This window comes from Bufo gargarizans, chromosome 2 (assembly GCF_014858855.1).
Source record: "Bufo gargarizans isolate SCDJY-AF-19 chromosome 2, ASM1485885v1, whole genome shotgun sequence".
NCBI lineage: Eukaryota > Metazoa > Chordata > Amphibia > Anura > Bufonidae > Bufo > Bufo gargarizans.
In genome coordinates this window covers 693,522,945-693,667,123 of record NC_058081.1, presented here as the reverse complement: position 1 = coordinate 693,667,123, position 144,179 = coordinate 693,522,945, and the positions used below count along the sequence as shown (strand labels likewise).

The window sequence follows — 144,179 nt, the reverse complement described above, 5'->3', positions numbered from 1 at the left end:
TCGAGTACTCCACCAACATGGCCAGTGGCGATGACACCGTTATCAGCGTTACAATACCACTTCTATGTCTCCTTGAGAAAACACTTAGGGCGATGATGGAACAGGAGGTGGCCCAGGAGGAGGAGGAGGAGGATGAGGAAGAGGGGTCATTTTTAGCACTTTCAGGCCAGTCTCTTCGAAGTGACTCAGAGGGAGGTTTTTTGCAACAGCAGAGGCCAGGTACAAATGTGGCCAGCCAGGGCCCACTACTGGAGGACGAGGAGGACGAGGATGAGGAGGAGGTGGAGGAGGATGAGGATGAAGCATGGTCACAGCGGGGTGGCACCCAACGCAGCTCGGGTCCATCACTGGTGCGTGGCTGGGGGGAAAGGCAGGACGATGACGATACGCCTCCCACAGAGGACAGCTTGTCCTTATCCCTGGGCAGCCTGGCACACATGAGCGACTACATGCTGCAGTGCCTGCGCAACGACAGCAGAGTTGCCCACATTTTAACGTGTGCGGACTACTGGGTTGCCACCCTGCTGGATCCACGCTACAAAGACAATGTGCCCACCTTACTTCCTGCACTGGAGCGTGATAGGAAGATGCGCGAGTACAAGCGCACGTTGGTAGACGCGCTACTGAGAGCATTCCCAAATGTCACAGGGGAACAAGTGGAAGCCCAAGGCCAAGGCAGAGGAGGAGCAAGAGGTCGCCAAGGCAGCTGTGTCACGGCCAGCTCCTCTGAGGGCAGGGTTAGCATGGCAGAGATGTGGAAAACTTTTGTCAACACGCCACAGCTAACTGCACCACCACCTGATACGCAACGTGTTAGCAGGAGGCAACATTTCACTAACATGGTGGAACAGTACGTGTGCACACCCCTCCACGTACTGACTGATGGTTCGGCCCCATTCAACTTCTGGGTCTCTAAATTGTCCACGTGGCCAGAGCTAGCCTTTTATGCCTTGGAGGTGCTGGCCTGCCCGGCAGCCAGCGTTTTGTCTGAACGTGTATTCAGCACGGCAGGGGGCGTCATTACAGACAAACGCAGCCGCCTGTCTACAGCCAATGTGGACAAGCTGACGTTCATAAAAATGAACCAGGCATGGATCCCACAGGACCTGTCCGTCCCTTGTCCAGATTAGACATTAACTACCTCCCCATAACCATATATTATTGGACTCCAGGGCACTTCCTCATTCAATCCTATTTTTATTTTCATTTTACCATTATATTGCGATGCTACCCAAAGTTGAATGAACCTCTCCTCTGCCTGTGTGCTAGGCCTAAATATATGCCAATGGACTGTTGCAGTGGTGGCTGACATGAAGCCTGATTCTCTGCTATGACATGCAGACTAATTCTCTGCTGACATGAAGCCAGATTGTCTGTTACGGGACCTTTCTCCTCTGCCTGGGTTCTGGGCCTAAATTTATGAAAATTGACTCTTACAGTGGTGGGTGACGTGAAGCCTGATTCTCTGCTATGATATGAAGACTGATTCTCTGCTGTCATGAAGCCAGATTGTCTGTTACGGGACCTCTCTGCTCTGCCTGTGTGCTAGGCCTAAATATATGCCAATGGACTGTTGCAGTGGTGGGTGACGTGAAGCCTGATTCTCTGCTATGATATGAAGACTGATTCTCTGCTGACATGAAGCCAGATTGTCTGTTACGGGACCTCCCTCCTCTGCCTGGGTGCTGGGCCTAAATATATGCCAATGGACTGTTGCAGTGGTGGCTGACGTGAAGCCTCATTCTCTGCTATGACATGCAGACTAATTCTCTGCTGACATGAAGACAGATTCTCTGTTACGGGACCTCCCTCCTCTGCCTGGGTGCTGGGCCTAAATATATGCCAATGGACTGTTGCAGTGGTGGCTGACGTGAAGCCTCATTCTCTGCTATGACATGCAGACTAATTCTCTGCTGACATGAAGACAGATTCTCTGTTACGGGACCTCCCTCCTCTGCCTGGGTGCTGGGCCTAAATATATGCCAATGGACTGTTGCAGTGGTGGCTGACGTGAAGCCTCATTCTCTGCTATGACATGCAGACTGATTCTCTGCTGTCATGAAGCCAGATTGTCTGTTACGGGACCTCTCTGCTCTGCCTGTGTGCTAGGCCTAAATATATGCCAATGGACTGTTGCAGTGGTGGGTGACGTGAAGCCTGATTCTCTGCTATGATATGAAGACTGATTCTCTGCTGACATGAAGCCAGATTGTCTGTTACGGGACCTTTCTCCTCTGCCTGGGTTCTGGGCCTAAATTTATGAAAATTGACTCTTACAGTGGTGGGTGACGTGAAGCCTGATTCTCTGCTATGATATGAAGACTGATTCTCTGCTGTCATGAAGCCAGATTGTCTGTTACGGGACCTCTCTGCTCTGCCTGTGTGCTAGGCCTAAATATATGCCAATGGACTGTTGCAGTGGTGGGTGACGTGAAGCCTGATTCTCTGCTATGATATGAAGACTGATTCTCTGCTGACATGAAGCCAGATTGTCTGTTACGGGACCTCCCTCCTCTGCCTGGGTGCTGGGCCTAAATATATGCCAATGGACTGTTGCAGTGGTGGCTGACGTGAAGCCTCATTCTCTGCTATGACATGCAGACTAATTCTCTGCTGACATGAAGACAGATTCTCTGTTACGGGACCTCCCTCCTCTGCCTGGGTGCTGGGCCTAAATATATGCCAATGGACTGTTGCAGTGGTGGCTGACGTGAAGCCTCATTCTCTGCTATGACATGCAGACTGATTCTCTGCTGTCATGAAGCCAGATTGTCTGTTACGGGACCTCTCTGCTCTGCCTGTGTGCTAGGCCTAAATATATGCCAATGGACTGTTGCAGTGGTGGGTGACGTGAAGCCTGATTCTCTGCTATGATATGAAGACTGATTCTCTGCTGACATGAAGCCAGATTGTCTGTTACGGGACCTTTCTCCTCTGCCTGGGTTCTGGGCCTAAATTTATGAAAATTGACTCTTACAGTGGTGGGTGACGTGAAGCCTGATTCTCTGCTATGATATGAAGACTGATTCTCTGCTGACATGAAGCCAGATTGTCTGTTACGGGACCTTTCTCCTCTGCCTGGGTTCTGGGCCTAAATTTTTGAAAATTGACTCTTACAGTGGTGGGTGACGTGAAGCCTGATTCTCTGCTATGACATGCAGACTAATTCTCTGCTGACATGAAGACAGATTCTCTGTTACGGGACCTCCCTCCTCTGCCTGGGTGCTGGGCCTAAATATATGCCAATGGACTGTTGCAGTGGTGGCTGACGTGAAGCCTCATTCTCTGCTATGACATGCAGACTAATTCTCTGCTGACATGAAGACAGATTCTCTGTTACGGGACCTCCCTCCTCTGCCTGGGTGCTGGGCCTAAATTTATGACAATGGACTGTTGCAGTGGTGGCTGACGTGAAGCCTCATTCTCTGCTATGACATGCAGACTAATTCTCTGCTGACATGAAGACAGATTCTCTGTTACGGGACCTCCCTCCTCTGCCTGGGTGCTGGGCCTAAATATATGCCAATGGACTGTTGCAGTGGTGGCTGACGTGAAGCCTCATTCTCTGCTATGACATGCAGACTAATTCTCTGCTGACATGAAGACAGATTCTCTGTTACGGGACCTCTCTCCTCTGCCTGGGTGCCGGGGCCTAAATATCTGAGAATGGACTGTTCCAGTGGTGGGTGACGGGAAGCCAGATTCTCTGCTATGGAACCTCTCTCCAATTGATTTTGGTTAATTTTTATTTATTTAATTTTTATTTTAATTCATTTCCCTATCCACATTTGTTTGCAGGGGATTTACCTACATGTTGCTGCCTTTTGCAGCCCTCTAGCTCTTTCCTGGGCTGTTTTACAGCCTTTTTAGTGCCGAAAAGTTCGGGTCCCCATTGACTTCAATGGGGTTCGGGTTCGGGACGAAGTTCGGATCGGGTTCGGATCCCGAACCCGAACATTTCCGGGATGTTCGGCCGAACTTCTCGAACCCGAACATCCAGGTGTTCGCTCAACTCTAACAAAAAGTACAAAAAAACAATGGCGCACAGAAGGGATAACCTGAACAATGCAAATGTAACTGTGAGGCTCCATAATAAAATTTAGAATAAGGTCATATTAAATTTTCCATGGCACCTTCTATATTGCCGCTAACCAGACATTATGTCTGAGTGGATATTGTCCCCTTTCCTTAGTTGTTGGGCCCCACAGCAGCTGCTATGCCTGCTATCCTAGTAGTTACGCCTCTGGTTACAACACTGTAACTGCAATCTGATATCAAATGCTAATGTAATGTAATATAATAATATCAAAGGAAAAATTTAGTGATGTCACAGCACATAAAAAAAATGCAAAAAGTAATGGCGTACAGAAGGGAAAACCATATGTCCCCTAGTAAAATGTAGAATAAGGTCATATTAAATTTCCCATGCCATCTTAGGGACATTTTAACAATAACTACACCTTATGTCCAAGAAGATATGGGCCCCCATAAACTGATGCAATAACAGCAATCTTTTGGTCACCTCTCCTCCCAAGAAGCTGTGTCAAAAAGTTGTATCAAAAAGTCATATGTACCCCAAAATGATACTACCGTATTTTACGCTTTATAAGACGCACCTGGGTTTTTGAGGAGGAAAATAAGAAAAAAATATTTTGAACCAAAAGGTGTGCTTTTGGTAGGTTTTGAACTAATGGTGGTCTGTGGATGACGCACTGTTATGGGGAATCTGTGGATGACACACTGTTAGAGGGGGATCTGTGGATGACACACTGTTAGAGGGGGATCTGTGGATAACGAACACTGTTATGGGGATCTGTGGATGATGCACTGTTATGGGGGATCTGTGGATGATGCACTGTTATGGGGGATCTGTGGATGATGCACTGTTATAGGGGATCTGTGGATGATGCACTGTTATGGGGGATCTGTGGATGATGCACTGTTATGGGGGATCTGTGGATGATGCACTGTTATGGGGGATCTGTGGATGATGCACTGTTATGGGGATCTGTGGATGACGCACTGTTATGGGGAATCTGTGGATGACACACTGTTATGGGGGATCTGTGGATGACACACTGTTATGGGGATCTGTGGATGACGCACTGTTATGGGGATCTGTGGATGATGCACTATTATAGGGATCTGTGGATGACGCACTATTATGAGGATCTGTGGATGACGCACTGTTATGGGGGGATCTGTGGATGGCGCACTGTTATGGGGGGATCTGTGGATAACACTGAGGGTGGATCTGTGAATGACACTGAGGGTGGATCTGTGAATGACACTGAGGGTGGATCTGTGAATGACACTGAGGGGGATCTGTGAATGACACTGAGGGGGGATCTGTGAATGACACTGAGGGGGATCTGTGAATGACACTGAGGGGGGATCTGTGAATGACACTGAGGGGTGATCTGTGAATGACACTGAGGGGGAGATCTGTGGATGACACTTATGGGGCTCTGTGGATGACACTTATGTCATCCACAAATCCCCATAAGTGTCATCTACAGATCCCCCATCAGATGCATCAGTGTGGAGGGAGGAGGCGGGGACACTCATGGCAGGGCCCGGTGCAGTGATTCTACTCTAATACACCGGGCCCCGCAACTGTTAAATACATTCAATCGGATCTTTATTTAATTGTATATGCCGCCTGCCGCAGCTGATACCCCTATGAACTGTGCCTTCTGCTGTGTATTATATAGTGTACCTAACCCCCCATGAACTGTGTCTGCTGCTGCTTATCATATAGTGTTCCATACCGCCCATGAACTGTGTCTGCTGCTGTGTATTATATAGTGTACCTAACCCCCCATGAACTGTGTCTGCTGCTGCTTATTATATAGTGTGCTATACCCCTATGAACTGTGCCTTCTGCTGTGTATTATATAGTGTGCCATACCCAGCAGAGACTGTGCCTACTGCATATTATATAGTGTGCCATACCATCCCTGGCCCCATGAACTGTTCCTTCAGCTGTTAATGCTTTTTATATGGTGCGCCTCTGCCCCCTCCTCCTTCTCTATGAAGTGTGCATGCTGGATTCTCGATTTAGCAAGTGTTCAACCATCTCCTGCCATTCACGATCTCCCTTGCACATACTAATCTCCGTGAACTTTTTTTTTCAGTCTTCATAAATGATTAACTGCAGAACACAGAGATCTCTCTCCTGTGCTTCTTTTTCACAAAGGGCAGAGTGTAGAAATCAGGGTCTGGGGCACACTGCAGATCGAGTAGCTGCATGTCAGGAAAGGTCACAGATGTTGTGTGCAGTCAAACAAGTGACACTGTCTGCAGATCATCCTGCAGATAAAGTTTCTCACAGAGCGCTCATCTGGAGCCACTGTCACTGATGGGCTGAAGAAGGGGGGACCTGAGCACAAGGAGCAAGGAGCTGTAAAAAGGGGTGGTGCTTTTCATCCACAGTCACTTATTCGGGGATTCCACTGTATGGATACCTCAGGGTCTCTGCAAATGTAATGTGGCACCTAAAAACGATTCCAGCAAAATCTGCCCTCTAAAAGCCAAACGGCACTCCTTCCCTTCTGAGCCCTGCAGTGTGCCCAATCAGCAGCTCTCATCCACCTTTATGGCATTTCTGTACCCAGTAGAACCTGTCTATGAATTCAATGAGTGTGGTCTGGCTCTCAGACAGCACCAGCTGGGCACAACATATTAGGCACTGAAATTTTCAACTTGTACCATCTGCTGTGCAAACATTTTTGTAAAACACCCCTGTGGTCAAAATGCTAATTACACCCCTTGGTAAATTTTGGAAGGGGTGTGTTATCTAAAATGAGGTCACTGCTCTGGAAGTTTATTTTATTATTTCACCTCAGAACCTCTGTAGTTGTCAACTAGTGCTGTATAGATCGCCAAACCAGCCTTAAAATACACATGGTGCTTCTTCTTTTCTGAACCCTGCACCCAATGGGGGTGTTGTCGTACTCTGGAGAAATGACGTAACAAAATTCGGGGAGCTTACCACATTTGAAAAAATGAAACCTTTGAAGCTAAAACTACATATAATTGAAATAAAATTTAATTATTTATTTCATGTCCAGATAAAAAAAAACTCTATGAAACACCTGTGGGGTCAGGCCAATCACTATACCCCTAGTCGAATTCCTTGAAGAGTTTAGTTTCCAAAATAGGGCAACTTTTTCAGGGTTTTACATTGTACTGGTACCACAGGAGATCTGCAAATGATAAAGCATCCAAGAGCCATTAAAGCGGTCTGCCCTCAAACAGCCAAATGGCGCTCCTTCCCTTCTGAGCCCTGCTGTGTGTCCATACAGCAGTTGCTGTATTCAGGAGAAAATGTGTTTCTGTAAACTTCAGAATCAGGGTAATAAATTTGCTGTTTGCTTTTTTTTTGCACAGGTGTAGTTTCAAAAATTTCTAGAATGTGAAGACTTAGGCCTCTTGCACACGAACGTGTGCGCTTGTTGCCATATTGCGGACCGCATTTGCAGATCCGCAATACATGGGTGCCGTTCCGTGGGCATTCGGCATCACAGATGAGGACCCATTAACTTCAGATGCGGAATGGTGCACAACGGAAGCGGAACAGAACCCTACAGAAGCATTACGGAGTGCTTCTGTGGGGTTTCGTCCCGTACTTCCGTTCCGCAAAAAGATAGAACATGTCCTATCTTTTTGCGGAACGGCCGGATCGCGGACCCATTAAGGTGAATGGGTCCGCGATCCGCTGCGGTTGTCTCACGGACGGTTTTCGTGCATTGCGGCCCGCAGCACAACCACGGGGCGCACACGTTCGTGTGCAAGAGGCCTTAGGCTACTTTCACATATGCGTTTTGGTTTCAGGTTTTGAGATCCGACAGAAGTTCTTAAAACCTGACCAAAACGTTTTGATTACACATCAGTATACATCCATTTCATTAGGATGTGGTTGGGGGAAATCAAAACGGAACAAACTGGATCTGCCACTAAATACATTGAAAGTCAAGGGGTGACGGATAAGGTTTTTTAGGATCCTAAAGGATCCTAAAAGGATTGTAGTGCTGGATCGATTTTTTTCCGTTTCGATGACCAGACACAAAACTGCAGCTTGCAGTGGTTTTGTGTCCGGTCACAAAACGAAATGCTACCTGAACGGAAGACATCCTGATGCATCCTGAATGGATCTCTTTCCATTCAGAATGAATGGGGACAAAGCAGAACCGTTTTGGCCCGGTTTTAAGATCCTCTGCCGGATCTCAAAACCAGAATGCCAATACACATATGTGAAAATAGCCTTTAAAAAAATTACATTTACAAAATGACACCAAGATAAAGTAGACATATGGTGAATGGTAATTAGTAACTATTGTTATTGTTATTTTTTTTCGAATTTTCTATAAATTCTGATTCTTTTTTAAATAAATTAAAGTAAAACATATCGACCTATATTTACCACTAACATAAAGAAGTACGATGTCTCACCAAAAAAATCTCAGAATTAGCATGGCCGTTCGCTGTCCTCCACGGACAGCGAACAGCCACACCGCTTACCTGTCCCTAGGCGCGTCATCCTGATGAAGGCGCCCGGTGGCTGTTCACGTAGCTTTCTGAACCCCGAGACGGTATCAAATACAGCAGTGATGGCCAGTTCGCTGTGTTCGCCCGCGAAAACATGCAGGCTGCCATCTTAAATCACAAGACCGGCGAGGCAGAGGTAAGCCCTTACCTGTGCCTGCGCCGCGAGCCGGTCTGAAACAAATGCGGTCACCGGGAGCAGGCAGTTCCGTGAACAGCCACCGGGGGCTTTCATCGGGCTGTTCTCGGAACTGCCTGCTCCAGGTGACCGCATTTGTTTTAGACCAGCTCACGGCGCAGGCACAGGTAAGGGCTTACCTGTGCCTCGCCGGACTTGTGATTTAAGATGGCCGCCCGCATGTGTTCACGGGCGAACACGGCGAACTGGCCATCACTGAAATACAGTCACGGGGAGCAGGCAGTTCCGAGAACAGCTGCCGGGGGTTTTTATCAGGATGCCTATCGGTGCCGGAGTTCCGGAGGTCTTCAAACCGGCTCCCGAAACAGGCACAGGTAAGGGCTCACCTGTACATCGCCAGACGGCTTCACACAGGTGAGTCTACCTTACTAAAGATGGCAGCCCGCATGTTTAACGGGCAGCGATCACAGATGTTCGCTGCGAACACTGCGGACCAACCATCACTTCTCAGAATGGCTTGGATAAGTAAAAGCATTCCAAAGTTTTACCGTATAAAGTGACACATGTCAGATTTGTAAAATTAGGATGTGTCAGGAAAGTAAAATCTGCACCTGGAAGGGGTTAATACTCCTTAACCCCTTCCCGCCTCATGCCGTAAATACACAGCATGGCAAGCATTACATTAACACAACTGACAGCCTGCTGCAACTGGCAAGATCAGTGCTGTCACCGATCCTGACTGTTTAAACCCTTAGATGCTGTGATCAATGGCGACTGTGGCATCTAAGTTTACATAGGCAGCGATCTCCCTCTCTCCCCCATTTTTACATATTTTTGTGAATACATGATTACTGTATTCAATGCTATCAATTATCAGATTTGTGTTTGCAGACGGAGGAGCTTTCTTAGTAAAAGCAAAAGGCTTATAAGCCTCACTTGAGCCGGTTCAACACTTTTTATGTTATTTTAATAATAAAGATGGATATTTAACCAGGCGGGTGATATTGGGTGTTATTCGTCACTATATGTATGGGTTGAGTCAGTGGTGGGTAGGGGTATGATGAGTCTACTTTTTAGGTGTGGTGATGGATGTATACATAACTAGGGTGGTGATAATAATGGGTGGCATTTTTTCACAAAATGTTTGGGTTGAGTGGTGGGTTAGGGTTATCTCAGGTGTATGGCTGGGTCACTTTCCATTCTTCATTGTTATTTTTGTGTGTGGTGTTGTAATCACTTAGTTTTCACTTCGCCGCTGTGTGACTGTAGCGCAGGTGGTATGGTATGCTGCGATGTACAAGGTATGGGTGGCGTGTGATTATGCATATATATTTTTTATTTTGCTTGTGCCATTTTGTATTGTTCTATTGTTATGGTATTTAGACACTGTGGGTTATCATTTTACATTCTGGCTTTGCGTGTACTTTGATTGGCACCACATTGTGTGTGGCATGATGTGATCAGTGAGTGGATTTCTAGAAGGTGGGGTTGTGAATTTGATGTACCGTAATTGTGCTTATTTCCGTACCTGTGTGGTTAGGGAATTGATGCTGCAATATACTGTAGAGAACGGCTTCCAGACTATGTGCAGTTTTTGTCTCACGCACTCGTACTACTCATTTCCTGGCGCCATCTTGCTTTGCCATGGCAATCTTTACCACGTTGCACCTCTGAATCACATAAGCCATTATTATTATTATTATTGTTGCATACAGCAGTGTATTATATTTAAAGGGGTTTTCCAATACCATAAACTGCCCCCCCATGTGCCCCATTACTCACAGGGAATATAATTACCCCGCTACCCACTCTCTGCGCCGCTTCTGGTCCCCGCACTGCCGCTGCTGCTTCTCCCCGTGCACGGATGAAAACAACCAGTGTCGGGGGGGGGGGAGCAGCCAATGGCAGGCAGGGACGAGCCTCCCTAGCATCACCCGCAATGCTAGGGAGACTCGTCTCTGCCTGCCATTGGCTGCTCTGCGCCAACACCAGATGTTTTCATCGGCGCATGGGGAGAAGCAGCAGTGGCGGTGCGAAGACCAGGAGCGGTGCAGGGAGCGGGGTAAGTATATTCCCTGTGAGGGGCCCACCACATGGGTGGGCAGTTTATGGTAATGGATAACCCCTTGATCTGTATTAAAATATTCAGCCATTCTGTCACAAAGGGTTAACTGTTTGTCGAGTTGTGTGAATCCTACTTTCACTTTGTGCTGGTCATCTAATAAACCTTATCAGAAAGCTAAGAACTGAGCTATAATGAGTGTATAAGTCAGAGATCAGAGATAAGGAGCTTTCGGCTGGGCTGCCTGACTGGCAAACATAAGTCAGAGATCAGAGATAAGGAGCTTTTGGCTGGGCTGCCTGACTGGCAAACAGTAAAAATACAGAACTTGTTACTAGAGAATCTCAAGTCTGTACAGAGAAAAGGGCTCTGTTTTTTTAAACAAAGACCAATTGAAAAAATGATTTTTAGCTCTAAATCAGCGCAATGCAATAATAATAAAAAAATGCCCTCAAATGTATACATAGCCATACTAGCTGTGGTGATATGGGCGGGGCACAATTGCATGGCATTGTCGTTGACTTCTCTCCATCTTGTTTTTTTCTTGGATGTCACATTATTGGGGCATTACCACTTTTGTTTTTGGATCTACTTTATTATTCTTTTTTATTGCATATTATTTTGGCTTTAGTACATGATTTGGCACCTTATCAGGGGTGCATGCCATGTGTGGTGCTATATATACTATATATATATATATATATATATATGGTATATATATATATACAGTGGATATAAAAAGTCTACACACCCCTGTTAAAATGTCAGGTTTCTGTGCTGTAAAAAAATGAGACAAAGATAAATCATTTCAGAACTTTTTCCACCTTTAATGTGACCTATAAACTGTACCACTCAATTGAAAAACAAACTGAAATCTTTTAGGTAGAGGGAAGAAAAAAATTACTAAAATAATGTGGTTGCATAAGTGTGCACACCCTCTTATAACTGGGGATGTAGCTGTGTTCAGAATTAAGCAATCACATTCAAAATCCTGTTAAATAGGAGTCAGCGTACACCGGCCATCATGTAAAGTGCCTCTGATTAACCCCAAATAAAGTTCAGCTGCTCTAGTTGGTCTTTCCTGAAATTTCTTAGTCGCATCCGACAGCAAAAGCCATGGTCCACAGGGAGCTTCCAAAACATCAGAGGGATCTCATTGTTAAAAGGTATCAGTCAGGAGAAGGGTACAAAAGAATTATATCGGCGGTGAAAATACGTAACTGGTAGTTGTGAGGAAAAAACGCTATCATTGAAGCCAACTACCTAAAACATAACTTTTAATGTATATATACTAAAAAGTCTCAATGAGCCCCTCACATGGGGACTAAAATACATACATACAGACAGACAAACAGTAAGGGGGTTAGTCAGGACCAGATGATGTTTAACGGTGATGGACAGGGGGCAAGGCCATAGGGGTCCGTAGTATATCCCTAGGGTATCCCTGACCTATTCTCTGCCCAGAGATGCACCCAGATGGTAGGAGCCCTCTGTCCCCGTGCCTAACCTATCTGTCCTTAAAGCACCCTTACAACAAATATGGACCCTTATGGATGCCTGGGTCATTCAATATAATCCAAAATATATATATTGATTGTCCAAGTGAGTGGTCCTCGTCTCGACGTGTGAATAAGGTTCGTCAGGAGACAACCAGTGAACAACCAAATCAAATGCTGCCCCTACACAGCGAGTACATATTGACAATCAAAAATAGAACACAAAATAAACCAAAATACTGGAGCACCCCCAAGACGGTACTCAGCTGTCAGACATAAAGTGAGTTTAACAACGATAATGCAGGTGAATGAAAACAGTACTATATAGACTGTGCTTGCAAAGATAATGCATGTACAAATGTATACAAAGATGAACAGTACTATACTCATCCGATAGTGTGTATCCCTTCTGAACAGCGGACTGCGGCTTGGGGTGCTCCAGGGTGCACTAAAATGAGGCTCCAATTTGTAAACTGATGCCATTACTATTTAAACCCCTAGAAAAGGCGGTCCCTAGCTACTTCCATCCAATCAATCGGTCAGGAATGGGTCACCTGACCTCAGTATACCCAGCAGGTATTAGGGGAAGAAACAAAAGAATTACCAAGGCATTAGATATACCATGTAACACAGTGAAGACAGTCATCATCAAGTGGAGAAAATATGTGAGAAAACAGTGACATTACCAAGAACTGGACGTCCCTCCAAAATTAATGAAAAGATGAGAGGAAAACTGGTCTGGGAGGCTACAAAGAGGCCTACAGCAACATTAAAGGAGCTGCAGGAATATCTGGCAAGTACTGGCCGTGTGGTCCATGTGACAACAATCTCCCGTATTCTTCATATGTCTGGGCTATGGGGTAGAGTGGCAAGACGAAAGCCTTTTCTTACGAAGAAAAACATCCAAGCCAGGCTACATTTTGCAAAAACACATCTGAAGTCTCCCAAAAGCATGTGGGAAATGGTGTTATGGTCTGATGAAACCAAGGTGGAACTTTTTGGCCATAATTCCAAAAGATATGTTTGGCGCAAAAACAACACTGCACGTCACCAAAAGAACACCATACCCACAGTGAAGCATGGTGGTGGCAGCATCATGCCAAGGGGTTGTTTTTCTTCAGCTGGAACTGGGGCCTTATTTAAGCAGAGGGACTTATGAACAGTTCCAAATACCAGTCAATATTGGCACAAAACCTTCAGGCTTCTGCTAGAAAGCTGAACATGAGGAGGAACTTCATCTTTCAGCATGACAACGACCCAAAGCATACATCCAAATCAACAAAGGAATGGCTTCACCAGAAGAAGATTAAAGTTTTGGAATGGCCCAGCCAGAGCCCAGACCCGAATCCGATTGAAAATCTGTGGGGTGATCTGAAGAGGGCTGTGCCCAGAAGATGCCCTCGCAATCTGACAGATTTGGAGTGTTTTTGCAAAGAAAAGTGGGCAAATCTTGCCAAGTCAAAATGTGCCATGCTGATAGACTCATACCCAAAAGACTGAGTGCTGTAATAAAATCAAAAGGTGCCTCATCAAAAGTATTAGTTTAAAGGGAGTCTATCACCTAAAATGACCATTATACACCCCAAACATGACGATATCCATTACATTCCCCATTTTATAATCTTACCTTTGATATTGCTGTCCGTCGCCTATTCGCTCTTAAAAACACTTTTATTCCATATGCTAATCGGGTTCTGAAGGTGCCCAGGGGCGGCGTTTATGCGGCCGGTGCCCAGGCTCCACGGCGCTGTTCAAATCAAACCCCTCCCCTTTCACCCCTCTGGCCCGCCCTCGGTTCTTCAGATACCATCCTCCAGTCAATGAGCAATCCGGCGCCTGCGCCTGCGCCCTCCATTACTCACTAGGGCAGAGGCAGCAGAGCGTTTAATGCGCATGCGCCGGCCCGTACATCCCGATCTAGCCGGCGGAAGTAAACTGCCAAAGTATCGGGATGTACGGGCCGGCGCATGCGCATTAAACGCTCTGCTGCCTCTGCCCTAGTGAGTAATGGAGGGCGCAGGCGCAGGCGCCGGATTGCTCATTGACTGGAGGATGGTATCTGAAGAACCGAGGGCGGGCCAGAGGGGTGAAAGGGGAGGGGTTTGATTTGAACAGCGCCGTGGAGCCTGGGCACCGGCCGCATAAACGCCGCCCCTGGGCACCTTCAGAACCCGATTAGCATATGGAATAAAAGTGTTTTTAAGAGCGAATAGGCGACGGACAGCAATATCAAAGGTAAGATTATAAAATGGGGAATGTAATGGATATCGTCATGTTTGGGGTGTATAATGGTCATTTTAGGTGATAGACTCCCTTTAAGGGTGTGCACACTTATGCAACCATATTATTTTATTTTAATATTTTTTCTTCCCTCTACCTAAAAGATTTCAGTTTGTTTTTCAATTGAGTTATAGGTCACATTAAAGGTGGAAAAAGTTCTAAAATGATTGATCTTTGTCTAATTTTTTTACATCACAGAAACCTGACATTTTAACAGGGGTGTGTAGACTTTTTATATCCACTGTATATATAAAGGGTTGTCTCACAAAAAATATTCAACATTTTTCAAACCAGCACCTGGATCTGAATATTTTTGTAATGGCATGTAATTAAAAAATTTAGTATAGCCGCGGCGCTGAGTTATCCATTGAAATCTATTCGTATAGCGCCACCTGCTGTTTGTTATTTTTCTAAATTCTCTGTCCAGCTCACGGAGGTTGATATACATGCTCAGTTGAGTTCCATCCTTTAACTGCCACCAACTGCGGCAGAAAAGACATGCTCAATGAGAAAGGACGCGCCTCCTAAGCTGCCAGCTTGAAAAAAAATCTAGCGGAGCAATTGGAGAAATGAATGTGGAGGTACAAGGAAAAACGGCTGTGTGAATAGAACTATAGACTGCAGTATTTTTAAAAACTGCTGCCTGACAACCTTTAAATTGCCAGTTGTCACACTGCCGTTTTTTACTATTGTGTGAATGTAGCCTAATCCTAGTGCGGATCTGCTCTACACACAGCAGGATATCCGCAGCAGTACTATGAGTGTTAACATTGGATGTCTGCCCCATAAACATGCATCAGATTTAAAGCTAACATGTTTGTATGCCCTTAAGGCTACATTCACACAGCTTTGGCGTGTATTGCGGTTCGCCCTTTATAGAAATGCCTATTCTTGTCCGCAAAACGGACAAGAATAGGACATGTATTTCTGCGGTCCAATCGCAGTGGAAAGCGTCACAGCCAGGGAGAAGGAGACACCCATTGAGAAACAGGGCCGTTTCCTCCTCCATGTACTGATGCTATTCATTAGCATACCAGCCGAGAAAACTACAGGGGGGCACAGCGGGCGAACGGAGCGGCGCCCAGACAAACTAGTGAGCAATATTACATCCGTGCACAGTGCCCTACATAACCTGCTTGTTATTTCATAATGAAAGGTCCTCTTTAAATGTCTCTCTGGTGTTTATTTTTATCCTCTTCTTTATAGCCGAAAAAAAAATTTAAGGACATGTTCACACACTGCGGAAACGCTATAGATTTTATTTTTTTCTTCGCAGAATCAACAGTGTTTTACCATACCAGCAGATTGAATGAGTTTTTAGCAAGTCTCATCTTCATGGTGAGGAAAAAATCTGCAGTGGAACCTGACCCCCGGTCAAAACCGCATAAAAATTGTGAGAAAAATCTTGTTGGTATAAAAGCCACATCCTGAAAAAACATAAGGAATCCTGAAGCGGATTCTGCATACGTTTTTTTTTCGGTGTTAACATACCCTGAGGGTCCATTGTAAACACAGGCTATATGGGTGTCTGGTAATACTGCCGTATATTGGGTCCACGTGCGATCTGCATTTGTTTCTAAGGCCACCTTCACATGAGCGAGTTTTCAGTACGAGTGCAATGAATAAAGTGAACGCATAGCACCTGCACTGAATCCTGACTTATTCATTTCTATGGGTCTGTGTACATGAGCGTTGTTTTTCATCATCTCTGCGTTACGTGAAAATTGCAGCATGTTCTATATTCTTTGTTTTTCATGCGGCCCTGGTCCCATAGAAGGTAAAGGGAGCTTCCGTGAAAAACACATCGCATCAAAATCTAATAGCATCCGCGTGAAAAAAACATAACCACGGAACCCAATCGTAGACAAAACTGACTGCACTTGCGTGCAAAACCATCATTTTTTCCCTGAACAGATCCGGACACAATCCGTATCGTTCATGCTGTGCAACCTGACCCGTGGTGCAGATTTTGTCTGCAGCATGTCAATTTATGCTGCGGACAGGGGTGTAACTACCATAGTAGCAGACCATGCGACTGATATGGGGCACAGGGCAAGAGGGGGCCCAGTCTTAGGGCTCAGCCACAGCCGTGCAACGGTAATGTGCATGTATTGCAGCCCGCATACAGCAGGTCCGCAATACACGGGCACCGGCCGTGTGCACCCCGCAACACGGATGTGGACCCATTCACTTGAATGGGTCCGAAATCTGGGAGATGCGGTGCAGAACGGAGCCACAGATCGGAAGCCTACGGAAGAACTACGGAGTGCTTCCATGGGTTCTCTGTCTGTGCCTCCGCACCGCAAAATAGTAGTAGCATGCACTACTTTTTTGTGGTGCGGACCAGTGGATCGGGGACCTCATTCAAGTGAATGGGTCCGCGATCTGCATGTGTCTGCCCCACAGTCAGTGCCTGTGCATTGCGGACCGCGTGGTCGTGTGCATGAGCCCTTAGTTGGGATTATCTCCTCTTCTACTAGGGGTGAAAACTTGGTCAGGACTCTACCCTCTAAAGCAGGGATGCACAAGTTTTGCGGCCCCTGTCCTTTTAGGCAGAAACACAGCTGATCGTGTCTGGGGTATCCCTTGCCGCCAGTTGCAGTTAAGCAACGAGGACATGGAGTCCCCTTTGTAGATGGTAGTGTGGGTTGGTAGATGGTAGATGTATGATTGCCAGAGTGGTGTAGAGTGGCCTACAATGTCTCTGCAGATGTTGTATGCACGTGTCACGGTGCTCCTACCTGGATTTACTTGGATCCCAGAAGTGGTATAATCCGAAGCAAGTGCAAAAGGGGGTTGTTGAACTTGGGTGATGAATAAGTAGAATAAACGGAGTCCAGGCTTTGTATTGACGTATGAAACACAGAGAAAGAATGCACCAAACAGATATAACACTGACTATGCTGGTAAGACACAAATGAAGATATTAAAAGCTGAGACTTTCGCCAATATATACCAGTGATGGATATATCGGAGCCCATCATGCACCACGTCACGGCTCTCAGCATGGCAAGGGGTCCTAACCGCTGCTCTAACTATGGTGTGAACACGGTCTGGGGGTGATATAATTCAGCTCGCAGCAAAGCTTCCCACAAACGCCCAGCATGAATGCTGCGGTTGTGCAATGTGAATGAAGCCAGGCTGCAAGCCACACCCACACCAGACCATGTGATGGAGGTTACCAGGTGCAAAGGAGTGTTTGAATGCCAGGTAAGGGCAAACACACTCAAATCTAACAAGGCAGAAACCAAAAAACAAAAAAATTATAGTGGCAATTTTGGAGGACCCCTTGCCATGCTGAGAGCCGTGACGTGGTGCATGATGGGCTCCGATATATCCATCACTGGTATATATTGGCGAAAGTCTCAGCTTTTAATATCTTCATTTGTGTCTTACCAGCATAGTCAGTGTTATATCTGTTTGGTGCATTCTTTCTCTGTGTTTCATATGATTGCTACATTCTGTGTAGTTTGCTCTTGTGGTGCATGTGGACCGCGCCGACGTCCTCCATTGTATGCATATTTTGCTGGGGTTAGTCGATTATTGCGGTCCACATGCGGTCGGGTTGCTCCCCCTAATCGAGGACACGCCACTGTGTCAGGGGTTGAGCGGCTCCTCCAAAATTGCCACTATAATTTTTTTGTTTTTTGGTTTCTGCTTTGTATTGACGTAGAACACAACTTTACTTGGTATAAATGGTAATCCAAACTGTTTCCAAACGGTATCTTGGTCATCAGCAGGTATTGGCTTTACTTTGGCAGGCAAACACTTCTGCAACAATCTTAGCTCTGCTATGCTAGCTTTCTCAGCTCTGCTATGTTAGATGGAGTAAATAGGAACTTCTCTTCTGCTGGAACTTAGCTTAGCTGTAGTCTGTCTCTTACTTCAATCCTAGGAACTTCTTCCTGGCTTTAAGCTCTCTTAGCTTGGCTATTAGGCAATGCGAGCCCAGGAGGGGACAAGCAACCATGTAGAACGTGCAGACCCAGAGCAGGCAGTGCTTTGCTGGCCGACACACACCCTTCCCCTAGGAAGGGGGTAGACTAGACTGCCTAACACTTACTAAACTCTTCCCTCTCTAGAGAGGGCTGGAAGGAACAAGGAGGTTCCTCTCCAGGGAAACTATCTCTGCACAGATTGCCGCCACCTGCTGGTGAACCAGGCACATTACACTTTAACATTGTTTTACAAGGAAATACATACACACATTGCAGGAAATGGTTATAAATATCTGAGATGACACAGGATCACACAATGCAGATAGTGGGGTGTAGCTGGCCAGCTAAGACCTGTCCTAGGTTGCTAATACGGCTTTTATGTTTATACAGCTAGACCTACCAATAACCTTAATACAGTTACTATGTTTATATGTAAAAAACAAAAACAGAGCTATTTACTGTAACTGCATGTTCTGGATGTTATATATTGTGTTCACAGAAGCAGAAAAGATAATATGCCTTTCAGATTCATTATATGAATGTAAGGTAAGCTCAATGACACAGCAGACAAAACAGAAAGCATAGAGTTAAACTGTTGTTACTGCCCAGGAGTCTTGACGAATCACAGCCAGCCTGTGTGGGAAATTCCCCTAGCTGGAATCATTATACACCAGAGGAGAGGATCTGAACAGACATTCACTCCACTATGAGCTGTGTTTTATGGAAGCAAGAGGCCAAAATAGGTATTTAGGACAGTTATATAATGTTCCTATTGTTAATATTGTGATTAGAACTGTATACTGAACCATTTTATGTATGTTTACTTACAGTTCCACCAATCCAAATTGCAATCCAAATTGCAAACATACAAATATGAACTGCTCATACCAGATCATACTGAGCCATAAAAGCAATCAATCATCAAATAATTGCATACAAAAAAACCAATAGTAAATCTCAGATATACCTCTCAGAGAGCATATAAAGTGCTTATATAACTTAAAGTGAGAGAACAGATACTGACGAGAGAAATATATCCACCATTTTATGTTGAATGACAAGATTGTACAGGTAAACCACCATCTTATGCATGCAGCCATTTAGTGAATCTTTATGCAACATGTGTTTGTACATAGACTATCTGCTGCGGAGGTGGCAGTGTTATATATAAAGTTAATAAAGAAGTTATTTTAAGCATTTGGTGTGCTCTTTAAACCTACTGTTTCCATAAAACTGCGCTAGAAGAATTACAGAGTAACAGATAGTCTGGTTGGACTAAAAAGTTAGAGATATCAAAATTCTTCTAATGCCACAGCGCAAAAGGCACTTCATAGTGCTGCGCCTGCCACAGTGGAACTATTACCCTCAGAGGGCAAAGCGATAGCGCTCCTCAACTTGCACAGAAAAGAGTGCATTAGAGCAGCGGAGAGCCAGCATATACCACCGCGCAGCAACTGTTCCTTGAGTAAGCAAGCAAAGACACCTCAGCGGAGCTACCATAGAGGCCATAGAACGCATGCATTAGTCAAACTGCAGCCGACTCTTAAAGTGGCACAACGGCAAAGGCAAAAAAATCAGAGAAAGAGCGCCGACCCTCCTGCGATCCCTAGAGAGAGAAAGAGACGCATGGTGGGAGGCCAAAGTCCAGAGCTAGAGTGCCTGCACCACTATCCACGGAGAGACCATGTACTGCAGTCAGCTATTTTCTTGCCATTAGGCCCGAAGCCTGCAGCAGCGTATCCAAGCCAGCGCATCGCAAGTCAGCACAAAGCATCACAAGTCATCACAGAGCATCGCAAATCTGCACAGAGCATTGCATCACATCAAGAAAAGACACGTCTCCTTTAGGACTTAAATTTGTTCCTGCTCTTCAGAATAAGGTCAGAGCTTTCCTTTTACTTCTTATCATTGCACATAGGTTTTGGCATAAAGAGACATTTTCGTGTTCAGGAATAAAATACTTTTTTTTTTACAAAGGACAGTTTGTAGTACACGGACTCTAAAGTATTTAAAGTGAAAGTCATTTATTGCCTGCATCTATTGCTATTGCATTTAAAGTGAAAGTCATTTATTTCTGCATTTGTCAGTATTACATTTAAAGAGGACCTTTCACCATAATTAAACTTCTAAAGTAACCATACAGGCATGTAGAGCGGCGCCCAGGGACCCCTCTGCACTTACTGTTATACCTGGGCGCCGCTCCGTTCTCCGGTAATTGCCTCCGGTATCTTTACAGTTAGGCTCCACCCAGGGGAACCTGCCGTCGGCTCATTCTCCAATGCTGTAGCGCTGGCCAAATAGCCTGAGAGAGAGCTGAGCGCTGTGATTGGGCAGCGCTGCAGCATGGGAGAAGGAGGCGCCGGCAGGTTCCCCTGGGTGGAGCCTAACTGTAAAGATACTGGAGGCAATTACCGGAGAACGGAGCGGCGCCCAGGTATAACAGTAAGTGCAGAGGGGTCCCTGGGCGCCGCTCTACATACCTGTATGGTTACTTTAGAAGTTTAATTCTGATGAAAGGTCCTCTTTAAAGTGAAAGGACTTTTAATATTATTATTGATTGTTATAGCATTTAAAGTAAAAATGTCTGAGCCTAGTATTACCATGCCATTGTTAGAGGATACAAAGATAGATAGGCTAGAAGGTGAAGAGCAAGAGAACCTGTCTGAGTTAGAAGAGTCTGATGCAGCATTAGTCTTGCCTCAAACAAAAATTGGCCAAACAGATGAACTAAGACATTCATCACGTGACAGAAAACCAACCCCAAAAATGCTGGAAAATTCAGAGCAAGAAGCAGCATTAAAAGAGAAAAGGTTCGCCGGAATGTATGATAAGTGGAAATTATACATTAGAATAATTCGTGGAAAGCTAAAACAAGAAAGTATAAAAAGTAACTTGAGTGATATGGTAGAGACGGTAGAAGAATCTGAATCAGAGCTTATGGCAGCATATGTCACACCTTCCCAGGATATTGTAAGGAACATGGACACATGTACTGTGGTCACCAAAGATTTAGTAAAGCTCATGAGAGAACTTTCATCTGCAGCAAACTATGATGAAGTTAAAGCAAGAAGGAGAATAAATTAGCTTTTTATGACAGACTATTCTAGGTCCTCAGGGGGAGGCACAATCTCAAGTGTGACTTCCTTCGCTAGCAGAAGTGCCACCCACATATCAGAGTCCCCAAGTACTTCAGCCAAAAGAAAGGAATTAGCTGAACAACTTGCTGTCAAGAGAGCAGAAATGGAGATGGAAGTTGCCATCGAGGCACAGCGCTGTCAAATGGAAGCACAGCGCCATCAAATGGAAACTAAAATAGAGGCACAGCGCCATCAAATGGAAGCTGAAATTGAAGCACAGGGCCAACAGATGAAAAGTCTGGAAAGGCAGAAAGAAGTTAAGATCATAGAAGCCAGACTCAGAGTACACGAAGAGGATATGAATCAGAGTAGTCATAGGTTCAAATCTGTACTAAGTGAAGAGGCAGACTTCTACTTTTCTACATACTCCCAGGAGAATGGAAGGAAATCTCCAGCACTTAGTGAGGAAATAAGTCATTATCCTTCCATCCCTGCTCAGAAAGACAAAGAGAGGCCTAGTCCAGTGTTAGGAAAAAGTTTGTGTGGATTTACCCTCTATCTCTACCAGAAAAGATAAAGAAAGGGACTCACCTAATTCAGAACTATGTGAGAAAATAGAACCGGATGATTCTATTCCTAGATGTCACGGCAATGCTCAGGAGAATGCAATCTAAGAAAAATAGGGGCACATCAGAAAATCAAGAAAAAGAGTGCCGGCCCTCGGTATATAAAGCACAATGTAAAAAGAGAAGAAAGGATACCGAAACAGGAGCCGCACATCTACAAAATGTACAAGTTTATTTAGGAAACAGACACAGCATAAAAAAGTTTAAAATCGTTGTATACAACAAATCCGGGCCATGTGAGCCGTGTATCGGCGCATGCCCATCTGAATCACCACAATTTCATGTATAAACCCCCACATCCATCAACATATCAAAATATAAAGTGCATGAGATCCATCAACAATGAATAAGAGTTAATAAATACTTATCATGGTATTGGCATGATGGGGGGTATCTGTGGCGATCAGAAAGAAAGCCCCACGCGTATCGCCAGGCTTGCTGGCTTCCTCAGGAGTGCCTGGTTCCCAATGACAATCATCAGATATATATGTGTATCAAATAATCAAGTAATACCCTATACCTGTGCAGGAATACCAGATGTAACAAAGGGGCGGTAACTACCTTATTGACGTGGAGCGACATAGAGGCAGATGGGGGAAATCTCCCATGGTGCAGGTATGGACACGCTGTGGGAAGCGAACGGCGTCCGGATGTGCCGTTCGCGCATGCGCCCATCCAGACCGGCCCGCGCTGCGTTCCAAAGACCGGAAGTAGCAGCACGCGCCGGCCCGCATGGTTCCCACTGCGTGTCAATGGTCGGAAGTGACATAGATCCCGGCATGTGGCGGCGACGAGGGGAACTGCAGATGTAAACGGAGAAAGAAAAAGAGCAAAGGCAGGCCTTTTGCACCAGACTTGGCACATAGTTTCTACAAAGCAATGAATCAGAATCAAAAAAAGAGACCCAAAATTAAAATAAAAAATGAAAGACAAGTATTGCTCTGTAAAAAAGCATAAGAAAATATCAGAAAAAGAATAGATTAATCGCAAGAACACACCAAAAGAAGTGTCAAAATAGTGATAATTAATGTGCTAAAAATCCCAAATATATATATATATTTCTGAAACGATTTTTCTTGCACTATTATTTATAATTATTACGCTTATTTATTACTTGTTTTAGATCTATTTATTATTTATTATTTTTTATTTTATTATTTTCACCTATTTTTTATATATTTTTTGATTTACTATTATTTTATATTAATTTTTCATTAATTTTTTGTTTTATGATTTTTATTATATTTTATAACTTTTTAGAATTTATTATTAATTTTTTATTTTTTATTTTTTATTTTTTATTTATTTTTTATATTTTATATTTTATTTACATATTTTTGAATATGATTTTTTGATCTTTTATTTATTTTTTATTTTTTATTATTATATTTTATATTTTATTTACATATTTTTGAATATGATTTTTTGATCTTTTTTATTTATTATTTATATTTTATGAAAAATTCAATTAGTTGGTGCACTCAATTCAAACACATAGTGTCACACCCAATGGTGTCTAAATAACCATTTTTAATTTAAAAAAAAAAAAAAAAAAAAAAAAAAAAAGGGAAGAGAAACAGAGAGAGACAGAAATGTAGGGCTCCATGCAAAAATCTGCAGCGCCCCGCATCGAGGCCACAGGATCAAGGAGGTCACTCTCAGGGGTAATAGCCATACCCGGGGTTGCAGCGTCCAAGGGTTATCCAGTTCAAGTAATGTGAAAACACACATGAATTGCAGCAAACTGGTCATCACAAGTCCAGACAAATGAGAAAGTCCTTAAGAAAAAAGAGACGTAATGGTCCAGTAGAATTTAGTGTCGTGGATGATGATCAAAAGATTCCCCAACCGAAAAACCAAGGTGCAGAAGGAAGATAATCCAGTCCCGAGGTAGAGGACCACGTAATCACATGTAGTGTGAACAGCATATATATCTAGAATAACAGAAAAAAAAAGGTGAGAAAAAAACACAATAAATCATCTACCATAAAAACCGGTGAACAAAAGCTCCTCATTAAGACCCTGTGGGGATAAACAATCAAGATTGTAAATCCATCGGGATTCGGCCCTCAACAAACATTGTGCCATATGTGTCCCCCTGATATTGGAGGAAATTTTTTCTAAGCCTACAACCTGTAGGTCATTATACTTACCCCCATGGTGATCCAAGAAATGTGAGGCCACAGAAGTAAGAGTCTTCTCCTCATCAGCCCGGTCCCGGGCGGCCAGATTGATGCTAGACATGTGCTGCTGGATTCGTTTTCGCAATTCCTGTGAGGTCTGTCCGACATATATTCGCCTACATGGACAAATAATCCCATATACCACGTTTCTCGTACGACAGTTGATATAATGCTTTAGACGTATGTTAGCCTCACCATTTATGAAATTGTCCTTTCCCAGCATGTACGGACAAACATTACATTGGCCACAGGGATGTGTGCCTTTGAGTTTGATGCCTCTATTCAGTCCCCGTGTGGGACGCTGGAAATGACTACAGACAAGCTTGTCCTTGAGTGAGGGTGCTTTACGGGCAATGATTCTCGGTTTTTCATCCATGTGTGGAATCAATCTACGATCAGAGGTGAGCAGGAACCAATGGTTCTCCAAAATTTTATACAATGCTTGCCATTGATTGTTGTAGCGTGTGATCAAATGCACCCTGCCATCCCTGTTTTTTGGTTTTGGGGTGAATAATTGCATCCGGTCAGCATTTTTGGCTTCTTCATATGATCGTGTGATGAGTTTCCTAGGGTACCCCCTTTTTCGAAACCGTATTGTCAAATCTGCTGATGCTGTCCTGAAGTCCGTTATGCTGGTACAATTACGCCGCAGCCTGAGAAACTGCCCTTTTGGAATCCCTTTCTTCATATGGGCCGGATGAAAACTTTGATAATGTAGTAAATTATTGGTAGCCGTACTTTTTCGGAAAAGAGATGTAGTAATCCGCTCATGCTCTTTACGAAGCTTCAAATCCAGAAAATCCACCGTATCATCCGATATAGTGTACGTCAAGTGTATATTCAAGTCATTGATATTCAATGTATCCATGAACTGAATGCAGGTCTCCCTGGAGCCCTGCCAGAGAAACAGGATATCATCAATATAACGGAACCAACCCACCACGCCCTCACTGAAAGACGGCGACGGGTACACGCAGGTTTCCTCCCACCAGCCTAAAAATAGGTTTGCGTAGGAGGGCGCACAGCGTGCACCCATCGCGGTCCCAGACTCCTGCCTATAAAAAATCCGATCAAAAACAAAATAATTATGATGTAACACAAATTGCAGGAGACTCACCAGGAAGGCGCGATGGGCCGGCTCCTCCGAAATTGATTGTTCCAAAAAATGGGTTGTAGCCCTGATGCCGTCCTTGTGTGCAATATTCGTGTAAAGGGACTCGACGTCACAGGTTACCAAAAATGTATCGGAAGTGATTGATAGATGTTCCAATATTTCTATCAAGTGGAGGGAATCCCGTACATAGGAGGGTAATCCTAAAACAATGGGTTGAAGAAAAAAGTCCACGTAAGTGCAAGCCTGTTCACACAAACCCCCGATGCCGGCCACAATGGGTCGACCCGGAGGGTTGCGGAGGTCCTTATGCACTTTTGGGAGCATATAAAATGTGGGAATGATAGGATGACTCACCTCTAAAAACAAATGCTCCTTCTTGGTGATAATGAACATATCTCGTGCTGTTTTCAATAATTGATCGAACTTCTTCTTAAACACCATTGTGGGATCAGATGGTAAAGGAACATAGAAAGTTTTGTTCTGTAGTTGTCGGTTCGCCTCTTTTGTATACAGGTCAATGTCCCAGAGGACCACATTACCGCCCTTATCTGCCTCCTTAATGACAAAGGTGTTATTCGCCTGTAATTTCCGTATGGTGTCTGATTCCGAATTATTCAGATTTCTACCGCGTAAGGAATCAGGTTTAAGATTCTGTATTCCATGGAGTACCGCTTGAAAAAAGAGCTGAATATTGGGGAATAAATTAAATGAGGGAGTAAGCAGGGAGGGCTTGTTCAAGGTGAAACACCTCCTACCTGATTCTGATTCACTCTCTCGCAAGAGGTCCATAAGATCCATAAATACTCCACGTTCATCGTCGGCCAGGGTTTGTAAGATTGAGGGTTGATTATAGAGGAGTTTGAAACAGAGTTGTCTGCAAAACAAATATGTGTCCTTGACGAATTCAAATTTATCCAAGATACGCATGGGGGAAAAGGAAAGTCCCTTCTCCAGTATAGATTGTTCCTGTATAGTAAGATCGTATGTAGATAAATTTATAACTTGAAGAACATTTGTATCCATACCATTCAATATTGCTGTAGTCGTCTCTTCTGGAAAACTGGATAATTGCTGCCCCTGCGGTGTTGGGGTCCTCTTTTTCTTGGATTTGCGTAATCCCCTCCTTGACCTCCGTCGTCGCTGACCTCTGATAAAAAATCACCCTCACTCAAACTCTGATCACTGGGGTCAGTGTGACCCCCAGCCATTCTTGTTGATGGATTCATGGTGTTATTCCTGCCCTGGCCACGCTGATTTCCTGTGTGCTTCCACTTAAACGCTTGTTTATTGTCAAAATCAACCCTATCCGGCTGAAACTTGGATTTCTTCCCCATCATGATCTCCTTATCATACTTGTCCAAAGTGTCCCTCAACTTGGTATAATAACTCTCAACTTTGGTTTTCTCATGCTCAGGAGAATGTTGCAACCATTATTCCAGCAAGACAACAGAGAACAGTCCTAGCTAGACTTCCTGTTCCGAAACCTACTGTATTTTCAAGAGACGTACTGAAGTTCATAGAGTGGAAGGCAAGCTTTGAAATGACCATTGAGCATCATTGCTTCAGTCCAGTCGACAAGTTATTCTACCTTCAGAGATATGTCGGTGGGGAAGCAAAGAAAGTTCTTGAAGGTAACTTCTATAGAAAAGACGAAGAAGCCTACAAGCAAGCTCGGGAAAAATAAATGCAAGATATGGTTATCCTTTCTTAGTACAAAGAGCTTTTAGAGAGAAATTGAATAACTGGCCTAAAATAGGTTCTAAATAACACTTCAGACTCCAAGAGTTGGTGACTTCCTGCAAGCATGCAGCAATGCCATCTCACATGTTCAAGGACTAGAAGTACTGAACGACTATCTAGAGCAAGCATGTCAAACTCAAAGGCTAACATGGGCCAAAAAAACAAAATTTAAGTTTATGTGGGCCGCATAAAAAAAAAACGCCTGGCCGTGCGGAGGCGTGCGGATCCGTCCAGACTTACAATGTAAGTCAATGGGGACGGATCCGTTTGAAGATGACACAATATGGCTCAATCTTCAAACGGATCCGTCCCCCATTGACTTTCAATGTAAAAGTCTGGACGGATCCGTTCAGGCTACTTTCACAGTTAGAATTTTTTTTACAATATAATGCAGACGGATCCGTTCTGAACGGATCCACCGTCTGCATTATATGAGCGGATCCGTCTCAGACGGATCCGCTCTGAACGCAAGTGTGAAAGTAGCCTTAGGGGCGAGAACCTGGGATCTTTCATCCCTTGTCCTATTCAGCTCTATCAGGGTGAATAGGACTTCACACTGTCCCTACTGCTCTGTGCCTTGTGCACACAGCATCAGGGATGTTACCATGGCAACCAGGGCTTCTGTAGCGTCCTGGCTGCCATGGTAACTGATCGGAGCCCCAGGCTTACACAGCTGGGGCTCCGATCAGAAGCTGCCACTGCACCACCAATGAGGGGGAGGGGAGAGGTCCCTGTGGCCACTGCCACCAATGATTTCAATACTGGGGGGGTTGAGAGGGGCTGGCGCACTGTGCCACCAATGATTTTAATGGGATGGGGGGGTTGAGGGGGGGGGCACACTGCACCACCAATGATAAATTACCCCTTTATACAGGAGGCGGGTACTGGCAGATCAGCAGTTAACCCCTCAGGTGCGGCACCTAAGGGGTTAACTGCCTCTGATCGCAGCTCCCTGTCAGCGGCAGGGTGCCGGCAATGCGATTCTGCTGCCGGCACCCGCCTCCTGTATTGTGTTAAACTACTTTCACTATCAGGCCACACAGAGCGGCGCCCAGCGATGTCTCAGCACTCACCATTAGTCCTGGGCGCCGCTCGTTCGACTGCAGTTCTCCATTACTGTCTCCTCTCCTGCTCCACATGCTGCTGATTACTATCGGAGCGATGGGAGGAGACATCAGCTTCACTAGTGGGCGTTCCTTCTTCCTGGCTGTAGCGCTGTCCAATCGCAGCGCAGGGAGAAGGAACGCCCACTAGTGAAGCTGATGTCTCCTCCCATCGCTCCGATAGTAAGCAGCATGTGGAGCAGGAGAGGAGACAGTAATGGGGCACTGCGGGCGAACGGAGCGGCACCCAGGACTAATGGTGAGTGCTGGGCGCCGCTCTGTGTGGAAATAGTCCAATCATTGGTGGCGCAGTGCGCCCCCCCCCTCTATTCTCATTGGTGGCACAGTGCGCCCGCCCCTCCTCCCCCCTTCTATTCTCATTGGTGGCGCAGTGCGCCCGTCCCTCCTCCCCCCCTCTATTCTCATTGGTGGCGCAGTGCGCCCGCCCCTCCTCCCCCCCCTCTCTTCTCATTGGTGGCAGCGGCAGCAGCACAGGGGGAGGGAGGACAGCTTCCTTCTCCCCGTGCTGCTGAGAGAACATGAGCGCGCCGATAGCAGTGCGCTCATGTTCAGAAATACTTGCCGGGCCGCAAAAATATTCATTGCGGGCCGCATGCGGCCCGCGGGCCGCATGTTTGACACCCATGATCTAGAGAATCACAGGATGCTAGCTAAGCTACCTGAAGAAGTGGCTTCTAGATGGAATCGCTATGTGACTGAACAGTTAGATCTGGGAGAGAACCACTCCATACACAAGTGCCAAAAATTGAAGGAGAAGTCCCCAGATGAAAAGAAAAAAATTGTACTGGATAACCAATTGTGTTTTGGATGTCTATGAAAAGGCCATGTTGCTAAGGAGTGTAAGAAAAAGGCCACATGCAGCGTTTGCCAAGGATGCCATCCTACCCCACTACATGAAGAACGTCCAAAGAAAGATAAATCCTCAATACCTAAAGATACTGAGGAAGAAAAGAAAGTATCAGTATTCTCTTGCAGACTGAGGGAAGGAGAAAGTAATGGCACATCAATGGTTGTATCAATGTGCATTTTTCAAATCCTAAAAGGAGGAACAAGAAGGTATAAGCCTATCCGCTACTGGATGCCCAGAGTGACGTCACCTTCATTCATCAAGAAATCTGCAAGAAATTACAAGTGGCTACAGAACCAGTGATGCTCAAACTCACCACAATGACAGGGAGAGACACATTAGTGAGCAGTCAAAGGGTCAAAGGACTGAGAGTTAGAGGACTTCATTCAAACTTCACATTAGATCTACCTCCAGCTTATACAAAATACAATATACCTCTAGATCGAGATCGCATACCAGGGGCGTAACTAGAAGTGACTGGGCCCCACAGCAAATATTTGTAAGGGCCCCCCCAGCGCGCTTTGCACCTCCCTCCTCCTGTGTAAACCCCACTCCTTTGGCACAGTGTAGCGGTATACTGTATATTGGGTGGCACAGTGTAGGCTACATGTGTATAACATAAACATATTTCATATGAAAACTTACAGTTACTTGGCTTGGCCCTTGGGATCTCGGACACCACTTTAACACTTTGGCCGGGGGCTCGGCGGAGCTGATGCTGTGCTTTATCCTAATGAGAAAGATTTCATAATAAGGATTTGGAGAAGGGGCAGAGGGATAGCGGAGCAGGGAGAGGCTGGTGCTGCGACTAGGGGGTCATACCATGGGGGAGTAATAAAGCCCACCATAATGCCCCCCCCAGTAGTAATAATTCTCCTTATAATGTGACAGTGCAAAAATACCCCCTTGTAATGCCCCCAGTTGAGCTAATGTCCCCATAGTGCTCCTATAATGTCCCAGTATAAAATACCCCTATATAGTGCCCCCAGTAAATTCCCCCATAGTGCTCCTCTCCCTCCTTCCTGCTAGTGCCCCCCATAATGTACCAGTATAAAATGCCCCATATAAAGTGCCCCACTAGATGCCCCTCAGTGTCCGGCCTCTGATAGGCTGCCAGCCTAGTGTCCCCATAATGCCCCCCAATAATGTGCCAGTAAGTGTCCCCATAGATGCCCCCCCATCATGTGCCAGTATCAAGTGCCTTTCTCCCCCCATGTGCCAGTATCATAGTGCCAACCCCACCCATGTGCCAGTATCAAGTGCCAACCCCCCCACATGCTAGTATCAAGTGCCTCTCTCCTCCCCCCTATGTGCCAGTATAATAGTGCCAAACCCACCCATATCCCAGTAACAAGTGCCAACCCCCCCCCCACATGCCAGTATCAAGTGCCTCTCTCTCCACCCCCCAGTCCCAGTATCATAGTGCCATCTCCCCCCAAAAAAGTGGCAGTATCAAGTGCCTCTCTCTCCCCCCCCATGTCCCAGTATCATAGTGCCATCTCCCCCCCAAAAAAAGTGCCAGTATCAAGTGCCCCCCCATGTGCCAGTATCATAGTGCCAAACCCACCCATGTGCCAGTATCAAGTGCCAAACCCACCTCCCACATGCCAGTATCAAGTGCCTCTCTCCTCCCCCCCCATGTCCCAGTATTATAGTGCCATCTTCCCCCCTCCCAAAAAAGTGCCAGTATCAAGTGCCTCTCTCCCCCCCATGTGCCAGTATCAGGTGCCAACCCCTCCTCCCCCCATGTGCCAGTATCAAGTGCCTCCGGCTCCCCCCATGGCAGTAACAGTCGGGTATTAAAATAAACTAAAAAAACACTTCTACTTACCTCCATGTCAGCGATGCAATGCAGCCTCTTCCTGTGTCCCGCCCTGTATGTCCATATATGGAGTCAGTGCTTATATTTCAGAAAAGTTTCTGCTGGGATTCAAACCCACGACCTTCTGTGTCAGAGACAAAGCACCTAACCACAAGACCATAAGAGCTGCCTTGCTGCTGACTGAAAAAATATGAGACTTCTACTGTTATAGCTGGCTAACTGTACATCTATACATATGACAGCTGCCCTAACACAGCCAGCACTGCTATATCTCTATATGACAGCTGTCCGAGCACACTCAGCTCTGCTATATCTCTATATATGACAGCTTCCCCAGCAAACCCAGCTCTGCTACATCTATACACATGACAGCTGCCCAAACACAACCAGCACTGCTATAGCTCTATATGACAGATGTCCCAGCACACTCAGCTCTGCTATATCTCTATATATGACAGCTGCCCCAGCAAACCCAGCTTCTACTATATCTCTATATATGACAGCTGCACCAGCAAACCCAGCTCTACTACATCTATACACATGACAGCTGCCCCAGCACACTCAGCTCTGCTATATCTCTATATATCTATCTACTGTATAGCAATACTTAGAGATATATAGATGTAGCAGAGCTGGGTGTGCTGGGGCAGCTATCATATATAGAGATATAGCAGAGCTGAGTGTGCTGGGACAGCTGTCATATAGAGATATAGCAGTGCTGGGTGTGTTGGGGGCAGCTGTCATGTGTATAGATGTACACTTAGCCAGCTATAGCAGTAGAAGTCTCATATTTTTTTCAATCATTTGCAATTCAGCCTTTATGGCTGTGTGGGTAAATGCTTTGCCACTGATACATTGGAGGTTGTGGGTTTGAATCCCAGACACATCAGGAGACAGTAAGATTAGATCACATTAGCGAGGGGGCCTGGTCAGCTGCTGCTGCTGCAGTGAAGGGGCCCTAAACTGAGACAAGAATCGATCATATTTAACTAACTTGAAAATAAACTGTCACACACGCTGCCGGGGCTGTGTGAAGTGTGTGTGTAAAAAAAATAATACCCCAAATAGTACCCCAACAGAAGGCGGCCCGGACGGGGCCCCATAGCCGTTGCTAAGGCGATCCCTACGCCACTGTCGCATACCTACCTGTGAAACAGCCAATAAATGGGAGCACCAATCTGTCATATCTCATGAAAGTTTGGTGTTGTACTGTTGATAGGCTATGATTGTCGCGAAGCCTTGATACCACAAAAGGTAATCACAGGAGGAAGTTTAAACCTATGTGGTTTAAACTGATCTAGGATGGGGTGTTGTTGGAGGAAAACAGCAGATTGCAAACTCAAGACAGGTGACAGGATTGTGTCATGGAATATCTGTCCAAGAGTTACCAACTGTAAGTCCAGCAAAAGTAATCAAGATCCTTGAATCTGACTTTGCAGACATAAGTTCTAAAGAAAAGAGTGTATCCCAAGAAGAAATAAAGTTCGTACACACTCTAGAAGAAAGTATTCAGCAGAATCAACAAGGTCATCTTGAAATGCCTTTTCAGAGAACGACCTCGTCTGCCAAATAACAAAAATCTTGCCCTAGCAAGATTGAAATGTTTGAAGAAAAGGATGGGAAGAGATCCCAAACTCAAGAATGATTATTTGAAATTCATGGAAGGCATACTTGAAGGACATGCAGAGAAAGTTAATAACCAACCTAAAGAAGGAGAAGTGTGGTACATTCCACATCAAGGTGTTTACCACTCAAAGAAACCAGATAAGATTAGAGTAGTATTTGATTGCTCAGCAAAGTACAATGGTGTTGCATTGAACAATCATCTATTAAAAGGACCAGATCTTACAAACACTCTGCCTGGAATACTCTATTGATTCAGAAAGTATCCCGTAGCGGTCATGTGTTGGCCCCAGTAATCCTCAGAGCAAGAGAAATACTACAAGAATTATGCAGACAGAAGTTGGGATGGGACGAGCCCATACCTGAAAATTTGAGGCCAAGGTGGGAGAGTTGGATAAGAGACTTGCAAAACTTGAGAAAAGTTCGAATACCCAGATGTTTTGTACCTCATGTTTTCGGAAAGTACAAAAGAATAGAACTTCATCACTTTTCAGATGCCAGTAGTTAAGGTTATGGTCAGTGCTCCTACATCAGAGTGATAGGAGAAGAAAGGATACACTGTTCCCTGGTTATGGGAAAGGCCAGAGTTGCACCTACCAGTATTCAGACAATACCAAGACTTGAACTGACTGTTGTTTCAGCATCAGTAAGCAAGTTTCTGAAGAAGAATTGGAATCGAAGATAGATGAAGAATATTTTTGGACAGACTCACAAGTTGTCCTAGGATACATAAACAACGAAGCCCGAAGATTCCATATCTTTGTCGCCATTAGAGTTTAGAAAATTTGGGAAATAACAAATCCGGAATGTTGGCATCACATTGACACAATGCATAACCCAGCAGATCATGCTTCAAGAGGCCTGAATGTAACAGAATTGAAGAATTCAAACTGTTTCACAGGCCCAGAGTTCCTTTGGGAAAAGGAAATCATATCCAGTAAAGGTCATACAGAATTGTCTATGGGTGATCCAGAAGTAAAGGTTGTTCAAACATTGAGCACTGCTGCTTGGTCAAGATGACATACTTTTTTTAAACTCGTTTTATTGAAGTTTAACATCAGGCATGAGTCATGACAGCATGAAGTAGTTACAGCCCACGCAGGGGAGTCCCTGACTTCTCAACCAATTATATAGGTACATATCACAAAAGACAGCATCCGAGACAGTAGTGCTTCAAATGAGGTCAACATGCAAACTGATGCAGTATATCTTATTATTTAAACCTCAGTTACAACCTAGTAAGTCATCAAGCAGTGGATATTATTATCAAGGTTCCTCCGTCACAGAATGTAAGTGTGTGTGATGTAAGGATTGAGTGGAGGAGCACCACTCCCCCCATACCTTTTGAAATTTCTGCGGGCACTTCCTATGGGTATAAACCACTTTTTCCATAGACATAGCATGATTTACTAATACTTTCCATTGACTGACCGTAGGAGACCTGTCCGCCATCCATCTTAGAGCTATCGCCTTTCTGGCCAGAAACAGAATCTCTCCTAAAAATACTCTTTGGTGATGTGTCCATAATTCCTCGTCTAATACTCCTAGAATACACATTTTGGGGCAGATTGTTATCGGGGCGGGTACCATTGTCGACAGGATCTCCACAATTCTTCCCCAAAAGGTCTGCACGTAGCTACAGCTCCATATTAAATGCCAGAAGTCAGCGCCTTCCTCCTGACATCTGTGACATCTGCTGCTAGGTGATCTCCCCATTTTATACAACCTGAGAGGGGATAGGTAGCTTCTATGTAGTATAAACAGCTGAGTTAATCTATTGTTTACCGAAGGGGAAACCTTAGTGGGGACCAGTAGAGCCTCCTCCCATTCTTCAGCATCAAGTGTAGGAATGGTGGTTTTCCATTTTGCTTCCACCTCCAATGGTTGGAGTAACATGCAATCCCCTAGCAGCTGTGTATATAGTATAGAAATGATACCCTTAGGTCCTTGAGATCTTAACACACCTATCAAGGGATACTTGGAGATGCTGCGGCTCACCCCCCTAAATTGCGCGTCTAAGGAGTGTCTTAGCTGAAGGTACCTATAAAAAAGAGTATGAGGAATCTCAAACTTCTCCTGTAATTGCTGCAAAGACCTAAATACGCCCCCCTACATATAATTCTCCCAGTGACAAAATCCCACATCCTTTCCAAACCGTCGATCCCTCAAGGTTTACTAAGTGCGGAAACATATGATTGTCCCAGAGAGGAACAGCATCAGGTGGATCTTTATACGCGTTAAATTTGGCAGCCTTCCACACTTGGTTAGCCAGCTTATGAACAAGGAGTAGTCCCCCAGGAACTAAACCCGGGGACTCCAACACCGGCCACAGGGTAGAGAGATGGAGATGTTCCCTCAGCCAATACTCCGGCCCGGGTAACTCCCCCTGTCTCACCCACGGCGCAATATGCTTCAGCTGATCAGCTAAGTAGTATAAGAAAAAATCAGGTAGGGCCGCCCCACCTTGAAGCTTAGACCTCTGTAGCACTCTCAAGGAGAGCTTCCTCCTGGCCTTGCCCCAAACAAAAGTAGTAGTTAAAGAATGCAGTCTATCGAAAAAAAAAACTTGAAAATCGGAGCGCATGCATGCGACAGGAGGTATAGGCCCTTAGGGAGCAATATCATTTTAACTAAATGTAATCTCCCCATCACAGAAAGCGGTCTTGAACTTATCAATAAACAGCAGTTCTATAGGGTCTATATTTCTTGCCACCGATGCATGAGGGTCCCTTGTAATTACAATACCAAGAAATTGGTCTACTACTGGTAGGTTATGAAAGCTCCCCGGCCAGTTATGTGCCCAGAGAGGCATAATAGCCGATTTCGTCCAGTTTATGTGCAAGCCCGAATATGTGCCAAACCTCTCTATCACAGCAATTGCACTCGGAAGAGTCCGCTCAGGCTCATCCATAAACAGGAGGAGATCGTCGGCATATCTTCTCTTCTCTATTTCCCTTAGAGATCCCCTTAAAGGACTCATCCTGTCTGATACGTAGGGCCAAGTGTTCTATCACCACAGCAAACAACAGTGGGGAAAGGGGACATCCCTGTCTAGTTCCCCTGTGGAGCGTGAATGAGTCCGATTGGGTGCCATTAACTAGTATATTAGCTTTAGGTCTCTGGTATAAGATTTCAACCCATCTTATAAACCAGAAGGAAAGGCCACTCAACAGAGTCAAAGGCCTTGGCCGTGTCAAGAGACGCCAGGGCCCACCTTCTCCCTTCCGCCGCCCCTATCTGTGCTATGACCTGCGCTCTTCTGATATTGTCAGAGGTAGTCCTACCAGGTATAAATCCAGCTTGATCTTGATGTACTATAGAAGTTATCACTTTGTTCAAGCGGGAGGCCAGTAATCTAGTCAGAATCTTGTAGTCTAAATTTAGCAATGAGATTGGCCTATAAGAGCCACATTCATTTGGGTCTTTATCTGGTTTTAATATCACCACAATAGTAGCATCGTATAAAGTTTCAGGCAGTTGATGCCGCTGAAGCGCAGCTGAGTACAATTTAAGGAGTTGGGGGCTTAGAATCTCGCTATATCTAGAATAAACTTCCACAGGGATCCCGTCCGGCCCGGCGCCTTCCCAGCAGGGAGGTCATGGATAGCTAGCTGTATTTCTTCTAAGGATATGTTCGTATCTAGCAAGTTTTTATCCTCTATGCTAAGTCTAGGATGAGTCACCTCGGCAATATAGTCGCTCAGCTCCCCTTCAGTGTAATGCACTGCGGAGCTATACAGTAGTTGACAGAATCACTTGAAACCATCTAATATTTCACCTACGGATTCCACCAGTTGCCCCTCCGGGTTCAGTATACGCAATACTGGGGGGGACAATTGGTTGGCCCTAGCAATATGTGCTAGGAGCTTACCTGCTCTGTCTCCAGATTCAAACGACAGCTCAGTGGTCTGATACTAAAAACATCAAATTTTGTGCAAGTGAGGTAGAAGAGTGCACCATAACATAAATATAAACGTAGTGGCAAGGCACCCAAATTACGCAATTTACACCGGAAAATACTTGCAGTTCCGATCTAATGGCACAATTAGCGAGGCCTTGGGCGCCTGGAGATCCAGTCCTCTGCTTCTTTCGGATCTGTGAAAAATACCGGTCTGTCCCCATCAATCACACGAAGGCGTGCTGGGTAGGCCATTGAATACTGCAAATTCAGTTCTCTGAGGCGTCTCTTAACTGAAACAAAGGTGGCCCTCTTCTTTTGCAAATCCGCGGAGAAATCCGGGAATAGTGACACATTAGCATTATCATGCATCAGCGCTCCCTTGTTCCTCGCTTGACTTAGGATTAAGTCCCGGTCTCTCCAGTTTAGTAGACGGGCCAGCAAAGGCCTCGGAGGGGCACCTGGGGGAGGTGGTCTGGCAGGGACCCTGTGCGCTCTTTCAACAGCGTAGGCCGTAGAGAATGCGGCATCGGGAAATTGGGCCTTAAACCATACCTCCAAGAAGTTGGCAGGATCTCGCCCCTCCGCTCTTTCAGGTAGCCCCAGGATCCTCACATTGTTGCGCCGAGCACGGTTCTCTAAGTCGTCGCACTTCTGCCTCCATAGCCCGACAGCACTCTCAACCTCCTGTAGTCTCGAGTCCAGCGGCCTATTGTAGTCCTCCAGTGCCGACACACAATCCTCTCTCTGCTTCACTCTCTCCCTTAGTTGATGTACGTCCTGTCTCAGCAGACCCAAGTCCACCCGCACCTCCTCTATTTTACATGTAAGGGAGGATTGGCATGAGGAGATTGCCGTTAGGAGCTGCTCCGACATCACCTTCAGTGTAATCTCTGGCTCCCCAGTATCATCAGGCTCTATCTGCTGTGCAGCCTGCCCGCGCGTCACCGCTGCACGTGGAGTCCACAAACTATCTCACTCCTGGTGCCATGGCTTCAGTGAGTGAGGGGGAGCAGGCCTGACTATGTACTAATACTAATTAAAATCAGCCCACAGGGCAGACAGGGTGGTCAGGAGAGCATGACTGAGGAGTATGGTAGCCGTCATGGCACCTAACAGGTAGAATTTAGTGTAGGAACCCGTCTAACAGAGATCGCCTTGACGTGTGGCAGACGGGCTCAAATAATTTTGTACAAAACGATTTGCCAAGTATCTCTCACTTATAGTGTAGCACTTGTTATTATTATGCAATTTTGTACTCTATATTGCAGTGAATTGTCGCATTGCATGTTTTTGTCTTTTAATGTTGTTCCCTGCCATAGCAATGTGCTCCTGCGGTTTGGTATATGCTGGCTGACCCCCCTTTTTTGTCTTTCTAAGATGACATACTTGAAAGACTAGCCAGATGTCCTCTTCCTCTGCCCGCCCATCTGTTTTCTCTCTCCCTCAGCGAGATCCCGTGCCAACGCGATGACTTTCTTGGTCTGGGCATGCGCATAAGCTACTGCGATGCCGTGCCAGCAATGGGCATCGCAGTGCGCATGCCCCGGCCAAGGAAGTTATCGCGTCGGCGCGGGATCTCGCTGAGGGGGAGAGAAAACAGATGGTCGGGCAGAGGAAGAGGCTGGGCGGGGATAAGAGCCGAAGAGGCAGAGCTGCCTGGGCTCCAACGCGGTGGACGCCGCCCTGGGCACTTGCGAGCCCTCATTAACATATGCATCAAAGTTCGTTTTTGGCCGTTTTAAAAGTCCACAAAACATATAAAGGTACCGTTTTAATCATCTGTGTTGCGGCTACAGCGCTATGGGAACTGTTAAAAAGGGGTAAATGTGCTGACAGACTCCCTTTAAGTCTGATTACATACAGCCACCGCCTGCCAAGTTCACCAAAGAGGATTTATTTGCTAAAAGGAGATGATGAAGAGTTCAATATCTATCAGAACAGTTTGGGAATAGTTGGAGGAAAGAGTACTTAGCCAGTCTTATGCTAAGAAGTAAATGGCAAACACCCAGAAGAAATGTCCAAGTTGGTGACATAGTGTTAGTAAAAGAAGAAGATTTACCTAGAAGTCAATGGAAATTGGCCAAAGTTCTACAAGTTCAAAAGGATGAGAGTGTTGTTACAAATAGGAGACTCAAAACTTGACAAAAAAGGAAAAAGTTTCACTACTCCACTCAAGTTGGAATGTCCTATACAGAAGTTAGTTGTTCTACTTGAGAGTGTTAAAAGACACATGGAAGTTCAGAACCTGATGGAAAATTCCTCAAATTCATGTTTAAGTCCTACCACTAAGAACATAGAATTATAGGTAATTTTGGTGGAAGTTTAGCTGGCCAGCTAAGACCTGTCCTAGGTTGCTAATACGGCTTATATGTTTATACACCTAGACCTGCCAATAACCTTACTACAGTTACTATGTTTATATGTTAAAAACAAAGCAGAGTTATTTACTGTGACTGCATCTTTTGGATGTCATGTAACAGTTATATATTGTGTTCACAGAAGCAGAAAAGATAATATGCCTTTAAGATTCATTATATGAATGTAAGGTAAGCTCAATGATACAACAGACACAAAAGAAAGCATATAGTTAAACTGTTGCTACTGCCCAGGAGTCTTGACAAATCACTCAGCCTGTGTGGGAAATTTCCCTAGCTGGAATCATTACACCAGAGGAGAGGAGATGAACAGACATTCACTCCACTAAGAGCTGTGTTTTATGGAAGCAAGAGGCCAAAATAGGTATTTAGGATAGTTATTAGGATAGTTATACAATGTTCCTATTGTTAATATTGTGATCAGAACTGTATACTGAACCAGTTATATGTATGTTTACTTACAGTTCCACCAATCCAAATTGCAATCCAAATTGCAAACATACAAATTCGAACTGATCATACCAGATCATACTGAGCCATAAAAGCAATCAATCATCAAATAATTGCATACAAACAAACCAATAGCAAATCTCAGATATACCTCTCAGAGAGAATCTAAAGTGCTTATATAACTTAAAGTGAGAGTACAGATACTGAAGAGAGAAATATATCCACCATTTTATGTTAAATGACAAGATTGAACAGTTAAACCACCATCTTATGCATACTGCCATTTTGTGAATCTTTATGCAACACATGTTTGTACATGGACTATCTGCTGCGGAGGTGGCAGTGTTATATATGAAGAAAAGTTGAAGTTAATAAATAAGTTATTTCAAGCATTTGGTGTGCTCTTTAAACCTACTGTTTCCAACGGCTCTAGAACAATTACAGAGTAACAGACAGTCTCGTTGGACTAAAAAGTTACAGATATCAAAATTCTTCTAATGCCACATGGGGGACTCAAAAGGAGGTGGTAATGCCACTCTGGGGCATTACATAGTGACAGCACTAGACCCAAGGAGAAGGCAAAAGCAGTGTATCCGTGCTTCTGCCTTCTCCTCAGATAGGTGAGCTGCGCTGTGCAGTTTGTATGCGGCTTGAAGCAGAGGAGAGCAAAGCTGCAGGATCAGGAAACTCTGATCAGCTCTACCTTTTACAAACGCCCTGATGTCCCAATACTTAAGGACACAGGGCATACCTGTACGCACTGTGTATTTCATTGAGCAGGCACCTTGGCTAAATGCGAGGGGGGTCCCGCGACCCCCCCCCGTGTCGGCGATCAATTCAGACCTGCGGTTTTTGGCTTTTACATGCGGCGGCGGTTGCGGGCGGCTGTGCCATCGGGTCCCCGTGGGGCTGTAGGGTGGACCCGATGGCATGGAAGGCAGCGCAATGCCTTCCTGAGGCATCGGCGCTGCCTTCCGGTGAAGAGCCTGTGAGATCCAGCCCCCTGGATCTCACAGGCCGGAAGCTGTATGAGTAATACACACAGTATTACTCATACAGCCAATGCATTCCAATACAGAAGTATTGGAACGCATTGTAAAAGGGATTAGACCCCCAAAAGTGGGCCAAAAAATAAAGTAAAAAATAGTTGAAAAAATTTCCCCCCCAAAAATTGTTTCAAGTAAAAATAAACAAAAACGTCATTTTCCCCAAATAAAGTAAAAAAAAATTGGTAAAAAATAGTTGACATATTAGGTATTGCCGCGTCCGTATCGACCGGCTCTATAAACATATCACATGACCTAACCCCTCAGATGAACACCGTAAAAAATAAAAACTGTGCTAAATAAACAATTTTCTTTGTCACCTTACATCACAAAAAGTACAACAGTAAGCGAGAAAAAAGGCATATGCCCACCAAAATAGTACCAATCTAACCATCACCTCATCCCGCAAAAAATGAGACCATACCTAAGACAATCGCCCAAAAAATTTAAAAACTATGGCTCAGAATATGGAGACACTAAAACATAATTTTTTTTGTTTTAAAAAAGCTGTTATTGTGTAAAACAAGTAAATAGAAAAAAGTATACAAATTAGGTATCGCCGCGTCCGTATCGACCGGCTCTATAAAAATATCACATGACCTAACCCCTCAGATGAACACCGTAAAGAAAAGAAAAAAAAAACGGTGTAAAAAAAGCAATTTTTGTCATCTTACATCACAAAAAAGTGGAATATCAAGTGATCAAAAAGTCTTATGCATCCCAAAATAGTGCAAATTAAACCGTCATCTCATCCCGCAAAAAATGAGACCCTACCTAAGATAATCGCCTAAAAACTGAAAAAACTATGGCTCTCAGACTATGGAGACACGAAAACATGATCTTTTTTTGTTTCAAAAATGATATTATTGTGTAAAACTTACATAAATAAAAAAAAGTATACATATTAGGTATCGCTGCGTCCGTAATAACCTGCTCTATAAAAATATCACATGACCTAACCCCTCAGGTGAACACCATAAAAAAAAAAAAAAACGGTGTAAAAAATGCCATTTTCTGTCATCTTACATCACAAACAGTGTAATAACAAGCGATCAAAAAGTCATATGCACCCCAAAATAGTGCCAATCAAACCGTCATCTCATCCCACAAAAATCATACCCTACCTAACTTAATCGCCCAAAACTGAAAATAACTATGTCTCTCAGACTATGGAGACACTAAAACATGATTTTTTTTGTTTCAAAAATGAAATCATTGTGTAAAACTTACATAAATAAAAAAAAATATACATATTAGGTATCGCCGCGTCCATGACAACCTGCTCTATAAAAATACCACATGATCTAACCTGTCAGATGAATGTTGTAAATAAGAAAAAAAGAACGGTGCCAAAACAGCTATTTCTTGTTACCTTGCCTCACAAAAAGTGTAATATAGAGCGACCAAAATTCATATGTACCCTAAACTAGTACCAACAAAACTTCCACCCTATACCATAGTTTCTAAAATGGGGTCACTTTTTTGGAGTTTCTACTCTAGGGGTGTATCAGGGGGGCTTCAAATGGGATAGGGTGTAAAAAAAACAGTCCAGGAAAATCTGCCTTCCAAAAACCATATGAAATTCCTTTCCTTCTGCGCCCTGCCGTGTGCCTGTACAACAGTTTACAACCACATATGGGGTGTTTCTATAAACTACAGAATCAGGGCCATAAATATTGAGTTTTGTTTGGCTGTTAACCATTGCTTTGTAACTGGAAAAAAAATCTTAAAATGAAAAATCTGCCAAAAAAGTGAAATTTCGAAATTGTATCTCTATTTTCCATTAATTCTTGTGGAACACCTAAAGCATGGATGTCAAACTCATGGCCCTCCAGATGTTGCAAAACTACAACTCCCATCATTCCCTGATAGCTATAGTATGCCCAGGCATGATGGGAGTTGTAGTTTTGCAACAGCTGGAGGGCCACGAGTTTGACATCCCTGACCTAAAGGGTTAAGGATGTTTGTAAAATCAGTTTTGAATACCTTGAGGGGTGTAGTTTCTTAGATGGAGTTTCTACTCTAGGGGTGCATCAGGGGGCAGGGCCGGCTCTATCATAAGGCAGCCCAAGCTGAGGGCGCAGAGAAGGGGGGGGGGCAAACAATTAACTTGCTAACTTACATTTACCCCGCTGAGCCTGTGTGCCGAGCAGCCCGGCCGCCCCTCGCCCTCGTCTCAGTCACAGAGCGGCACGCAGCTGACAGGCTGAGGCAGCAGCCGCAGCAACACACACTTTGAGCTACGAGACCCTGGTGTATTTAAATCTCATTTAGCATGTCTTTCAGAAAAGTTTCCCCTGGGATGCGAACTCGCGACCTTTCACATCAGATGCATGGCTTTTACCCACACAGCTATGAGAGCTGTATGGCCAGTTAGTTAGTTAGTTAGTTAATTAATAAATAAATAATAATAAAAAAATATATATAAGACTTCTACTGTAGATAACTTTGATACCTAGTGTACATACACATGACAGCTGCCCCAGCACACTGTGTATGGATGTAGCAGAGCTGGGTGTGTTGGGGCAACTGTCATGTGTATGGTTGCACACTAGGTATCAAAGTTATCTACAGTAGAAGTCTCATATATATTTTTTAAGGTAACTGGCTATACAGCACTCATAGCTGTGTGGGTAAGTGCTGTATAGCCTTTGATACAGAAGGTCATGGGTTCGAATCCCATCATAAACTTTTCTGAAAGACAGGCTAAACAGGAACATGAGCACCAAATCTTCAACACTAGAGGTTGGTGGGAACACAGGAAGAGGCCTGCATCGCATCGCTGACATGGAGGTAAGTATAAAAGTGTTATATTTTTTTTTAAATACCGGACTGCTACTTTACTGCTATTAGCGCCATGATACTGGCACATGGAGGGGGGAGGAGAGAGGCACTTGATACTGGCCCATTAGAGGGCAGGGGGAGAGGATGGCACTATGATATTGGCACATGGGGGGGGCAAGAAATGGACATGAATCATGAGGGGCAGAAATGTGAAATGATGGGGGGGCAAGAAATGGAAATTAATCATGAGGGGCAGAAATGTGAAATGATGGGGGGGCAAGAAATGGATATGAATCATGAGGGGCAGAAATGTGAAATGATGGGGGGGGGCAAGAAATGGATATGAATCATGAGGGGCAGAAATGTGAAATGATGGGGATGGGGATGGGGGGGGGGGCGCGCCAAAATGTAGATTCGCTTGTGTTGACAAAAATCCTTGCACCGGCCCTGTCAGGGGGGCTTCAAATGGGACATGGTGTAAAAAAAACAGTCCAGGAAAATCTGCCTTCCAAAAACCATATGGCATTCTTTTCCTTCTGCGCCCTGCCGTGTGTCCGTACAGCAGTTTATGATCACATATGGGGTGTTTCTGTAAACTACAGAATCAGGGCCATAAATATTGAGTTTTGTTTGGCTGTTAACCCTTGCTTTGTAAGTGAAAAAAAAATATTAAAATGGAAAATCTACCAAAAAAGTGAAATTTTGAAATTGTATCTCTATATTCCATTAATTCTTGTGGAACACCTAAAGGGTTAACGATGTTTGTAAAATCAGTTTTGAATACCTTGAGGGGTGTAGTTTCTAGAATGGGGTCATTTTTGGGTGGTTTCTATTATGTAAGCCTCACAAAAGTGACTTCAGACCTGAACTGGTCCTTAAAAAGTTGGTTTTTAAAAATGTCTGAGAAATTTCAAGATTTACTTCTAAACTTCTAAGCCTTGTAACGTCCCCAAAAATAAAATGTCATTCTCAAAATGATCCAAACATGAAGTAGACATATTGGGAATGTAAACTAATAACTATTTTTGTAGGTATTACTATGTATTATAGAAGTAGAGAAATTGAAACTTGGAAATTTGCACATTTTTTTTATTTATTTTTTTACTCCATTCTACCAGTGTCATGAAGTACAATATGTGACAAAAAAAAACTATCTCAGAATGGCCAGGATAAGTAAAAGAGTTTTAAAGTTATCACCACTTAAAGTGACACTGGTCAGATTTGCAAAAAATGGCCTGGTCCTTAACCCCTTAAGGACACGGCCCTATTTCACCTTAAGGACCAGGCCATTTTTTGCAAATCTGACCAGTGTCACTTTAAGTGCTGATAACTTTAAAACACTTTGACTTATCCAGGCCATTCTGAGATTGTTTTTTCATCACATATTGTACTTCATGACACTGGTAAAATAAAGTCAAAAAAATTAATTTTTTTGCATAATAAAATACCTAATTTACCAAAAATTTGGAAAAATTAGCAAATTTCAAAGTTTCAGTTTCTCTACTTCTGTAATACATAGTAATACCCCCAAAAAATGTGATGACTTAACATTCCCCATATGTCTACTTCATGTTTGAATTATTTTGGGAATGATATTTCATTTTTTGGGGATGTTACAAGGCTTAGAAGTTTAGAAGCAAATCTTGAAATTTTTCTGAAATTTACAAAAACCCAATTTTTAGGGACCACTACAGCTCTGAAGTCACTTTGCGAGGCTTACATAATAGAAACCGCCCAAAAATGACCCCATTCTATAAACTACACCCCTCAAGGTATTCAAAACTGATTTTACAAACTTCATTAACCCTTTAGGTGTTGCACAAGAGTTATTGGCAAATGGGGATGAAATTTGAGAATTTCTTTTTTTGCCAAATTTTCCATTTTAACCCATTTTTTCCACTAACAAAGCAAGGGTTAACAGCCAAACAAGACTGTATCTTTATTGCCCTGACTCTGATGTTTACAGAAACACCCCATATGTGGCCGTAAACTACTGTACGGCCACACAGCGGGGCGTAGAGTGAAAGGTGCGCCGTATGGTTTTTGGAAGCCAGATTTTGCTGGACAGTTTTTTTGACACCATGTCCCATTTGAAGCCCCCTGATGCACCCCTAGAGTAGAAACTCCATAAAAGTGACCCCATCTAAGAAACTACACCCCTCAAGGTATTCAAAACTGATTTTTACAAACTTTGTTAACCCTTTAGGTGCTTCACAAGATTTAATGGAAAATAGAGATACAATTTCAAAATTTCACTTTTTTGGCAGATTTTCCATTTTAATATTTTTTTTCCAGTTACAAAGCAAGGGTTAACAGCCAAACAAAACTCATTATTTATGGCCCTGATTCTGTAGTTTACAGAAACACCCCATATGTGGTCGTAAACTGCTGTACGGGCACACGGCAGGGCGCAGAAGGAAAGGAATGCCATACGGTTTTTGGAAGGCAGATTTTTTTTTTTTTGTTATTTACAACATTCATCTGACAGGTTAGATCATGTGGTAATTTTATAGAGCAGATTGTCACGGACGCGGCGATACCTAATATGTATACAATTTTTTTTATTTATGTAAGTTTTATACAATAACTTCATTTTTAAAACCAAAACATTGTTTAGTGTCTCCATAGTCTAAGAGCCATAGTTTTTTCAGTTTTTGGGCGATTATCTTGAGTAGGGTCTAATTTTTTGCGGGATGAGATGACGGTTTGATTGGCACTATTTTGGGGTGCATATGACTTTTTGATCGCTTGCTATTACACTTTTTGTGACGTAAGATGGCAAAAAATTGCTTTTGTTTGCACCGTTTTTATTTTTTACGGTGGTCACCTGAGGGGTTAGGTCATGTGATATTTTTTATAGAGCCGGTCGATACGGACACGGCGATACCTAATATGTATACTTTATTTTTATTTATGTAAGTTTTACACAATGATTTTATTTTTGAAACAAAAAAAAATCATGTTTTAGTGTTTCCATAGCCATAGTTTTTTCAGTTTTTGGGCGATTATCTTGAGTAGGGTCTCATTTTTTGCGGGATGAGTTGAAGGTTTGATTGGTACTATTTTGGCATACATTCGACTTTTTTGATCACTTTAATTACCTTTTTTGGGAAGTAAGGTGGGCAAAATTTCAATTTTCTCATAGTTTTTATTTTTTTATGGCGTTCACCGTGCGGGAAAGTAACATGACCGTTTTATAGATCAGGTCGTTACGGACGCGGCGATACCTAATATGTGTAGTGTATTTTATTTTTATTCAGTGATAAATGTTCTTGAAGATCCAGAGGGTCTGATGTCTGCATAATACAGTACAGAACCTATATAGGGTTCTGTACTGTATTTTACTTACACTGAACAGATCTATGCTTTTAGCATAGATCTGTTCAGCACCATGGACAGCAGGACGCCTGAGCAGGTGTCCTGTTGCCATGGGAACCTTCCCCGTCTGCCACAACTTCGCAGACGGGGAAGGGTGAGGACGGGGCTTCGGGGGCTGCCTGGGGGCTCTCTTCCTCTCCATCGGGGGGCTGCAAAGACACAGCAGCCCCCCGATCGGAGAGGGAGGGAGCTCCCTGACCGATGACAGTTAACCTTTTCCATACAGCGGTCCGTACGGACCGCGGTATGGAAAGGGTTAAACGGCTGACATCTGCACAGATGTCAGCCGTTTATACCAGGGTGCCAGCAATGTGCTGGCACCCTGGTATAACCCACTAGACACCAACGATTATTCAAGGGGAGGCGGGCGGGGGATCGCCTGCCGCACCGCCCGCCTCCCGCAACGCCCCCACCGCCTGCGACACCCCCCCTGCACCACCTGCCGCCATCAAATCGTGCAGGGGGGGGGTGAAAATCTAATTTAGGCACTCTAAAGTTTCTGATCCCCGCGATCAGGGACCGCGGGGATCAGAAACTGCAAAAAGCGCAGCAAACCGCAGGTCTGAATTGACCTGCGGTTTGCAGCTATCGCCGACACGGGGGGGGGGGGTTAAATGACCCCCACTGCGTTGTTACGGGATGCCGGCTGAATGATTTCAGCCGGCGTCCCGTTCCGATTAACCCCCGTGTCGCCGGAATCCCGATTTTAAGTCAGGACGTACGTCCTGTGTCCTTAAGGACTCTGGAAACAGGGCGTACCGGTACGTCCTATGTCCTTAAGGGGTTAAGGTGAAATAAGGCTGTTAAAACCGTCACCGTTACCGCCCAATTCACGTGAAACTATACATATTATATAACAAAATGGTATACACAAAATAGGGAACTAATTATAATACTTTTAATTGGGTACAGTTTGCATATTTAAAGAAAAAGGAGCTAAAAAATTTTTTTTAAAATGTTTTGTACAGTTTCCCATAAATAAAACTACTAAAAAATAAATTATAAAGCCCTATGTGTCACATAAAAAATTGCTGCAAAAATTATTTTGGTAGCTCAACAAATAAGATAGTTACAGCTGTTTGAACCACTTGCGCTAAATCACAAAAAAGTGTCTGGTCTTTAAGGCCTTTTCAAGCCTCGTCATTAAAGGGTTAACCAAAGAGCACCTTCCCCACTAGTAAGTTAAAATGCTTACTGGTTATTGCAGGGCCCCTGTAACTGGGGGCAGGAGGCGGTAATAACCAGTGACCACCATCCTCTGCTCTGAAGGAAAGTGCTTACTGGTTATTGCAGGGCTCCTATAACTGGGGGCAGGAGGCGGTAATAACCAGTGACCACCGTCCTCTGCTCTGAAGGAAAGTGCTTACTGGTTATTGCAGGGCTCCTATAACTGGGGGCAGGAGGCGGTAATAACCAGTGACCACCGTCCTCTGCTCTGAAGGAAAGTGCTTACTGGTTATTGCAGGGCTCCTGTAACTGGGGGCAGGAGGCGGTAATAACCAGTGACCACCGTCCTCTGCTCTGAAGGAAAGTGCTTACTGGTTATTGCAGGGCCCCTGTAACTGGGAGCAGGAGGCGGTAATAACCAGTGACCACCGTCCTCTGCTCTGAAGGAAAGTGCTTACTGGTTATTGCAGGGCCCCTGTAACTGGGGGCAGGAGGTGGTAATAACCAGTGACCACTGTCCTCTGCTCTGAAGGAAAGTGCTTACTGGTTATTGCAGGGCCCCTGTAACTGGGAGCAGGAGGCGGTAATAACCAGTGACCACCGTCCTCTGCTCTGAAGGAAAGTGCTTACTGGTTATTGCAGGGCACCTATAGCTGGGGGCAGGAGGCGGTAATAACCAGTGACCACCGTCCTCTGCTCTGAAGGAAAGTGCTTACTGGTTATTGCAGGGCCCCTGTAACTGGGAGCAGGAGGCGGTAATAACCAGTGAGCTCCGGCCTCTGCAGTGAAGGAAAACGCTGATTTATGAATAGGAGGCAGGATAGAAGGAAATGTCGCCACTTTTCCTGAAAAAAAGGTTTTTAACAAGTTCCTGCAGCATGGCCCCTGAAACAAAAGGTTCATACTTACCTGCTCCCCGCTGCTCCGGTCTTCTGCGCTGCCCCCACTGCCTCCTTGCTCTGTTTACACTTGGCTGTGCATGGCCATGGTCACAAACACTGCTCCAGTCAATGACTGGCTTCAGCAGTGACATGCTGCTTATGGCCACGTCACCGCTGAAGACAGTGATTGGCTGGAGAGGTGCATGTTTCGCCGTGTTTGCCCGCAAACACATGCGAGCTGCCATCTTAACTCACAAGTCCGGCGATGCACAGGTAAGCCCTTACCTGTGCCTGTGCGTGAGCCGGTCTGAAACAAATGTGGTCACCGGGAGCAGGCAGTTCCGAGAACAGCTGCCGGGGGCCTTCATCGGGCTGTTCTCGGAACTGCCTGCACCCGGAGACCGCATATCATTTCAGACCGGCTCGCGCACAGGCACAGGTAAGGAAAAAAAAAAACACAAAAAAAAAGCCATGCAGTATGGAACAAAATGTGATTGCCTTTTAATGGTACACCAGAGCAAAATCATATGTATAGGGGCCCTAGAGGGGTTTCCAATATTACAATATTGAGGGGCTACCCCTATTAGATTGGTGGCGGTCTGACTCTTGGCTAGGGCTGAAACCAGTAACAACCCAAAAAAAATCCTTGATGCATATTTTTTGCATCGGGTATTCATTAATACCATGTGACCACGGAGCATGAGTGACGCACTAGCTATTACTCACCGCTCCATGGTCACCCACCGGCACCGTGCTGCTCTGGATCCTGACGTACACACATGGTCACCCACCGGCACCGTGCTGCCCTGGATCCTGACGTACACACATCGTCAGCACGTAAGCGCGCACTATGACCTGATGCTGTGTGACGTCAGGACAGTGCAGCGCGTGACGAAGAGAATGAAAGATCTGTGGGGTGTTAGCAGCGCCCCTACAGGAAAGGTAAGTATTTGATTTTACTGGAGCTGCAGCTGGGCACTGATGGCTAGGCGGGGGAACTGATGGCATGGGGAAGTTCATAGCAGTGGGGGGGGGGGGGGCGGATGGCACTGGGGGAAGCTAATGGCCCTGGGGGGGAGGGGCTGATGACACTGAGCAGAGCTGATGGCACGGGGGAGCTGATGGCACTATGGGGAGCTGGTGGCACTGAAGGAAGAACTGATGGCACAAGGGAGGAGGAACTGATGGCACTGGAGGAGGAACTAATGGCCCAAGGGAGGGGGAACTGATAGTATTGGGGGGGACTGATGGTGCTGGAGACTGATGGCTGGGGGGGGCTGATGAGTTTTTATAGAAAACGTTGTTTTAATTCGTTTTTTCTTATTAGAAACAAAATCACAAATTAGGCTGATGTTAAAAAGTACTGTGGCCGCGGGCCGCGCTACTCTCCGCAGCCGAGAGTCGGCCCCCCACTGATACAATAGCAATGTCCTATGGTAGCAATTGATTCTGCTGGCAAAGTTCACACGGCAAAATCTATGGCAAAAATCAGGAGCAGATTACTAGCTGAAAACAGGTCATTTTTTGGGTGGCAGATTTCTAATGTGATGGTGAATTTAGAGGCGTACAAACGTTTTTAGGCTCCATTCACACGTCCGCAAAATGGGTCTGCATCCGTTCCGCAATTTTGCGGAACAGGTGCGAACCTATTCATTCTCTATAGGGACGGAATGGACCCGATCTTCGGGTCTGCAGCTCTGCAAAAAGATAGAGCATGTCCTATTCTTGTCCGCAGCTGCGGACAAGAATAGGCATTTCTATAGGGGTGCCGGGGGCGGGTGTGTTGCGGATCCGCAATTTGCGGGTCCGCAACACAGCACGGACGTGTGAATGGAGCCTTAAAAGAGGATTTGGTTGAGGAGTTGGAGATGTTTAGAAGATTTAGAAAAGGTTTTCTTACTCAGCCCTTGAGATATAATTCAGAAGCATTTTGGTGGCGGAAACACCACTAAAAACCCGTACGGTGGAAAAAAAAACTTCACCATTTTTCCACTGAAGTCAATGAAAAGCTAATGATGGCGGATTTTCGTGAAATCTGCAGCAGAAACCTGAGGTTATTTTGTCATGCAGCATCACATCTGGCCCCGGAAACTGCACCAAGATCCAAGAAGGGTGATGCCATTTTTTTTATTCCCCTGCGGCGTGGCTTTATAAACGGAAAAATCTGTGTCGTACGGTGCGCATTTTATATTGAAAACAACAAGGGCGGACAGTGACGAATACAACAGGCCTGGTGTGAATAATACAGCCTATAAAATCTGCCTGTGGCCGCTGTGCCCTATGGACGCTTTTCTGAGGCGTAATGGGGGTCATTTATCAAACTGGTATAAAGTAGAACTGGCCTGAGTTGCCCATAGCAACCAATCAGATTGCACCTTTCATTTTGGACAGCTCCTTTTGAAAATGAAAGGAACGATCTGATTGGTTGTCTATGGACAACTAAGCCAGTTCTACCAGTTTGATAAATGACGCCCCATGGTGTCTGGCTTCTCACTGTCTTACATTTTGGCAGTTTCCCTATCTTCTCGCGGCCCTGCCTCCCTGTTTATAATATTTTCGCCCTCCCGCACCGCTTCTGCTCTCTGGCGCGGCCGCCAACCAGCAGATTTCCCAGCCGTCAGGAAGTGGAGGAGAGGCGCGCGCGTGCCGGAGGGCACAGAACCGGGGGCAGCAGAGGACGGGCTGGAGGACGGAGGCGGCGGGTAATTACCGGGTGCATGCCAACACAGGGGCACACACAGGAAGAGACTGACATCTTCTCTGCGTCTGAAGTTTATCTTTGCAAACAAACTTTCCTTCCTGTCACATCTGGAGGCTGCAGCCTCTCCTGTCTCTGGGAAGGTGCCTGCACTGGTCGTAATGCTAGGGATGTAGCAGAGGGGACTTTGTTGTTTGGCACAACCAGTACTTGTGCAATCCCAATGCGCCACGCTGCAAAAAGCCAATTCAGCTCTGCTACATCTCTTAAAGGTCCATGTAAGGGTGCCACCACGGTTGCGTTTATTTTTTACTACGATGGTATTGCCCTTTAAAGGCGAGCCCAAGTACAAAGACGCCCAAAATAATCAGAGGTGTGAGGAATGTTGAGGGTCTGTTCACACGTGGATCTTGACGTGGATTCTGTGTTTGCATTCCTTCCCCACTAAATTAAACGGGGAAACTGTAAATGTGAATTCATATGGCGCTTTCTTTTCCGATTGCGCTTTTTAAAAACTGTGCTGTGAAAAAAAATTAAAATAAAAAAAATGACGTCTCTATTCTTGACACAGAATCCACCAGCAGAGTTCCTATAGAAAATCGCAGCGTGTTCTGTATTCTTTGCTTTTCACGCAGCTCTGGTGCCGTAGAAGGGTCTTCAGTGAAAAACGCATCGCAGTCCGGATGTAATGCAGTTTTCACTAATGGTTGCTAGGAATGAATAGCTCATCAGAACTGATCGCACACTCGCGCGTAAAAAATTGAAACACTGAACGCAATTGCTTGGGAAATCGTGCGAGTTTCACTGAACGCATCCTGAGAGAATCCGTAACGCTTGTGTGAAAGAGGTGTAAGGCTACTTTCACACTTGCGACAGAGTGATCCGGCAAGCAGTTCCGTCGCCGGACGATCCGGCAAAACGTATGCCAACTGATGGCATTAGTAAGACTCATCAGGATCCCGATCAGTCAAAAAAATACATTGAATACATTGAAATGCCGGATCCGTCTTTCCGGTGTCATCCAGCAAAACGGATCCGGCATTTATTTTTTTCAAATTTTTTTCGGTCTGCGCATGCGAATGCCAGATCCGGTATTTTGAATGCCAGATCCGGAACTAATACATTCCTATGGAAAAAAATGCCGGATCCGGCGTTCAGGCAAGTCTTCATTTTTTTTCCGCCGGAGATAAAACCGTAGCATGCTGCGGTTTTATCTTTTGCCTGATCAGTCAAAATGACTGAACTGAAGACATCCTGATGCATCCTGAATGGATTACAATAAAACTGATCCGTTCTTTTCCGGTATAGAGCCCCTAGGACAGAACTAAGTGCCGGAAAAGAAAAACGCTAGTGTGAAAGTACCCTTAGGGCGCGTTCACATCACCGTTTTGTTTTCTGTTCTGATCCATTCGATGAACAGAAAAAATAAATAAATGGATAAAATAATTTTCAGAAGAGGAAACAAACATGCACACGATGCAGTGCAGATTTTTTCCGGACGGATTTTGACCTACAGTGCAGATTTTAAAATCCGCAGCATGTCATTTTATTATATTTTTTCTGACCGGATGCAAATCCGCGCTAATTGATGCGGATTGACTGCACGGATTTCCCTGCGAACACCTGCAGATTTCAGTGCGGCTTGTCCGCACATAAATCCTGAACGTGTGTGTTTACCCTCAGGCCACCTGAACACGTGGTGGAATATGATGTTTTTCCGGGCGGATTCACGTGCGGAAAAACCACAGCGTAGTACATTTCACAAATCTCATGTAGATTCTTTTCCTGTGGAAATTGGTCTGCAGTGCGGATTTCAAAATTAGCTGTGGACTTCACACTTTTACAATGAAGGTTTGGGATCTGCGGCAAAACCGCGTCTAATCCGCACCAAAAACCGCTGTTAGAAATTGTGTGTGTTCTCCGGCACCCGTCTGCAGGTGGCCTAAATGGGACAGATCAGGGATCGCCATGTGAGAAGACGACGCCAGTAAGAATAGGTCTACACGGCGACATTTGTCGTATGACAATTTTTATAATGATAGTCTATGGTGTCGCACTGCGACATGACAGTCGCAAAAAATCCATTTGAAATGGATTTTTCTGCGACTGTGGCGTTGCAGCATGTCTCAGTGCGACACCATAGACTATCATTATAAAAATTGTCGCGCAACACTGGTGCGACATCAATGTCGCAGTGTAGTTGTGCCCTATGTGTCGCGCGACATGTGTTGTCGTGTAGACCGAGCCTAAGGCCTCTTTTACACGAGTGTGACGGATGGGCTCCGAAAGCGTTCAGTGAAACTCGCACCATTTCGCAGTCAGTTCAGTCAGTTTTGTCGGCGATTGCGTTCAGTTGTTCCATTTTTTTCTTTGCGAATGAAATGCGGTTTGATGCGTTTTTCACGCCTGTGATAAAAAACTGAAGGTTTACAAACAACATCTCTTAGCAACCGTCAGTGAAAAACGCATCGCATGCGCATTTGCTTGCGGATGCAATGTGTTTTTCACTAAAGCCCCATTTACTTCTATGGGGCCAGGGCTGCGTGAAAAACACAGAATACAGAACATGCTGCGATTTTCACGCAATGCAGAACTCATGTGCACAGCCCCATTGAAATGAATGGGTCAGGATTCAGTGCGGGTGCTATACATTCACGTCACGCATTGCACCAGCGCGGGAAAACTCGCTCGTGTGAAAGGGGCCTAATCCGGCGGAGCGGCGGGATGTCAGCAGCAGATCTGCTTCCGCTGTGATCAGTAGGAATCACTTAGAAAGTTTGGCAGCCGTCTCATTATCCGAGGCCGCAGCTCCTTTCTTCTTGGGACGTGTCCAGCTCCACCTCATTGTGAAATCTGAGAAGTCGCTTAAATATGTTGTGTCATCAGATACACGAAACCATGAGAGCAGCCACTTGATGATGAGTGCCGGCCGGAGCGCAGGTCGTTATTTTCTGGGTATTGTGTGTATCCTCTGTGTGCTGCAGTATATACATCATCTCCAAGGGCTCTCACAGGTAAGTGGATCGCTGGGAGACCCGGCTGGTGGCTTCATGAAGGCCCCTGCAGATATTGGGGCTTTTTCTTGCGAGCCATACATACAAGTGCAACATGTGGATTTTTTGCACGACATGTTTGCAGCGTGTGAACCTATCCCTAAGGCTGGGTTCACACCTGAGCGTTTTACAGCGCGTTCCTACGCGCTGTAAAACGCACAACAGGCAAGAACCAATGATTCCCTATGGGAATGGTTCTCACCTGGGCGTTTTACAGCGCGTACGATCGCGCTGTAAAACGCCCGACGCTCAAACAAGTGCTTGAGCTTTTTTTTGGCGTTTGTCGCGCGTTCCCGCACATAGATATTCGGGAACGCGCGACAATGTGTGCACGCCTGTCTCTGTATGCGCGATTGTAAACGCCCGTACAATCGCGCATACAGAGCGCTCGTTTCAGAACGCTCAGGTCTGAACCCAGGGTCAAGGCCCCTTGCAGACGAGCGTTCCTCCCGCAGCGAGTCCGCGTCCCAGTACCCGGCCTGACCTCCCAGCACTGACTGGATTAACATAGCATTATACTGATTTATGATGCTATGTAACCCTTACAGTTCTGGAATGTATTGGATAACACTGGCAGCATTATGCCAGTGTTATCCAGTACATTCCAACACTGTAAGGTTATATTGCATCATAAGCATCATAAATCAACATAATGCTGTGTGACCCCCGTCAGTGCTGGGAGGTCAGGCCGGGTGCTGCGGGAGGAACGCTCGTCTGCAAGGGGCCAAAAGGGTTTTCTGGTTTGCAAAAACATCCTTTCAAACAATCATTTATGAAGGTCACTGTGATTTTGTTATTATGTATTTCTTTTACCCTTGTTGCTCCTATCGTCTGGTTTTCGGCTGTGGTCACATGACCCTGTCCATGCTGCTCTTATTTCCTGTGATGTTATGTCCATGCAGCTCTTCCAGGGAGGTGAGTAATGATTCTTTTATTTTTTTTTATTTTTTTAACAATGATGGCATAATCTCCCAAAAGTTCCAAAACTAGCACGGCCACCGCTATGGGACTTCCGGAAATAGCCGAGCCAGCGCTCAATCTGCTATTTTCCGAATTCCGATAGCAGTGAACAGAGGGTGGCCACGCTTGCATAGTGTACTGTCTTTCACTTCAGGGATCCGTCCTAGAGATAGATGCGGGTCCTACCTCTGAGATCTTCACTTATCTGACATTGATCCTAGCGACATGCTAAACAAATCTGCAATGGGAGTACCTCTTGAAAAGCTTTATCCCGCTAACTAACCCCTTTCATTGGCATGTGTTCCCGTATTCTCCTATCCTCCACCACAGTTAAAGGGGTATTCCCATCTCAGACAATGGGGGGATATCGCTAGAATATGCCCCCATTGTCTAATAGGTGCGGGTCCCACCTCTGGGACCCGCACTTATCTTATTTAAAGCAGCAAAGTAAAGGAGGGCAGCCGCGCATTCATTTCTATGGGGCTGCCGAAAATAGTCAAGCGCTGGCTCCATAGTAATGAATGGGAGCGGTGGCTGCGCAAGCGCGGTGTGTTCCCATTCACTAGTATAGGGAGAGCGCTTGGTGGTGGCCGAACCCGGGGAAACCAAGGGTCCTCCGGTCACCACCTTCCCCACTCCGTTCTCGATATAGGTGCGGGTCCCCACACCTATCAGACAGTGGGGGCATGTCCTAGCAATTTGCCCCCATTGTCTCAGATGGGATTACCCCTTTAATACCTTTTTTGCATTACAGTTCAGTTTAACGTGACCTGGTTTCAGTCCATATGATTGCTACACGCAGAATGCGGTTACTCATACGTTTCCAGCCACACCCTGGAGTTGTAAGCCCAGTAAGTGCAGGGTGGAGGTCCAAGAAACCGGTAGAGAGCTCACGTAGAAAAGGTAGAATATAATAAACGTAGAAAATGTGTCATGAAAAGGTTGTGACGGATCCTTCTCATGTTGCAGTTCCCCCAGCATTGAGCCGATGTCGGATCTTCATTGCTGTTGCTTGGACGAGCTGCAATGTAATTTGAGCTGCAATGTAATTTGTGATTTAATGTCATTTAAAGGGGTTATCCAATACTATAAAAGGTCCCCCATACGCCGGGCCCCTCACAAAGAATATACTTACCTGGTTCCCTGCGCCGCTCCTGGTCCCCACACTGCCGCTGCTGCTTCTTCCCGTGCATCTGGTGTCGGGGGGGGGGGGGGGAGCAGCCAATGACAGGCGGTGACGGGGACAAGCCTCCCTAGCGGCCCGGCATAAGGGGGAGCCATTTATAGTATTGGTTAACCCCTTTAATGTGGCATTTCTCATCCTTACGCCACCTAGTGGTTTACTTTAGATCAATATTTTGCTGCTAAATTGTGGTGCAACTTAAAGGCGTTCTCTCATCTGAAACCTTGGTGGCATATCTCTTTTGGGACCCTCACCCATCTCCAGAACAGGACTCCCGAAATGAGCGGAGAACAGCCACCCTCCATTCATTTCTATAGGAGTTCCGAAAATAGCCGAGCAAGTGCGTTCGGCTGTTTCCAGCAGTCCTATAGAAGTGAATAGAGCGGTTGCGCAGTACACTCTCAATTCATTTCTATGGGACTTCCAAAAATTGCCGATCACACTCGCTCAGCTTTTTTCGGAACTTCCATAGAAATGAATGGACAGCACAGCACACTGCACACTTTCAGGGGGCCCGTTTTAGAGATGAGTGTGGGTCCTAGCGATATGCCATCAAAGTCTCAGATGAAACAACCCCTTTAAGAATCCTTTAAGCAAACATTCCTCAACCTGTGGTCTCCAGCGGTTGCAAATCTGCAAGTACCATCGTGCCCTCATAGCCATGCTCCCTTGTGTAGACATTATTCAAAACTGTCTAGCAAGGCAATTTGCGCCGTAAATCTAGCACGTTAAAAAAAAAAAAAAAAAAAATATAATAATCAACCAACCTGATTTCACACCAAACACTGAGGCTCATAATAGGCTGACACCTACTGCTCTGCAGAGATCACTTCTCAGTAGTCATCCCATTATCATCATAGGCAGGATTACTGTGACTTTAAATTAAAGGGGCTTATGCATATAACTGCATGTAAATCCGGCTTAAATACGTTTTTTTTTCCGGGATATAAATATTAATAACCTATCATCATGGTAGGTGATTAATATCTGATCGTGGGGGGCCGTCTCCCGGCACCTCTACTGATCAGCGGGTCAAAGGGACTGCTGTGCTTGGGTGAATGCGGCGGTCTCTTCCTCTGCCTGGGACATTGCATACGTCAGTCACGTAACATTTGTGCAGTTCAGTCCTATTCAGGAGATTTTTATTTTATTTTAATTGACCACACTTCCTTTTTAATCCCGGAGACCCCCTTTTAACATTTTGATCTTTTTGCTTCTTGTATTTCCAGGTGTCATGTGTTGATAATATCTTCTTACCGTGTGGGGACCATGCAGTGCCATGGATCTGTGTCCCGTCTGGGGGTCCTTAGGCGAAGTAATCTTCTTCTCCATGAGAAATGGTTGCTCTCTGTCCAGGCTGTCAGTGGACGCCATAGGTGTCACTCCGTTCTTAGTAAAGACACTTTCAGGTAAGGACGTCCATGCGGTATGTACTGAAATCCCGGAGCTGTGAGACCTGTGCATAAGGAGTAATGGCTCTGTGTCTTGTAGGGCTGGTCGCCCTGTCTTCCTGCTGACCAAGTCCCATGGGATGTTTGGCACCTGTACGTCTCAGAGGAGTCAGAGTGGGATAGTAACAGGTAAGGAGCTGCTCAGTCATGTATAAAGGGGTACTCCCAGGATATGCCATCAATGTCAGATAGGTGCGGGTCCCACCTCTGGGAACCGCTCCTATCTCCAGAACAGGATGAGAGCTAACTGCGCATGCGCAGCGTGCTCGCCATTCACTGCTATAGGAGTTTCGAAACGAGCCAGGCACGTCTACTTTCGGAGGTCCCATAGAAATGAATGGAGAGCGCACTGCGCAAGTGCGGCCACCACTCCATTCACCTCTATGGGACTGCAAGAGATAGCCAGGGCTCAGCCAACTCCTGTGCATGCGTGGATGTTCTCCCTTCACTTGGCGATAGGAGCGGCTCACAGAGGTAGGACCTGCACCTATCGGACGTTGATGGCCTACGCTAGAGATATGCCATCCATATCTGAGATGGGAGTACCCCTTTAAGTATCAGTTTACAGTTTGCTGCAACGTTGTAATTAACGTATCAAGTTTGCTATATCTGTGCAATATATTAGTTACATGTTATAATTTATTGCCTGGGCATCTCCGGGCAACGAGGGGCCTGGGCACCTTCAGAACCTAATTAACATATTGAATAAAAGTGTTTTTTAGTGAAAATAAGCGACGGGCAGCTATACGGTAAGTAGCATTCCAATAGGGGGACTATAATGCAGATCGTGGTATTAGTGTTCTATAATGGTCAGTTTAGGTGAAAGACTCCCTTTAAAGGGGTAGTCTCACTTCAGTAAATGGCATTTATCATGTTGAGAAAGTTAATACGAGGCACTTACTAATGTAATGTGATTGTACATATTGCTTCCTTTGCTGGCTGAATTCATTTTTCCATCACATTATTCGCTGCTCGTTTCCATGGTTACGACCACCCTGCAATCCAGCATCAGTGGCCGTGCTCGCACACTATAGGAAAAAGTGCTGTCCACTCTGGTGGCTGAGACCACGGGAGCACACATGGGCTGGTGCTTTTTCCTAAAGTGTGCATGCACAGCCACCGCTGCTGGATTGCAGGGTGGTCGTAACTATGGAAACGAGCAGTTTATAATGTGATGGAAAAATTAATTCAGCCAGCAAAGGAAGCAATATGGACAATCACAATACATTAGTAAAGTGCCTTGTATTAACTTTCTCTACCTGATAAATCCCACTTGCAGAAGTTAGAGGACCCCTTTAAGGCTGACCTGACCCCTCTCCTGACATGTCTGTTTTAGTAATCACTTGCATCCCCATGTAATAGCAATTCTGGAGCATCTATTATGACTGTCAAGGGCCATTTCTTTATTATTCCTGCTAGAAGTTATGAATTAATTGCTAGCAGTTTGCAATGAAAGCCCAACTGGGTGCTACCAGTCGGGAGTGTGTCCCTGCACAGTGTTACATTGTCCAATCAGTGCTGCCAGTGTCAGACCAGGCATGGACACACCCCTAACCAGTAACACCCAGATGGACCTTCCTTGCAGACTGCTGGCGCATCATAGAGCTATAAGAATAGATGCTCCAGAATTGTTATTACATTGGAAATGCAAGTCGTTACTAAAACAGAGAAGGGAGGGGACGGGTCCTCTTTAAGTACGAAATATTGTACCAAGCAGTCAGGCTCTAATGTGACAGAGTGACAGGACAAACTATGGACAGTTTGCAACCTAATTGAAGGTGATCCTATTACAATAGTAGGTGGAGAATTGGAATGACCAATCTATTGTTCTCTTAAAAAGACTGTATACATTTTCATCGTCGGATCCAATACTGGTATTGGCTCAAAAGCTGCATGTGTGATCCCGGCCTTATAGAGCTGTCGTATTTCATTGAAGGGGTTCTCCAGGCTACAGAATTTTTTTTTTAAATCAGATAATTTTTATTAACAATTTTCTGTAAATTGCAAAAATAAAGATAAAGAAATTTGTCCGTACCATATACATGTAACAACCAATAAAGGTATTACCAAAGCATTACATGATCAGTCACAGTATTAATTTTGTGAATACAATATGTAACATCCAGCATAGTAAAAGACGTACATAAAATCAAGTAATATTGTTACACAATCTCCATTGTACAAACCAAGTGTCCCACCTGTTTTGATTTATAAACAAAAGACCATCCCTCCCTACACAACTAAACCCTCCAGTGCCATCAGGTTCCCCCCAGTGCAACCATCTTCTCCTCCTAGCCATGTTCCCAGTGAAATAAAATACTTACCTCTCCTGTAGGGGCGCTGCTCCATAGCTCCTTCATCTTCGCCCCGAGCTGCACTGTCGTCCTGACGTCACACAGCATCAGGTCATAGTGGACATAAGCGCGAACTATGTCCTGACGATGTGTCAGGAAGCAGTGCTGCGCGGTGGGGGCCGGCGGGTGACCACGGAGTGGTGAGTAATTATAGCAAGTGCTTCACTCGTGCTCCGTGGTCACATGACGCAAAGAATCCTTGATGCAAATAATTTGCATTGAGGATTTTTTGGTGTCGAGTTACTCAATTCAATCGAGTAAGGACGCACTTTACAAGTTCCCCACACTTCATATCTGTAGTTCTTGGGTATACATTTAAAGGGGTGTGCAGAATTGGAAAAACATGGTTGTTTTCTTGTTGAAATAGCACCACACTTGTCCACTGGTTGTGTCCGGTGTTTCAGCCCTAGCAGAATGGCAGCGCAGTCCCATTGACTTCAGTAGAGCTGAGCTGCAATACCGGACACAACCAGTGGACAAGTGTGGTGCTATTTCAACAAGAAAACAACCATGTTTTTCCAATTCTGCACACCCCTTTAAATGTATACCCAAGAACTACAGATATGAAGTGTGGGGAACTTGTAAAGTGCGTCCTTACTGGAAGCAAGTGAAGTTCGCCATCTGGTGGTAATAGTTGTAATGTGCAGTAAACTCTTTGGCTTTACACGTTCAGTTTCCTGATGCAGTTTTTGAAGTCAGAACCAGGGGTGAATTAAAAAAAGAGAAGTCATATCTGTGTCGTATCTGTACTTATTCTCCCTTTGTGATCTACTCCTAGTTTTGGCATAAAAACCCTGAACGCGTGAACTCAGCTTTTCAGGCATAAAACACATAAAGCGTCTGTCAGCAGGGACTTTTGCAATGTTTTAGCGATTCAGATATACTGCCATTTGCTTGGTATAGTTTGTGGTCAGTAGATTTAGAACAATGCATGATGTATTAGGCTGCGCGTTCCTATGCACTGTAAAACGCTCAACAGGCAAAAACCAATGTTTCCCTATGGGCATGGTTCTCACCTGAGCATTTTACAGAGCGTACAAACGCGCTGTAAAACGCCCTACGCCCCAAGAAGTACAGGAGATTCTTTGGGGCGTATTGTTGCGGTTTTTCATTGAATGCCTCTGTGGTTAATCACACAAACGCGAGTACTACGCGCATTTCCAAAATACAAAAACGCCCCAAAATACTCCTCAAAAACGCCCGATAAAAACGGCTGAAAAAAGCGCTTATCGAATACACTCAGGTGTGAACCCAGCCTTAGTTATGAAATGTCTTTTTCCTTTCGGTTCATACAGTAGAATGTAAGTCCCTGGACTGGGGTAAAATGGGTGACAGTGGCTCAGTGATAAAATCAGTGGGTGATTATTAACAGTACATTGCTAGATTGTGTGACTGCTACTAGTGTGGTACCACCAGGATCAGTATTGGAGGGGTCACCGTTACTAGTAGGGAACCACAGGGGTTAGTATTGGAGGGGTTACCATTGTTAGTGGGGTACCATAGCGGGCAATATTAGAGGAATCACCATAACTAGTGGGGTATCTCAAGTGGCAGTATTGGAGGGGTCACCGTTACTAGTGGGGTACCACAGGGGGCAGTATTGGAGAGATCACCATTACTAGTAGGATACCACAGGGGTCAGTATTGGACCCTAGTCTCTTCAATATAATCATTCATGATGAGACAACCCCTTTAACCACCTCAGCTCCCCTAGCTTAAACCCCCTTAATGACCAGGCCACTTTTCACACTTCTGCACTACACTACTTTCACGGTTTATTGCTCGGTCATACAAGTTACCACCCAAATGAATTTTACCTCCTTTTCTTCTCACTAATAGAGCTTTAATTTGGTGGTATTTCATTGCTGCTGACATTTTAACTTTTTTTTATATTAATCGAAAATGACCGAAATTTTTGCTAAAAAATTACTTTCACTTTTTGTTGTAAAATATTTCAAATAAAACTACATTTCTATATAAATTTTTCTCTAAATTTATTGTTCTACAAGTGATAAAAAAAAATGCAATAAGTGTATATTTATTGGTTTGGGTAAAAGTTATAGCGTTTACAAACTATGGTGCAAAAAAATTTATTTACGCACTTTGACTTTCTGAGCACCTGTCATGTTTCCTGAGGTTCTACAATGCCCAGACAGTAGAAACACCCTACAAATGACCCCATTTCGGAAAGTAGACACCCTAAGGTATTTGCTGATGGGCATAGCGAGTTCATGGAAGTTTTTATTTTTTTTGTCACAAGGTAGCGGAAATTGATTATTTTTTTCTTACAAAGTCTCATATTCCACTAACTTGTGACAAAAAGTAAAATTTTGCATGAACTCACCATACCACTCACGGAATACCTTGGGGTGTCTTTCCAAAATGGGGTCACTTGTGGGGTATTTATACTGCCCTGGCATTTTAGGGGCCCTAAAGCGTAAGAAGTAGTTTCGAATCCAAATGCGTAAAAATGCGCTGTGAAATCCTAAAGGTACTCATTGGAATTTGGGCCCCTTTGCGCACCTCGGCTGCAAAAAAGCGTCACACATGTGGTATCACCGTACTCAGAAGAAGTAGGGCAATGTGTTTTGGGGTGTATTTTTACATATACCCATACTGTGTGTGAGAAAAAACTTTATACAAAGTTCTCAATTTACAGAGATATTTCTCTCACCCAGCATGGGTATATGTAAAAATACACCCCAAAACACATTTCCCAACTTCTCCTGAGTACGGCGATACCAGATGTATCGCCATACAAGATGCGCAAAGGAGCCCAAATTCCAATGAGTACCTTTAGGATTTCACAGGGCATTTTTACGCATTTGGATTCCGTGAGGGGTATGGTGAGTTCATGTAAGATTTTATTTTTTGTCACAAGTTAGTGGAATATGAGACTTTGTTTTTTTTTTTGTTTTTTTTTTTCCTTACAATTTCCTCTAACTTGTGACAAAAAAAAAAAAAAATCTTCTATGAACTCGCCATGCCCCTCAAAAGTGATCTTTATAGCGCCGCAGCGATTTTACGGTGTTTTTGCAGTGCTCAGAAAAAAAAATGTTCTGTCACTGCGGTGGGGCAGACTGAACACAAGTGTGCGCACAAGATCAGGCCTGATCGGGCGAACACTGCGTTTTTTGTAGAGCCTAAAGAACATGTCCTATTCTTGTCCGCAATTGTCCGCATTTTCTATATAGTTCTGGCAATGTGCAGATCCGCAAAATGCGGAAAGCACATTGCCAGTGTCCGTGTTTTGCGAATCCATGGATCCGCAAAACACATACGGACGTCTGAATGGAGCCTTACAGGTGGGTGATCAATGTCAGGGGGGTCATCAGGGGTTAATAAGTGACGGTGGGGGGGGGGGTGTAGTGTAGTGTGGTGATTGTTGCTACTTGCAGAGCTGCCTGTGTCCTCTGGTGGTCGATCCAAGCAAAAGGGACCACCAGAGGACCAGGTAGCAGGTATATTAGACGCTGTTAACAAAACAGCGTCTAATATACCTTTTTGGGGTTAAAAAAATCGCATCTACAGCCTGCCAGCAAACGATCGCCGCTGGCAGGATGTAGATCAACTGAAACTGAAATCTCAGCTCTCGCGACATGACGCGTAGATGCGTGACAGAGGAATAACCCGGCCGCCCACAGGACGCATCCCTGCGTTAGGCGGTCGGGAGGTGGTTAAACTAATACTTTGTTGAAGCACCTTTTGATTTTATTACAGCTCTCATTCTTTTTGGGTAGGAGTCTATCAGCATGGCACATTTTGACTTGGCAAGATTTGCCCACTTTTCTTTGCAAAAACACTCCAAATCTGTCAGATTGCGAGGACATCTCCTGGGCACAGCCCTCTTCAGATCACCCCACAGATTTTCAATCGGATTTAGGTCTGGGCTCTGGCTGGGCCATTCCAAAACTTTAATCTTCTTCTGGTGAAGCCATTCCTTTGTTGATTTGGATGTATGCTTTGGGTCGTTGTCATGCTAAAAGTTGAAGTTCCTCTTCATGTTCAGCTTTCTAGCAGAAGCCTGAAGGTTTTGTGCCAATATTGACTGGTATTTGGAACTGTTCATAATTCCCTCTACTTAAAGGGGTTGTCCAGGTTCAGAGCTGAACCTGGACAGCCCTCCATTTTCACCCAGGCAGCCCCCCTCGCATGAGCATCGGAGCAGTTCATGCTCCGATGCTCTGCTTTGCCCTGCGCTAAATTGCACAGGGCAAAGGCATTTTTCTGAGTTCCGGTGACGTACCGAGATGAGATGCTCCGATGCTAGGCTCAGGGGGGCTGCCGGGGTGAAAATAAGGGTATGTCCGGGTTCAGCTCTGAACCTGGACAACCCCTTTAACTAAGGCCCCAGTTCCAGCTGAAGAAGAACAGCCCCTTGGCATGATGCTGCCACCACCATGCTTCACTGTGGGGATGGTGTTCTTTTGGTGATGTGCAGTGTTGTTTTTGCACCAAACATATCTTTTGGAATTATGGCCAAAAAAGTTCAACCTTGGTTTCATCAGACCATAACACCTTTTCCCACATGCTTTTGGGAGACTTCAGATGTGTTTTTGCAAAATGTAGCCTGGCTTGGATGTTTTTCTTCGTAAGAAAAGGCTTTCGTCTGCCACTCTACCCCATAGCCCAGACATATGAAGAATACGGGAGATTGTTGTCACATGTACCACACAGCCAGCACTTGCCAGATATTCCTGCAGCTCCTTTAATGTTGCTGTAGGCCTCTTGGTCGCCTCCCAAACCAGTTTTCTTCTTGTCTTTTCATTAATTTTGGAGGGACGTCCAGTTCTTGGTAATGTCACTGTTGTGCCATATTCTCTCCACTTGATGATGATGTCTTCACTGTGTTCCATGGTATATCTAATGCCTTGGAAATTCTTTTGTCTCCTTCTCCTGACTGATACCTTCTAACAATGAGATCCCTCTGATGTTTGGAGGCTCTCTGTGGACCATGGCTTCTGCTGGGGGATGCGACCAAGAAAACTTCAGGAAAGACCAACTAGAGCAGCTGAACTTTATATTTGGGGTTAATCAGAGGCACTTTACATGATGGCCAGTGTATGCTGACTACTATTTAACAGGATTTTGAATGTGATTGCTTAATTCTGAACACAACTACATCCCCAGTTATAAGAGGGTGTGCACACTTATGCAACCACATTATTTTAGTTTTTTTTTAGTTCTCTTCCCTCCACCTAAAAGATTTCAGTTTGTTTTTCAATTGCGTGGTAGAGTTTATAGGTCACATTAAAGGTGGAAAAAGTTCTGAAATGATTTATTTAGATTTGTCTCATTTTTATTTTATTTTTACATCACAGAAACCTGACATTTTAACAGGGGTGTGTAGACTTTTTATATCCACTGTATATATAGGGGGCAGACAGAAGTGGTCCTATAGTGTGTGTGTGTGTGTGTGTGTGTATATATATATATAGGGGGGAGACAGGGGAGCCGCAGGCTGGATCTGCATGTAGCAGTGAGCCCGGAGCATCCTCTGTGTACAGTACTGAGCTGTGCTCGGCAGGTTTTCCTTACCAACCCATTGCCCAAGGACAACTTCACAGCCAGCTTTATAATTAAAAAAGTACATCACCTAATAAAGTATATTGCAAAATACTCATAATCCCTTCCCCCATACATTTAAATAAATGGCAGCTACTCATTCATTGTAGCAATCAGTGTCAGGCAGCTGCTGCCAAGGCCAGTAAGATTTGCATCTAAAGGTATAGTGTAATGTTCTGGGCTCCTGTGAACAAGACAGACATAGCAGAGCTGGAGAGGGTTCAGGCAAAGTAAAGTAAGAACTGGAATGGGGCAACTACAGTACCCTGAAAGATTATCAAAATTAGGGTTATTCACTTTAGAAAAAAGACGACTGAGGGGAGATCTAATTACTATGTATAAATATATCAGGGGTCAGTACAGAGATTTCTCCCATCATCTATTTATCCCCAGGACTGACTATGACGAGGGGACATCCTCAGCGTCTGGAGGAAAGAAGGTTTGTACACAGACATGTGTACAGTAAGAGCAGTGAGACTATGGAGCTCTCTGCCTGAGGAGGTGGTGATGGCGAGTTCAATAAAGGAATTCAAGAGGGGCCTGGATGTATTTCTGGAGCATAATAATATTACAGGCTATAGTTACTAGAGAGGGGTCGTTGATCCAGGGAGTTATTCTGATTGTCTGATTGGAGTCGGGAAGGAATTTTTTTCCCCTAAAATGAGGGAAATTGGCTTCTATGTCACAGAGGTTTCATCTTCCTCTTGATCAACGCTACAGAATAATAAATCTAGAGATTATCCCCTGAATCAGAATATCGGTTTTAGGCCCCTTTCACACGGGCGAGTATTCCGCGCGGATTGAACGCATTGAACCCGCACTGAATCCCGACCCATTCATTTCTATGGGGCTGTTCACACGAGCGGTGATTTTCACGCATTACTTGTGCGTTGCGTGAAAATCGCAGCATGCTCTATTTTGTGCGTTTTTCACATAATGCAGGCCCCATAGAAATGAATGGGATTGCGTGAAAATGGCAAGCATCCGCAAGCAAGTGCGGATGCAGTGCGATTTTCACGCACGGTTGCTAGGAGACGATCAGGATGGAGACCCAATATAACATGGTTATACGGGAAAATAATAGCGTTCTGAATACAGAATGCATAGTACAATAGCGCTGGAGGGGTTAAAAAATAAATAAAAATAATTTAACTTGCCTTAGTCCACTTGATCGCGCAGCCCGACTTCTCTTCTGTCTCCTTCTTTGCTGATTGCAGGAACAGGACCTGTGGTGACGTCACTCCGGTCATCACCTGATCCATCACATGATCTTTTACCATGGTGATGGATCATGTGATGACCGGAGTGATGTCACCACAGGTCCTGTTCCTGCACACAGAAGAGAAGTCGGGCTGCGCTATCAAGTGGACTAAGGTGAGTTAAATTTTTTTATTTTTTTTTTTACCCCTCCAGCCCTATTGTACTATGCATTCTGTATTCAGAATGCTATTATTTTCCCTTATAACCATGTTATAAGGGAAAATAATACAATCTACAGAACACCGATCCCAAGCCAGAACTTCTGTGAAGAAGTTCGGGTTTGGGTACCAAACATGCGCGATTTTTCTCACGCAAGTGCAAAACGCATTACAATGTTTTGCACTTGCTTTGAAAAATCGCGCATGTTTCCGCAACGCACCCACACATTTTCCCGCAACGCCCGTCTGAAAGAGGCCTTAAACGGTCTGCAACGTCACCTGTCTTGATTCCATATTACCAGAGGGAGGAGGACGAAAACAAGATGCCAATATTAATTTGTCCACTAGATGGCTCAATCTCTGTAACAATAGATGTGTAAACCTAAACCTAACTGAATTAGAGAGCATAACCTAATACAAAATTACTCACATAAGAGAAATAAAAAAAAAACGCAGGAGGCTAAAAATAACAGACAGGTAAAAAAAAAAACACTATAATGTGAATGCATGAAATTACACATACACATAGAATTAATTAATTTCTAAGACTAATTTGTTATAGCCACAGTATAAGCAGAAACTGCATAAAAAAAAAGAAAGAAAATAATACAGAAATTAGTACAAAGGGCAAAAAAATGTGCAAGTGCCAAAGCAGAACTGGGTAGGGGGGATGTCTGTTTTTGCCTTACAAGCTATGGTACTATGTTTTTTGTATATTCCAGTGCAGTTGCACATTGTCCTGACGGCTCTATCTGGCCCTTCTATTATATGTCATCTTGTGTTTTTATCCAAAGGCTCATTCAGGCGACAGTAGTGTTTTGCGGTCCACAAATTGCGGATCCATAAACACAGATACCGGCCTATGTGCGTTCTGCATTTTGTGGACCCCACAGGGCCGCCACTGTGATAGAAAATGCCCATTCTTGTCTTACATGTAGACTTACACATTGACTAAGGCTACTTTCACACTGGCGTTTTGGCTTTCCGTTTGCGAGATCCGTTCAGGGCTCTCACAAGCGGTCCAAAACGGATCAGTTTTGCCCTAATGCATTCTGAATGGAAAAGGATCTGCTCAGAATGCATCAGTTTGCCTCCGATCAGTCTCCATTCCGCTTTGGAGGCAGCATTTTGGTGTCTGTCTGATGACACTGAGCCAAACGGATCCGTCCTGACACACAATGTAAGTCAATGGGGACGGAATCCGTTTTCACTGACACAATCTGGCACAATAGAAAACTGATCCGTCCTCCATTGACTTTCAATGGTGTTCAAGACGGATCCGTCCTGGCTATGTTAAAGGGGTTCTGCACTTTCATTTCACTGATGATCTATCCTCTGGATAGATCATCAGCTTCTGATCGGCGGGGGTCCGACACCCGGGACCCCCGCCGATCAGCTGTTTGAGAAGGCAGCGGCGCTCCAGGAGCGCCGCTGCCTTCTCACTGTTTACCGCCGGGCCGCCCGCCCACTGACGTCACGACTTGTATCAACTAGAGTGGGCGCGGCTAAGCTCCATTCAATGAACAGAGCTTAGCCGCGCCCACTCTAGTTGATACAAGTCGTGACGTCAGAGGGCGGGCGGCCCAGAGGTAAACAGTGAGAAGGCCGCGGCGCTCCTGGAGCGCCGCTGCCTTCTCAAACAGCTGATCGGCGGGGGTCCCGGGTGTCGGACCCCCGCCGATCAGAAGCTGATGATCTATCCAGAGGATAGATCATCAGTGAAATGAAAGTGCAGAACCCCTTTAAAGATAATACAAACGGATCCGTTCTGAACGGATGCAGACGGTTGTATTATCTGAACGTATCCGTCCATGACGTATCCGCACAAAACGCCAGTGTGAAAGTAGCCTTAGATAAAAAGCATGTAATCCTCCCCTGTCAGTAGAATATGTCCATAAAAGTTTGTAATGTCCGCATTGTGCCCGTTCCTCTGTTATTCCAGCTGGAACTGAATGAATGAACTGACAACTAAAATGATGACGTTCACTTTGTCCCGACGCACTCTGCCACTGTCCACCCACTGCTGACCATGCTGGACTACATAGGAGCTCATCCTATTGACAAGTGGAATGAGAACGACCAGTTATTAATTTAGGCTTACTTTTCTAGCAGGAATAACAGAGGAATGTCACAATTCAGAGCTCTGAGAAAGGTGCTCCTTACTGAATCAGACGTGTCAGGAAAGCAGACAGGTCCCCTATAATGTCACATACATTCTAAGAAGAGCAATGTTAGGTCGGCTATAGGAGCAAGGTGGCTCCGTTCACACAGGACTGTTCTAATTGCATTGAAGGTTTTCCAGTAAAGGACATGTCTTACTGCAGGTTAGAAAATCACCATCTCCTCTATAACATGTTACATATGTAAGAGCTGTAAGGGTGCTTTCACACTAGCGTTGTTAGAATCCTGCAGGCAGTACCATTGCCGGAACTGCCTGCTGGATCTGGAAATCCATATGCAAACGGATATATTATTTTTCTTCCAGATCCGTCAGACGTATTCATTGAAATATCGGATCCGTCTTTCCGGTATCATCCGGAATAACTGATCCGGTATAATTTTTTTTCAAAGTTAGAAAGAACTGCACATGCGCAGACTGGAAAACCGGATCCGGCAATGCGACAATTTCCGGAACACTTGGTACCGGTATTCGGCATTAATACATTTCAGTGGAAATTATTGACTGATCCGTCAAGTGCCGTAGTGTTCCGGAATTTTGGCCGGAACAAGCTGCGGTTTTTTGTCCGGTCAAATACCGTACAAGGGACGGAACGCAAGACATCCTGATGCATACTGAACAGATCTTTTTTTTTTTTTCGGTATTGAGACCCTTTACCGGATTTCAATACCGGAAAAGAATAACGCTAGGGTGAAAGTACCCTAACACATACACACGTTTGGAAAACTGCATGCAGTTTTTCGGATGCAATTTTAACCGCACCTCAGCCGCTACGTGTGAATATAGCTGTATTTTCCAGGCAGTTATTACAGGTGAAACGTGTAAAATAAATGTGTTTTGCCTATAAACACTGCACAGCCCCCTGTGCCACAGCTTTGTCATTTCAATGCCTGGTAGGGCTCCGGTCAGAACAAAATACGGTGAAGAAACGTACGCTCGCCTGTTTCAGCCCATGGTGGTGCTCGAACCTCTTGCTGAGGGTAATACTTTTAACAAAAATATGTTGAGTTGCTTTTGTTATGTTGAGTTCTCTTTACTTTAGTTAAAACCAGTCCATTATTTCATCCTCATGAGAAACAAAAGTTGTGCAAAACCCCCCCAAAAAAGCCTAGGCCAGTTTTATAGTGTGCGCAAAACTTTTACTTATAACGAGGTTGAAATAAAGGACTGGTTTTAACAGAAAAAAAAGTTTTATTTTATGTTTTATTCCTACCAGTCCCCGGTCTGGCTCTCTTGGGCTGAGGCGCTGGATTTCCAAGGTGGCCAGTGTCCGAAGCTGATGCCACGGGTGGAAGGATTAATCCCATTTCTTGGTCTGCAGACTTGGCCTGATCCTAGGTTTAGGATGAGGTTACATCACCATCTTGGTCACCACAACCATTGCGCCACCAATATCTCAGTGTAACGGTGTAGCCAATGATTTAATTGGGGTCAACAGTGCAACTCGTCAGTTACAGCAATCCCACAATCACAAAAATTCCAGCACTCTATAGCTTGTGATTTTGGGGTTGCAGCAACTTTGAATTCTGCTGCGATGCCATTTGATTCAATGGCTGCACAGTGATCTTTGGTCGTGCAGCAGGCAGGGGTGGACTGGGAACCTAAAGTGGTGGTCCTGAAAAAAAAAATGTAAGCGTCCCCATATTGTAGTCGGGTCCAAGTTGACAGAAGGCAGGACCAACACAAGTAGGCGGGGCCAGCGATACCATATTGCGGCACATTATACCACCCCAGCAGAGCCAAATACCACAGTGCATCCCAAAATACTGCCCCAGCAGAACAAAATGCCTCCCCAGAAGCTGCCCCTCTGTGGCACATTCTGTCCTCCTTCTCCAGTTGGTTCAGGATGGCAATACAGTTGAATTCTGGAGTCAGGAGGGGAGCGTCAGATCATTACTTACCATGGCTGGCGGGCCCCTGGGCATCAGCCCACCGGGAAGTTTCCCTACGTGGCGGCCACACACTTGGCCATAGAGCTAAATGTCTCTGTTGAGCCCAGTTGTTTCCGGATTGTCTCATTGCCGCTCACTCTTGGACTTTTCTCTGACCTGACAATTTGCTTGTTCAAGGCTTTGTTACTGTCCTTGGATTGCTGACACTTGTGGTTACACAGCCCTGACCTTGGATTGCTTCGGCCTTTGTGATTGTCTTTGCTTTTCGGTACTTAGCAAACACAGGGCATTGTATGTGGTGAGCATACGTCTTAGGAAAAGCGCGATTGTGTCTGGTGGTTATTTTGTCCTTGAATATCTCACTTGGCCTTTAAAGGGTTAAAAAAAAAAAAGAGTTGTTCATGGTAAGACATTGTGTTCTGCAGGTAATAGATAGCTAGGGCAAAGTCTAGGCAATCTTGTAAACTGGAGAAATCTCATTATACAGCAGGCGTCTGAAGAGTTTGTTTCTTAGTGATATATTAAAATCACTTAGTCAACTGGAAAATGTGTCGTGCAAGAAGGTGGAGTACTGACAGATCTCCATACTGCGTGGACTCATCCCCATTATTTGAAAGGCATGCCAAGGTGCTGAAAGTACTTATTTCAATTTTAAAATCTGAATAAATGTATTGGCGAATTAAGAAATGTATTAGGTAGTAAGAGAAAAAAAGACATGTCCGCAGTGCCTGCATATACCGTAACCGTGTGACAATCGTAAAGTGAAAAGGTTTCATCTCTGTGAGAAAGCTGGATCTCGCCTCAAGTTTGATCTGCACGGAACCATATCCTATAAAACCAATGTCAGTCCAGTGATGGACCAACAGAGGTTTAGGCCATGGAAAGGGCTTGGACTCGGAAGAAAAGATTCCAATTGCCCGATGAATGAGCAAACGGCGGTATTACACTGCCCGTTCATACGATCACTTGTTAGTGATTATCTGCCTGTCTAATATAAGCTTTTGGTATGGCGGGTGCCACAAAAACTACCTCTAGGTCTTCTTCAGGAGGCCTAGTTTAAAAAAAAAAAAATAAACATATATATATGTATATATTAATTACATGCAAGATTTTTCGGGAAAGCCAATGTTTCACCCACAACTTTTGCTGCATGGTTTTGCAGTTTTGTACACATCCCTTGTGAGGTTAAGTGAGAGTATAAAAGATTTTATTACTTCTGCTCCTCCGTTCTTGATTTTGTATTGTATTCTTACACTTTTCCTGCCTTTTTGTCTTTAATTAATTTAAATAAGGCCTTGTAAAAAAATAAAGTGTTTTCTTTCATCTTTTTTACAGATCCGATTCAGCAGCATCGCCAACGTCTCTCAGCTTGGTTCAGTTGTCTGCCCACTGAAGAAAGGCACTTTGGACCTTCCTTTGCCCTAGACTCCATCCACATTGATCCTGTTATCCGCGAAAGTTCTCCGGAAGATATTCTGCGTCCGCTGTCCGAGTTAACATTTCATGCCCAACTGCAGAGCCCATTATGTCCTCAGAGTATGTCCGTGTGTCAGCTGTTCCAACCAAACGCAGCTGGAAAACCCGTCAGGAGTGTGGTTCTTTATGGGACAGTTGGTACCGGAAAGAGCACGCTTATCCGAAAACTTGTACTGGATTGGTGCCATGGGCGGAAGAGCGAGTTTCAGCTCATCATTCCTCTTTCTTGTGAAGATCTGTCCCAAGTTACCGCTCCAATTTCACTTACGCGACTCATTGGCAAGAAGTATCTCCATCTGCGAGAACTGTTACCCACGCTGCAGCATTATTCTGGGGTGCTCTTCATACTGAACAGCTTAGAGTGGATGAATCTAGATTTCAGAATGGCCAGCACTGAGTTATGCAGTGACCCGAATGAACCATTGCCACCAGCAGCTATCCTTGTAAATCTCTTGAGGGGATACCTGCTTCCAGAGGTGAACATCATATGGACAATGCACTTATTAAGAGAAAGTAAAAAAAAATACTGTATTTTTCGCTCCATAAGACTCACCAGACCATAAGATACATTTAGGATTCAGGGGAAGAAAATAAGAAAAAATATTTTTCATCAGGCATCAGATCTGATCCCCTCAATCCTCATCATACCTCAGATCAGACCACCATCAGGCCTTAGATCAGACCCCCATTCATTATTAGACCTCAGGTCAGACCACCATTCCTCATTAAACCTCCGATAAGACTCCTATCGGACATACATGTCTTGCCTCTCATGCTCCAGATGGCGCTGCCACTCTGCTCACTAGTATTCGCTCTATAAGTTGCTCTGCCATCTCCCCCGCCCCCCCATTTTTTAAGGACAAATTGCGTCTTATGGAGTGAAAAGTATGGTAATAAGATAGCAAGTGTTTTGTCTCTTTTGGAAATGTCAAAGGGGCTTTGCAGGCTACAGATATTAATGTCCTATTCTCAGGATAGGTCATCAATATCTTATCGGTGTGGGTCCAACACCTGGCACTCCTGCTGATCAGGTATTTGAAGAGGCCATGGTGCTTCAGTGAGTGCAGCGGTCTCTTCCTAGGCCTGACGTCACGGTCATCAGTCACATGACCTCGGCACAGCTTAGTGCTATTCAAGTGAATGGGCTAGGGCTACAGGACCAAGCACAGCCACTATACAATAAACGGCGCTGTTATGCTTCGAAAAGGCCGTGGAGCTACAGCTGATTGGTGGTGGTGCCAGGTGTCGGACCCCCACAGATCAGAAAATCATCAATATTTTCCTCCCAGAAACCCCATTAAATTAGCATATAAGGCTACTTTTCACATTTGCAGCACAGCTCTTCGGTAGGCGGTTCTGGCATAATATGCAGGGAATCAGCCAGACAATCAGTGGTTTTCGTCCAGCCAAATTCCTGCATATATGCTGGGTAGAAGTCGGATCTCTGACAGACCCCATTATAGTCAATGGGATCAGCGGGCATTCCGGTAACATCCGTCAATGCCAGATTTGGAGAACTCCAGGCTGCTGAAGAGCTCTGCTGCAAATGTGAAACTAGGCTAAGTCAGTGCAATAAAAAAAAAATAATGGAAATGCTGTTGATGGACATTTTCCTATCTTCTCTTTCAGGCAAACGTGTTGGTGACCACTCGTCCCTCAGCATTAAGTCGAATCCCACGGAAGTACACCGGCCGGTTTGCTGAGGTCTGTGGCTTTTCAGACATGGAACTGCAAAAGATGTACTTCCACTTACGCTTGGGCCACCGAGATGCAGACCCACGTGAAACGGAAAACTTGGCGGAAATGTTAAGCCGCAACCTAGAACATCACAGCCAGTTGGCGGCTGCTTGTTTCCTGCCATCTTATTGCTGGCTGACTTGCGCTACATTACACCTGCTGTACTATGCCAAGCCTGATGAATCCCCTATGACACTGACGGGCATTTACACAACCTTTTTACGATTAAACTTTGCCGGTGAGGTGTTGGACATAACACAACCCTCTAAAATTTCCCTGATGCTTTATGTAGCACGCACAGTAGGCAAACTGGCGTATGAAGGCTGCAATTCTCGACGTACCAAATTCACGGAATCCGATATCACAAAGTGTTTTCACCTACAGATGAACAGTGAGGAAGAGCTCAACCTTCTTGACGTCTTCCGATCTGACGCGTTTCGTTTTTTTCTCACTCCCTGTGTCCAGCCAGGCCAAGAGAGCGTCTTTGTCTTCACCATACCTGCTATGCAGGAATACTTAGCCGCGCTGTATGTCGTATTGGGAGAAAATAAGACCGCTTTGCAACGGTTGGGCAAAGAGCTTTCCGAGGTGATCAGCAAAGCCGGAGAAGACGTGATGGCCGTAGTCAACGTGTTGTCTAAATTTCTTCCTTTGCGCATCTTCACACTTTTTAATCTTTTACGCGTAGTGCCACGGCTTTATGGAAAAGTCAGTGGACATAGCCGTGAAAACATCGCTCAAATGATGACGGCGGAAATGTTTCGAGAGGAGGATTCTTATAATGACGATGTTCTAGACCAAATAAGCTATAGCATCCTCGGTCTGGAGGGACCTTTGCAGCCAGCCGAGGGGGATAATTATGGCAGACAAGAAGCATTTGAGTTGTATCCCATTTTCATGGCGGGACTTCTGTCCCGTCAGAATCGAGCCATGCTTCACCAGCTAGGCTGCACCATTATGAACATGGATGCCCTAAAAATCACCCGTGCTCTAAAGAAGCATCTGTTGAAGCGCAGCCTTCGCAGGCTCCCACCCTCTGAGCTAATGGACTTTCTCTTCTTTTTGTATGAGTTTCAAAATCCGAGTTTCTCGGCGGTTCTGGTAAATTCACTTCGAGATCTGGATCTCTCCACCGTCCGCATGACGCCACTCAAATGTAATGTGGTTGCCGTTGTAATTGGAGGAACAGGAAAACTGCTGACAGATGCCGACCTCAGCTCCTGTCACCTAGATCCTGATGCCATTCATACATTGGCGCCTGTGCTCCGGAGATGCCAGAATGTGAAGTGAGAACCATTGGAACAGGGTTGTAATATTTCATGTGGATGGGGTGAGATTGTAGACGTTTTATAGGAGAGGCCTGGAGCTGTGCTTCTCGTTACTGGGAAGATGCCCCCAGTTAAGTGGGAGACAGTTGGGGAAGATATTGATGCACATGTTCTGGGGAAGTTTTAAAGGGCCACTATACTGAGCAATGAATGATAAGACTATAAAGAAATATAGCTGCCCTCTCTTAGTCTGCAGCCTTTTCTGCATGATCTTGACTCAGTCTTGTAGAAAACCTGCAGAGAGCAAAGGAGGTAGTCTGATTGACTGGGGGGAGTAAGGCTTAGCTAAAGGGCAGAGCTTTTGTCCTACTGCAGAGGATGGAGGCACCTGCTGCAGCCAGTTGACTTACAGCCAGTCACAGAATAGTGAGAAGGGTGGGGGTTGAACTCCCTGAAGCACAGGAAGGTGTGGGTTTTTTTTGTTGTTGTTTTATTTTTATTTTTATCTATTTCTCATTTTTAATTATAATAACAGACAAAGTAAGATTAAAGGTCCATTCACACGTCCGTGGTGTATTGCGGATCCACAATACACCCGGCCGGCACCCCCCATAGAACTGCCTATTCTTGTCCGCAATTGCGGACAAGAATAGGACATGTTCTATTTTTTAGCGGAGCCCAGCCCGGAAGTTCGGGACCGCGCTCCGCATCCATTCCTTCCCCATAGAGAATGAATGGGTCCGCACCCGTTCCTGATATTGTGGAACGGATGCGGACCCATTTGCGGACGTCTGAATGGACCCTATAGGAAAGGAGATTAAGGGAGAAAGGGGTGTGATTTGTTAAAAAAAATTGTGCATTTCCTCTCTTTAGTGTTCCTGATCAGTTGAGGTAATGGTTAAAGGCGTTTTCTGAAACTTATACTGATGAGCTATCCTCAGGAAAGGTCATCAGTATCTGATCGGTGATGGTCCGACACCCGGTACTCCCTGCGATCAGCTGTTTGAGAAGGCACCTGTGCACGCAGTAGTGCCGCGGCCTTGTCCCTGCTCATCAAGCACAGCGCCGTACATTGTATAGTGGCCATGCTTGGTATTGCAGCTCAGACCCATTTATATGGGGCTGAGCTGCGCCTAAGCCACATGATCGATGAACGTTATCACATGACCTAGGATAAGCTGCTAGAAGGCCGTGGCTGTACTGTGGACGCCAGTGCCTTCTCAAACAGCTGATAGGTGGGGGTCCCGGGTGTTAAACCCCCCCCCTTTAAACTGTTTGCATTGACTTCAACCAATAGTGAGGCCCAGGCATCTCCTCATTAGGTTCTGGCCAGTGTGGCTGCAGTAGAGAGAGACTGAGAAGCCCTGGGCTCGAGCGCAGTGCTCCAAAATATGGCTAAATACAGTTGACAAATGTATTGTTAGAAAGGAAACGGTATAAGTAGTTTTGCTCACTTTGTGACCTTCTTGTTTTCAGTCTGCATATGAACGCACTAGGTCCTGATTCCTGCAGAGAAATAAAGGAGCTCCTGTTACACCCTGACTGTGCAATCAGCAGTCTACGGTAAGAAATGATGAAGAATATTTTTTTTGCACATATATTGCTAACTTGCCAGCATCATTCTAGTAGTGTCATCTTGTACCCTTCGATTAATGGCAGCTGTATATGACCACCGGCCCAAAGCTTGCTCTCCTGTGCAGTGCAGTTTCTAGGTAAAATTTCTCTCAGGGCGAGTGTCAAAAAGAGTGTCACTCTCATTCTACTACTCCCCCCCCCCCCCCTCCCTTGTCACTCTCATTCTACTACTCCCCCCCCTCCCTTGTCACTCTCATTCTACTACTCCCCCCCTCTTGTCACTCTCATTCTACTACTCCCCCCCCTCTTGTCACTCTCATTCTACTACTCCCCCCCCCTCTTGTCACTCTCATTCTACTACTCCCCCCCCCTCCCTTGTCACTCTCATTCTACTACTCCCCCCCCCCCCTCCCTTGTCACTCTGTCTCATTCTACTCCCCCTTGTCAATGTTGTCACCTCTAATGTAGCGTGGCCGAGCTCTGTTCGCTCCGCGGTACAGGAGCTTTTGTTTCCTGTACCCGGCTGACAGGAAGTGCTCACTTAGTGTGCACTTCCTTTCAGTCCGGCCGGGTACAAGAAACAAATGCTCCTGTACCCCGGGCCGGACCGAACAGAGCTCGGCCACGCTACACTAACAACTCAGCAGTCTGCAGCGCAGGCAGGCTGCGCAGCACTGAGCCGGCCGCTCAGGAGGCTCAGCATGAGGGGCGCCGCCGGCCGGCCGCCCGATCCTTTACCAAATTTTTTTTTTTTTTTTTTTACCTCAAGGGCGCCCCCTGCTTCTGACAGCGCCCCGGGCGGCCGCCCGTCCCGCCCGCCCCTAGAAACGGCCCTGCTCCTGTGTATACTGAAGCTCAGTCTCTCCTGTGCAGCTGATTTACTGTGAACAACAGTATTTTATCAACACCTATCAAATCCCTCCTTGCAGTTCTCAATCAAGCTCTGCTCACCTTGTTCCTTTGTATTTCCACCCATGCATAGAGTGCGTCTCAATATATTATTTCTGCCCTCTTTAAGTAACCAGGAGTGCGTTAATATGATTGGTCCATAGAATAATGCAGAGTTTAGACTATGTGTGTATTATCGGTGTGCTGTGTGGAGGATCTCCAGTGTATTTTTATGAGATGCAGCTTCACACTGCTCTCCTCTATCTCCTGCTTGCAAGAGCTGACAGGGAAAAACTTATCACAAGCAGGGCACGGTTCAGGCAGGCTGAAGCTGCATCATATAGGAGTACACAAAAACTCTATAGAGTGAATTTGGAGACCGTTCTCTGTCACTGATCACCTACTCAACTTAAATAGGACTCAGAGTAGAACAAGTACCATTTGATGACATTCCACCACCTCTGTCTCTGGCAAGACGGGGGGCATCATGGGAAATGTAGGCTGCATAAGGGAACCCATATCATAGGGGGAAGGAGGAACAAAGATAGCAGATGACCCATAAATGGCACATCAACTAAAACTCTGACACCTATTGAAAGTGCTTCATCAGCCTGAGGAGTTGGTAGAGGCAATGATGCCACAGGACAGTTGCCCACCAGACTTGCAGATTTTATTTTTACAAAGTAAAAATTCAAGGTACCAAACTGGTACTGTTATGCCAATACGCTAGACATTTATATTCTCTTTTATAATCTTAAAGGGCATCTGTCAGCAGATTTGTACCTATGACACCAGCTGACCTGTTACATGTGCACTTGGCAGCTGAAGACATCTGTGTCGGTCGCATGGTCTTATGTGTCCGCATTGCTGAGAAAAATGAAGTTTTAATATATGCAAATGAGTCTCTAGGAGCAATGGGGGCGTTACCATTACACCTAGAAGCTCTGCTCTCTCTGAAGCTGCTGCGCCCTCTGCCCTTTTCTTGACAGGACCAGGCAGTGTACGAGACACCTGGCCCTGTCAATCAAAGTGCAGAGAGTTTGGTAGATACAGAGGGAGCTGAGCTTATAGGTGTAATGGTAACGCCCCAGTTGCTCCTACAGGCTCATTTGCATACATTAAAACATCATATTTCTCAGTAATGTGAACACATCCGAACCTGGGACCAACACAGATGCCTTCAGCTGCCAAGCGCACATGAAACAGGTCAGCCAATGTCATAGGGACAAAACTGCTGACAGATGCCCTTTAAATATGGATAATATAATGTTGCACCCAACACACCGTTCACATACATGCTGCCTTTTCACATAAAGTGTGTGTACAAAGTTCTCATACCTTCTCCGATCTGTATTCTAGGTTATGTAATAACCCCTTGGAACCAGAGGGAGCGCAGTTAATCATGGAAGGACTTGCCGGTAACAGTTCTTTAAAGTACCTGTCTCTCCTGCGCACAGATCTTGGAGATGAAGGAGCTGAAATCCTGGCAAATAATCTTGGAAAAAATAAGAATCTTCAAGAACTAAATCTAGCATATAATGGGATCCATGACCAGGCAGCTCTCAGGCTCGGGGAAGTGGCTTCACTTCACCCAACACTTGGCAGAGTTCAGTGAGTATCCTCGTCATAAAAAAAAAAAAGTGACATTCTCAACTAATGAAAACTGGAGTAACATTTGTGGACAAGTGTTAGGTTTAAATATGCTTCATTCACAATAGGGGATGATCAGAGCTCACCTCCTCCCCCTCCCTTATCACTGCCCAAGTCACAGAGCATGCCCACAACATTATCCCATAGAAGTCAATGAATATCTCCAGGTTCCGGTGGTCCATATGCCTGCTGTAAAGCACATCACTCAATGCTGTAAACAGAGCAGAGATGGACCCCATAAGCATGCACAGAAAACAGAATAAAAATGTATCAATATCTGGTTTTAATTAGGAAAAAATATATACTGTATTTCCTGCACTATAAGATGCACTACACGATAAGATGCACCCTAGGTTTAGGCTATAGGAAATGTGAAAAAAAATAAAAAAAGTTTTCTACTTATTAAAGCTTCCCTGGTGATTTAATGATGGCAAACACAGCCCTGCTACATGCCAACGACAAACAGCGCCCTGCTACATGCCAACGACAAACAGCGCCCTGCTACATGCCAACGACAAACAGCGCCCTGCTACATGCCAACGACAAACAGAGCCCTGCTACATACACACACAGGTTTGCTACATGTACTCGCACAGGTCTGCAAAATGTCACAGTCCTCTCAATGATTGGGCACAGTGCTTGCTGTATGAACGCTCTGTCGGATCATTAAGTAAGCAGTCGGGGAGGTCTGGCACTGCTGGACCACCTTGACTACAGATTATAAGATTTTTTTTCTTGCTAAAAAAAGTGCGTCTTATAGTGAGGGAAATACAGTAAGTGATACATTTCTCTTGTGCTGTCCATTACACAGATGGTCATTCATCAGTTAATGTAATACAACAGGCTGCTACAATTTCACTGGGCAAAACTATTTAATATATATACAGTACAGACCAAAAGTTTGGACACACCTTCTCATTCAAAGAGTTTTCTTTATTTTCATGACTATGAAAATTGTAGATTCACACTGAAGGCATCAAAACTATGAATTAACACATGTGGAATTATATACATAACCAAAAAGTGTGAAACAACTGAAAATATGTCATATTCTAGGTTCTTGAAAGTAGCCACCTTTTGCTTTGATTACTGCTTTGCACACTCTTGGCATTCTCTTGATGAGCTTCAAGAGGTAGTCACCTGAAATGGTTTTCACTTCACAGGTGTGCCCTGTCAGGTTTAATAAGTGGGATTTCTTGCCTTATAAATGGGGTTGGGACCATCAGTTGCGTTGTGGAGAAGTCAGGTGGATACACAGCTGATAGTCCTACTGAATAGACTGTTAGAATTTGTATTATGGCAAGAAAAAAGCAGCTAAGTAAAGAAAAACAAGTGGCCATCATTACTTTAAGAAATGAAGGTCAGTCAGTCCGAAAAATTGGGAAAACTTTGAAAGTGTCCCCAAGTGCAGTCACAAAAACCATCAAGTGCTACAAAGAAACTGGCTCACATGCGGACCGCCCCAGGAAAGGAAGACCAAGAGTCACCTCTGCTGCGGAGGATAAGTTCATCCGAGTCACCAGCCTCAGAAATCGCAGGTTAACAGCAGCTCAGATTAGAGACCAGGTCAATGCCACACAGAGTTCTAGCAGCAGACACATCTCTAGAACAACTGTTAAGAGGAGACTGTGTGAATCAGGCCTTCATGGTAGAATATATGCTAGGAAACCACTGCTAAGGACAGGCAACAAGCAGAAGAGACTTGTTTGGGTTAAAGAACACAAGGAATGGACATTAGACCAGTGGAAATCTGTGCTTTGGTCTGATGAGTCCAAATTTGAAATCTTTGGTTCCAACCACCGTGTCTTTGTGCGACGCAGAAAAGGTGAACGGATGGACTCTACACGCCTGGTTCCCACCGTGAAGCATGGAGGAGGAGGTGTGATGGTGTGGGGGTGCTTTGCTGCTGACACTGTTGGGGATTTATTCAAAATTAAAGGCATACTGAACCAGCATGGCTACCACAGCATCTTGCAGCGGCATGCTATTCCATCCGGTTTGCGTTTAGTTGGACCATCATTTATTTTTCAACAGGACAATGACCCCAAACACACCTCCAGGCTGTGTAAGGGCTATTTGACCATGAAGAAGAGTGATGGGGGGCTGCGCCAGATGACCTGGCCTCCACAGTCACCGGACCTGAACCCAATCGAGATGGTTTGGGGTGAGCTGGACCGCAGAGTGAAGGCAAAAGGGCCAACAAGTGCTAAGCATCTCTGGGAACTCCTTCAAGACTGTTGGAAGACCATTTCAGGTGACTACCTCTTGAAGCTCATCAAGAGAATGCCAAGAGTGTGCAAAGCAGTAATCAAAGCAAAAGGTGGCTACTTTGAAGAACCTAGAATATGACATATTTTCAGTTGTTTCACACTTTTTTGTTATGTATATAATTCCACATGTGTTAATTCATAGTTTTGATGCCTTCAGTGTGAATCTACAATTTTCATAGTCATGAAAATAAAGAAAACTCTTTGAATGAGAAGGTGTGTCCAAACTTTTGCTCTGTACTGTATGTAAATGAGGCAAGTAAGGAGCCCAAGGGGCTGTTACTAATGTTTCTGGAGCCCAGCCACGCCCACTGTGAAGGAGCTCCCCCCCCCCCCCCCACGCATCCTCCGAATCTCCTCCTTGCTCCCCGATGTCACCAAGTTAGAGTGCCGTAATCCCGCTCATGCACGAGTACGCGGCATGTCTGTGCCGGCATAGTGTTCCTTCCCTGTACTGGCATCAGCCTCAGGGAACGAACTGCGCATGCGCTAGCTGTGAGATTACAGCACTCTAACTTTGTGACGTCCGGGAGCAAGGAGGAGATTCAGAGCCCCTTGGGCTCCTTACTTGCCTCATTTACATATATATAAAATTGTTTTTTTGCCTAAATAAAAGCACTCACAGCTATGGGGAATGTATATTGCGGATGTGCTAGCGGCGATCTAGCAGCGCATGTCCGCAGCTCTATAGGCAAAATCCAGGTGACAGAATCCCAGATTGACAGAAGGGGTTGACAGTGATCAGACAACCCTTTTAATGTTGAACAGATTGAAAGAAATGATGCTGACATTCAAGAAAAGTAACTTCAGCTGAAATATACGGATGATTTGGGTGGTGCTGAGAAATTTGAAGAATAATTCTGCATATTTTTTGCACATATTTGACATTTTTTATTATATTTTCTTTTTGCAGTTTGTATTTCAATGAACTATCAGACAGTGGTCTTCGTGACTTGCAGTCCATGGGTGACGTCAGAGTTATCGTAGCCCTTACAGAAGGATCAGATGCATCGCGTCATTGGTCTCTGATACTGAGAGAGCTGAAGGCTAATGCTGGGGGCTGGGATCATGCCCGAATGGGCGCACACCTCACTCTGCTCCTGCGAGATCTACAAAGTAGTCGGGCAATGACTGGGAACCTGTGGCGTAAAGTGCGTATTCTACGTGTGGAGACAGAAGTCAAGCGCATGCTGAGTCGTATTCAGGGAGGGAAGCTCTGAGGCAGTATAGCGGTCAGCCAAACGGCTATGCCACGACCCCCTTCCCCATACACATGCACGCTCGGTTTGGCCCAGAGTGCAGGTGTTCTCAATAGGGAGAGGAGAGTAAATCTCTGATAGACACCTTCAAGCGGCTGTTCGTCTTCCTAAGAACAGAAGGATTGGGCATGCTGACATCCAGGAAGCCCCCATATACATTACATGGTTTGCCCAAATCAATGGATTGGGCTGACTTACATCTTATCTGTGTGGTCGGCTACACTGTAGAGTTTAATCTTGCAAAATGTGATCATTTTCCAATATGTTTTGCCAGAGGAAAGGCGATCACAATTCGTTTACCTATTAGCTCTATGTGACGGCGTGTTTTACTTGTATAGGTTTCCTGTCCCCGCTATTGATCTGCTGCTGCTTTGTACATAAATAATAAATGTCTGCTTTATTATCTCTCGTCTGTCCCTTCTCCTGATTAGTGCTTTTGGAGTTCAGCTACAGTAGTCGCTTGTTTTCCACTCCCTTTCCTACTACTATACGTCACAAGTATTTCTGTTCATTTTAATTGCATATGTGTTATTTATTTCATTTTTTTTCTCCTCCTACTGGGGTGTTTTTAAAGCCCATCTGTCAGCAGATTTGTCCCTATGACACCGGCTGACCTGTTACGTTTGCACTTGGCAGCTGACGACATCTGTGTTGGTCCCAGGTTCATATGTGCCCGCATTGCTGAGAAAGATGATGTTTTATTATGTGCAAATGAGCCTCTAGGAGCAACGGGGGCGTTACCATTACACCTAGAGGTTCTGCTATCTCTGCATCTGCTGTGCCCCCTGCACTTGGACAGGGTGAAGTGTCATGATGTTTACACTGCCTGGCGGTTGCAGAGAGAGCAGAGCCTCTAGGTGTAATGGTAACGCCCCTGTTGCTCCTAGAGGCTCATTTACATATAATAAAACATCATGTTTCTCAGCAATGCGGGCACATATGAACATGGGACCAACACAGATGTCGTCAGCTGCCAAGTGCAAACGTAACAGGTCAGCCGGTGTCATAGGGACAAAACTGCTGACAGATGCCATTTAACTGGCAGATTTCTGCCTGTGACGATGGGTTCTCCTTTAAGGACCTTTTTCTTTCCATGGTAGAGAATTGCCCAAACAAATGTCCACCTGAATGATTGTTACTACTTGTGATCAGTCGTGGAGCCGTACGTTTACGTTGTTGTGCTGTGGACAAACAAGCGTTTTTATAGCGGCATAAAATATCCGATCATTCGACAAAGGAATGTTCCTCCCCATTATTGGTGGTGTTAAAGGGGACCTGAACCTTTGGTGAAGCCACGATTGTGCAGCAGCTCCTCTCAGAGCTGTCGGCCTTTATCCGCAGGACTTTTCAAGCGTGCAGAATATGGATGTTATATGCTTTCTGTGACTCCATACTCTGCATGCTGGAAAAGCTGAGCAGAGCCGATGAAACGCTTCACCAAAGGTTTACGTCTCTAAGAGAGGACCTGTCACACATAGTAACTACTTGCAGTAGATAGATAATCCAAAGTAATATGAACAGCACTGTGGTGAAATGATCCACCATCCAGAAAATAAAATAAAAAATTGCCCCGCACTCCCAAAGAAGGTAGATTAAAAGTAGTGTTCTTTAATCACCAAAAGCAATGTTTCAGTCCTCTTAGGCTACTTTCACACTGGCGTTTTGGTTTCCGTTTGTGGGATCCGTTCAGGGCTCTCACAAGCGGTCCAGCACGGATCAGTTTTGCCCTAATGCATTCTGAATGGAAAAGTATCTGCTCAGGATGCATCAGTTTGTCTCCGATCAGTCACCAACCCGCTTTGGAGGTGGACACCAAAACGCTGCTTGCAGCGTTTTGGTGTCCGTCTGACGAAACTGAGCCAAACGGATCCATCCTGGCACACAATGTTAAAGATCATACAAACGGATCCGTTCTGAACAGATGCATGCGGTTGTATTATCTGAACGGATGCGTTTGTGCAGATCGATGACGGATCCGCACCAAACGCGAGTGTGAAAGTGGCCTTACTGGGACTTTTCTCAAGCAGTGACAAAAGACTACTTTTAATTTACCTTCTTTGGCAGTGCCGTGGGAATTTTTTATTTTAGACGGATGGATAGATAGTAATACCTCTAGAAATTTTTGAAAGAATTGCCATCTGGATGTTACCAGTTGGGGTGCGTCCCCGCACGGTCTGACACTATCCAACTAGCCATTCATTCATAAACTTCAAGTAGGAATAAGAGCAGAACAGTCTAACATCCAGTTATATGAAGAGATGCTCTGGTATCTATATTACATGGGGATAAAATGATTTAGTAAAATAGACCTGTCAGGAGAGGTGACGGGGGTCCTCTTTAAAGGCCCACGACTTTGCTGGTGGGAAGTGGCTTTTATGAACGCACGTGTCGTATCCTCTTAGCAGCACGGTGCATAACAGGGTTTAATTGGGTGCAGTTCGGTCTCTTTGGGTTACCAGTTATTTTTCTACAATACATTACACCAGGGAGCGATGTTCTTATGAACGTTTTCTTATTTTACCACTTTGTGCATTTTGTAGCAGTGACACCGGGTCGGGGGTCACCTCGTAGGCTTTTAGACTTGGCTGTAACACTTGATATGCAGCATGAATAAAGCCTGTTACTTATTGTTCTACATAAAGGGGCTTTATGGACTTGTTGAAATAATGCGCAATCATCATTGCAAACATTCTGTAACTTGTAAGAGGCAACACATTGGTTGTAAAAGCTTTCATTATGCAAGGATTAAGCTTAAAGGGGTTCTCCCATGATTATAAAAAAAATCGTACATGACAATCTCTCTCTAACAAAGCTAGAACCAGCCCCGTACATCACATGGGTCCAGAGATCTCCCCATTCACTGCTCTGCTAGATTTATTTTAGACTGGCTGCTCAGAAGGCCTGTCCGTTCTTCTGCAGCTCAGGGTGTGCGTCCCTCTGCAATTGTCTTCCTCTCACAGCTTAGGGGGCATGCCCTTTGTGCTGCAACTATCACCCTATCACACGTCCTTTGTGCTCAGGGGGTGTGTACTTTGTCCTGCACCCCTGGAACTGTCACAACTTCTAACAGGAGATATGGCTAGTGGCCGTTGAAGTTTTGAATGAAGCATGTGTGACCACCTCCCCAATGTTAGTGAGGTGGACAGAAAAATAAGGAAACGAACAAACAGCAGATGGCGCTATATAGATTGATTTTATTGAAAATCTCACTGGCTATACTTAACTTTCTAATGACATGCAATTACAAAAGTATTCAGATCCAGGAGCGGGTTTGAAAAATGTTGAATAATTTTTTGTGGGACAACCCCTCTAATTTATGAAAAACTGCACCTTATAGGTCACATAAAGCAAGGTTCAGGTGACGCTGGCATAGGAACATCCCAGTAGTCTTGTGGGTAAATAATTTGAGGTCCACCATCTATTGTTTTCACCCATTTTACTTCTAAGTCTAAGGGCTCATGCACACAAACGTATTTTCCTTCCGTGTCCGTTCTGTTTTTTTTTGCGGACCATATGTGGAACCATTCATTTCAATGGTTTTGTAAAAAAAACGGAAGTTACTGTGTGTGCATTCCGTTTCCGTATGTTCGTTCCGCAAACAATAGAACATGTCCTATTATTGTCTGCATTACGGACAAGGATAGTACTGTTCTATTAGGGGCCGGCTGTTCCGTTCTGCAAAATACGGAATGCACACGGACGTCATTGTATTTTTTGCAGACTGCAAAATGCATACGGTCGTGTGCATGAGCCCTAAAACTGTTTATAAGGGCCCCTTTACATGGGTGGAGTATCAACCAGATGATTGCTCACAAGCGATAATCTGCCAGGGTAAAGGTGCTGCCGATTACCCGATGAACGAGGAAAACGCTTGTTCATCAGTTAATATGTTAGTTGGCGCGGTCACCTAAACCACTGTTTGCCGGCGGCTGATTGTGCTGTCTAGACACGGTCTGTTGCCAGCAATCAATAATTCAGTATGGGGATGAGTGATGACATAAGGGATTGCTCCTCCACATACTGTGAAGGAGATTGCCGCATGTAGATGCAGAGGGCTACTTCACTGACGAGCAGGCGATTGTCAGGAAGGAACGCTCCTTCCCAGCAATCGCCTGCTTGCTATCGGAGGAGACCACTGCTATAACATGCAGCGGTCCCCCTCCTCAGTATGGGGACGAGCGATCGCTTATGTCATCGCTCGTCCCCATACTGAATCGCTGACAAACGAGGAATTTTAAACCTGCTAACTGCTCGATGAACGAGGTAGTCGGCGGCAGTATTAGGCCCCTTTCACACGGGCGAGTATTCCGCGCGGATTAAACGCATTGCACCCGCACTGAATACCGACCCATTCTTTTCTATGGGGCTGTTCACATGAGCGGTGATTTTCACGCATCACTTATGCGTTGCGTGAAAATCGCAGCATGCTCTATTTTGTGCGTTTTTCACGTAACGCAGGCCCCATAGAAATGAATGGCGTTGTGTGAAAATCGCAAGCATCCGCAAGCAAGTGCGGATGCGGTGCGATTTTCACGCACGGTTGCTAGGAGACAATCGGAGTGGAAACCCGATCATTATTATTTTCCCTTAGAACATGATTATAAGGAAAAATAATAGCATTCTGAATACAGAATGCTTAGTACAATAGCGCTGGAGGGGTTAAAAAATAAAAAATTTAACTCCCCTTAATCCACTTGATCGCGCAGTCGGCATCTCTTCTGTCTGTCTTCTGTGCTGTGTGGAGGAACAGGACCTGTGGTGACGTCACTCCGGTCATCACATGATCCATCACCATGGTAAAAGATCATGTGACGTCACCACAGGTCCTGTTACTGCACACAGCTAAGATGAAGACAGAAGAGATGCCGGCTTCGCGATCAAGTGGATTAAGGTGAGTTAAATTTTTATTTTTATTTTTTAACCCCTCCAGTGCTATTTTACTATGCATTCTGTTTTCAGAATGCTATTATTTTCCCTTATAACCATGGTATAAGGGAAAATAATACAATCTACAGAACACCGATCCCAAGCCTGAACTTCTGTGAAGAGGTTCGGGTTTGGGTACCAAACATGCGCAATTTTTCTCACGCGAGTGCAAAACGCATTACAATGTTTTGCAACGTTCCCGCAACGCACCCGCACATTTTCCCGCAACGCCCGTGTGAAAGAGGCCTTACACTGCCAGATTATTGCTAACGAGCGTTCCTATAAATGCTTGTTAGTGATGATCTTCACGATTTTCTTCAGGTGTCATAGGACCCTTAATCCCTATCCATAGGGGCCCCAGTGGTCAGACCCCCCACCAACCACATACATGTCCTCTATCCTGGTGGAAAGGGGATAATTTCATAACTTGGCTCTGCTACTCTCCGTCCTGTAATCCACAGGACACTTTTGACAGTGGCGGGATGCCAGCTGGGATCCTCAGGAGATCCAGATAAGGTTAGAGCAAGGTTTATTAATTATATTTTTATGGGGCACAAGGTGCATTATTACTATCAGGGGGTACAAGGGGCATTTATATGTATTCAGGGGGCACAAGGGGCATTTATATGTATTCAGGGGCACAAGGGGCATTTATATGTATTCGAGAGGCACAAGGGGCATTTAGATGTATTCAGGGGCATTTATATGTATTCAGGGGGCACACAGGGCATTTATATGTATTCAGGAGGCACACGGGGCATTTATATGTATTCAGGGGGCACACAGGGCATTTATATGTATTCGAGAGGCACAAGGGGCATTTAGATGTAGTCAGGAGGCACAAGGGGCATTTATATGTATTCAGGAGGTGCAAGGGGCATTTATATGTAGTCAGGAGGCACAAGGGGCATTTATATGTAGTCAGTAGGCACACGGGGCATTTATATGTATTCAGGAGGCGCAAGGGGCATTTATATGTAGTCAGGAGGCACAAGGGGCATTTATATGTAGTCAGGAGGCACAAGGGGCATTTATATGTAGTCAGGGGGCACACAGGGCATTTATATGTAGTCGGGGCACACGGGGCATTTATATGTATTTATTGGGCACATGGGGCATTTATATGTATTCTGGGGGCACAAGAGGCATTTATGTGTAGTCAGGAGGCACAAGGGGCATTTATATGTAGTCAGGAGGCACAAGGGGCATTTATATGTATTCGAGAGGCACAAGGGGCATTTAGATGTATTCAGGGGCATTTATATGTATTCAGGGGGCACACAGGGCATTTATATGTATTCGAGAGGCACAAGGGGCATTTAGATGTAGTCAGGAGGCACAAGGGGCATTTATATGTAGTCAGGAGGCACAAGGGGCATTTATATGTAGTCAGGGGGCACACAGGGCATTTATATGTAGTCGGGGCACACGGGGCATTTATATGTATTTATTGGGCACATGGGGCATTTATATGTATTCTGGGGGCACAAGGGGCATTTATATGTAGTCAGGAGGCACAAGGGGCATTTATATGTAGTCAGGAGGCACAAGGGGCATTTATATGTATTCGAGAGGCACAAGGGGCATTTAGATGTATTCAGGGGCATTTATATGTATTCAGGGGGCACACAGGGCATTTATATGTATTCGAGAGGCACAAGGGGCATTTAGATGTAGTCAGGAGGCACAAGGGGCATTTATATGTAGTCAGGAGGCACAAGGGGCATTTATATGTATTCAGGAGGTGCAAGGGGCATTTATATGTAGTCAGGAGGTGCAAGGGGCATTTATATGTAGTCAGGAGGCACAAGGGGCATTTATATGTAGTCAGGAGGCACACTGGGCATTTATATGTATTCAGGGGGCACACAGGGCATTTATATGTAGTCAGGGGGCACACGGGGCATTTATATGTATTTATTGGGCACATGGGGCATTTATATGTATTCTGGGGGCACAAGAGGCATTTATATGTAGTCAGGAGGCACAAGGGGCATTTATATGTAGTCAGGAGGCACAAGGGGCATTTATATGTAGTCAAAAGGCATTTATATGTATTCAGGGGCACACGGGGCATTTAGATGTAGTCAGGAGGCACAAGGGGCATTTAGATGTAGTCAGGAGGCACAAGGGGCATTTATATGTATTCTGGAGGCACAAGGGGCATTTATATGTAGTCAGCAGGCGCAGGAGGCATTTATATGTATTCAGGAGGCGCAAGGGGCATTTATATGTATTCAGGGGGCACACGGGGCATTTAGATGTAGTCAAAAGGCGCAAGGGGCATTTATATGTAGTCAGGAGGCGCAAGGGGCATTTAAATGTATTCAGGAGGCGCAAGGGGCATTTATATGTATTTATTGGGCACACGGGGCATTTATATGTAGTCAGGGGCACAAGGGGCATTTATATGTAGTCAGGGGGCACACAGGGCATTTATACGTATACCGGGGCACAAGAGGCATAATTATTATTTCTTATCAGTACTGTAATATTAAGTATAAAAAGGAACATTTGGATCCAGGATTTAGTGTTATATTTTTGCCTTGTTTTCAGATTTCTGTTGGTTCTATGTCAGTGTCATCTTTTGCATTGTCACATGTATTGTCCGACTGGTCGGCCACAGCCTGGAGAATAACCCAGTCGGGGGAGATAACTCAATCTGCTTAGCTCTGTTGTCTGTGCCGTGGCTGGGTGCTGCCGTGGCCCTGCTGATTACCCCCCCTGAGAATAGACAATGGGAGCACTGTGCACCTTCTTGTCTGCACATCTATTGTCTGGAGGTTGGAGACGCTCCCTGTGGTGCCCTGATTAATGAATACATCCTTCTCTTATGAGTGCCACCTAGAAACTCTCCAAGATGCCCCCCACTAAGTTATTTAAAGGGGTTCTCCGGGGGGAATAATATAAAATGGTGATGAACTCTTGTTGATTCGATTTGTAAGCTTTTCACTGCACTGTGACACTGATATCTACCACTATATGATCACTGTATAGCAGTAATATTGCTCTTTGTGCTGTGTTTAATAACAAGCAGTATGGCGGTATGATTCAGACACTATGGTGTCATGGCGTGGGGTTACCTGGGTTGGGGGCCCACACAGGCTGAACCCCTAGTTACGCCAATGATTCAAAGCAACCAAGACATCTTTGAAACCACCGCAACAAACCGGGATCTCTCGATCCCTTCTGGCCATGTCTGCTGTATGAAGGCGCTGAACTTCATGGCACACATGTTCACTTATATTCTTATCGCATACATAACCATTAGGAATCTCCACCCCAAGTGCAAAGTCATAAATGAAGTCCATAAATCCAATAAACCCTAATCCCGGAGGAGACAATGCAGGAGGTGGACTGAGTGTGAACACATGCCAATACATATTGGATATAAATTAACACATTTACTATTAAAGCTGTGCGTTCACTCTGCGGATTTAACCCTCTGGCTGCAGGGATTTTTGGTCATTTTCCAACTTGAGTAGTCGGGACAATTTTCATACTTTTGACATGTACAAATAAAACCTAAAAATGTATTCCTAAACCCCTATATAGAAACTAGGCATATTGTCAGAATGCCACTCAGCACTTCATACACTTGGACATTTCATAATTTTCATGAAAAAAAGCATAATAATTACTATTTGTGGCTACAAGTCTGGCCGTACACATTAGGGCTCATGCACATGACTGTATGTATTTTGGGTTCCACAAAAAATCAGGATGACGTCCGTGTGCATTCCGTATTTTGCAGAACGGAACAGCCGGCCCCTAATAGAACAGTCCTATCCTTGTCCGTAATGCGGACAATAATAGGACATGTTCTATTTTTTTTTTTTGCGGAACAGAAATACGGACATACAAAAACGGAATGTAACTTCCGTTTTTTTTGCGGACCCATTGAAATGAATGGTTCCGCATATGGTCCGCAAAAAAAAAAAAACACGGAACGGACACGGAAAGAAAATACGTTTATGTGCAGGAGCCCTTAGACTAATGTTAACTGAAAGCAGGAACGGTCGACCATCTAAAGCAGGGATCAGCAACCTTTGGCACTCCAGCTGCTGTGAAACTACAACTCTCAGCATGTACACTTACAGAACTATTCATGTAACTCCCCTAGAAGTGCAAGAGGTTGCTGATCCCTGAGCTAAAGTATATTAGATGTTCAGCTGACATTTGCTTGTCAGATCTCAGCAGGGTTGCCAACCTAAATTTTTATTTTTTCTGGACAATTTATCCAAAAATCACAGACAGTCAAACATTTTTACGGACAAATTGGAAAACTATAATAAACTAAAAATTATAAGTAAAACATGTCTATAGATCAGAGACTAATACTGAACACAGTCTAAAATGCTGGGAATTACAGTCAAAGTGACCTGCTAAAGTACTACCAACCTCCAAAAAATTGCAGACACTTCTAATTTTTTTCACGAACACTGCAAAAAAGTCCTCCTTTTTTTTTTTTTTTTTACAGACTGTCCAGGAATTTCTGGCAATGTCAGGGAAATAAAGGTTTGAGCATGTTTAAAGGGAGTCTGTCACCATGAAATGCAGTGCAATGTGCAGGCAGCATATTACAGAGCAGGAGAAGCTGAGCAGATTGATATATAGATTTATGGGAAAATATTCAGTAAGGCTAGTTTCACACTAGCGTTCGGTCCGCTGGTGAGCTCCGTTTAAAGGAGCTCACGAGCGGACCCGAACGCCTCCGTCCAGCCCTGATGCAGTCTGAATGGACGCGGATCCGCTCAGACTGCATCAGTCTGGCGGCGTTCAGCCTCCGCTCCGCTCGCCTCCGCACGGACAGGCGGACAGCTGAAGTCTGGACGGATCCGCTCAGGCATCTTGCGCACTTAGAAAATTTTCTAAGTTATTAATGCAGACGGATCCGTACTGAACGGAGCCTCCGTCTGCATTAATATGATCGGATCCGTTCAGAACGGATCCGATCAAGCGCTAGTGTGAAAGTAGCCTTAAACTTATATTTTATTCATTTAAATTCCTGCTTATTCTGGGCTCTGAAGTCCAGGAGGCGGTCCTATCAGTGATTGACAGTCTTCCCTCTATGACTGTGTATACAGATAGCTCCGCCTCCTGGACTTCAAAGATCAGAATGAGCAGGGAATAAATGAATTAAATATAAGTTTTACAAAAAAAATTCCCATAAATGTATACATCAGCCTGTTCAGCTCCTCCTGCTCTATAACCTGCTGCCTGCAGCTCAGACACCAACTTCACCATGACTGGTTCCCTTTAATTTCAACTTGTCCCAGTCTTTGACGCCGCCAATGGTTTCTGTCAGCGGCTAATTCCCTCTCACCCTTCATGCACACACACATGCACACTCAGACTAGCCCAGCGTGCAGGTGTATGGGTGGGTGAGGGTCGGGAGGGATAGTCGTCAGTGTTTATCTTAAAGCAGTAAGCACTTGAATGGAGCGAGTACTTGTAATTTCACTACGCCGCCGCTCCAGCAGTATAATGAAGAGGAAGCAGCAGTCGCATGGAGCACCACCTCCTCTTCACACAGCTGCCGATCCTGACGACAGGGCATCAATATAAATGGCAGGACAACCCCTTTAAGACTCTTTACTCCTGTCCTACACCCAATGAAGCTGCTATAAATCTCAAACTAATGACTTGAGCTTAGCGGCTAGGGCGCTCTGTATCTCATTCATTGCACATTGATAATTTACATGACATACATTGTATTGCTGTAGTTATTCGCTGCTCACAGACTGTGTAATAAAGGTGTCGCACTCCTGCCTCTGACACTCCCTGGACTGGGGGTGGGGGAGCAGTATAACTTGAGCATAGGCAGGGAAGTAACTCCTCTCTGACTGATTATTAACTCAAGTGTCTTGATGGAAAAGGAGAGAACAGGGGGATCAGACAAGGTGTTCAGCCAGGATGTACTTTGCACCTTCGAAAGGAACATCCGAGAAGATTTGAAGGAGAAATGAAGAAACATTCAGGTATTTGCACAGAGAAACCCTTCTCCTTGGGTCGCTATCCTTATTTCTCCAAAATTCTCAGGATTTTATTTTAACCTCTCTTTTGGGGTTATTCTGCTGTGAGGTCACTGAAACTCCTGGGAGGCGTTCGATAGTTGGCAAAAAATTAAAATTGGTCCTGATGCTCGTGTGGAAATGGTCGTTTATGGATTGTTGGAATTAAGGAATAATATGGAAAACAATGTGTAAGATAGTAGCCTTAAAGAGGGAGTAGCTTTGGGTTTCCGTGCTGGATCGGTGCTGCGTTTTGCTCACACAGTGGGTATTAGTATACAGCTTCAGTCGCAGGTTCTGTTGTTGCCGGGTTTCATTGATGGATTCGATGCCTGGTTATACAAATAATGAGATCACGCTGTCATGTTTGACCTTTGTATCGTGTGTTACCGTTGACCTGTGCGTTGTAATTAATAAAGTGGCGCTCCGCCTGCTTAACAGCGATGGTACATCCAGATATGTAGGATCGATGAAAAAGGGGACAAAAAAAAAAAAAAACATAGTCGCTGTCCCTGAACCCTCCTTTTCCAATGCCAGCACCCCTATCCTCTTCAACGCTGCAGCCATGACATAATATTCTGGCTACAGCAATGACGTGATCGTGTATCAGATTTGACTGCTGCAGGCAGTCACTGGCCTCAGAAATATATGGCATGTAACCGCTGCAGCCAATCACTGGCTTCAGAGGTATATAGCACGAGACTGCTGAAACCAGTGATTGACTGCACCAGTCACGTGCGGTATACGGGCATGTCACCAATTCAGTCAGGAGAACAAAGCCTGGTGAGAAAGACAGAAAAGGGACAATGGAACAGGGGAGGTGGAATGGTGAGTATATATATATATTTTTTTTATCATTATTATTATTATTTTAATAATGTAATTGCTTTAAAAAATATATACACAGTACAGACCAAAAGTTTGGACACACCTTCTCATTCAAAGAGTTTTCTTTATTTTCATGACTATGAAAATTGTAGATTCACACTGAAGGCATCAAAACTATGAATTAACACATGTGGAATTATATACATAACAAAAAAGTGTGAAACAACTGAAAATATGTCATATTCTAGGTTCTTCAAAGTAGCCACCTTTTGCTTTGATTACTGCTTTGCACACTCTTGGCATTCTCTTGATGAGCTTCAAGAGGTAGTCACCTGAAATGGTCTTCCAACAGTCTTGAAGGAGTTCCCAGAGATGCTTAGCACTTGTTGGCCCTTTTGCCTTCACTCTGCGGTCCAGCTCAGCCCAAACCATCTCGATTGGGTTCAGGTCCGGTGACTGTGGAGGCCAGGTCATCTATCGCAGCACCCCATCACTCTCCTTCATGGTCAAATAGCCCTTACACAGCCTGGAGGTGTGTTTGGGGTCACACACAAAATGTCTATTTTAGAATTTTTTTATTGGTATGACTAAAAAAAATAACACATTGGGGGGATATTTATCAAAACTGATGGGTTCACACTTGCGTTGTTAGAATCCGGCAGGCAGTTTCGTTGCCGGAACTGACTGCCGGACCTGGCAAACAGTATGCAAACTGGAATCCATTTTTCCCAGATCCGTTAGACACATCCGGTGAAATAGCGGATCCGGAATAACTGATTAGGTATTTACATTTTTTCAAAGATCAAAAGCGAAACCTGCTCCTCCTATATCACGGCGCATGCGCAGACCGGAATACCGGTTCCGGCGACGCGGCAATTCCCGGAACACTTGGTACGGGATCCGGCATTAATACATCTCGAGTATTGATCCGGGATTTTGTCCGGAAAAAATACCGCAGCAGGTATTTTGTATGGTCAAATACCGTACAAGGAACGGGAGACATCCTGATGCATGCTGAATGCATTAGGACAAAACTGATGCGTTTTTTCCCCAGTATTGAGACCCTTTACCTGATTTCAATACCGGAAAAGAATAACGCTAGTGTGAAAGTACCCTTAGTTGTCCTCAGCAACCAATCACATCACATCCCATTATGCTCGGATTCAAAAAGCTCTAGTATGGTGGCATTTTAACATCTGCATTAATTTTATAATATACATGTCTGCCACGGTTCCTCTGACCCAAAATTGAGAACGCTATCGAGAGCGGTCTTGTTCTGGTTCAGTTGGACCATGGGGGAACAGGTGGTGCAGCCATAATACAGAATCAAAGATGTGGCTATATTATGGGACACAGCTTTAGGCCGAATGCACGCGACCGGTGAAAGCGGTCGGTGGTATGCCGGGCTGGATTCCTGTTAAGAGCAGAAGCGCACGGCGTCATTGGTTGCTATGACGCTGTGCGCTTCATGCCGCCGCTGCTGTACAGTAATACACTCGTATAGATCATACCAGTGTATTACTGTAGTGCAGCGGCGGCGGCATGAAGCTCCTGCTTTGAACAGGAATCCAGCCCGGCATACCACGGACCTCTCTCGGCCGCGGAACACGGCCGTGTGCATTCGGCCTGACTCATGGGTTTTTAGATTTTATGCAAAAAAAGCTGTTTTCAATAACTTTTGATGGCACTCTAAGTTAATAGACAGGATCCTTCATCCGAGACAGTATGTAATGTAATGTGGTGCCCCCTCACAATAGTGATGCCACCTCAGTGATCTCCTCACAGTTCTGATACCCTCTTAGTGATTGCCTTACAATAGTAATACCTCCATAGTGCACCCCTCACATTTGTTATGCCCCCTTAGTGCCCAATCTTAATAGTGTTCACTATAGTGATGTCCCTTAGTGCCCCCTCAAAATAGTTATGCCCCCTTAGTGTCCTCTCACTATAGTGATGCCCCCTAGTGCTCTCCTCACAATAGTAATGCCCCCTAGTGCTCTCCTCACAATAGTTATGCCCCTTAGTGCACTCATTACAATAGTAATGCCCCTTAGTGCTCCCCAGTTGAAATCAGCACATGTGGAAGCCATTTTGGTGAAGTGGCCAAAATCTGGGACTGTTCTCCTTCATTCTGGATGCTTGGGAAGTATTCTGGTCCCTCCTGCAATGGAAAAGTGTCCCTCCAAGCGTATTGTCCAACCTGATCTGACATCAGGCATAGAAAGATACAAATGCACTCTGGATCGGACATTTGCCAAAGTGATCGTACGATGCACAATAACTGTGGTGCAGGATCCTATTGATTAAAATAGGACCCGTGCTTGATACTCGCTGGGCGTCATATGGTTGCTTTGGCCACGACCGATGTCCCGTCTAACGCACAGTTGCTTCTCTCCATGCCTAATAGATCAGTAGATCAGGTAGATGATTATGCCTGAAAGGGACTTATTAGGTAACGCAATGTATTTCCAACTGATTGTTATGCAGATAAAATGTATATGTAAACTGTAAAATTGTGGTGAAGGTGGATGTAAGATGAAGATTATTGGATGCCATTTAGTACTTATAAACTCTAATAAAGATCCCTCAGGAAAAAAAAAACAGCGGAAAATAATGCTCAACACAATAAATGCAAACATTATATACGGACTACGTCCTCACTCTAATATGATAAAATACGAGACTCTCAGCCAATATATTCATCTGTGCCCACCTACCAGTGCCAAGGTGATCTCAGTCAGGCAGGTCCTACTCTAAACCTACCTATGCGGTTGGGAATCTGTGTTAAAGAGAGCAGACTCTGCACATATAGTGTACTGCTCCTAGTTACCTCTATGTGCATCAAGCAATTGATAAGAGGAGAAGCAAGCACACCTGTATGTACCACCTAATCTAGGTCGTTGTTAGATAGGAGGGACAAAAGTGCACAAGAATACTACTCCCCAGATAGTAGTGCATTCACACTTGAAGGTGCCACTCCTTCAAGCACACAAATTTATCAAAAATTACAGAAAAAGATACAAAACATCCTGCACGATATGATAACTAAATATGCAGATAAACATGGCAACATTTATAAGGAAAAAATCACGGAAAATAATGCACTAACACAATATATGCAAACATTATGTATGGGCTAAGCCCTCATTCTGATATGATAGAATCTGAGACTCTCAGCCAATATATTTGATTAAAACACATCTGTGCCTACCTTCCCACGCCAAGGTGATCTCAGTAGGGCAGTTCCTACGCTAGACCTACCTATGCCGTTGGGCATCTACATCAGGGGTCAAGTCCTGGGAAAAAAGTGTGGGAACTTACCCAAGATCCACTGCCACCCCGACCCCCCCCCCCAAAAAAAAAAGAAATATATATATTTCGCTGAAAATTCAGTGCAACATTTATTGTAAAGTGCCAGTTTACGCAAACAACTACAAAATTCACATGCAATAAACAAATATCAGCCCCCAGTGCCTCTCACCAGCCCCCAGTGCCTCTCCATCAGCCCCCAGTGCCTCTCCATCAGCCCCCAGTCAGTGCCTCTCCATCAGCCCCGGTGAGTACAAAGCCTTCACCGCTTCCTGGTCCTTTTGCCCGGTGTTAAAGACTGCCCTGAAAGGGAACAGTGTTCCTGCTATGAAAAAAGTGCAGGAACGCCATTCCCACACATTCCTGCAGGACTCGTGCCCTGATCTACATTCAGTGTGAATGCTCCCCTATTATCTGGGAGTTGCATTTTTGTGCGCTTTTGCCCCTCCTATCTAACAGGCGACCTTGATTAGGTGGTACATATAGCTGTGCGTGCTCCTACTCTCATCAGTTGCTTGGTGCACACAGAGGTGACTAAGAGCAGCACACTATATGTGTTGGTTTAGAGTAGGACCTGCCTGACGGAGACCACCTTGGCGTGCGTAGGCAGACACAGATGTGTTTTGATCAAAAGATATTGGCTGAGAGTCTCCGATTTTATCATATCAAAATGAGGGCTTAGTCCATATATGATGTTTGCTTCTATTGTGTGCATTATTTTCTGTGATTTTTTTCCTTATAAATGTTGCCATGTACATCCGCATATTTACGGTACTATACGGCAGGATGTTTTGTATCTTTTTTTGTGATTTTTGATAAAAGATCCTGCAGAGCAGCATGTTGTTACTTGTTATATGGCGGTGATATTCACTTGTCTTCATCGTTTTTCCTTTTGCCCAAAGTTGAGATTTTGACCATATCGGCATTGTTGTTAATCGAACAAAATCCCTGTGTTCTTTTCCAGGCATCGAGGAAGGTTTTGAGTTGACCATGTGAGTATTTTCATGTCAGTATATAAGTATACAGCGTGGCCAGGGCAAAATGTCAACTTTTGGAATCCTACATGGCAGGGGCGTGGGGTCTCAAAAGATCCAGGGCCCAAGCTCCAATGAATATAGCCCAGTTCTCTAAGTCTCCCCCCCTCCCCATTTTGCTGTACTTGCTATACAGCAGCATATACCTCTCACATCCAGGGCCTCCCAGGTGACGTCTCCTCGGATGGAGATCTTCTCTGTCATCATCTTCTCCATTCAGTCCGGACAACTTCTCTCAGCCGCCTCGTCTCTGCAGAGTGTGACACACAGACATCTTAGCTTCCTCACATTTCTATCATCATCCCCCAACCTGGAGTCCCAACAGTGTTATCCTGCTGCTCGCTGTTCCCCCAATACCCCCAGATACTATCCTGAAGAAAAATTAGTGCCTCCATAGTAATACTGCCCCCTACAGTGCCCCCAACCGTGATAATGCTCCCCAAGAGTGCCCCCATTAGTAGAAGAGCCCTCCAGTATTAATAATCCCCTCACAGAGCCCCCAGTACAAATAAGGCCCCCATAGTGCTCTTAGTAGAAATAAGGAGAAATAAGGCGGATCTATAAGTCCCTGCTATAGAGCCCCCAGTAGTAATAAAAACGCCTATAATGTCACCTGGATTTACAGTGCCCCCATCTCTCCTGCCCCCCCCAAAATAAAGTCCTATAACATCACTCCCCTCCCTTCACCCACTCCAACATACAGTCCCATGTAAATAACACTATTTTCCTCCCTCCGCCATACAGTCCCATGTAAATAACATCACACCATCTCACCATCTCTCCAGCCCCCTCCAATATACAGTCCCATGTAAATAACATCCCTCTCTATCTACAGCCCCCTCCAAAATGCAGTCCCATGTAAATAACATCACCCCCTCCCCAGACGCCTCCAACATGCATTCCCATGTAAACATCACCCTCTCAACATTCAGTCCCATGTAAATAATATCATTCCCCCACCAGCCACCTTCAACATATAGTCCCACGTAAATAATATCACTTCCTCCCACAGCCCTCTCCAACATACAGTCCCATGTAAATAACACCCCCCTGCCCCAGCTCCCTCCAACATGCAGTCCCATGTAAATAACATAATCTCCTACCACAGCTGCCTTCAACATACAGTCCCATGTAAATAACATCACCCTGCCCAGCCCCCTCCAACATACAGTTCTATGTAAATAACATCACTCCCTCCTACAGCCAGTATCAACATACAGTCCCATGTAAATAACATGACCCCCTCCCCAGCCACCTCCAACACACAGTTCCATGTAAATAACTTCCCTCTCTTCAGCCCTAACATACAGTCCAAGTTAAATAACCACAACTCCCAGCATTGCTTTGCCTCTCCCTTCACTTACCTCTCTCCATGTAGCAGACATCACCTCAGCTTCTTCCCCTCTTCACTGCCACCCTCTCCTGCACTAGTCACATGATGGTGACATCATCACAGGTCCTTCTCAACCACCACAGGCCCTTCAGCTCTTCTACCGCATTAGATTGAATTGTATTGCCGTCCTGTGTCATCTTACATCACAAAAAGTGTAATAGCAAGCGATCTAAAAGTAATATGCACCCCAAAATAGTGCCAATCAAACCGTTATCTCATCCCACAAACAATGAGACCCTACCTAAGATAAACGCCGAAAAACAGAAAAAACTATGGCTCTCAGATTATGGAGACACTAAAAAAGTATACATATTAGGTATCGCCGTTGTAAAAAAAAGCAATTTTTTTGTCACCTTACATCACAAAAAGTGTAATAGCAAGCGATCAAAAAGTCATACGCACCCCAAAATAGTGCCAATTAAACCGTCATCTCATCCCGCAAAAATCATACCCTATCCAAGATAATCTCGCAAAAACTGAAAAAACTATGGCTCAGACTATGGAAACACTAAAACATGATTCTTTTTTGTTTCAAAAATGAAATCATTGTGTAAAACTTACATAAATAAAAAAAAGTATATATATTAGGTATCGGTGAGTCCGTATCGACCAGCTCTATAAAAATATCACATGACCTAACCCCTCAGGTGAACACCGTAAAAAAAAAACTGTGTAAAAAAAAAGCAATTTTTTGTCATCTTACAACACAAAAAGTGTAATAGCAAGCGATCAAAAAGTCATATTCACCCCAAAATAGTGCCAATCAAACCGTCATCTTATACAGCAAAAAATGAGACCCTACCTAAGATAATTGCCCAAAAACTGAAAAAACTATGGCTCTCAGACTATGGAGACACTAAAACATGAATTTTCTTGTTTAAAAAATGAAATCATTGTGTAAAACTTACATAAATAAAAGAATTGTATATATATTAGGTATCTCCGCATCCGTGACAACCTGCTCTATAAAAATACCACATGATCTAACCTGTCAGATGAATGTTGTAAATAACCAAAAAAAACTGTGCCAAAACGGCTATTTCTTGTTACCTTGCCTTAAAAAAGTGTAATATAGAGCAACCAAAAATCATATGTACCCTAAACTAGTACAAACAGAACTTCCACCCTATCCTGTAGTTTCTAAAATGGGGTCACTTTTTTGGAGTTTCTACTCTAGGTGTGCATCAGGGGGGCTTCAAATGGACATGGTGTAAATGAACCAGTCCAGCAAAATCTGCCTTCCAAAAACCGTATGGCATTCCTCTCCTTCTGCGCCCTGCCGTGTGCCCGTACAGCAGTTTACGACCACATATGGGGTGTTTCTGTAAACTACAGAATCAGGGCCATAAATATTGAGTTTTATTTAGCTGTTAACCCTTGCTTTGTAACTAGAAAAAAAAATATTAAAATGGAAAATGCCAAAAAAGTGAAATTTTAAAATTGTATCTCTATTTTCCATTCATTCTTGTGGAACACCTAAAGGGTTAACGACGTTTGTAAAATCAGTTTTGAATACCTTGAGGGGTGTAGTTTCTAGAATGGGGTCATTTTTGGGTGGCTTCTATTATGTAAGCCTCACAAATTTCTGGTCTGAACTGGTCCTTAAAAAGTTGGTTTTTGAAAATTTCTGAGAAATTTCAAGATTTACTTCTAAGCCTTGCAACGTCACCCAAGAATAAAATGTCATTCCCAAAATGATCCTAACATGAAGTAAACATATGGGGAATGTAAAGTAATAACTATTTTTGTAGGTATTACTATGTATTATAGAAGTAGAGAAATTAAAACTTGGAAATTTGCTAATTTTTCAAAAATTTTGGGCAAATTTGGTATTGTTTTATAAATAAAAATGAATTTTTTTGACTCCATTTTACCAGTGTCATGAAGTACAATATGTGAAGAAAAAACAATGGCCTGGATAAGTAAAAGCGTTTTAAAGTTATCACCACTTAAAGTGACACTGGTCAGATTTGCAAAAAATGGCCTGGTTCTCAAGGTGAAATAAGGCTGTGTCCTTAAGGAGTTAAACGTTAGTTATCATTGGTGGCGCAGTGCACCCTCCCCCCCCCTCCCCATTATTAAAATCATTGGTGGCAGTGGCTACAGCCCCTCACCTCTTCCCATTGGTGGCAGTGGCAGTTTCTGATCGGAGCCCCAGCTGTGTAATCCTGGGGCACCGTTCGGTTATCTTGGCAGCCAAGACGCTAATGAAGCTCTGGCTGCTATGGTAATCTCCCTGCTACTGTGTGTACTATGCACAGGGCAGCAGGGAGAGTGTAAGATCTTATTCACCCTCATAGAGCTCTATCAGGGTGAATAGGACAGGGGATGAAAAGATTTCAGGTTTTAGCCCCTAAGGGGAAAATAGTTATTAAATAAACTGTAAAAAAACACAAAACAAAAAACACTAAAATATTAAGTATAAATCACCCCTTTTCCCAATTTTTCATACAAAATATATAAACAATAAATAACTAAAATATTACATATCGCCACGTCCAAAAAGTCCAAACTATTAAAATATTAAAAAACATCTCCTATGCAGTGAACGCGGTAAAAGAAAAAAAAAAGAAAAACTGCGCCATTCGCCACTTTTTTTTGTCACCTTGTCCCCCCAAAAAATAGGATTGGACTGTTCAATTATGAGCCGGACGTTCCATAAAATGTGAAATGCACATGGCTTTTTTGGGCATTTTTTTTTTCCCTGCATGGTATGAAGTATCGCAATACTTTTTTATGGTATCGAAACCAAATCAAAATTTTGGTATGGAAACAACCCTATAAATACAATTCTTATGTTAAATTTATTTTTTAAGATTTTTTGTGTGATTTTATTTTCCCTTTAACTATTTATATTGGAAAAAAAAACCTCAAATCTTGCAGTTTACACACTGGGTTTCCTCCAGGTGCTCTGGTTTCCTTCCTTCCTCAAAAGACATACTGATAGGAAACTTAGATTTTGAGCCCCATTGGGGACAGCGTGATGCTAATGTCTGTAAAGCTCTGAAGAATATAATAGTGCTATATAGGCAGAGGAACAGTTTACCATTCAATGGGGCCTGGCGCTGCTCTGCCCCTTTCCGGCTATGGCGGATATGATGAAGTTTGGCAGGCTATTCCTCTGCCAGAAGAGTTCAGTGTATGCGTCTTTGAAAGCCCTAACTTTTTTTCTGTTCGGTTGTGTAAATAATTTTTGTACCATTTTTTTTCGGTGATCCATGAGGCTTTTTTTAATGTTATTTTTATTTTAGTATTTTTTATAACCAGAAAATGTTAAAAAAATATATTTTTTTTTTAAAAGCACAACTAAAATACTGTATATATTTATGCTGCTGATTTCTCCTGTAACTGTTGCTGACATAGTTACATGGGGAATGCCGTCACCAGCGAGGTTGTACAGCCCTTTACAACTTCATTGCAGAGCTGATCTGGGTCTGCTAAGACCCAGCGTCTCATGCAGATACCCTGCCACCGGTTATAAAATGACTGCTGGGACCAAAGCAGGAAACCACATTCCCGCTTCCTGCTCGCTCAGCAGTGTACATAGAGTGGTGGGGGAGGCAGGGACGTGCCTTCTTTATGGGAAGCTCTACTGTCACTGACAGTGAGCTCCCCATTCCTACAGCTGCATGACCCACTCCTGATTTTGGCTTCAAAAACTGAACATGTGGCAACACTCTTAACTGCCACGTGTCTAATGAACATTGTGGGTTCTTCAAACAGCTGATCGGTGGAGGGGTCATCACCAATCAAATAATGATGACCTATCCTAAGGACACGCCATTAATGTCGATCTCCTGGAACTCCACCTCTCCACTATTGTACTGTAGTTTCCTAAGCATATATTGTGTTTTGATAAAGGTTACTTTCCTTCTTTGTTCTTTTAGGAAGTTTCCATTCAACCCAAAATTAGGGATTGATAATCCTGCTTTGTGTCTCGGAGAAGATCCAGGTTTGTAACCTCTTAAATGTCACCAAACAAATTGATGAGCTTCTTTCCCCAAATCACAATGCTGCCTTTTGTGCATAGGGAGTTTATGTTCCTTAAAGGGAACCTGTCACCGGGATTTTGTGTATAGAGCTGAGGACATGGGTTGCTAGATGGCCGCTAGCACTTCCGCAATATCCAGTCCCCATAGCTCTGTGTGCTTTTATTGTGTAAAAAAAAAACAATTGGATACATATGCAAATTAACCTGAGATGAGTCCTGTATGTGAGATGAGTCAGGTACAGGACTCATCTCGGGTTAATTTGCATATGGATCAAATCGTTTTTTTTACACAATAAAAGCACACAGAGCTATGGGGACTGGGTATTGTGGATGTGTTAGCGGCCATCTAGCAACCCATGTCCTCAGCGCTATACACAAAATCTCGGTGACAGGTTCCCTTTAAAGGCTATGTACACCTTTGGTGGCAATTTTTTTTTTATTATTATTGCATTGTACTCATTTTGAGCTAAAATCATTTTTTTCAATTGGTCTTTATTAAAAATACTGAGCCGTTTTTCTGCACAGCTTTGAGTTTCTCTAGTAGCTGGTTCTGAATTTTTCCTCTGCTCCGTCAGGCAGGGAGCTGACAGGCTCTTGATCTCTGACCTTATAAACACTCATTAAAGCTCAATTCTTATCTTACTGGTAAGGCATCATGCACACAAACATATTTTGTTTCCGTGTCTGTTCCATTTCTTTTGCGGATAGGATGCGGACCCATTCATATCAATGGGTCCGCAAAAAATGTGGACAGCAAACTGTGTGTTGTCCGCATCCGTATGTCCGTTCCGTAGCCCCGCAAAAAAGATAGAACATCCGTATGTCCTATTCTTGTTTTGCGGACAAGGATAGGCATTGTTACAATGGATTCGCAAAAAAAAAAACAAATGCCATACGCATGTCATCCGTTTATATTTTTTGGTGGATCCGCAATTTCTGGACCGCAAAACACATACGGCCGTGTGCATGTAGTCTAAGAATGTGGCTTAAATAAGTGTTTGTGACCTTTTAGTAATGTACAGATAAGGTTTATTAGATAACCAGCACCATTCATACAGCTAGAAAAACAAGTAACCCTTTGTGACAGAACGGCTCAATATTTTTAATAAAGACCAATTAAAAATAATGATTTTTAGCCCAAAATGAATAAAATGCAATAATAATAAAAATTGACCCCCGACACAGGATCTGAAAACCGAAATTAAACAGATCCATGCCATTTAATACATCCGGATGCATCAGTTTTGGCCAGATCCGATTGTATTAAATATAAACTGAACAAACCGGATCTGGTATAAAAATCATTGTCAATGCTAACAAAACAAAAAAACTATCCGACACCATTGACTTACATTTCATAGTGGATTCCGTTACCACAGCTTGCAGCGGTTTTGCGTCCGATCAAATAATGCAACAAAATGGAATGGAATACATCCTGATCATTTTTGTCCCCATTGACAATGAATGGGGACAAAACTGAACCATTTTGGCCCGGTTTTGAGATCCTCTGCCGTATTTTAAAAACGGAAAGCCACAGTGCAAGTGTGAAATAGGCCTAACAATGCTTGCAGATAAACAAGCTCACTTGCATGTTTTAAATGCCTTTCCAATGCCCTCAGGTTTTAGAAACCAAATGCTAAATTTCTGTGGAGGGCAGCACAGAAGATCATGTAAGTGGTAGTGATCGGTGAAGCATCCCTAGGTTTCTTTGATTTTCAGAATGTCTGACAGAATGTCCTAATGGCCAACCAGAGATGTGTGGTACCCACCGGGTCACTAATAGATTTGGTGTAGGCCTAAATCAATGAGGGGAGTCTAAGGGATTGTGCAATCTTCACCATTGACCCCACAAGGGGTTACAGACTTTCCCATAGGGCATTCCAAGGTTCTTACCCCCAGAGCAGTCTAGTTTAGCAATGGCTACTGCGTAGACAATAAAGTTTCCTAATCCTTGGCACCAAGGCAGCAGGAACCAAAGGTCCTTAAAGGGAGTCTGTCAGCATATTTACCCCTTTTTAACAGTTGCCATACCGCTGTAGCCGCAAAACAGATGATTAACACAGTACCTTTATATGCTTTGGTGGACTTTTAAATATGCCAAAACGAACTTTGATGAGGGCTCGCAAGTGCCCAGGGCGGAGTCCACCGGGTTGGAGCCCAGGCAGCTCTGCCTCTTCGGCTCTTATCCCCGCCCAGCCTCCTCCTCTGCCCGCCTATCTGTTTTCTCTCCCCCTCAGCGAGATCCCGCGCCGACGCGATGACTTCCTTGGCCGGGGCATGCGCATAAGCTACTGCGATGCCGTGTCAGCAATGGGCATGGCAGTGCGCATGCCCCGGCCAAGGAAGTTATCGCATCGGCGCGGGATCTCGCTGAGGGGGAGAGACAACAGATAGGCGAGCAGAGGAGGAGGCTGGGCGGGGATAAGAGCCGAAGAGGCAGAGCTGCCTGGGCTCCAACCCGGTGGACTCCGCCCTGGGCACTTGCGAGCCCTCATCAAAGTTCGTTTTTGGCATATTTAAAAGTCCACCAAAGCATATAAAGGTACTGTGTTAATCATCTGTTTTGCGGCTACAGCGGTATGGCAACTGTTAAAAAGGGGTAAATCTGCTGACAGACTCCCTTTAAAGGGGTTATGCCATGATTGATGTAAAAATGAGAATCAGACAACATATAGTAGATGACAATCTCTTTCTACCAAAGCTAGACCCAGCCCTGTACCTCACATGGGTCCAGAGATCTCCACATTCATTACTCCAATTGTTCTGCTAGATTTATTTCTGGCTGGCAGCTCAGGGGGTGTTTCCTTTCAGTTGCTGCTCTCTCCCTGTAACTGCCACAGTTTCTAGAAGAAGAAGACCTTAGTGAGGTGGACTAAGAAGTGAGAAAAGGAGCAAACAGAAGGTGGGAGCATAGAAATACATTTTATTGAATAGCTCAGTGGCTTTGCTAAATTTTTTATTACATTCAGTAAAAGTATTCAAATCCAGGTCCTGGTTTGAAAAATGTAGAATATTTTTGAAGGCATAACCCCTTTAAAAACCTGGGGCACATTGGCATTAGACACCCATTAGCCCAGGAGATGTACTAGGGTGGCATGGTGGAGGAAAAGATTGGCAGGTAGAAGCAGGTCACCAGGCATTTCTGTAGGTGAGCCAGCATATTCTTACACAGAGAAAGATTGCATGCAACATTTCTTTAGCCGGTGGTGGCCGTGACCACTCAGCCCATTTTGGGGATGTAAATGTTCTGGACGAGGGTATACTGCTCAAGTTGCATTATAACTTTTGGCGGTCATGCACTGGGTTATGTTTGCATTAAAGCTTTTCTACATTGATCCTTTGTTTAAACTCAAAAACCATTAAATTATTCTTTCTTCTAAGGGACAAATCCAGAGCCGGAAGCTCGAGCATGTGTGCTGAGAAAAGACGCTAACGACACATTTGGATTCCATTTGCGGATGGAGGTAGATCGAGATGGCCATATTATACGTCAAGTTGTTCCCGGAGGACCAGCTTATCTTGCAGGACTAAGAAATGGAGACCAATTGTTGCAGATCAACGGGGAATACGTGCATGAGCAGGAGCACATCAAGGTGAGAAGATGGTTATGGTTATGGTTATGGTTCAAGATTCAGTTTTGATGTTTTATTATTTGTATGATTTTCTAATAGGAGAATTGAATTTTATTCATGCTAAAACCTAACTTCACTGTAAAAAGGCCATACACATAACTTAAACAGGACCTTTCACTAGAATAAAACATCTAAACTAACTATAGAGACATGGAGAGCGGCGCCCAGGGATCTCCCTGCACTTACTGTTATACCTGGGCGCAGCTCCGTTCTCCCGGTATAGCCTCCGGTATCTTCATAGGTTAGGCTCCACCCAGTGGAACCTGTCAGCGTCTCCTTCTCCCATGCTGTAGCACTGGCCAATCGCAGCGCTCAGCTCATAGCCTGAGAGAAAAAAAAGCCTCTCAGGCTATGAGCTGAGAGCTGCGATTGGCCAGTGCTACAGCATGGGAGAAGGAGATGCCGGCAGGTTCCACTGGGTGGAGCCTAAGATATGAAGATACCGGAGGCTATACCGGGAGAACGGAGCTGCGCCCAGGGATAATAGTAAGTGCAGGGAGATCCCTGGGCACCGCTCTCCATGTCTGTATAGTTAGTTTAGATTTTTTATTCTAGTAAAGGCAATGTACACGTTTGGGGCAATTTTTTTTATTGCATTGTACTAATTTTGAGCTAAAATATTTTTTTTAATTGGTCTTTATTAAAAATATGGAGTCCTTTTTTCTGTACAGGACTGACATGCTCTAGAAGCACCCTTAGGATTTTCTGGCTTTTCCGTCAGACCAGGAGCAGATGGACTCCTTATCTCTGCTCTCCAACATTATAAACACTCATTATAGCTCAGTTCTTATCTTACTGATAGGAATGTGGCTTAAATAAGTGTTTATGACCTCTTAGTAGTTTAGAGATAAGGTTTATTAGATGACCGACACAAAATGAAAGTACCAGTCACACAGCTAGAAAAACAGTTAACTCTTTATGACAGGCTCAATATTTTTTAATAAAATTCAATAAAAAAAATGATTTTTAGCCAAAGATGAGTAACATGCAATCATAAAAATAAATTGCCTCTCAATGTGTACATTGCCTTTAAAAGAGTTGTCCGATGCCATAAAACCATTTTCTGTAGGCGTGCAAATTCAAAATGAAAACTTACCAATGTATTTTCATTTTCAAAACATCACTGACTGTCCAATTTCAGTCCCTAACGTGAAGTGGAACTTGTGCGGTGATTGTTAATGTTGACGCAGACAGAGAGGTTCCTCCCCATCTCTGTGTTGGTGATGTCATGAAGGGGGCTGTCTGTCTGTCCCAGTTCATTAACTATGCCTGCCCCCCGTCTCCGCCATAGCTGATTTGTGAGACAGAGAAGGGCATGGCCCCTTCAATGACAAACTGAGAGTCAGTCAAAGCATTCTTCCTAAAAACCCCATCACAGAAGCTCCACTTCTAGGACCACAAGGACTGAATTTGGTAAAGTTTAGAAAATTTAAGTATATTATTACGTTTTTATTTTTTCTTTGCATTCACACAAAATATTTTATTTTATTTTTTTGCGTTGGGCATCCCCTTTAGTTAGTATCATAGTCCTTTGCGGGATATATTGTTCTTTTGGTGCAGATGCCCCTCAGTGTATTCAGCACTCTGTGTTAGTTCAGGTTGACTTCCTGGTATGTGCCTTTTACATGGACAATCATATAAATGGTGCCGAAATAAGAAATATTATGCAGGGGCAGCCTTATCTATGTCCGAAATTCCTGGGATCCCAGTGTGCCTAGTGTTTTCCCAAAACCCCCATTGGCAGCATACGGTGTTCGACCATAAGCTCTCCCTGGTTATAACAAGATCTCATGGCTTTGACTAAAACAGCGTCTACAGCATTCATACAGTACATGACAATTTTTCATTGCTATATTAAAGGGCTTGTTCTACGAAAAACCAGCACCTGGATCTGAATACTTGCATGTGTCACATCTGTGACAGGTCTCAGAAGGTCTGAAAGATTATCTACACATTAGTGATCTGACAGCCTCTTTTGGTTTCACTTTGTCTGTGTGTTGCTGGTATGTCCACACCTCCTGTTCAGGTGCTGATCATGGGACCTTTACCTTGCCCTATTTAGTCTGACTTTACCCATCACTCCTTGCTTGGGATAGCTTCATTTGGTGTTGGAAGAGCTGGAGTGTGGTTCTTGTTGGAGTCCTGTTCATCCATCATCATCAGAAGTTAAGTGTTCCGCTTGTTAGGTTTTGTATTCCCCCCCCCCCTTCCGGTTGTTTACTAGGCCTCAGTGAGATGCTAGTTCCTTCACCAGGGAAGGAACGGGTTGTCTCTGCCCTGTCATTATCTTTAGGGCATCCAAGGGTCACCAGGATTTTCTAGGTTCCTGTGTATGGGTATCTCTACCATCGAGAGGTGCCCATACGGATAGGAGTTAGGGCCAGGAGCATGGTTTTATAGGTAGTGACCCTTTTCCTTCCCTAGCGGTGAGGCCTAGTGTCTTTCCCCTTCCTTCTTGTTGTCTTTTGGTGTTCTCCCCTACTACATCAGTGACAGCATTTAACTAAAAATATAGTATAGCAAATGAGTAATTCGATACATTTTTATCTGTATAGCGCCGCCTGCTGTTTGTTCTTTTCCTTATTTCTCTGTCCACCTCAGTAACACCAGTGAGGTGGAAGCAGATGCTCAATTCTATCCTTCAACTGCCACCAGCTGAAGCTGTGACAGTTACATGGAGAGAGCTACAGCAGAAAGGACACCCCCCTGAGTTGTGATAGGGAGAGAGCTGCAGAAGAATGGGCACACCCCCTGAGCTGTGACAGGGAGAGCTGCAGCAGAAAGGGCACACCTTCCTGAGCTGCCAGCTTGAAATAAATTGAGCAGAGCAATTGTAGCAAGCACTGGTTTTTGTCTGTCTGAATCCTGGCATGAATTCCCGAAACAGGCTGGATCCTTCCCCCAGGTCCAATTATAGTCAAAGGGACCTGGTTGTACTCCGGTCCTTTCTGGCTATGCCGGATATGATGAACTTCGCTAGACTGTTCCTCTGCCAAAGTAGCCTGCAGGATGATTTCAACGCTAGTGTGAAATTAGCTTTCACCTTTTACTGGTGAAAATTTGGGTGCTGTACCCGTGGAGGTGGCCAGAAGAATTGTTTCTAATTTTTATCTTCCCACATTCATTGCCGTAACAGCCAACACTAACAGTATTCTTCTGTCAATGTAGCTGTATTATTTTTTGAAAGGGACAAGCTGTAGTTTTTCTAGGTGCTATTTTACCATATACCATATAAGCCTTTCATTTACACTCATTGACAAAAAAAAGCAATTCAGCACCAAGAAGGAGTTGTTATGCCATATTTTTGGGCTTTATTAGACATACCTTCTGATAAGATGCACCTAGTTTGTATAGGAAGGAAAAAATATATTTTTCATCAGAACAGAAACCCCAATATTCATCAGAGTTCAGATCAGACCTCCAAATCAGACCCCCAGATCAGACCCACATTTTTTGGGTGAGTATGGCAGTGCATCTTATAAAGTGGAAAATATGGTAAGTGATTATAAATGATAACATTAGAGCGAAAGGAGAAGTTTATTGGGGAAAACTGTACAATTAAAAGGAGGCTATAGGACCCTGTTGGAGCGCCTTTAGCCTGGATACAAGATGAAAAACGGCCTCTAGCCTTGATACAAGATGAGACACGGCCTCTAGCCAGGATACAAAAAGAAAAACGGCCTCTAGCCTTGATACAAGATGAGATACTGCCTCCAGCCTGGATACAAGATGAAATATGGCCTCTAGCCTGGATACAAGATGAGATACGGCCTCTAGCCTGGATACAGGATGAGACACGGCCTCTAGCCTGCATACAAGATGAGATACGGCCTCTAGCCTTGATACAAAATGAGACACTGACTTTAGCCTGGATACAAGATGAGATACGGCCTCTAGCCTGGATACAAGATGAAATATGGCCTCTAGCCTGGATACAAGATGAGATACGGCCTCTAGCCTGGATACAAGATGAGACACGGCCTCTAGCCTGGATACAAGATGAGATACGGCCTCTAGCCTGGATACAAGATGAGATACAACCTCTAGCCTGGATACAAGATGAGATACAGCCTCTAGCCTGAATACAAGATGCGATACGGCCTCTATCCTGCATACAAGATGAGATACGGCCTCTAGCCTGGATACAAGATGAGATACGGTAGGTTATTGGTGGCTCACCTGGTCAGTACAATGTGTAGGTGCTCTGGTTCTGGACTGATTCACCCAATCAGGAGGCGGTTTATAACAATAAAAGTATATAGTGGAAAAACCGGCACTCTACATCTATCAATAATGCTAGGGAGGCAGTATGTGGGATAGTAAAATATGTATTTATTTTTGTAAGGGTACGTTTTTTAGGAATGGGAAATAAAGAGGTAGAGGTTCTAAAAATGTGGAGGTCCAAAGGATGAGGTTCTCATAAATAAAAATAGCAATAAGAATGATGTTTTGCCATATACAGCGTTTGCAGATGCACAATACCAGAGATATGTCAAAAAATATACCAAAAAATAACAGGAGTAGCAAAAATAGCAGATATATGCAGAGTGGAGGTGTGGCACTGCAGTAATTATCTAATAGCGGTTTTCACCTTCCGTGGGTACAGTGAGTGGTTGTGTCCATTTATATGTAGTCCATAAAAATTGTCTGTCTGTACCTACGGTCTTGGTCACATAGGAGGTATATAATATATGGATAGAGCGGTGAGAAAAATAGAAAGGATAAAAATATATAAAAAATGAAAAATGTAAAAATATGTAGTAGGTCAGTCGGGTGCTGTACTTAGTGTGGCGTCCCACACATTAAGGGAACTGCACCCTGACTGTTTACCTTTCTTTGCGAGGTGTCCTGGTTGTTGGAGCAGCCTTGCTGCGCTCTGCGGTGTTTGTTTTTCCCGGTCTTCTCGGCGTGCCACGTGGATATGACGTCACTTCTTCGGTGTCTCACGTGTCTTAGCCGGACTTGGTTTTAAGTTTTTTCGTTGGTGGTCTTTTTCAATCCGGAGGATTCCTCATTCTGGAAGCGCTTCCGAGCAACGAATCCCATCTGAATCCTCCGGATTGAAAAAGACCACCAACGAAAAAACTTAAAACCAAGTCCGGCTAAGACACGTGAGACACCGAAGAAGTGACGTCATATCCACGTGGCACGCCGAGAAGACCGGGAAAAACAAACACCGCAGAGCGCAGCAAGGCTGCTCCAACAACCAGGACACCTCGCAAAGAAAGGTAAACAGTCAGGGTGCAGTTCCCTTAATGTGTGGGACGCCACACTAAGTACAGCACCCGACTGACCTACTACATATTTTTATATTTTTACATTTTTCATTTTTTATATATTTTTATCCTTTCTATTTTTCTCACCGCTCTATCCATATATTATATACCTCCTATGTGACCAAGACCGTAGGTACAGACAGACAATTTTTATGGACTACATATAAATGGACACAACCACTCACTGTACCCACGGAAGGTGAAAACCGCTATTAGATAATTACTGCAGTGCCACACCTCCACTCTGCATATATCTGCTATTTTTGCTACTCCTGTTATTTTTTGGTATATTTTTTGACATATCTCTGGTATTGTGCATCTGCAAACGCTGTATATGGCAAAACATCATTCTTATTGCTATTTTTATTTATGAGAACCTCATCCTTTGGACCTCCACATTTTTAGAACCTCTACCTCTTTATTTCCCATTCCTAAAAAACGTACCCTTACAAAAATAAATACATATTTTACTATCCCACATACTGCCTCCCTAGCATTATTGATAGATGTAGAGTGCCGGTTTTTCCACTATATACTTTTAAGATGAGATACGGCCTCTATCCTGCATACAAGATGAGATACGGCCTCTAGCCTGCATACAAGATGAGACACGGCCTCTAGCCTGCATACAAGATGAGATACGGCCTCTAGCCTGCATACAAGATGAGATACAGCCTCTAGCCTGCATACAAGATGAGACACGGCCTCTAGCCTGCATACAAGATGAGACACGGCCTCTAGCCTGGATACAAGATGAGATATGGCCTCTAGCCTGGATACAAAATGAGCCACTGACTTTAGCCTGGATACAAGATGAGATACGGCCTCTAGCCTGGATACAAGATGAGATACGGCCTCTAGCCTGGATACAGGATGAGACACGGCCTCTAGCCTGGATACAAGATGAGATACGGCCTCTAGCCTGGATACAAGATGAGATACGGCCTCTAGCCTGGATACAAGATGAGATACGGCCTCTAGCCTGGATACAGGATGAGATACGGCCTCTAGCCTGGATACAAGATGAGATACGGCCTCTAGCCTGGATACAAGATGAAATATGGCCTCTAGCCTGGATACAAGATGAGATACGGCCTCTAGCCTGGATACAAGATAAAATTTTGCTGGGCAAGGTTCCTTATGGTATCCTGTGACAGAAGCGAATTCCACAATTTTTACTCATGATGTTTAACGATCACCAGAAATAATGTGATCACTGCACTGCATGTGTTGTTATGGGGATACCAAATAAATAAATAAATATATAAGGGTGTCACGCAAGATGTGTTGGAAAAACATATACACTGTAAGAGCCATGGAGCTGCCAGATACCACAGGACATCTTCAGAGGCCTTTTGTAGTCCATGCCTTGATGGATCAGAGATGTTTTGGTAGCATTAGAGGGACCTACATAATATTATGGCTGACTGTGTATAGTGTAGTACTAGTAACAACTACATCTGAATAGCAAATCTGCTTAGTTATGCAGAATTGTGCAAATATATATTCCTTATGTCTGCCCCCCATTAAGTCACATACAGTAAGTAGACCGCTTTGCCATTGTAGAGTCTGAGAAAGGTCAGAGATGATTAATATTTACTGAATGGGTTTAGTAGAAGAAAAGCTCTGTCTATATGCCGTTTTACAAGATTTATACCAATAATGAAAAGCTTCATCATAATAACCAAAGCTACCTGCACCACTCTGTCCTGTAAAATGCAGAATACATGCAGATTAAGCCTGAACATAGATATAATTCTCTTTTAGCCACTTTCATTCAGTCCTGTTTTATCTCTGGGAGCAACTTGTTGGTCACATTTTGATGTATAGCCTTTGTATTTTTTATCCTTACTAACAAGAACTAGTTGATTAATATTTTATATGGACCTTGTATTTTTAATGAAAAGATCCACAGAAATGGGAAATCGTAAACACACAGCCTTATGGCCAGACTACTGAGACATGGTGACAGTGCGAGAAACACAGCCCAGCAGAGAAATAGACATGCACTATTTGAAAAGTAAAAATGGTAGAACACAGCCTATAAATATGGAAATACTATTCTGACATTACAGTAAATAAGTATGCACGCACACTATTGGGCCATCATTACTCTAGAATGCAAGAAAGCATTACATTATAAATTTACTGAAACACAGTCAGGAAATGTGGACGCTAATAGGACATTATCCCATGGGGCTACAGCTTATAAATACATACATTATAATGAAATCAGCTACAGAATCACAATAGTTCACGAGAGAAACACACGATTGTGACTACACATGAATAGACAGATAAACAAAAATGACCCAGGGTATCCCCGGGGCGGGTAAGGAACAATGCCCACCCTTGGTAGCCACGGGGGATACACCTAAAGTATAACTCGGTAAAAGCTCCCGAGTGGAATAGCAGAAACAAATGAAGAGAGAGCTCATATTACCAAAAGTATATAAATTTTATTGTCATATGTTAAAATAACAGAAAAAAGGAGAAAATAGATAAATACATAAGATGCCGTAAAGCAAGGTGATGAGGGCGGAGAAAAAGCAGAGCGCCACCCTGGGAGGAAAGACACACACGGAAAGAAACATAAAAAAAAAAATCAAAATACAGTCATGTCTAACATGGGAAAGAAAAATCTTGGGTACAGTGCCCAACCCATGGAATGAATATATAGATGGTAAAATGTAATATCGGGTGGAGCAAGGTCAGCTCCTGCATCCCCACTGGAAACAATTGCAAACGCATAAGATGAGAGTAAGTGGCATGAAGGGCAAAGTGCAAGTAAACACAAATGACCACACAACCAGCGGGGGGCAGGGGGGACCAGAGCTCACCTGAATAAACCGTGTGCAAAAAGACCCAGGGTGGCGCTACCCTGGGTCTTTTTGCACACGGTTTATTCAGGTGAGCTCTGGTCCCCCCTGCCCCCCGCTGGTTGTGTGGTCATTTGTGTTTACTTGCACTTTGCCCTTCATGCCACTTACTCTCATCTTATGCGTTTGCAATTGTTTCCAGTGGGGATGCAGGAGCTGACCTTGCTCCACCCGATATTACATTTTACCATCTATATATTCATTCCATGGGTTGGGCACTGTACCCAAGATTTTTCTTTCCCATGTTAGACATGACTGTATTTTGATTTTTTTTTTTATGTTTCTTTCCGTGTGTGTCTTTCCTCCCAGGGTGGCGCTCTGCTTTTTCTCCGCCCTCATCACCTTGCTTTACGGCATCTTATGTATTTATCTATTTTCTCCTTTTTTCTGTTATTTTAACATATGACAATAAAATTTATATATTTTTGGTAATATGAGCTCTCTCTTCATTTGTTTCTACACATGAATAGAGTAAACCTAAATACTCTTATTATAAAAAAAAGTCATAATACAACCCAGCATATAAACACACAGAATAGTTTGATATAAGCACAATAGAACACAGCCTATAAATACTAGTACTTTTGTGGCATCATTACCATATTTCAGAGCCTATAGAGACATCATCACGTTAGAATACAGTCTAAAAATAAATGTCAAGGCCCCCTGGCAAACAGAGAGCAAGCGGCTACTTTCACATCTGCGTTTTTGCCGTACGGTTTTGAGATGCGGCATGGGATCTCAAAACCGCAGCAAAATGCTTCGGTTCTAATAATACAATCAGCTGCATCTGTTCAGAATTTCCGGTTTCATGTCCGAAAAAAAACAGATTGGCTTACATGGTTTTTGGAGCCGGCTTGTTCAGTTTCCCATGCCGCACACAAAAACGCTGCTTGCAATCATTTAGTGTCTGGCATGGGAACGAAACAGACAGGTTTGTTCAGTTTTGTCCTCATTGGCAGTGAATGGGGACGAAACTGAAGCGTTGTGCTGCGGTTTTGAGAGAATGTGCCGGGTTTTAAAAACCGGACAGCACAACGCAGATGTGAAAGTAGCTGCAGTCCATGCTGCTATACATATAAAAATAATCACAGGTTTAACAGTCAACATAAGCTGGGCTCCCATCTTCTAGGTCCATTCAGGTGAATGGGACAGAGATCAATTACCAGGTACTAATGCTAGACCATCAGTGTAACAACCTAAGTACTGTCAATACAATACAGTATTGTAATAGAGTTCAGCCTACAAATAAATGCACACACTGTGACATCACCACAATAAAGTGGAACCAGTCACTAAACAAATAGCATAGCAGAAATTTTACCACAGCCTATAAAAAAAACTGTGTATGGAAAGCGAGGCATAAACTATTGAGACATCAATACAACACAGCCTTAAAAAACAACAACAAAAATTAGCACAATAAAAATGGCCTACACATAAACTCATGGCGGTATGACATCAACAGCATACACACAGCCATATATGCACTAAAACATGGGACTTTGCACTCCTCTTACCACTTTTCAAAAGTTGCAAGAAATGTGGGTGGGGTGTGGGGGAGGGGCGTGGCCAGTAACAGTCTGACAAAATGTATAAGAAGTTAAAAGACAAATATGCACAACAAGCATCTCAAATAAAATTTTCCAGCTTTAAAGAGCACCTGTCAACAGGATCAACCCTATGAAATGAAGCATACTAAGAGGCTTTGTTCTGCTGAATAAAATGATATCTGTCTGCCTGTATTCTTGATACAGATGTGGGCTTCAGTGCCCTGAGGGGCGGGGCCTAGAATCCCAGCTCCTCTGTGCCGGCCACGCCCCTCAGTGTACAGGAGCCCTCACTGGCATAAAGAACAAAAGTATTTTTTTCTCTGGAATCTTGAAACCGATTTTAACCAGACAGTTATCATTTTAATCAGCAGCATCAACCCTACCAGGCAGTATACTAGTTTAATACAGTTTAACCTGCTGACACATGCCCTTTAAGACAGCCCAAGATGTGCCAGATTTCTTAAGTGATGCACTCCCCTTAAAAATAAATTGTGCGTTTTGCTCCGTCGATCTTTTATGAACGGCATTCTTAATGATTCTGCCCCGAAATTTTTCAAACTTAAACAGCTGTCCAATTGAGCCGCTATTGAGTCCCATTTGTAATGCTGTTTGTAGCACGACCCATTAAAGTTGTCTGTCTCATACTTTATTTTTTATATCATCAGGTGGTTCAGAAGGTAAAAGCGAGCGGCTCCCGCTTGTCACTAACCGTTCTTGATGAAGCCGGCTATGAGAAGTTACGTGCTGATAAAACGTCACCAGTATCCTTCCTGACTAATTACATCCCGGAGTCATGCCCCAGGCCAAAACTCTGCCTCGTCCGGAACGAGGGGAAAGGCTTTGGGTTCACCGCCAGCGCCACGGGTGGTAAGCTATCACATTCCTATGTAAAATCATCTTATTCTTCACCCTGGCTAGGAAATAAATTTACTTTAATATTAGTCAATTAAACTTATTAATTAACCCAAGTTACACAGAGTATGTGACCAGAAAATTCATTAGTGAACCAGACACAAATGGGTAGATTTACGAATAGGGTCGGACTTTTCACTATTATTGGACAAATGTACTATTCTGGATTATGGTCCTGGACCTTTATAAATTTGGAGCATCATAAATCCTGCACTAGATTCATTCAAGAATTCTGTCCGTGCTTCCAAAAATGTGTCCATGCGCCAAAAAACTGTCTAGTCTTAGTTTATGCCACCTATGAGTTAGCGCAGTTTTACTCCAAAAATGCACTAAAATGTTGGTGCATTTTTTTTTTACGCATAGAGGCACATTCAAGCCATGCCCCTTTTTCCGGGAAGCCACACCCTTTCTGGTGAAGCCACGCACCCTTTTAGGAGGAGGCATAAAAAGCTTGGAAAAGGGTGTAAATCAATTGGTGAATGTGATGCAAAAAGCACCATGCTAGTTGTTGGCGTATTATTAATAGTAAATCTGCCCCAGGCTAGCTCAACTGAACGTGATGATCCCTTTCGCTTTGGGTGCTCCCACACGTTCAAGAGTGGATTTTAAAAGTATAAAGTCCTATCTGTCATTATTATGTTCTGTCCTTTTATAACCTGCTCCTGATTTTGGATTCCGAAAAAATCCTAAATCTTAAAAAAACTTGAACCCTTTGGCGATCCGTTGCTTCATTCTGGAGAAGAAGTACTTTTAATCCATAGGCAAATGAGCAGTTAAGTGCACTGAGGGCGGGCCAGGTTCCTGCATAGTCAGCTCAATCACAAAGGAGAGGGAGGGGTTGGCAGAGGAAGCAGGAGGAGGAAGGGTGCACAGAGCGGCTTGGACCAACCCTCAGTGCACTTAACTGCTCATTTTCCTATGGATTAAAAGTTATTTTTCTCTTGAATGAATCAACAGATCAGTAAGTGAATGGTATCATTACATTCAGCCGAGCTAGCCCTACAAGGCATTATGCCTGCACTATAAGGGCGCTGCCACGCTTTCAGGTTTTTTAAAGAGTCTGCCTCCAGGATCAACCCTACATACTGCCTGGTAAGGTTCAACAAAACAATACCTTTCTTTTGTCTGTACGATAAATAGCTGCAGAGATATCTATGTTTTTATTCATATGCAAATGAGCAATTGGAGCACTAGGAGGCGGGGCTGAATCGTCTGAGCACTGCTATGTAACACCCCCTGTATTCTGCACACTCCCCCCTCCCCTTGATTGACAGGGCTAGACAGAAGCTGAGGGCAGAGCCCTGTCCAAGAGCTGTGTGCTAGCATGTAAATGTCATATTTTCCATATACTATAGCTTCACCACACTGAAATCGGCTCAGAAAGCTAATCTACCTATTACTGCTTTATTCACAGGCACAATGTATAATTATAAAGATACCAGTAGTATGTAATAACTCATAAGATCCTTGGTTCAAATCCCAGAAGAGGCATATATTTTATTTTATTTTATTCAAAACCATATTAAAAGGCTATACTATAATAAATAATATATAATCATATAATAATAATAAGGCCTTACTATATTGAGAATAGTGGGAGTTTTATGCTAAAACTTATCACTGGTTTATTCACTGACACAATATATGATTATAAAGAAGCCAGTAATATTTATTAGCTTTCTAAAAATAAAAAAACATTATTCTGAACATGATGAGGATATGCACTTTTTTATATAGGGTAAATGTGAAGAAGAAAAAAAATATGAGAAGAAAAAAAAATTGATGTCTCTCCCAAGATTCAAACCTGGGATTCCGACATGCAAAATTAATTATGTAACCACCAATCTATAGCATTACCACATGAAAATGTCTGTTTTTCCCAAACATCAGCTGACACATATTACTGGCATCTTTATAATCATATATGGGGCTAGTTAATAAAGCAGTAATATGTAGATTAGCTTTCTGAGCAGATCTCAGTGTGGTGAAGCTATAGTACATAGTGTATATGAAATAGCTAGCACACAGCTCTTGGACAGGGCTCAGCCCGATGTTTAGGCCTGTCAATCAGTGGGAGGGGGGAGTGTGCAGAGCACAGGGGGTTACATAGCAGTGCTCAGACGATTCAGCCCCTCCTCTTGGTGCTACAAGTGCTCATTTGCATATGAATAAAAAGGCAGATATCTCTAAAGCTGTTTAGCATACAGACAAAAGAAAGGTGTAGTTTAAATCAGCATGATGAGCCCTAACAGGCAGTATGTCTGGTTTAATAGGGTTGATCCTGGTGACAGAGCTGCTTTAAAGTGATTTGTCGGGAGTAAAAGTGAATACCCTTTACTCAGGATAGAAAAAAATACTAAATAAGAGCAGCACAATACACTTTTTATAATTCTGGAAGCAACAGTCCGTCTCACTGATTGATCCAAATCCGGTGTCCGGTAAACAGCGATGTCGTCGGCATCTGCAAAAGGGTGTCTTTACTGTGTCAAACCAGCCTGTAAAAAACTACGTTTCGACTACATCATAGCCTTTTCCATCGCCGGTTTTAATAACCCCTACAGCTGGCGGAGGATCCACTGGAGTCATGTAGAGGCGCCGATCTTCCGGCATTTCTAAATTTAAGACAGCTTCCTTGCTGTCTTACATTTAGACCATTTTCTACACCTAAACCAGGCGTAGAAAATGATGAATGAGACGGGCCTGTCGGCTCACCTCCTTCCCTGCCGGACCACCTCCATCCCTGCCGGGACCACCTCCTTCCCTGCCGGACCACCTCCTTCCCTGCCGGCCCACCTCCTTCCCTGCCGGCCCACCTCCTTCCTTGCAGGCCCACCTCTTTCCCTGCCGGCTCACCTCCATCCCTGCCGGACCACCTCCTTCCCTGCCGGACCACCTCCTTCCCTGCCGGACCACCTCCTTCCCTGCAGACCCACCTCCTTCCCTGCCGGACCACCTCCATCCCTGCCGGCCCACCTCCTTCCCTGCCGGCCCACCTCCTTCCCTGCCGGCCCACCTCCTTCCCTGCCGGCCCACCTCTTTCCCTGCCGGCCCACCTCCTTGTTGTTTTTATGTCCGCACAATTTATTAACATTGTTGCGCCTGTTTTGTTGTGTTTTGCGACGCCTGTGCCGTTTTCAGATTTTACGCACTTAGGTACGCTTTTTTTTGAGGACACATTTAACATGTGCGCCTATTGGTCTGTCCTTTTTTGGCTTACAAGTGGCTTAAAATTATGACACTCTGGGGGTGATGTATTTTTTGTCCACACGTGTATGATTTTGTGGCGCAATTGAGTTTTTTTTACGCACTTTTTCAGATGTGATTTAAAAGTTGACCTTTCCAAACAGCTTTTTGTCCAATAAACTTAATGTTTTGCTGTCATTTTATTTAATTGTTTTGCTATTGTGTAAGGAAAGGGATAGGGAACATTTTTCTAACAGGCAGAACTGGATGGACAAATGTCTTTTTTCGGCCTTAAATACTATGTTACTTTATTTAGGGAAAACCTTTATTTATAGGAGAAAACTTGGGCTGAAATGTCCTTTAGCAGCGATCTTTTTCAGAGCCGCTGCTAAGGGACATCAGTCCTCCTAACAGGGCAGTTATAGGGAGACGCGCTGGGAGCTGGCGGTGTCTGCCCTCTCTGCCCCCTTATATAGGGGCCATACAGTTATTATAGCTGAAATATATATTAATATAGAAATCTCTTTCCTTTCTTCCTGCTCTCTGACCGGCGTGGCCAGCGCTGACACTGAGCTCTCCTTCTGCACTCCCGGCCGCTGTGTGAGTAACCCGGACATATTACATATGTTGCAGACAAACAGCTTGCAGGAAAGACGGGACAGAATATTTGTCCCACACAGAGGCGGCCGTTATATGGGTAATGGATGCGCCAAAAACAAGTCGGACCACATAGACACCTGGCAGCTTGCACCACAATAATACATATAGGTGCAATAGTCTCGCACCACAATTGCTAAGTACTATCAGACAAAATATCTGATTTAAGAACATCTGTGCGCCAAATAATAAATCAAACCCCAAATGCGTACATATGATGGGGGAAAAAAGGGCAGAAAATGACAGAGAAAAAGGCGAGCTTAGTAAATGTGCCCCAATGTTGTCACTATATGATATGCTGTGATGTAGCCGAAACATCGCTTTTTTTTTACATGCTGGTTTGAAGCAATAAAGACAATCTTTTGGAGATGCTGACATCATCGCTGTTATTTGGATCCTTACTCAGGATAGGTCATCGATATCTGATCAATAGGTGTCTGACTTTCGCCATCCCCGCTGATCAGCTGTTTGAAGAGGCCGCTGTGCTTGGGTGAGGGCTGCAGCCTCCTCCTAAGGCCTCTTTTACATGGTCAGTATTTTGCATCAATATTTGATAAGTATTTGCAAGTGAAAACCAGGAGTGGGTCCAAAAGAGATGCAAATATTTACATTATATGTTATCTCTTTAGGTTCCACTCCTTGTTTTGGTTTACAAATACTGATGCAAAATACTGACTGTGTGAAAGAGGCCTTAAGCCAGTGATGTCACATTCATTGGTCACATGACCTATGTGCGGCGCCTGCCTGGGCTGCAATACCAAGCACAGCCACTATACAATGTACGGCGCTGTGCTTGGTACATTGACGAGCCCAGTGGCCCATTTAAACGTGGGTGCTGGGAGTTGGACCCCCACCGATCTGATATTGATCACCTATCCTGAGGATAGCTCATCAGGAAAATCCCTTAGATGGAATTTTTGAAGCTCAGACCGGCAGTGGTATCTGTCCTTTATACTTTCTCTCCTTTTATGATCCGCTCCTGGATTTGGCTTCAAAAACTACATCCAAAAACCTGACCATGTGGCCGCATTCTTATTCGCAGTGCAGTTGATTCAATGTGACGAGTCTTCTGTGTCGTAACATTCTGCTGTGTGTCAGGTGTCCGCGGCACGTTTCAGCTCACGGTTGACGATGGAGGAGCTGCACACAAAGCTGGTGTTCCTCAAGGAGCTCGACTTCTTGATGTTAATGGAGAAAGTACTGTGAGCTTCACAATGAGCCAGCTGTCTAAAAAGGTAACACATACTAGCATTTATGTGGAATTCTACAGATACAAAACAATAAAAAGCGTACTAAGAAGCCTAGTCTACATAAGCTGTGGATATTATTTACTTAAAGGCGTCTTCCCATCTGGATATTGATGGCATATTGATAGCACATGTCATAATTGTCCGATATGTGCTGTTCCCGTCCCACCTCTGGGCGCCGCTCCTATCTCAATAATGTGAACGAAGAGTGTGCAGCGCATGGGTGGCATCCTTTCTATTAACTGAGATTAGAAACAGCAGAGCAAAGAGTTTGCTAGAAATGAATGGAGAGCAAGCTGTGCGTGTGCGACCACCCGTCCATTTGCCACCATGGACTGAGCTCGTGCTCCGCTATTTTCAGAAGTCCCATAGTGGTGAATGGAGGGTGGCTGTGCTTGCACTTCTCGCTTTCCATTCATCGCAAAGCTCTGTTATTGAGACAGCAGTGGGACCTATATATTGGACATTTATGGCATATCCTATCAATATCTGCAAAGAAAAGGGGGTTAGGACTCAGCACATTCCAATGTGCAGGTGCACGCTGCCATAGCTGAAAACATAGAGAAAAAAGAGACAATGCAACAGCACTCTGCAGACTAGATAAAGTATAATAATGCCATAGTCACAAAAAATATTCAAGTGCTAATGTTACTTATTTATAAAGTGAGATGCTCGGCAAATACATTTTGTACAAAACCATTTGAGCCCGTCTGCCGAACGTCAAGGCGATCTCTGTAAGATGGGAACCTAACACTAAATACTACCTGTTATGCGCCATAAAGTTCAGGAAGTGTTGGTTCCACATGCATGTTGGGTCCACTCTGCTTTTTACCATTTTTGGTGCTATAATGGCCTCCATTACAAGGGATGCAGGTACCAACATGCATGCCGAGCCCACTCTATACCTTTCCTTGTGCCAGACAGCTTCCAATGAATGTGGCACTCCAGCGAGTCGTGCACTCCTAATTAGCCTGTTACTTGAGCATTAAATGAGAGGGTCCATGACTCTCTGTCTATAAAGGTAACACATACTAGCATAAGCTGATTTTAATTAGTTTCAGTATAAAGCTGTGGCCTGCTCTCACTACATTCATTGGAAACTGTCTGGCACAAGGAAAGGTATAGAGTGGGCTCGGCATGCATGTTGGTACCTGCATCCCTTGGAAGTAATAGAGGCTATTAGGGCATATAATGGTAAAAGGCAGAGTGGACCCAGCATGCATGTGGAACCAACACTTCCTGAACTTTATGGCGGCCTTATGGCGCATAACAGGTAGTATTTAGTGTTAGGACCCGTCTTACAGAGATCGCCTTGACGTTCGGCAGACGGGCTCAAATGGTTTTGTACAAAATGCATTTGCTAATCATCTCACAGCATTAGCACTATAACATTTTGTGACTATGGCATTATTGTACTTTATCTGGTTTGCAGAATGCTGTTGCATTGTCTCTTTTTTTTTCTCTATGTCCTATCAATATGCTATACATTTCCAGATGGGAATACCTCTTTAAGGTGCAAAGTTATCTGAACCGAGCAGCGGGCTATCTTGTGTGTATGGAGATGTGCTGATTGAGGGAAGAAATGATTGGTCATGTTAAATTTAAACATGTTTGATCCTTTGATCTCAAGCGAGGTACGCCACCACCGTCAGGTGATTCCTGCTGCTGATTCTGAGGGCAGGTGCCAGGACATGAGCTCAGTGATTTAGGTTTAATATGATCTGGAACGTGATTTCCTCACAGGACTCCTATAGACAGTGAGAGTCCTGATCACCCTGCCCACACAGGATGATCGGCATCCTTCTCTGTACACACTGATATAGGGAAAGCTGATCATTTTTACTCAGATATCCTGCTCCAAATCCTATAGATGTACTGTATATGTCACAGAGCTCAACCTCCCCCTCCTGTCATATACTGCTCTAAGATATGGCAGCAGAAATCACCCGAGAACATCGCACTCAGCCATGGACCCTCTCATTTAATGCTCAAGTACATATATTTATATCCACAAAAGTCAGACTCGCACCTATCTACAGAAGGGAGTGGTCCCATTCTGGAGATAGGTGCAGATCCCAGCAGTTGAAATTGCACCTATCAGACATTTATGGGATATCTGTGTGTGAAGCCTCTGCTTGGCACCTTTGTTATCTATTGTGTGACCGATCTGACAATGTTTTAAACAGAAAACACATTGTAAGTGTGACCAGAGCCTAAACCTGTGTATAAAAAATAATTTTACTCCTGGTTCATTACAGTTACAACAAAGCGGCTCTCGCGTAGTCCTACTAGTTCTGGAATCATCTGCATGGGCCGAGTATGAATCTCGAGGGGTAACACCAAGCATAGTGCTTGCTGATACATCTTCCTTACCCTACAAACCACGAAAGCTTCACTTGGTGCGATGTCCACAGGGATATGGTTTTCTTTTAAGGCAAGAGAAATGTTCAGGAGGACATGGTAAGCAATGTAATGTGAAGAAGCATCTAACAAGTAATTGCATAAACAACCGACGGAAAAAAAAAACATGGGAGGTGACTCTTGCCCCTGCTGATAATCAATGTTGTACACTTTCATAATGACATTTTTTTCATCTGTCCTGAGTATTGCAAACACTGCCTAATTTTGTCCCGTATACCCGTTCTTTATGTCGGCACTTTCCTTCCCCTGTTCTTAGCATCACTGCATCCTGGCAGAATGTTTACATGCAGAACTTCCTGTTTTTATCTGCCTCCTGCTGGGTTTTCTAATTTTTCCCAGCAAGTGTTGCTCCGTAATATTTCTCAGGGCTTGTTCTGCATAACTAACACGGAGAGGGGAAGTGTAGGGAGCGTGACTACTGCAAACAAATCCCTGAGAAAACCCAGCAGGAGGTGGATCGTACCAGGAAGTTCTGCATGGAAACATCCTGCCAGGGTGCAGTGATGCCTAGAACAGGGGAAAGAAAGTACTGACATGAAAAGCAGGTACAAGTGTCAGTGTTTGGGGTGCTCTGGGCAGATAAAAATGTCATGTCAAAGTAACTTTATTTAGACATTCGTGTAAACACATTACAACTTGCAATGTTACATAATGTGAATTTAATAATTCTGTGTTAAGTTTATAATCTATTGTAAGATACAAAAGTATCCAGGTAACAACAGACCAACAATGTGAAAACACAAAGGACTTACAAACTTTAAGCAGGGAAGAAGGGGAGAATTGGGAAGAGTTGGGGGATAAGAGATGGTTAAAGTTGTCAGTATCCTGAGAATAGCAACGATCTGCACTGACTGCATATATAACAACAGGGACTGTTATAGAATAGTAAAAGAAAACGTACTCCCATCTACTTCCTCTCTGTACTAGTTGCGTCACTTTGGTGATGCAGAAGGTCTCTCTGCAGCAAAGACATCCCTGACTATCCCAAGTGCTTTTGGCCACTGAATGGCTACAATGTTCATAAAGGGTAGTTGAGGATGTCATTGCGGAAGCAGCGGAAACGAAGACCCGATGGGCAGCCGGCATTGGAGTGATGTCCCTGGAACACGGGGAGCGTGTAACGTTCCTGTGATGCAACAATTGGCGAAACCACTCTGGCCGGTCAATCGTTGGTCAAGAATAGGATGGCCACACAATTGCATATGAGAAAAGAGCCTTTTATCCTGTTTTATTCTTCTTCCAAAACAGGGCAGTTTCTGCGGGAGCTGGACCCAGGACTGCCAGCAGAAGTTGCAGGAATGCGTGAAGGAGACCGTCTATTAGGAGTGAACGGACAGAGCGTGGAGGGGCTGGAGCACGAGGATATTGTCAGCCTGATTCAGGAAAGTGGAAAAAAAGTCACCCTGCTTGTCATCAGCAACGAGGGAGACCGATTTTACAATGAGGTAAGTAATGGACCATTGAAGGATTACAGTGATTGAAAGATCAGAAATGACGCTTGACGTGATTTAGATATTTTTTGTACTAGTGAGGTTATTCTGTTTAATGGAACCTTCAAAAAGCATACAGCGGCCCAGATTTCCTAATGTGTCTGTACCTAAAATCTTTCTAAAAATTGATGCAAATTGGTGCAATTTGGAGCAACTAGGGTTGCAACGACTTTTTCTGACTCTTTTTCACAGGTCAGGTGGTGAGGCCTAAAATGCGTCATTATGTGCCAAAATTGTGCTGCTTTTCTGAAGTAAAATTATGTGTAAGCCATCCAATAATTAGTTGTAAAACTACAACTCCCACCATGCCCTTCTGTAGGCTGATAGCTGTAGGCTGTCCAGGAATGATGGGAGTTGTAGTTTTGCAACAGCTGGAGGGCCGCAGGTTGAGCATGCCTGTTATAGACTAAGGGTAATTCACACTTGCACTGCACAGATCCAGCAGGCTGTTCCAATAGAAAACGTCCTGCCGGAGTCCACCAGATGCGGCCTAGCCAGATACTGCCGTTCAATGCTGGACCCTATTGATTATAATTTGATCCGGATTGGATCTGGCCGCTTTCCAGTAAAATGCTGGCTTTCGAACTCTCAAAAAAAGTTGCATGCAACAGTTTTTGTATGGCTGAAAACTGGCACTTATGTCGGATCCCATTATAATCAACGGGGGTGAACGGCAGTATCTGGCTAGGCTGGTCCAGATCCGTATAGTACAAGTGTGAACTACCCTTAGACACATGTATCCAGCCCTGCACCGCATTTATCATCCAGCCTGAACCCCTGTGATAATTCTGGTGCAGGTCTAAGTTCACACCATCTATAGGTTTAGTAAATCTGCCCCATTGTGCCTAAAAATGTACATTTAAATTCCTTTTTTTTTTGTGTATTTTGTCTTTTTGCCAAGACTGCATGGCCTAATTGTGAAGTGACCATAGGCTCTCTGTTCAGATGACTATATGATCTAGTGTAACCTGTTATTGCCATATTCTCTCAATTAGATCGGAGCTTCACCGCTGCTTTTTTATGAAGAGAAGAATGGAGACAAAGTTTCTGAAGTGGATACATTAATACAGAGAGGATCACCCTCCCCCAGTGCCACACAGGTGAGACAGGGTATTGTCTTTGCTCCTAAATATGTTACATTCACTAAATTCTTTATCCAATTTCAGACGTTTTCATAGAAATAGGAAACAGGAGTGGAAATGAAATTAGGACATGTTGGGAGAGATTTATCAAAACTGGTGTAAAGTAGAACTGGCTTAGTTGTCTATAGCAACCAATGAGATACCACCTTACATTTTCCAAAGGAGCTCTGAAAAAATAAAGGTGGAATCTGATTGGTTGCTATGGGCAACTAAGCCAGTTCTACTTTACATCAGTTTTGATAAATCTCCCGTTATTTTTTTTTATATTTGAGCAAAAATAACAAATATATATATATATATATATATAAAAAAAAAGGAAATGTTCGCACACAAATTTTTTACACAGATACACGTGAAATCCGCATTGTTTTTAATGGGCAGATTTGAATCATGTGCCATGAAAAAAAAAAAGTAACATGTCACTACTAGATGAAGAATTGGTGAACTCTTTTTTTTTTTCCCCTTTAAAGGGAACCTGTCACCGGGATTTTGTGTATAGAGCTGAGGACATGGGTTGCTAGATGGCCGCTAGCACATTCGCAATACCCAGTCCCCATAGCTGTGTGCTTTTATTGTGTAAAAAAAAAAAAAAAAAAAGATTTGATACATATGCAAATTACCCTGAGATGAGTCCTGTATGTAAAATGAGTCAGGGACAAAACTCATCTCAGATTAATTTGCATATGTATCAAATCTTTTTTTTTTTTACACAATAAAAGCACACAGAGCTATGGGGACTGGGTATTGCGGATGTGCTAGAGGCCATCTAGCAATTCATGTCTTCAGCTCTATACACAAAATCCAGGTGACAGGTTCCCTTTAAAGGGTTTCTGTCACCAAAATTATCCCTATTAAACTGGCTGACATTATTGATGTACTAATGTCCGCTGAACTTAACTCGGCTATTCTTTTGTTTATTCATGTCCATGTTACTGCACAATTTTTTCTTTTATAATATGCAAATTAGCCTCTATGAGCAGGGGGGAAGGCGTTGCTCCTGCTCCTAGATGAAGAACAAAAAATGCCCAATTTTAGGGCCCTCAGGATAATTTCACAAGTACTCAACCCAATTTTTAGGGACCAGTTCAGGTCTGAAGTCACTTTGTGAGGCTTACATAATAGAAACCACCCATAAATTACCCCATTCTAGAAACTACACCCCTCAAGGTATTCAAAACTGATTTTACAAACTTTGTTAACCCTTTAGGTGTTCCACAAGAATTAATGGAAAATAAAGATACAATTTCAAAATTTCACTTTTTTGGCAGATTTTCCATTTTAATAATTTTTTTTCAGTTACAAAGCAAGGGTTAACAGCCAAACCAAACTCAATATTTATGGCTCCGATTCTGTAGTTTACAGAAACACCCCATATGTGGTCGTAAACTACTGTATGGGCACACAGCAGGGCACAGAAGGAAAGGAATGCCATACGGTTTTTCGGAAGGCAGATTTTGCTGGACTGTATTTATTTGACACCATGTCCCATTTGAAGCCCCCCTGATGCACCCCTAGAGTAGAAACTCCATAAAAGTGACCCCATTCTAGAAACTACACCCCTCAAGGTATTCAAAACTGATTTTACAAACGTCGTTAACCCTTTAGGTGTTCCACAAGAATTAATGGAAAATAAAGATACAATTTCAAAATTTTACTTTTTTGGCAGATTTTCCAATAAAAATTTTTTTTTACTTTTACAAAGCAAGGGTTAACAGCCAAACAAAACTCAATATTTATGGCCCTGATTCTGTAGTTTACAGAAACACCCCATATGTGGTCGCAAACCGCTGTATGGGCACACGGCAGGGCGCAGAAGAATAGGAATGCCATACGGTTTTTGGAAGGCAGATTTTGCTGGACAGTTTTTTTTTACACCATGTCCCATTTGAAGCCCCCCTGATGCACCCCTAGAGTAGAAACTACAAAAAAGTGACCCCATTTTAGAAACTAAAGGATAGGGTGAAAGTTTTGTTGGTACTAGTTTAGGGTACATATGATTTTTGGTTGCTTTATATTACACTTTTTGTGAGGCAAGAAAACAAGAAGTAGCTGTTTTGGCACCGTTTTTATTTTTTGTTATTTACAACATTCATCTGACAGGTTAGATCATGTGGCATTTTTATAGACCAGGTTGTCACGGACGTGGCGATACCTAATATGTATATATTTTATTTATTTAAGTTTTACACAATGATTTCATTTTTGAAGCAAAAAAAAAATCATGTTTTAGTGTTTCCATAGTCTAAGACCCATAATTTTTTCAGTTTTTGGGCGATTACCTTGGGTAGGGTATGATTTTTGCAGGATGAGATGATTGTTTTATTGGCACTATTTTGGAGTGCGTGTGACTTTTTGATCGCTTGCTATTACACTTTTTGTAAAGTAAGGTGACAAAAAATGCTTTATTTAGCACAGTTTTTATTTTACATTTTTTACGGTGTTTATCTGAGGGGTTAGGTGATGTGATATTTTTATAGAGCCGGTTGATACAGACGCGGCGATACCTAATATGTATACTTTTTTATTTATTGTAAGTTTTACACAATAATATCATTTTTGAAACAAAAAAAAATCATGTTTTAGTGTCTCCATATTCTGAGAGCCATATTTTTTTCAGTTTTTTGGCGATTATCTTAGGTAGGGTCTCATTTTTTGCGGGATGAGATGACTGTTTGATTGGCACTATTTTGGGGTGCATATGACTTTTTGATCGCTTGCTATTACACTTTTTGTGATGTAAGGTGACAAAAAATTGTTTATTTAGCACAGTTTTTATTTTTTACAGTGTTTATCTGAGGGCTTAGGTCATGTGATATTTTTATAGAGCCGGTTGATATGGACGCGGCGATACATAATATGTATACTTTTTTTTATGTAAGCTTTACACAATAACAGCTTTTTTAAAACAAAAAAAATGATGTTTTAGTGTCTCCATATTCTGAGCCATAGTTTTATTTATTTATTTTCCCCCCTATTTTCTACCAATTTTTTTTTTTACTTTATTTGGAGAAAATGACGTTTTTGTTTATTTTTACTTGAAACTTTTAATTTTTTTGGGGGAAAACTTTATTTCAACTTTTTTTTTTACTTAATTTTTTGTCCCACTTTGGAGGTCTAATCCTTTACAATGCATTCCAATACTTCTGTATTGGAATGCATTGGCTGTATGAGTAATACTGTGTGTATTACTCATACAGCTTCCGGCCTGTGAGATCCAGGGGGCTGGCTCTCACTGGCACATCACAGGAAGGCAGCGCGATGCATTCCTTAGGCATCGTGATGCCTTCCATTCCATCGGGTCCTCCCTACAGCCGCATGGGGACCCGATGGCACCGCCCGCCGCCGCAATAGGTAACAGCCGCAAACCGCAGGTCTGAATTGACCTGCGGTTTGCGGCGATCTCCGACATGGGGGGGTCACGGGACCCCCCGGACATTTAGCCGAGGTGCCTGCTCAATGATTTGAGCAGGCAACGGCTTCCGATCACCGCCCGCCAGTGATCAGAAATACACAGGGTGTACAGGTACGCCCTGTTTCCTTAAGTACCAGGACATAAGGGCGTACCTGTAGGCCCTGTGTCCTGAAGAGGTTAAGGATCAGGTGCAGTTTACATGTGTGGTACTGCTGTGCGAGACTGAGAGTCCATTATAAACAATTAGGTGCAATCTAAGTTGCTACCATTGAATGTTATCTTGCAGTCTCCCAGAAACTCGTAGCAATTATTGCCAATGGTAATGGAATTGTTTCATTCGTGCAACTCACATTTGATCAATTAGCATTCAGACCAAGGGTACTATTCCGTTCTGTTGTATAGGTACTGTGGCTCAGTACCAACACACAAAACTTAATTCCTGTCCCTAAAAGCTATATCTCTGTATTGTGTATCACAGGCCTAAGATATCTGCCCCTGTACAAACAATGGTGGTCACACACATACACGGGTCACATTCAACCTTCAATCCTGCCTAAAATGCCGCGCCTACCACTCCTGCACCCGACATGTTTTGGCGCGATGCGGCTTCATCAGGAGTTTGGAGCAATAGCGTCGGCGCGCGCTTAGATGCCCTCTTAAATGGAATAGTCTCCACCCTTCATTTTAACCTAAACCAATGAGCTAACAGCTCACTGGGTACCTCCTACTCAAAAAGGGTGATCTAAATATGAAGCAATCACTCCACACATCCTAATGCATTTACCAAGATTGACCAGGTAACCAGCCAATCAAGTGAGATCACATGGCTGATGAGTATAGTAGTCATGTGATCAGAAGGTGGTGCCTGGAGTGGAAAGTGGAACTGCGATGCAGGACCTGTGGTGACTAGCCAATCAGATGAGGTCACATGACCGATGACCATTATAGTCATGTGACCAGGAGGTGGGGCCTTGGATGGCGGAGGAGTATTAGGTGCAGCATTTTAGGCAGGAATGAAGGTTGAATGTGACCCGTGTATGTGTGTGACCACCATTGTTTGTACAGGGGCAGATATCTTAGGCCTGTGATACACAATACAGAGATATAGCTTTTAGGGACAGGAATTAAGTTTTGTGTGTTGGTACTGAGCCACAGTACCTATACAACAGAACTGATTAGTACCCTTGGTCTGAATGCTAATTGATCAAATGTGAGTTGCACGAATGAAACAATTCCATTACCATTGGCAATAATTGCTACGAGTTTCTGGGAGACTGTAAGGTAACATTCAATGGTAGCAACTTAGATTGCACCTAATTGCTTATTAATGGACTCTCAGTCTCGCACAGCAGTACCACACATGTAAACTGCACCTGATCCTTAATGTAGTCTAGCTATCCTCAGCTCTGTGACAGGCTCTGCGCCCATAAAATAACCAAATGGTCCATAAAGTGTGAGGCGGCACCAATTGCAAGTGAGGAACCGTCACCCCCCCCTCTCATTCCTGATGGTTTTTACCTATACCTGTAGGTCTTTAGAATTTAGACATGTAACAATATTTAGTGCTCCTGCCTCTAGATGAAAAACAAAAAATGGCCAATTTTAGGGCCCTCAGGATAATTTCACAAGTACTCAATTCAGTCAGTGGACCGACAAAAATCCCTGTAGGGGTCCTAAACTAAAATAACTTTATTGTTACATGTCTAAAATCTAAAGACCTACAGGGATAGGTAAAAACGATCAGGAATGAGAGGGGGGGACGGTTCCTCACTTGCAATTGACCATTTGGTTATTTTATGGGCGCAGAGCCTGTCACAGAACTGAGGATAGCTAGACTACATTAAGGATCAGGTGTAGTCCACTGACCGAATGGAGTACTCCTGCTCCTAGAGGCTCCGTTCTCCCACCTCATTCCGTCCCCTGCCAGTGCTGACATGGCCAGGCAGCGTTCGTCTTCTCCTGCCGGCCCTGTGTGCTGGGTAAATCTCGTGCCTGCGCCGTGCTGTTTAGTATTCGTCGCAGGCGTAGTGAAGGAAGGATGCTCGCCAGCTGCCAATTTCCTTACTATACCTGTGCTGAATATGAGGTGGGAGAACTGAGCCTCTAGGAGCAGGAGCAACACTCCCCCCATCCTCCCTGCTCATAGAGGCTAATTTGCATTATTATAAAAGTAAAAATAGTGCAGTAACTGGGACATGAATAAACAAAAGAATAGCAGAGTTAAGTTCAGCGGACATTAGCACATGAATAATGTCAGACAGTTTAATAGGGATAATTCTGGGGAGAGAAATTTTTCAACAATTTGTTTCACACTAAACCATCACAAAGGACAACATAATCTAATATGTAGGTTACCTGTCCCAGGGATCTGTGAATTCCACAGGTGGCCACATGCACTGAATGGGGCTAATACATGTACTGATCCGCAGCAAGACAAAAAGCCAAAATCAGAGGGTCAGTCTTGGATTTCTGCCACAAATTCTGCAGCGGATAACCCCTTTAAGGCTACTGTCACACTAGTGTTTCTATTTTCCAGTATTGAGATCCGTCATAGGGTCTAAATACCGGAAAAAAATTGTCAATGCGGACAAAACGTAACTGAACAGAACGGAATGCTCCAAAATGAATTCCGTTCCGTTTGGTTGCGCTCTCAACCGCATGCTGCGGTTTGCTTTCTGTACTGAGATGTGGAGCAAGATGGATCCGTTCTGACACACAATGTAAGTCAAAGGGACGGATCAGTTTTTTTCTGAGATAATCTGACACAATAGAAAACGGATCCGTTCCCCATTGACTTTCAGTGGAGTTCATGACTGATCTGTCTTGGCAATGTTAAAGATAATACAACCGGATCCGTCCATAACGGAGGCAGATGGTTGTATTATCAGTAACGGAAGCGTTTTTGCTGAGCCCTGCCGGATCCAGCAAAAACACTAGTGTGAAAGTAGCCTAAGGCTGGGTAGACATGTTGCACATTTTGTTGCGTTAAAAACCTGTACGAAAAACCGCACTGTAAAAACTGCATTCCATTGCAGTTAGTTTTTTTACAATGTTTATGGACTGAGGCTCAAGGGTATCTCCGGGAAAAGATACAGAATAAATAAAAGATGTCATTATTAATACAGTGATAAATAGCTTTAATTTGCAAAAGACACACACTTTGTCTAGGGGGGTATTCATTGTGGTAAAGAAAATGGAGACACTCTGTTAGGGCTCGTTCACACGACCGTTTGTGTTCCGTTCCCGTATTGCGGACCGCATTTGCGGATCCGCAATACACGGGCACCGTTCCATTGTCATTCTGCATCACGGATGCAGACCCATTCATTTCAATGGGTCCACAAATCCGGAGATGCGGAATGGTGCGGAACAGAAGCACAGAACGAAACACTACGGAGTGGAAGAATTACTAACAGTTTGCAGTGGGTGTTACCAGTTTGGAGTGTGTCCCCAGGGCCGCCATCAGGGGGGTACAGCCGATACCCCAGTAAGGGGCCCAGACCCTGGGGGGGGCCCGGCCAGTTCCAATTTTTTTTACCCCCTCTCATTTGTCAGTGACTTGAGTTGAACTTTATTGCATCGCTAGAGGGGGGGCAATTGATCATTCCTTGCTAGTGATGTCCAGTTCATGAACGAATCATTCATTTGAATCGATTCAGTTCACTGAACCGATCCGTGTGAAGCCGCTCAGTCTGAGTCAGTGAGTCACACAGCACACAATAGCAGAGCCGCTGGCAGCAGGGAGGGACTCGGGAGGAGTGTAATCTGATCCTAGAGTGGAAGCTGCTTCTGCCAGCCCCTCCCCTCCCCGCCCACCAACCAATCAGAGCTGAGTCAGTGAGTCACAGCACACAGACAATAGCAGAGCCGCTGGCAGCAGGGAGGGGCTCGGGAGGAGTGTAATCTGATCCTAGAGTGGAAGCTGCTTCTGCCAGCCCCTCCCCTCCCCGCCCACCAACCAATCAGAGCTGAGTCAGTGAGTCACAGCACACAGACAATAGCAGAGCCGCTGGCAGCAGGGAGGGGCTCGGGAGGAGTGTAATCTGATCCTAGAGTGGAAGCTGCTTCTGCCAGCCCCTCCCCTCCCCGCCCACCAACCAATCAGAGCTGAGTCAGTGAGTCACAGCACACAGACAATAGCAGAGCCGCTGGCAGCAGGGAGGGGCTCGGGAGGAGTGTAATCTGATCCTAGAGTGGAAGCTGCTCCTGCCAGCCCCTCCCCTCCCCGCCCACCAACCAATCAGAGCTGAGTCAGTGAGTCACAGCACACAGACAATAGCAGAGCCGCTGGCAGCAGGGAGGGACTCGGGAGGAGTGTAATCTGATCCTAGAGTGGAAGCTGCTTCTGCCAGCCCCTCCCCTCCCCGCCCACCAACCAATCTGAGCTGATGCGAGGCAAGGCAAGGCAAACACTAGCAGCTCTGAGTCTGAGTCTCATACTGTACAGGGAGTCTAAGAAAGAATGGAATGAGTCACAGGTTAAAGGGTTTCTACCACATCGTTTTGACATAATTAGCGATCAGACACTAGCGATCCGCTAGTGTCTGCTCTACCAAACAATGCTATTATAATAGCTTTTTGTGCAGCCGTTTCCATAAAAAACGGACATTTATTGATATGCTAATGAGCCTCTAGGTGCTATGGGGGCGTCTTTTCAGCACCTAGAGGCTCAGTCTACCTTCACAAAATGCCGCCCAGCGCGTCCCTCCAGCCCGCCCATCTCCTCTGGAATGTGATCCTACCTCTGTCTTCGGTGCATCTGTCTTCGGCGCAGTGAATGTCTGACCGCTGCCTGCACAGACATCTCGGTCATCGGCGCAGGCGCAGTGGAGATGTCTGTGCAGGGAGTGGTCAGACATTCACTGCGCCTGCACCGATGACCGAGATGTCTGTGTAGGCAGCGGTCAGACATTTACTGCGCCGAAGACAGACGCGCACGGCGCAGGCGCGAGAATTCGTCCGCTGACTCAGAGGTAGGATCCCATTCCAGAGGAGATGGGCGGGCTGGAGGGACGCGCTGGGCGGCATTTTGTGAAGGTAGACTGAGCCTCTAGGTGCTGAAAAGACGCCCCCATAGCACCTAGAGGCTCATCAGCATATCAATAAAAGTTTGTTTTTTATGGAAACGGCTGCACAAAAAGCTATTATATTAGGATTGTTTGGTAGAGCAGACACTAGCGGATCGCTAGTGTCTGATAGCTAATTATGTCAAAACGATGTGGTAGAACCCCTTTAAAATAATCTAAAGATCAGACTTAGTTAGAGACTCATTCGATTCTTTGAGTTAAAAGAGCCGTCAGTCACTAGAACAGTTTACACTGAGGCTGATGCTTTTGTTGCAGCAGTGATAACATTAAGGGACAGGAGCAGAGAGATAAGAGAAGGGACAGGTGACTGTGAAGACCACGCGATCTGTTGCCCAGAAGCCATGAGATTGTAAGGCTACTTTCACTCTAGCGGCAGGACGGATCCGACAGGCTGTTCACCCTGTCGGATCCGTCCTGCCGTTATTTCGCCGGACCGCCGCTCCGTCCCCATTGACTATAATGGGGACGAGGGTCGAGCTCCGGCCCAGCACGGCAGTGCATGGCGAAAGGCCGCCGGACTAAAAGTACTGCATGTCCAACTTGTTGTGTGGTCTTTGCTCAGGGGTAAAATGCAAAGCTGTTTTCTGGATTATCCCACAGAGCCATGATCCTCCATCATTGTTATTAACCCCTCCCTTGCCAGCCCACCCAGCCCTATTTAGCTTTGTGTTCAGCTTTGAATTTTTTTTTTAGGCCATTAAGGGGTTAATTAAGTGTTGGAGGGGGTGGGGGGTGTTATTGTGCATATTGTGTTTGGGATCCATTTAACAAGTTTGACCAGTTGGGTTTGAGAGTGGTTAAGTGTCATCCACAGATCCCTCATAACAGTGCGTCACCCACAGACCCCCCATAACAGTGTCATCCACAGATTCCCCCATAACAGTGTGTCATCCACAGATCCCCCATAACAGTGTCATCCACAGATCCCCACATAACAGTGTCATCCACAGATCCCCCATAACATTGTGTCATCCACAGATCCCCCATAACAGTGTCATCCACAGATTCCCCCATAACAGTGTCATCCACAGATTCCCCATAACAGTGTGTCATCCACAGATCCCCCATAACAGTGTGTCATCCACAGATCCCTCATAACAGTGTGTCACCCACAGACCCCCCATAACAGTGTGTCACCCACAGATCCCCCATAACAGTGTGTCATCCACAGATCCCCATAAGTGTCATCCACAGATCCCCATAACAGTGTCATCCACAGATTCCTCATAACAGTGCGTCATCCAGAGATTCCTCATAACAGTGTGTCATCCACAGATTCCCCCATAACAGTGTGTCATCCACAGATTCCCCCATAACAGTGTGTCATCCACAGATTCCCCCATAATAGTGTGTCATCCACAGATTCCCCCATAACAGTGTGTCATCCACAGATTCCCCCATAACAGTGTGTCATCCACAGATTCCCCCATAACAGTGTGTCATCCACAGATCCCCCTATAACAGTGTGTCATCCACAGATCCCCCCATAACAGTGTGTCATCCACAGATCCCCCCATAACAGTGTGTCATCCACAGATCCCCCATAACAGTGTCATCCACAGATTCCCTCATAACAGTGCGTCACCCACAGACCCCCCATAACAGTGTCATCCACAGATTCCCCCATAACAGTGTGTCATCCACAGATCCCCCATAACAGTGTCATCCACAGATCCCCCATAACATTGTGTCATCCACAGATCCCCCATAACAGTGTCATCCACAGATTCCCCAATAACAGTGTCATCCACAGATTCCCCCATAACAGTGTGTCATCCACAGATCCCCCATAACAGTGTCATCCACAGATCCCCATAACAGTGTGTCATCCACAGCTCCCTCATAACAGTGTGTCATCCACAGATCCCCCATAACAGTGTGTCATCCACAGATCCCCATAAGTGTCATCCACAGATCCCCATAACAGTGTCATCCACAGATTCCTCATAACAGTGCGTCATCCAGAGATTCCTCATAACAGTGTGTCATCCACAGATTCCCCCATAACAGTGTGTCATCCACAGATTCCCCCATAACAGTGTGCCATCCACAGATTCCCCCATAACAGTGTGCCATCCACAGATTCCCCCATAACAGTGTGTCATCCACAGATTCCCCCATAACAGTGTGTCATCCACAGATCCCCCCATAACAGTGTGTCATCCACAGATCCCCCATAACAGTGTCATCCACAGATTCCCCCATAACAGTGTGTCATCCACAGATTCCCCCATAACAGTGTGTCATCCACAGATTCCCACATAACAGTGTGTCATCCACAGATTCCCCCATAACAGTGTGTCATCCACAGATCCCCCATAACAGTGTGTCATCCACAGATCCCCCATAACAGTGTGTCATCCACAGATCCCCCATAACAGTGTGTCATCCACAGATTCCCCCATAACAGTGTGTCATCCACAGATTCCCCCATAACAGTGTGTCATCCACAGATTCCCCCATAACAGTGTGTCATCCACAGATCCCCCATAACATTGTGTCATCCACAGATCCCCCATAACAGTGTGTCATCCACAGATCCCCATAACTGTCATCCACAGATTCCCCCATAACAGTGTCATCCACAGATTCCCCCATAAGTGTGTCATCCACAGATCCCCATAACAGTGTGTCATCCACAGATTCCCCCATAACAGTGTGTCATCCACAGATTCCCCCATAACAGTGTGTCATCCACAGATTCCCCCATAACAGTGTGTCATCCACAGATCCCCCATAACAGTGTGTCATTCACAGATCCCCCATAACAGTGTGTCATCCACAGATCCCCCATAGCAGTGTGTCATCCACAGATTCCCCCATAACAGTGTGTCATCCACAGATTCCCCCATAACAGTGTGTCATCCACAGATTCCCCCATAACAGTGTGTCATCCACAGATTCCCCCCATAACAGTGTGTCATCCACAGATTCCCCCCATAACAGTGTGTCATCCACAGATTCCCCCCATAACAGTGTGTCATCCACAGATTCCCCCATAACAGTGTGTCATCCACAGATTCCCCATAACAGTGTGTCATCCACAGATTCCCCCATAACAGTGTGTCATCCACAGATTCCCCCATAACAGTGTCATCCACAGATTCCCCCATAACAGTGTGTCATCCACAGATTCCCCCCATAAGAGTAAGTCCTCCACAGATTCCCCCCATAAGAGTAAGTCATCCACAGATTCCCCCCATAAGAGTAAGTCATCCACAGATTCCCCCATAACAGTGTGTCATCCACAGATTCCCCCATAACAGTGTGTCATCCACAGATTCCCCCATAACAGTACATCATCCACAGATTCCCCCCATAAGAGTAAGTCCTCCACAGATTCCCCCTATAACAGTACGTCATCCACAGATCCCCCCATAACACTGTAACAGTAAACCTTGTGCTTTTTTTAGTTGTTTTTTTTTTAAATGTGCCAGGGGAAGATTGCTAGGGCAGATTAGAACAGGTAGTGTAGTTAGTGTTAGTGTGGGGTCCTGCTTAAAAGAGTCTACCTTGTTGTGGTAGCAGGCTTCATATTATTTGGTCAAAAATGAATTCCTTACTGAAATCACTGATTATCACTTTTTACTGTCTTTGTAGTTGTAAAAAAATTATGAAATTGGGGGTAGGTCCTTGGGGGTGGAGGGGAGGTGGAGTCAGGACGGATTCTAAAGGGGCGGGGTAGGAGGGGGGGCCCAGGCCTTGAGCTGTGTAAGGGGCCCCAAAATTTCTGATGGCAGCCCTGTGTGTCCCTACACAGTCTGACACTGGCAGTACTGATTGGATAATGTCAGACTGTGCAGGGGTACACTTCCAACTAGTTATACCCATCTGGACCTTTATTGCAAACTGCTGGCAAATCATTTGAAACTTCTAGCAGGAATAATAAGGGAATGGCACAATATAGAGTAATAATAATAGACGATCTAGAATTGGTATTCTATGGGGATGGCAAGCAGCTACTAAAACAGTTTTAGAGGGAGGTATTTTTATATTTATTTGATATTTTTTATCTACTTATTTTGTATCTTTTCCCGGAGAAAAGATAACATTTTTCTGAATTGGTGCTCTTTTTTTCATGCAGGTGGACGATACAATATCACATGCACAGACAGAGAGAGAAAGTAAAGCAGCACAGAGCAGTGAGGAATAATCGGAGGATTTATATGGAGGACACTGAGCTTCTTCTTCTTGGATAATGACCTTCCCGTCCTCTGTGGTCCGCTTCTTCTGCTCCATTATGAAATGAGCCCAGTGTTTGTACAGCAGGACCCTGCACTTTATATCACATGATCCAAATCTATACCGCAGCATACCTACTTCCCCACTTTATAATATTCTTTCTTATAATTTTTATAAAAAAGTAAAAACACTAAATGTAATTTTTAAGCATCTCATTACCTGTGCACATTATTATATTATATATCTTGCTTTTGTGCATACAATTTGTGTTACAGCTTAGGAATTACAAGCTGTACTTCAAGATGATCACAATGGGGCAGATTTACACATTCTGTTACAGTAAGACAGTGTAAATTTAAAGGGGTGCTTCAGGCAGATGCCCCAGCGTGGCCGGACCTGCGGAGAGAATCATACTTACCTGTACTACTGCTCCAGGTCTCTGGTCTCCCCAAGTGAGCATCAGGGTTGACGCTGGTCATGTGGCCATTGCAGCCAAAGTCTGGCCACAGCGGTGACGTGTCCCTTATGTGTCAAGTCACCACTGCAGTCAGTCATTGGCTGCCGCGGCCATGTGACCCGCATCAAATTAGATGTTGACAAGGGGAGACTGGCGATTTGCAGCAGCCGTGGGGGAGCAAAGGAGCCGGAACCCAGCAACAGGGATCAGGTAAGTATGATCAGGTCTGGCCATGCTGGGGGGTCTTCCCAAAAGACCCCAGAGGGTGAACTATCCCTTTAATAAATAAATAAAAAATCACATTAAGGGGAGTGAATAGAACACTTACGTGGTGACCTCAGTTTCATCTTATTAGCTGCAGATCCATCAATACCTGGGTTCCAAGATGGCCACATTGCTTCTCAGACTGCCTAATGCACACCGTACATTTATTAGCCCAAAACACTCCCTACTAGCTTTGGATTGGCCAGAATTGCTCACGTGAACGGTGCTGGCCAATCCAAGAGCAGGGTGCACCAATCTGAGAAGCCATCCATCATGGAAGACAGAAGTGGTGCCAGAGAAGGAGCAGATCTGCAACTCAAAGATGAAGAGGAAGACACCAGGTAAGTGTTCTATTCCTTCCCAGGTAATGTGGGGTCACTTTAAGGCTCCGTCACACAGGCCGATGCACAGGCAATTATCCTGAATGATCTGAATGTTCCTGATAACTGTCTGCTCATCAACTCCACTGAATGGGGCTCATGTTCGTCATACTCGTACTCCTCATACTCGCCTGCTCTGTTCCGCCATCTTCCACTTCACAGCCTGTAACCTTTTGCACGGAGTCACGTACACCCCTGCAACCAAACTGGTTTCAGCGGTGGGGAGCAGATGAGTATGATTTTTTTCATTAGGTACAAGTAAATAAGTCTGGATTGCCCCTTGAAAGAAAATTCTAGGGGATAATATTCTTTACTACATCACCCATCATTGCCCTATGAAGCTCCATATGTTATCTTACACCGTTTAATTTTGTGAGGGCTAACAGTAATGTTAAGAACAATGGATCCACTCCAGTTCTTTAGGTGATGGACTTTTTGTGCTTTCTTGGAATAATTAAAGATTAATTTTAGTGTTTCTTGATATTTGTTATTCCATAAAAGTCGATTTAACAATTAAGAAAATCCAATACAATGCCATGCACACAACTGTTAATAAAGAGTCCATATCAGTGTGAAGATTTTATTGCCATATCTTACTGAATTACAATGCAGTCATCCGCAAAATCAGGAGGGAGGCTGGTTTGGCGTTAGTACATAATGGCTCTGGGCTGAAGATGTAAATGGGGTTAAAGGGGTTGTCCAATCTCACTATTTTCATAGCAAGGTGGGACTAAGCGCAGGCCCCATAGAAGCAGCATACAGGTGAAACTCGAAAAATTAGAATATAGTGCAAAAGTCCATTTATTTCAGTAATACAAATTAAAAGGAAATTGCATTAATGCAGCTTAAAATTTGAATATTGTGAAAAGGTTCAATATTCTAGGGTCAAAGTGTGACACTCTCGTCAGCTAATTAATCCATACCCCCTGAGCAAAGGGGACCTCAAAATTGAGACTTTGGGGTTTCATAAACTGTAAGCCATAATCATCTAAATTATAACAAATAAAGGCTTGAAATATCTCGCTTTGCATGTAATG

At 44.4% G+C, this 144,179-nt stretch overlaps 2 protein-coding genes across 4 annotated transcripts; both read left to right on the top strand.

Moving 5' to 3' along the window:
* Nucleotides 1–51,187: 51,187 nt before the first annotated feature.
* Nucleotides 51,188–83,880, top strand: NLRX1 (NLR family member X1). 2 transcript variants are annotated; one of them, XM_044282353.1, is made up of 8 exons: nucleotides 51,188–51,302; nucleotides 57,724–57,903; nucleotides 57,986–58,074; nucleotides 72,689–73,305; nucleotides 74,459–75,852; nucleotides 77,311–77,397; nucleotides 79,657–79,908; nucleotides 83,128–83,880. In XM_044282353.1, the coding sequence occupies exons 2-8, from the start codon at nucleotides 57,764–57,766 to the stop codon at nucleotides 83,432–83,434; spliced, it is 2,886 nt and encodes a 961-aa protein (XP_044138288.1). In that variant the 5' UTR covers nucleotides 51,188–51,302; nucleotides 57,724–57,763; the 3' UTR covers nucleotides 83,435–83,880. The 2 variants fall into 2 exon arrangements, with proteins under 2 accessions (XP_044138288.1, XP_044138287.1); XM_044282352.1 differs by lacking the exon at nucleotides 51,188–51,302 and adding an exon at nucleotides 53,978–54,312.
* Nucleotides 83,881–94,251: 10,371 nt separating this feature from the next.
* On the top strand, nucleotides 94,252–143,718 carry PDZD3 (PDZ domain containing 3). Of its 2 annotated transcripts, none has more exons than XM_044278538.1 (10): nucleotides 94,252–94,380; nucleotides 99,515–99,542; nucleotides 104,865–104,929; nucleotides 108,350–108,561; nucleotides 118,974–119,175; nucleotides 124,159–124,295; nucleotides 126,566–126,767; nucleotides 127,977–128,173; nucleotides 129,214–129,318; nucleotides 141,944–143,718. In XM_044278538.1, the coding sequence occupies exons 1-10, from the start codon at nucleotides 94,365–94,367 to the stop codon at nucleotides 142,010–142,012; spliced, it is 1,233 nt and encodes a 410-aa protein (XP_044134473.1). In that variant the 5' UTR covers nucleotides 94,252–94,364; the 3' UTR covers nucleotides 142,013–143,718. The 2 variants fall into 2 exon arrangements, with proteins under 2 accessions (XP_044134473.1, XP_044134471.1); XM_044278536.1 differs by lacking the exon at nucleotides 94,252–94,380 and adding an exon at nucleotides 95,052–95,241.
* Nucleotides 143,719–144,179: the final 461 nt, after the last annotated feature.

Bases quoted from the DNA above. Each gene is read 5' to 3' on its own strand.
- NLRX1 (XM_044282353.1), top strand. From the start codon at position 57,764: ATGCAGTGCCATGGATCTGTGTCCCGTCTGGGGGTCCTTAGGCGAAGT. The intron at 77,398-79,656 runs GTAAGAAATGAT...TCTGTATTCTAG, and splicing joins TGTGCAATCAGCAGTCTACG to GTTATGTAATAACCCCTTGG. The intron at 79,909-83,127 runs GTGAGTATCCTC...TTCTTTTTGCAG, and splicing joins CCAACACTTGGCAGAGTTCA to TTTGTATTTCAATGAACTAT.
- PDZD3 (XM_044278536.1), top strand. From the start codon at position 95,220: ATGGAACAGGGGAGGTGGAATG. The intron at 119,176-124,158 runs GTAAGCTATCAC...GCTGTGTGTCAG, and splicing joins CACCGCCAGCGCCACGGGTG to GTGTCCGCGGCACGTTTCAG. The intron at 124,296-126,565 runs GTAACACATACT...GGTTCATTACAG, and splicing joins TGAGCCAGCTGTCTAAAAAG to TTACAACAAAGCGGCTCTCG.